Source organism: Cryptomeria japonica, chromosome 8, assembly GCF_030272615.1.
Source record: "Cryptomeria japonica chromosome 8, Sugi_1.0, whole genome shotgun sequence".
Lineage (NCBI taxonomy): Eukaryota > Viridiplantae > Streptophyta > Pinopsida > Cupressales > Cupressaceae > Cryptomeria > Cryptomeria japonica.
This window is the reverse complement of record NC_081412.1, coordinates 25528824-25673002: the sequence shown is the minus strand read 5'-3', so window position 1 is coordinate 25673002 and position 144179 is coordinate 25528824. Positions and strand designations below refer to the sequence as shown.

The following is a 144179-nucleotide window of genomic DNA, read 5'->3' as shown; positions in this document are numbered from 1 at the left end:
TCTTGCCATTTAGGAAGGCTGTCTTAACGTCCATTCGGTGTACCTTCCATTCCTTTGTTGCTGCAATGGCTAATATAGCTCTTACTGAGGTGTACCTAGCAACTGGTGCAAAGGTTTCTTCATAATCTATTCCTTCCCTTTGTGAGAAGCCTCTAGCTACAAATCTAGCCTTGTGTTTTTCAATACTGCCGTCTGCAGCATGTTTGATTTTGAACAGCCATTTAGATGAAACCACAGATTTCTTGATTGGTCTAGGAACAATCTCCCAAACATCGTTCTTCATAATGGCTTGATACCCTTCAGACATGGCATCCTTCCATACTTGATTTTGAAGTGCATCTGATACATTGCTTGGTTCAGCTTTAGAGAGGTCATTCATAAGGGCAACATAGCTAGCAAATTTATTAGGTCTTTTGCTTTCTCTGAAAGTTCCTAAGGGAGTAGCACGCTTTTGAGCTTCTTCTACAGTTTTGGTGGCCAATAGTGGTCTTTTCTTGAGGTTTTCTCTAGGTGGACTTAAAGTTTCACTAATAGTTTCCTCAGGATTCTCCCTCTAAAGCTCAGGGGTAGGATCTCTATCTAAGCCAGGGTTGGGAATAGGGATTTCAGGATCTAGAGAGCTTTGGGCTCTTTTGAAGGCTAAGTTTTCCTCAAAGATCACATCCCTACTTAGTTCAATGTTCTTATGGCCAGGTATATATATTATGTAGGCTTTGGAGGTTTCACTGTATCCTACAAAGATTTCTCTCTTTCCAGAGGGTTCTAATTTTAATCTTTTCTCCCTAGGTACATGAATATACACTGGACATCCAAAGATCCTAAGGTGACTTATATCTGGTTTTGATTTTGTAAAGACTTCTTCAGGGGTCTTGTCTTCAAGATGGGAGTAACGACATTTGTTTTGAATGTACACTGCCATGCTGGTTGCTTCTGCCCAAAGATTGATGTTTAGATTGTGATCAAGAATCATAGCTTTGGCAGCTTCAACGATTGTCCTATTTTTCCTTTCTGCTATCCCATTTTGTTGAGGGTTGTAAGGTATTGTTAACTCCCTCTTAATCCCTAAATTTTTGCAAAACTCTTCAAATAATTCTGATGTGTATTCCCCCCCATTATCAGTTCTAAGGGTTTTAATTTTGCTTCCTGAGTAGTTTTTTGTTAATGATTTGAATTCTTTAAACCTATTAAGGATCTCTTCTGATTCTTTGCATTTTAGAAAGTAGATCCAGGTTTTCCTAGAGTAGTCATCGACAAATATCACACAATACAAAAATCCCCCTAATGAATTTACAAACATAGGTCCACATACATTAGAATGAATTAACTCTAAGACTTTACTTGTTTTCCTAGTACTACTCTGAAAAGAACCTCTAGTGTTTTTGCCTAGCGCACATCCTGTGCATATCCCTGAATGACATTTCTTTAGCTTAGGTAGACCTGTGACAAGATCTCCCATTGATGATAAAGCTCGAAAGTTTAGGTGGCCTAGTCTTCTATGCCAGATTTCATTGGTGTCTGAAGTTTCATGAATTAGGGCTAGATTTGGCTCTATGTATAGCTCATATAGGTAGCCTTGTCTTTGACCAATTGTACTAGCCTTCTTGATAGATGAGTTATTTGGCCAAGCTAACACTTTGTTGTCCATGAATGTCACTCTGTATCCATTGTCCTTAAGTGCTGATATTGAGAAAAGATTCCTCTTGATGCCTGGGACATAAAGTACTCCTTCAAGTTGAAGTGATACACCTAACTTCAGTTTGATGGTGCAGTTTCCAACTCCTTTGACAGGGCGTGTGGAGTCATCTCCGATGGTTACCTCTTCATCATTTTCCTCTCTCATAAAGTCTAGTACTTCTCTAAATCCTGTGATGTGTCTAGATGAGCCACTGTCGATTACCCAGGAGTTCACTTTGTTTGATGTTTGATGTGTGAGTGTTGAATAGAGCACATACTTCTTCCAGTCCTCTTCTCTTTTTGATTTTCCTGATTTGGCAAATGTGGCTTGTTTGGATCTTTCTGGACATTTAGCAACATAGTGCCCAAATTTGTCACATTTGTAACACTGAATTTGTGATAGGTCCTTCTTGAAAGAGTTCTTGCCATGACGACTCTTTCTCTTCCTGAATTGCTTCCTCTTGCCCTTTCTATATGAGTTCGTAGTTAGAACTTGAAGATCTTCATCTATATTCTTTTGTTTGATTCCTTTCTTGTTTTGCCTTGATTCCTCTTGGAGACAGTCAGCCTTTAGTCTATCGAATTTTGGAAAGTTGTCCCTTTTCCTGATGCCTTGGACAAACGTTTCCCAGATACTAGGCAACCCATCTAAAGCAATGAGGGTTAATTCTTTGCTTTGGATCTCATATCCAAGGGTTGCTAGTTCATCTTTTAGTATCATTTGAATTCTGAATTTCCATGCGGAGAAATCGTCACCTCCTGCAAGTCTGTCTTCAAATCTGATAGCGCTGGCCATTGATGGGTTTGTGATGTTAAATATATACTTGATTTGAATTTTAAGTAAAATTGAACAGCCTCAGGTTCGATTTAACTATAACTTTGATACCTTGTAAATGATGTTCAATTTACATTCAATATCTAAGTTATATTCTATTATCTAATTTTGGTATTATTCTTATTGTATATATCTGACTATATTCTTCCTTGTGATAGATGAGAGGAACATTTAATATTTTCTATGTCCTATCTCACGAATGCCACTTACTATAAGTATATGACAAACAAGGCATGGTCAAGTAATGCCTTGATCGGTCATGACCGATCAAGACATTACTTGATCGTGTCTTATTGTTAATACTAATAAACTGCATGTTACGTAAATGTCAATCGGTGTGGAGTATAACCAATAATTATCGGTGTTAACCAATCGCTACCACCCGATAGTATATCGTTGGCTGTCAATGCTAACAGCCGATAGTTATCGGTGTGTTAGCCTTGACAACCGATAACTATCGGTGACTAACATAACACTACCCGATATGCATTCGATATATACTATATGCACCCCGATATAATATGCAACCCGATCTAATGCAATCTGATCTAATGCAATCCAATAATATATTAATAGGAGTCATCATTATGTTAGATCGATATTCATCTAGATACAAGATTCATTAGATAGATGAACATGAGAAAGATGCATAGTATGATTTAATCAATAGTTTGGTCATATACAAATATAGAATGATTATCAAGGATGATTCAATTGCTTGATGGTGTTATCATAGTTATCGATATGATAAATGATTGAATGAGAGACTTCATTTATCTCTCATTCAATCATTTATCTTACCGAAGCTATTATGCATTAACAAAAAATAGCCTGTAACATTCTCTACTTAAACATATTTTAAGAGCTTGAAAACAAACATAACACATGCTAATAAAACCATTACGAATTTCATTCTTTTTAATTGAAAACAATCCACTTATTTCATGGCAATAGCATATGGTATCAAATGTTTTAGAACGCACGTTTTTTTCTTTTGACACTAAAAATTATTCCAAAAGTTCGCAAATTCAAAAGTAGAAAACTCAAATCTTTTATTGTATTGAATGGTGCAGGTTTGAAGGATAAATAAGAGAGAATTGAAATATTGATCTTAGAGTCTCCATCCTATAAAAAACATGTTTAAAGGACAAAACCGAGGGCATTGATACAAAGTTATCAGAGTCTTTAACAAATAGATTGAAGGATCAAAATACATTCACAAGTGTTACCGAATTATCTAACAAAGTGTCAGGTAATTGCAAAGCACGTGCTTTGGCAATCTCCTGCAAACCTGTAGGGAAGCAAAAATTGGAACTGCAATCAACTCTAACATGGGAAATGTTACGATAATGCACAAGTTGAAACATCAAATAATATTATGCTAGGTAGTGCTTCTGCATCTCTACCAATGCATATTTTAGTTTCACAAACACAAAAGGCATGACCATACCAATATATATATATATTGAAGTGACAGGAAACCCTAATTTGATCGCAAGATTAAACTTATTTCATAAGGTTCCAACCCAAAACCTCTATTACACTACCTAATTGTTTACAAGCAAAACAGGGATGAGTATCCACAGAAAAATCCCTAAAGCATGATATTTACCCGTAGCCTTTCGTAATTATGGAATGCAATTGATGTTGTGTGTTGTGACTTATCAAAAATCATAATTGTCCGTAGAGCTGCTAATTAGTAAAATTTAGAAAAAGTGGACCTATTTTATGCATCTCCATTGTTAAACAAGTGTCATGTTTTAAAATGAGCAATGCTCAATGGATCGGTAGGTAGGAGTCATCGTTGTAGAGATGAAGAACTTGTTAAAATCCATCGAACTAGACGATAGCTGTAGAGAAAAAGATATTAGTACAGTGAAGTACATGGGTAGTAATTTTTAGAAGATATTGATTCCTAAACGAGCAACATATAGAGAAGCAAGGTTGAAGAAACATATGTATTGTTTTAAATCTATTGAAATTCGTGTGCTTGTAGTGAACTTTGTAGATTTAGGAAAAGTTTTTGCATGGAACATCCCTGGAACTCTTGCAATTAATTTGTATTGTTTGAAGAAATTGCATTTGATATATGAATATGTAACTTAGAAACCTATTTACCTTTAATTGTTTAAATGCCAAACTTATTATTATATCTTTACCATAACTGTAACAGTTCCAATTTATGTTTTACGATATTGTTATAACTTGTTCCTAGTCAAATTCATATAAAATATATGGGGAGTATGAACTGCACCTTCATTGAGTGTATTCCATAATAGCATTCTCATACGATATGATATATATAGGATACTTGAGAGAATTCAGGTGCATGCTTGATGTACTGGGTTTGTACATAGAGTGTTTACTCTGTATGTGTTTCATATACATGCTTTGCCCCTCCATGTGACGTGTATGTTTCATATCTTACGTGTATTTGCGAATATTGCTACATGCAGTACTTATATCTATGCTTCAAGACTTCCATGTATACTTCAAGCCTTGATGTGTTTAAATGACTTCGTGTGTATTACTTCATGCCGTCCAACGTCTTACATACTCCTAATGCCTCCTGCTTCATGTTACTAAATGTATTCGAGCTTCATGCTTCATTACCTTACATGTATTGTGTGTGTACTTTATGTATGCTTCGTGTGTATATACATATGTATACCTTGTGTTTATTAGGAAATGACTCGGCTTGAGAAAATTTTCAATTGCTTGAGGACAAGCAATCTCAGGAAGGGCGGACTATCATGTCCCCTCCCTGATCGTTATATATATAAAACCTAAATTAAATAATTATTATTAATTTAATATTTATTAATGAAAGATTAATTGAAATTAATAAATACTCGTTTATTTATTAAATATTATTTTTTAATTAGTATTCATTAATAATAATATTCTGAAAATATTCAAATAGAGTAAATCAATATTAAGCATTACATATTAATAAAAATATTATTATTATATTATTGATAATATTATTGTTTACATTTCATAATTCTACCGTTGTTCTTAAAATACTCTTGCATAGTAATTAGTAATAGGCAGTGGACCAATTATATGAGGCGGTGATTAAGAAGTAGATAATACGTTTCAAAAAGACTATAATGATAACCATTGTTAGACTATCCAAAAACTAGTGATCTTTGCTACTTGTATATGTTAGTGAAAGATGGCAACCAAACACTATGCGGAGGGATGCATTACGAAACCCATAAGACAGCGATCTCTAATTAGCAAGAGAGAGGTGTGATGAAGAGTTTTGTTTGAGAAGAGGTATGTCTTGTAAGGGAACAAATACCTCTCTTGGAAGGTATAAGAGAGGGATAAAAAAAGAGAAAGAGGGGGACACGGAAAAAAAAAAGAAAAGACGATAGCCATGAACTTCTGAAAAATCAAGACGTAAGTTCCAGGTATGTATGCACACTCAGCACGCTAGAAAACCAGATTACAAGTTTACTCTCAGGCAATAACCGTGTACTGTCATTACGATAATGTTATGGTTACAATTTACCAAATTCATAGATTACGGTAATAGTCTGAACTGCACTTAATCAAAACAATATTAAGATGTGAATTATTCTATCTAATCAATACCATACGGTGACTCTGTGCACAAGGTCTTCTCTGTACAAGTCCTAACTCTAATGTTAATGAACAGAATTTGTCTGATATCGTTCTCTTGCTGGGAATTCAGTGAGTACGTCTGATCATGGAATAGATGCCAAAAACAATAAGAAAATTAAATTACTTTCTGTAAACACTAGTTATTGACAATTCACAGGAATGAGCACAGCTATTTAGGGAATAATATAAGATATTAGCATTTATAAGAGATTAAATATACAGCAGATCGATTCAATTCTGTAGTTGTGGTATGAGTTCCCCATACACAACATAATGATTACTATTTATATCTGTATACTACTGACTAGTAACGTATTGCCGTTTATGATTGTTAAATATGGCATAATGAATGTTACTTCTATCTGTTCATTGCTGATACGCATTGTATTATTGCTTATGACTGTTTAACATATAAAGGTATAGGATACGTGACATAATATAGGATGTTCTATATATACTCTGTCTGGTTATTATAACCAGACATTGTTGGGCAAACGAGGGAGAGAAGGATGGAAACTATTAGGAAATCATAGGCAGCAAACATCCTTGTTCTGAGTTGTATGCATAGGGGATGCGTTTAAAAATTATGCTTAATATATGCATGCAGCCCGATAATGTTTGTATGCAGAATACTAATATTTTAATTCATAACAGTGGCAGACCATATCTGCTATGCATCAGATCTGTCTGCTCTTTACCAGTCACTAAATATGTTGATAACCAATGTTTTAGGCAGTGTTAGTATCAATAATGTATATAATACGTAATTAGCAAATACAACAATTATTGGTTATTCAAATCAGAATAAGTAATATATATATATATATATAACAATAATAGATTGTAAATCAGAAAGAGACCATAAGATAAATTACGTCAAGGAGGATATATTTATATGTATAATCCTTGTTACTACTGCCAGTGTTTAAGAACTTGGGAAAGGAGATGTTTTCATGTTGGGGACACCACAATTGGTTTGACATTTGCATTAAGAATTATGGATGTATGATAGATGAACAATTTATTTGTTACTAGTTAATTGGTGGGGCAGTGGAATATCACTAATTGGATTTAGGTTAAGGTGGAAATGTTTCCTAATATATTTAGTGTGAGTCATAAATGTATTGTAATTGATTGTAGTTAAAACATATCTAGGCCTAGTAGGGGACATTACAGTGCACCATTGACAAGCCCTGTTTCTACCCATAGATTTGTACATAGCATAACTTCCTAGCCAATACATAAGAGGATATGAGATTGAAGTTGTTCTTCATCAGGATTTGAATATGGTAATCCCCTAAGTTGTTCTGTAATGGACAGGGAAACTAGCTTCGCTAGGGACTACTACATGTGTTTATCATGGAGCGACACCATCTCATTTGTGGCAAAAAGGTGTACAGATGATGTGAAAATACTTTGTTCTCTAGTGGTAAGTGCGGAACTTGGTTCGGGCTATTACATTGTGGAGTGCTAAGGCTACAGTTAGGATTTCGTGAATGCGAGTTAGGATTTGAATTTTGTGACTGAGAGTTAGGGTTAGGGTTTTGTGAAGCAGAGGCTTTGAGGTCATTGCACCATTGGAAGAAATTACACTACTCTATTGTCCTCAAGTAGACCAAAATGTCATCCAAAAAGAGTCTGAAGTTCTAGAGCCCATCAATGTTTACTGTTTTCAGAATTCAATTCTCTTTTCATTTGATGTCATGTTTTTAGTTAATGGCATGTTTTCATTCGGAGATGTAATGTTTTCCCATTTTTCTATTTTAATTTCATCAATTTTTAAATCATTTATGCACCAGATTTTTACATGAATATGATTTCAATCAGAGATGTCATGATTTCCCATTGTTTTATTTTCAATTAGAGTTGCAAGAGTTTGTAAAAGGAGCAATTGTTTCTCCTCTTCTCAAAACTTTCTAAACAATATCTTGCTACGTACCATTTCTCCTCACAGTTTCCTATGGCTCAAACCTCACAAAATAATTAGTTGAGTGCAATTTATCACACCATTTGAAAAACCCAAAAGATCCTTTGCCCTAACAATGACCCAAACACGATAATTTAAAGCATTCGGGGAAAACTCAAACTTGAAAATGAGAAACAAAAAATGAAAAGTCCAATAACTGTTTGATGGGACAAGTAAAAAACTGCTTGCCCTTGTTTTTCTCAATTTGGGCAATAAAAACTTAGCAAGGCCTTGCTTCACATTCGCACAGGATTGAAAGAGCTGCAAATTGTTGCTCCGATCTAGATTCTTCATGACTGCTAATGTTGGGGTCTCGCACGAGACAGTTAGGGTTTTGATAAGGGTTATATGAAGGAGAGTTAAGGCTAGGCCTTTGAATCAGCCTTCTATGAGTCCAATTTATCACACCATTTTCAAAACCCACAAGACCCTTGCCCTTAACAATGACCCCTAGAAAAAAAATACGATAATTTAAAGCATTCAAGGAACACTCAAATTCTTCATGACTGCTAATGTTGGGGTCTTGCACGAGAAAATTAGGGTTTTGATAAGGGTTATATGAAGGAGAGCTAAGGCTAGGGTTATTCTAAGAGTTTGTAAAAACAACAATTTTTTCTCCTCTTCTGAAAACTTTCTAGACAATATCTTGCTTAGTACCATTTCTCGTCACACTTTCCTGTGGCTCAAACCTCACAAAGTAAGTAATTAAGTCTAATTTATCACACCATTTGGAAAACCCAAAAGATCCTTCCCCCTAGCAATGACCCAAACACAATAGTTTAAAGCATTCAGGGAAAACTCAAACTTGAAAACGAGAAACAAAAAATGAAAATTCCAATACTTTTTTGATGGGACACGTAAAAATCTATTTTCCCTTGTTTTTCTTAGTTTGGGTAGTAAAAACTTAGCAAGACCTTGCTTCACATTTGCACAGGTTTGAAAGAGCTACAAATTGTTGCTCCGATCTAGATTCTTCATGACTGCTAATGTTGGGGTCTCGCACGAAAGAGTTAAGGTTTTCATAAGGGTTATATGAAGGAGAGCTATGGCTAGGGTTATTCTAAGAGTTTGTAAAAAGAGCAATTTTTTGTCCTCTTCTCAAAACTTAGTACTATTTCTCCTCACTTTCCTTTGGCTCAGACCTCACAAAATAAGCAGTTGAGTCCAATTTATCACACCATTTGGAAAACCCAAAAGATCCTTCCCCCTAAAAATGACCCAAACATGATAATTTAAAGCATCCAGAGTAAACTCAAACTTGAAAACGAGAAACAAAAAATGGAAGTTCCAATACCTTTTTGATGGGACACGTAAAAAACTATTTGCCCTTGTTTTTCTCAGTTTGGGTAGTAAAAACTTAGCAAGGCCTTGCTTCACATTCGCACAGGTTTGAAAGAGCTACAAATTGTTGCTTCGATCTAGATTCTTCGTGATTGCTAATGTGGGGGTCTCGCACGAGAGAGTTAGGGTTTGTTGACGTGTCTAAAGTCGCGTTGCTGCAAACTTCATACGACCAACGCAGAATAGAATAAACTGACTGAGTATCCTATCCTCTCTTGAAATAAGGAAATCCCTATGCTATTTTCTACGCTTGATCAAAGGGGACAACCTCAAGGTTTCGTTTGTCAAGTCTTGACTGCGGGATTGCACAGTGGTTTGATGTGTTTTGCTTGAAACACAAGGGGGACTTACGGTGAGATAGGCGATTGTTGGATGAGTTCGCCACAACTTTCATGGTCTTGCTTATCAAATGGTTTAAGTTGGGTTGATACTTTCTTCAAAAGGACTGCGGATTCTCTTGATAAAAAGGGGAAAAAGGTAAGGATAGGGAGAGAGAAATATAGAAAGTATAAAATTTTAACTAAGATAGCAGATTCAATAAACAGACGGACACCTCCAAATAACTAAATTAAGCATTACCAGCCATTTAAGCACAACACTTGCATCAATCTAGTGTGATCTTCAAAGGAAATTTGGATTTTCATGTTTATTAAATACCACATCAGAATTTTGACATTCATTCAGTAAGCACTCAACAACCGAACTAAGAATGTGCAAGGTTCACATTAACCATGCAGGAGGAAAGACAATCAATCATTCCCTAATGCTGTGAACAGCGAGGATTCTATCGGATATTTATCTGAAAATGCTATATAAAGGAAAGAAGCATAACTGAAAAGTCTAAATTAATGAAGGAGACCATGCACTCACAAGGAAATTTGGAAACAGTCTCAACTTTGCATTAGATCCTGTAAATTTCGTCAGAGCTTTTGCAACAATCCAAGAACTTATTACAAAAATAAGGGAAAACCAGTCCCTTAAATAGGCTTTAAAAATGGATGAATGGCCAAGATCTAATCTAAACAAGTGGCCCAGATTCATCCATAAAACATAACTGCCCATACCCATAAATGGGAGCCAAATATCAACCACCACCCCAAAAGGAGCAATAACTACCCAAAAGGGGTAATTAAAACATATCCAGAAATAACCCAAAAAGGTCCATACATAAAGTTTTACATTTTAGTTGACTTGGAAGTCAAACATGACCTTTTGGCCCAAAAGTGCATTTTTCAAAATTCTGAAACAAAAAGGGAAAAGCACTTTCTAGGAAAGCACTTTCTCTTTTCCCTTTGTAGATTCTTTCTCCAAGAAGTCATTTTCACCATGCAAATATTCTTGCCAGAGATCACGACCTGCCGCACGTTCCTCACGAACATACTCCTGGAACCTAATGCATATTTGGAATAACAGGCTGAAGGGAGGCATAGGAGGATTGCGAATTTTATATTGCATGCCCTCGAGGTATTGGGCCACGTGCTTCAAACCATCCTTCCAGCTGGAATGGTTACGTTCCAAGCACAACATGTCCGAAGGAAACTGACCAACAAAACTCAAGTCCTTGGCGGAATAAGTTATCTTATTTGTTCCCAATCTTTCCTCCCAGTCTGGTTGTATTACCTCATCAGACGAGTCATTTCTCCACCCTGAAACCATTGATCGAAGGATTGTCTTACCGAGTTCTTGCATGCCTCCCAAAATCACCTCGCATGCGTCGTTTTCTTTATCAATGACCTCCCTCGTGTCGATCTTCATGGTGATAGTCCAGTACCATTCCTTAAGAGTGCTAATGTTATACGGATCCAGGATGGCAAACAATGTTGGAATCTGTGCGTGGGTCCAGAAAAGAGCCCTAATGAGGGAAAGAGTTGTGGCAGCCACTTCATGCATTCTAAGAGATTCCCTTTTACCTCTAATAACTTGACCAGAGTGAGTTCTCGATGGTGGGCCATCTCTTTCACTTCCTCAAGGATTTGCTCTCCCCTTCCTTTAATGCCCTGTATCCATTCCCTGATGGCCCTTGCGGTATCCCGTACTCTCTCAAATTCTGTTGTGGTCCTCTGGGGCCAATGCCGTCGGGGGAATATGGGATTCGGAAGCATTGTGCAATGGTCTTAGGAGTTGACCAATATATCCTTTGGCCTGTTCAGCGCAAGCTCGATACATATCCTTCTCATCTATTATCTCCTCAAGTTGCCTGAGTATGTTCTGCACTGAGTCCTTCAATTCCTCCTTTTCTTGCTCCTTAGTTGCTCGTCCGATGGGGACAGCTATGATGTTATAATCCGCCAGTGTAATCTGATCTGCTTGCTTGTCTATAGGCGGGGTGGCAATGTGAAGAGTGTGGTTCCTTTGCTCATCCTTAGTTATTCTAGAATATGCCCTGGGCTTTTTCTTCCCCGTAGCTTTAGCTTGGTCTATGCGCGAGAAGATGTCCTCCAGATCAATAGGTGGTTTGGTGGCGGCCTTGCGCTGGCCTCTGGCAATCAACAATTCTTGAGGTACTATCTAGGTTGATGATATGGTTAAGTCTGCATTCTGTTCTTTGATGTTTTCAGTCGACTCATCATAGATTCGCAACTGTTCGGTTACCGGAGGAGTGGAGGAGGTGCCAAGTTCCTTGCTTGCAGCTGAATTTTCTCCCACTTCACTGAATAACTCCCTAGTGCCCTCATGTGATGGTTGCTCTTCAGTTCTTTCGAGCTCGCAAGTCTCCTCTGTTCTTTGCTCTCCTTCAACGATAGAGTCATCTTTGGTTGTATTATGGGGCAGCAACTCATGGCGGCTTTGTTGGGTAGGTTCACGCACTTCAACCCCTTGAATGGATGGAATTTCTCCCTCTTCAATTTGGTTAGCCGGCTCGGATGATTCAATAGCTCTTAGCTCAGTGTCTAGCATGTCGGGTGCAGGAGAATCATCAATTCAAAATGCATCAATGTCACTCTGGGAAGCCGGAGCGGGTATATACTCTAGTTCTACTACATCGTCGGACGAATTGGGGTCCTTTGACGATGAAGTGACCTCTGGTCTCCTAATGGGAATCTTTTCCCTTCTTGTTCTTTCGGACGTCCGAGTCCCTCTTCAAGCCTTAGCCTTCTTTCTCTTCTCGGGTTTTTCAATTTCTTCCCTGGGTGCACTGGACGTTCCCTCATCTTCGGAGGACTGAGAATCGAGGCTGCCCATTAAGTGGAAGGTGAACTGGACTCCCTCATGAATTAGTCTTTCAATCTGCTAATGCAACCATAGGTCTGTATATCTTGCTGGAGGCTGCCATGACTGCCTCAAAATCAGTGATCGGGTCCTGCGACCAATCAACGCCTGGCAAAAGATGCCTTACTGCCTCAAATTCTCGAACCTGGAGACAATTTCTTGAATCCGCGAGTTGATCCGAGACCCGGCAGTATTCAAAGAGTCACATTTGCTGCACACTCAGCCTCGAATATTCACGCCTCTGGACCTCATAGTCATCAGAGCAATTTTTCCAATAGGCTTCAACTGATTCCTTTGCTCTGTACCACCTGCCATAGGCTCTCTTTGCCAGATTATCGTGATCGAAATATTTTCTCGGAAAATGCTCTTGTAGGCCATAAGAAGCCAGCTCCGTGAGGGATTCCTCTGCTAGGGTGGGGGTCTACAGATGGACATCCTGGTTGCCTATAATCATGGGGAACGCAAATCCAGCCTGCCTGCAATCTCTGAGTAAGATGTCGGCCGGACATGACTGCCTTGAGACCTCCATTAGGACTATTTTGTCGGTTGGGTACCATGGAAGTCGGAGAGGGGCACCATCAAAGCCCGCTATTCGAATATAGGAGAACCTTGGGAACTGGATGAACCAGGCTCCGTATCTCTGTACCAGAGTGGTAGCTTGCTCTGAGAGCCTTATGTGTAATCCTCACTGCATTAGCCTTACCAGGCGCATTATGAAGGCGTCATTGACGCGCTCATACTGGCCAACCGCATAAGCTGGGCTGTTATTTTCTCTCCGAGCTATATCCTGATAATGCAATTGTGGGTAACAATCATAGACCTTTACTTGACCAGGCCCATTCCCGATTTCACCTTTCATTATCAAACCTGGTAGTGGCTGGTTCTTGGCAAACATGTAGACCAAGTAGGAGGTCATAGTGAAGTACCTTTTGCTCTCAAGTTCAATTAGCTGGGTGTGGATGTTGTCGCTTGTAATCTGGGCCCAGTCAAACTTGGACTTCTCGGCGAAGACTTGCTCTGTGAAATAAAACATCCACTCTTCAAAGTAGTTGGATTTAGGAAGTCCCATAACCCTGCTGAGTAGTGTGACCATATCCCCATGCTCATTATGAAAGTCACTTCTTGGGGTCGTTTTCCCAATTCTGGCGCTTGGAGGCCTTCTCTCTTTGTACCACTCCTCGTTGATCAGGGTTCTGTATTTGGCCGGGTTCATATCATACGCCCCCTGTGCTTCGTCTGTAGTCGTGGTCGTGGGATTGTTTGGGAAGGGAATGTCGAATGCATCGCCAATGGCCTCAGGAGTGAAGTTGGTGACGGTCATTTTCTCGAGGAGTACCAATCTGGAACGTGGCTGGTAATGTCGAGCAGCTTCTACCACTAACTCATAGTTTTGTACTACTGGAAGAAATCCCGCCGCTTGGGCGATGCCACTTTCCACCATCTGTCTGGGCCTGCCATAGGCGTTAGGAGAGAAGACCCGATTCCTGAAATCCTAGATGTCAATATGGCCTAGGTCGACATCACCGACATTGTCCCAAACACTCTGAACTTTTGACTCCCTCAGTCCCCCTCTTTGATATTGATATTTCATCCTTTCAGCCTTGCGTGGGATATCTGATTTTCATGCTCGCGATGTCTTGGTTGTAGCGAGCGTCTTTGATGATTCCACCGCCGATTTAGGCATTTATCCTGCACAACCAGATGCGGATTACGAGGAGATATAAAAGAAGTAAGGCGGGTTAGATAGAGAATATGCTAGCATTTAGGATTACTTCAAAAATTAGATTGGAAACAGAGTGATATTGCTAGCTAAAAGCTTGATTGATTTAAACCAAAGTATTCATGAAGCTTTGCTCGCGAATCTATACTTAAGCTTTTTCTGGATTAATTTTCAAAAGGGAAAAAGCTCGAGAAATTCTCCTAAATTTGAAAACGCAACTTTTTAGCTGGCCCTTAGGAGCAAATTCTAATTTTGGACAGCTTTGAACGATGCTTTAATAATCGGAACAAAGATGCGAATTTTGAAGACTTAAGCACTCTAGTCAATTCTGTACAGGCATACATCCAAAAAACATTTCAGACGATCAAGAGAGACAAAGCGTACTTACCTGATGAAAATGGATGGTGAGAAATTGCACGACTTGTTGTGCAAAGACGAATGGATAGTCCTGCGAATTTTGAATTCCAACAGTTATCTCTCTAATTCAAATTTTCGCGGGTTGGATTGGAAACGAGTTTGTCATTTTTAGACCAAGCGATTTTTACCTTAGGCGATTTAATTGAAACGTGATTCTGAAGAGGGGCTACGGACGGCAAACTTCGGTGAATCAAAGAGTTTGAAGACCATTTAAAACTTTAATCAATCTTTTGCATTCACCCTAAATCGCGATTCTCGGCACTCTTAAGCGTTTTGCCAAATTAAACACTTCGTTGTTTTACCCTAAAATGTGATTTTTGGAGCTATAAGGGTTTTTGAAAATTTCCGCGCGGAATGGGGAGGTTTAGCAGACTTTTAAACCTCACGTCTCCCTTCGCCTAAATCGCGAACCTCATGTTTTCGCGTTTTGTCGCCCAATGCACTCACTGCACTACGATGCGAACTTCGGATGCAAGCATTTTCGGAGGATTTGGACACTTTGGCAACTCTAAACAAACCTTGGACCTTTAATGCTTTTGGCAACTTTATCGATTTTCATTTTGCCCTTAGGATTTGAAGTTCGGCCCTCTTGGCAATTTCGCGAATTTGAAGATTTCGGACCTTTAGAGGTTTTTGGCGATTTGAAATGAAATTTAGACCTTTAGGCCCATTTGGCAACATTTAAACTTTCATTTTGCCCTTAGGGTCCTAAATTCGGCACTCTAGGCGATTTCGCGAATTCTAAGCAAATTTTGAAGTTTTAACATTTTTGTCAACTTAAAGGCATTTTTGGACCTTTTGAGGTTTTTGTTAACTTAAAGCGCTTTCGGACCTCTAGAGGTTTTTGTGAAAATAAAGTGAAATTCGGACCTTTAGAGGTTTTTGTGAATTTCGAAGCTTTCATGCTTGTTGTGAGTTTTTACGAATTCCCCCATTTTGCCCATAGGGTCCGAAATTTGGCCCATAAGGCAATTTTGGCAACTTTAAGTGTTTTTCGGAACCTTTACGCCTTTTGCGAACTTAAAAGTATTTTCGGAGCTTTCAACGTCTTTGTCAATTTTTTTAACTTTGAAATTTCGGCCCCAAGGTCCGAAATTCGACCCCCTGGGCGATTTTGCAAGCCTTTGAAATTTCTCTCATTTTGTCCCTAGCTTGGGCACTTGGGCGAGTTTGGGGGACTTTGGCATTTTGCAACGAAATTCACTCCTCCTTCTCTGGCTGGCGAAAATCGCCATTCGTTCAAATCTTGTAAACTCCGTAAAAACCAACCTCATCTAATCTATCTCATCGCTCTCACGCGAAAAAAGACAATTTTGGGTCATCATGCGACCTTCAGAAGCGTTGTTCATTGCCTGGCAAGCTTTGCCAACTTCTATCGTCCTACGCCTATCCAAGGCGATTTCGCAATTTTGAACAATGTCTTGGCATTCATGCCCGAGGGCCAGACTAGCCTAATGGAATCATCGGTTCTCTTCTTTCAACATCATTACCTCACGGACCAGACGTGGACTCGCTCGAAAAGATGCAAGACACTCTACGCGATACTCAACAAGGCGAAGACGGAAGGCTCAAAAAGGGAAGGGGGACCCTGTCGGCGACACAGAGTGTGTGCAACGCACAACAAGGTTTTGATAAGGGTTATATAATGGAGAGCTAAGGCTAGGGTTGTTTGAAGGAGATGACGGGCTAGGGTTCGGGCTATTAAATAATCAAGTGCTAAGGCAAGGGTTAGGATTTTGTGAATGAGAGTTACGGTTCAAATTTCGTGTTCCAGAGCCCATCAATGTTTAATTTTTTCAGAATTCAATTGTGTTTTCATTCACTGCTGTGTTTTCATTTGATGCCATGTTTTCATTTAATTACATGTTTTCATTCAGAGATGTAATGTTTTCCCATTGTTTTGTTTTCCTATGATGCTGCAATGTTTTCTACGAACACATAAACAATTGCCTGCCCTTGTATTTCTCAATTTGGGCAGTATAAACTTAGCAAGGCCTTTCTTCATATTCGCACAGGATTGAAAGACCTGCAAATTGTTGCTCCAATCTAGATTGTTCATGACCGTTAATGTTGAGGTCTCCCGTGAGAGAGTGAGAGTTTTAATAAGGGTTATATGAAGGAGAGCTAAGGCTAGGGTTTGGGCTATTATATTGTGGAGTGTTATGAGACAGTTAGGGTTCTGCACAAGAGAAGGGTTATTATATTCAGAGATAAGGGTTTTGCACTATAGAGTTAGGGTTATGATAAGGGTTATATGAAGGAGAGCTAAGCCTAGGGTTATTTGAAGGAGATGTAGGGCTATGGTTTGGGTTATTATATGGTGGAGTGCTAAGGCTAGGGTTAGGATCTTGTGAATGCGAGTTAGGGTTTGAATTTCGTGATTGAGAGTTGGGGTTAAGGTTTTGCGAAGCAGAAGCTTTGACATCATCGCACCATTTAAAGAAATTGCACTTGTCATGTCCCCTCCTTGATCATTATTTACATCTTAAATGAAACAATTATCATTTAATATAATATTTATCAACAAATGACCATTTCAAATTTATTACAAAATATTATTATTTAATTAACATTATTTAATATTCTTTATTGATAATATTCTTGAAATATTCTAATAAAAATAAATTAATACTATACTGAAAAGATTCATATTAAATTACAACTTGAATAATTGTAAACAAATACTTACTAATAATAAGAGGGTGGTTCGGTTGAAGAGGGGAAAAATAGGGGAGATTCAAGATGTCTATCTATATATCTCATTGTCTTCAGATCAGAATTGTATTAAATTACCAGCGGTAGCATCCTTCACCTTGATAGTATGCATAGGGATGTATTCTTACTATATGAAGTTCGATAGTGCTTCTATGCAAAATTTAATATTAATGTAGAGTGCATTATGTATTTAAAAAGGAGACTAAGTATAACAATAGTGGCAGACCAGATCTGACACGTGTCAGATCTATCTGCCATGATCAACTACCAAACATATTACTAACAAGTAATGTATATAATACGACATTAGCTAATACATAAATAATTGGTAATATATTACTTAATTTACTTATTTATTTATGAATACATATACTCAAATAAGAGTGAGAAATAATATAACAATTGTAAATATATATGTTGATAATAATAAATGTTAACATAATACCTTTAGAAATTAGTAATAATTCACATAAATAGTAATTAATAAATACGTAATGATCCATAAATGAATTAGAATAAGATTAACTATTTAGTATGGTAAGATAACAAGTACTTGATTGACTATAGAAAGATAGAACATTCCAGATTTGATTCATAATCAAGTTAGTCTAAGCCATAAGTAATTTGAAATAGATTAATTATGGTTAAAATAGACCAAACCCTACTAGGGGACATGACCAGTGGTATCAGAGCATCTTTCCTGCCATCCTGTGAAATATAGTAAACACAAACCTATCAAAGAAAAAGAGAATCTGAATAAAGGAGTATTAATCGATAATTCCCAAACAACTTTAGCTAAGAAGAAATCGATCCAGGTATGTACGTCTGCCCAGTTTTTGGAATGTAAAAAATTTATGATATTAAATTATGTTGAAAGGTAATTTATCATAAATCATTCAATAATCAGGGTTATACTTTCCATCAATTTATCAATAATATTTAGATGTAAATTAATTGAAATTTCTGTTAATAAATACACAACGTAATATACAGTAGGCATTGGAATCCGACTTGACAGTATATAATGATAATGAAAGAATTACGATCTAGCACAATTAATGAACTCTAATGGATTCGTATTGATGTCTATGGGAACAATAAATATCAAGTCCTATATAAGGATAATATTAAATATGATTTGATAATTGCACTAAGATGATTAATATTCTAGATATACAAATTGATACTAATATTAAAGATGTACATATTGATAAAGTCTGGTAATAAGTAACGGTGCCCAATTAACACCATAGAGTTAATGAACAACAATGGAAATAATGGACCATTTAATTCACATCTAAACTGATATAATGAACTGCCAGGGGTGCAGAGTATGAATAGTAGTAATGTAAGACCCACACCATGGTTAGTAAGACCCACTAGGTTTGTCATTGTCTAAATGGGCAGTCTGGTCATAACTCTTAGTCCCAAACAGAATATGATTGATGGAGTAAGTCCCACACTATGTTAGTAAGACACGGTGGGCTTAGCATTGGGTGGCTGGGCAACCCAATCATGACTTCATTCCCAAACAAAGTATGATTAAGGAAATAAGATCCACTCCACGTTAGTAAGACTCAATGTGCTTAACATGGGTTGGCTAGGCAACCCAATCATGACCCCATTCTCAAATCAATGATCTGCAACAAACTCTCTTACAATTAATCGAACCATAAATACCTAAAGAACAATATGTATGTATGTATTTGTAATTTTATTAGTTTCATGCATTAATGTGCAATCCTTCCCTAAGGGAATACTTAATGTTCAAGTGTATTTGTATGTTTTATGTATATTTCTCTATAGTGTATGTTTCATACGTCTCATGGCTTGCAAATATTTATGTGTTTACTATATGTCTGATGTGTCTTCAACCTGATTGCTCTATCATATATATGTTTGTGTGAATGCTTATAAGATTGCTTATGTTGTCCTTGCACCTTCCTAATGCATGCTTCATGTATTCTTTGTATATATACTATGTGTACTCATGTGAATGCTTCACGCCTAATATGTTTTCCAGCCTGTATGCTTTGCGTCTTTAAGTGTTGCTTCATGACCGGTGTGTCTTCAACATGTCCACTCCAACAGTGCCTTTGCTATATGTGCTTTGTACCCTACATATATTTGTGTTGCTTCAGGCTTTACATATCTTAGGCACATTCTCCATGCCTCATTGTATTGGTATATTATTTTGTATTTTACGTGAATGCTTCATCTATGCTCCATGCCTTATTTATATTCCTTCATGTTTACATGGGTGCTATTTCATACTTCATGTATATACTTATGGATTTGTGCTACATGTCTGATATGTATTTAAGTGAATTGCTTCATGCTTTAAGTGTATTCATGTGCCTTATGTATGTTTCTCTTAAATGTATATACACTTCATCATTTGTGGATATTTTTGTGTTTATTGTTAATGCATAGATAGCTTCGGTAAGATAAATGATTGAATGATACATAAATGAAATCTCTCATTCAATCATTTATCCTATCAATTATTCAAATGAATATCATCATGCCCTCAATTGATAAGCATTCTTTATTTATACATAATTGTTTATTACCATAGAATTCCAATGTGATAATCTATTATATTAGTTGCATTCACCAATTAGCAAATCAGGATAACCATTGCAAAACTGATTTGATGATTATCGGTAAACTGAACATCAATTAGTATTTAATGATTATGCTTGAACCGATTGTTATCGGGGAGATGTAATAAACTCATACCGATTGATATCAGGTGTTAAGGAAAACAATCGAAGCATTAATATAACCAAATACCGATCAGTATAACTTCGAATATAATATGCACCGATCAATGATTAATGAATATAACCTTTAGTTAAGTGATTGGTGTCCGTTGACATAGACACCGATTCACTTCGGTTACCTTGCAATACCAAATGCCATAATTAATACCGATTGGAATATCAGTTAAACATGTTACGTAAGTCTCGATTAATATCGGGTTGGCCAATATGTTATGTGTTATGTGATCACCGATTAATATCGGGCTGACAAATATGTTTGACACCGGTTGATATTATATACCAAAGGGTGCGATCAAGTAGTATCTTCATCGGTCATGTCCATAAGACATGACCGGTCAAGGCACTGCTTGATCCTCCCCTCTCATATATATATGGCATTTAAGGAAAAGGACATAGAAATTATAAAATGCTCCTCTCACCTGCCATACAAAAGTAGACAATAAGATTTATCATATAAGTAGACAATACATAGATCAATAAAATATAACTAGAATATATCTTGCATATTGAATTAAGAATTGAACAACATTTACATTTATTGTGTCTTCAATATGTTTGCTCCATTGTATGTTTTATACGTGTACATGTATACTTGTATTGTATGCATAATTATGTGATAGCTCTATGTCTGTCACATTTTAAGAATGATTGTCATGCCACTGTCGTTGTTCTTGTATGAGGCATAAACTAAAGTGTGCATCTTTTTTAACTCTAATTTTTTCATTCTGTCAGGTAGGCCACCGTTTTAAGCAAATTGGGGGCAAGACAAAAGAAGAGGTATGTCACATTTCCTTGGTCTAATGAGAAACCTAATTTCAAAACTTATCTCACTTGTATTATGCAAAGGAACTCGTGGAAAATACTTCAAAGTTTAAACATTATAGGCATTGAATGTTGAGGAAGTCATAATGATTTGCAAATCAGAACATAATATTTTAACAAAGATAAGCAATCAAGCACAACATGACAAACCACCAAGAGGAGACGCAAAACAAGTTTATGAGTGGAAAACCCTAAAAGGGTGAACAAACACTCTGAAAATAAGTTTCATTAAGCCTCACTGGCTGACCACCATGCCTCACTAGCAAAACACCATGCCTCACTGGCAACTCAATATGCCTCAGTGGCTAAACAACATCAATTCAGAAGAAAGTAGCAAAACTCAAAGGGTTACTTTGTTTCCATACAATTCATTGCTCTATCTCTGTACCGGCAAAACAACAAACACCATGAACAAATAGGAATTGAACAAAGAACCATGAAAACTTTGCATCAACCTCTGCACAATTTTTGATTGTTATCCTTCTTCGAATGCATATTCAGAATACTGTCTCTGTCACCTCATTCACACACTTATCAGTGAAAAGAGAAGACACTGCGATGCAGAGTCACTACACAACACCTTTATAATCTGTTATTTAAACCTGCCTCTCTGTGCTACTTTGGCAAAAATGGTGTCAAGGTTTTCAACCAATTCTCACACAGAGCCCTTACTTTCTATCACACTTCCATCTCCTGTGAACATGTTCATGCCACACTAATCTATGCAAAAAACACACACAACTCATGGATGCGATGGAAAACAATGGAAAACAAAGGCATCAGAGAACTCTTTGATGCGATGGTTATTCACGTCTCATTTTCTCTGTGTATTTGTATTGTACCCTTGTCCCATCGTATGTGGTTTCGATCTGATGTCTTTAAATTTGATTGGCAGAAAACTAAATCTTATACTCTAAAAGATTTTGAATAGTAACAATATGCTTATTGCAAATATCAACTCATTATTAATGCAATGGTAACAGTTGTTTGCAATGATTATCCCAATAGCCAATCGCCTAGAACAATAAGATCAATTACCGTCCTGATAATATGGGTTATTCTTTGATATATTCTTTAAGATTATGTGACTACTTTGTATAGGTCTGTTTACTAAAGACTTTGGAACCTCTCTGCTTTATCTGTTTTAAGTCTTTATAGATGTGCAGCCGGCCATGGAGCTCTTCTTGATTTGCATATAAGAAATGTATGCTTTCATATTTCGATCTTTGCTATTCAATTGATCTTTTCAGATTTAAAGTTATATAAAATATCAAATCTTCATGATCTAAAGCAACAATTAGTCTATTTCATGAATTTTTTTCTTTGTGGATTTGCGATGCTAAATGAATGAGTGGAAGGAAGGATTCCTTAGTTCATTCAACGAATTCCTTCATTTTCACCTATTGGTGTCCTGTTGCAGGCACTTCCCTTGCAACTGCTAGTATAACATCTCTCAAACCTTGCCCGACGAGCTCAACAGGGAGGGAATGGACTTACCAAGCACCCCATCCAAGTTTGAAGTTAAAACATATGTAGAGTCATACACATCATATGCAGACACCGCAACGGAGGACAGTGACAAGAGGTTACCTCGTGTAAAGAAGACAGAAGAAACTGAGGATAATAGAGTATTTGGCAAAGATGCGTCAAACGAAACAGGGCAGAGACATATATATAAAAAGGTATGGATATGAGCTGCATTGAACTCTAATTTAGCCTCTTTTCTTGGACTCAAGTGGCTTTCTTAATAGATTTTAGGAATTGCTCTGTTATATGATGGCTTATTGAATTTCATCATTCTTATCTAAACCTTCATCTCCAATGCCTGTGGACTTGTTAAAAATTGTGCAAGTATATTGATTTGAAATATAAATCTTTAATACAAGCACCTTCCTTCATTCATATTCTCTTGAAAGTTGCAATTGTTTTAATGGAACATATCCAAGAGGAGGTGAAATCTTGAACTCTCACACTTTGGTTTTGATAAAATGGATTGGGTATAATAATATCCTTTTATCCGAACTCTTTAGCAACTTCACCTTGATGCTTCACATTTTGCAAATCCTTATCTCTTTCATTATTTCCCATCACAAAGAAACCATGTCTTCTAGTCTTAAGGCTTCCAACTTCTTTTGCATTCTCAAAATGCTTAAATCTTTCAGTATTTCCTTTTGAAGCACAGTCACCAGAAATAGAAGTAGTTGGGAGGCTAGAATTACTCTTATCGGTGGTTTGCGAAGCCTTTCAAAATGATGAATGAATGATTATTTTCGAATCGGTTTTGATATGGCATTTCTTTGCAAATCCTTATCTCCTTCATTATTTCCCATCACAAAGAAACCATGTCTTCTAGTCCTAAGGCTTCCAACTTCTTTTGCATTCTCAAAATGATTAAATCTTTCAGCATTTCCTTTTGAAGCACACTCACCAGAAATAGGAGTAGTTGGGAGGCTAGAATTACTCTTATCGGTGGATTGTGAAGGCTTTCAAAATGATGAATGAATGATTATTTTTGAATCGGTCATTCGTTGCAAAAGCGTGCAACCGATTCTATCCGTAACGTGCCATCTTGGCGAACCACCCCACCTTTAATGGCGATTTGGGAAGACCCAAAAGATCTTCAGCTTTTGGTTTCGGAATAAACGGAATTTTGGTCTGAGAATGTACGGAGTGAATTTGACTGCTGCTCCCATCTTTCAATCACCACGAGCCCCTCCCTTTTCTACTTTGTCTAAGTGTATCGTCACATCCTTCTCGAGCCCCTCCCTTTTCTGCTTTTTCGGCTTAACCTTCCCCCTTCGAAACTGTTTCTGTCTGTATATAACTGTTTGGTATTAATTTCCTTCAATCTCTAAATGTTTGGTTTTTCCCTTCAATCTCTAACTGTTTGGTTTTAATTCCCTTCAATCTCTGACTGTTTGCAATTGGTCGGAACAACTGTCAATCCAAATGGGAGTGAGTGTAGAAAATTTCATGTCTATTGTGGAGGGCAACGATTTAATCACTGTGGATGAGGTCAACCATCTAACACCAGAAATATTGTTTGCTATTCAAAAATACCAATGTCATCATAGACAATATTTGGGAAATAAACTTAGCAAAAAACAATGGCTCAAAATAAGAGTCAATGCCATGCAAGAGTTTGCGAACCAGTTAGATATGTTGGAGGCCTCAAGAGTTTCATCAAGGGGGAGCTGCAACAACATATCAAAAGAAGACCCTGACATCCAAAGTGATTGATCATTTGATCAATAATTGTATAATGATTTTAATTTAATCTTTTAGACATACACTGCTGATTAGTATCTCGAACTTATCTATTATGAAATTTTAGCTTGATCTGTTTGATATTGAAATTTGAATTAAGATTAGAATGATATGCTTCAAAATTTGAAATTTGCAATGGTTTTGTTTAGCATATGTAATTGATATATGACATTCCAAACTTAGACATACACTGTTGATTAGTATCTCGAACTTATCTATTATGAAATTTTGGCTTAATCTTTTTTATATTGAAATTTGAATTGAGATTAGAATGATATGCTTCAAAATTTGAAATTTCTAATGGTTTTGTTTAGCATATGTAATTGATATAAAAACCATTACAATTACATATGCTAAACAAAACCATTAAAAATTTCAAATTTTGAAACATATCATTCTAATCTCAATTCAAATTTCAATATCAAAAAGATCAACCTAAAATCTCATAATAGATAAGTTCGAAATACTAATCAGCAATGTATGTCTAAGTTTGGAATGTCATATATCAATTACAAATGCTAAATAAAACCATTATAAATTTCAAATTTTGAAGCATATCATTATAATCTCAATTCAAATTTCAATATCAAAAAGATCAAGCTAAAATCTCATAATAGATAAGTTCAAGATACTAATCAACAGTGTATGTCTAAAAGATTAAATTAAAATCATTATACAATTATTGATCAAATGATCAATCACTTTGGATGTCAGGGTCTTCTTCTAGTATGTTGTTGCAGCTCCCCCTTGATGAAACTCTTGAGGCCTCCACCATAACCAACTGGTTCGCAAACTTCTGCATGGCATTGTCTCTTATTTTGAGTCATTGTTTTTTGCTAAGCTTATTTCCCAAACATTGTCTATAATGACATTGGTATTTTGAATAGCAAGCAATATTTCTGGTGTGTTACATGATCAACCTCATCCACAATGATTAAATCGTTGCCCTCCACAATAGACATGAACTTTTCTACACTCACCCCCACCTACATTGACAGTTGTTCCGACCAATTGCAAACAGTTAGAGATTGAAGGGAATTAAAACCAAACAGTTAGAAATTGAAAGGAATTAAAACCAAATAGTTAGAGATTGAAGGGAATTAAAACCAAACAGTTATATACATCCAGAAACAGTTTCGAAATGGGAAGGCTAACTTGACAAACCAAAAAAGGGAGCGGCTCGAGAAGGATAGGACGATACTACTAGACAAAGCAGAAAAGGGAGGGGCTCGAGGTAACTGAAGGATGGGACCAACAGTCAAATTCACTCCGTACATTCCCAGACCAAATTTATGTCTATTCCCAAACCAAAAGCTGACGATCTTTTGGGTCTTCCCAAATCGTCATTAAAGGTGGGGTGGTTCGCCAAGATGGCATGTTACGGATAGAATCGGTTGCACGATTTCGTAGAAAATGACCGATTTGAAAATAATCATTCATTCATCATTTTCAAAGGCTTCACAAACCACCAATAAGAGTAATTCTAAACCTCCCAACTACTCATATTTTCGATGACTGTCCTTCAAAAGGAAATGCTGAAAGAATTAATCATTTTGAGAATGCAAAAGAAGTTGGAAGCCTTAGGACTAGAAGACATGGTTTCTTTGTGATGGGAAATAATGAAAGAGATAAGGATTTGCAGAGAAATGTCATATCAAAACTAATTCAAAAATAATCATTCATCCATCATTTTGAAAGGCTTCGCAAACCACCGATAAGAGTAATTCTAGACTCCCAGCTACTCCTATTTTTGGTGACTGTGCTTCAAAAGGAAATGCTGAAAGATTTAAGCATTTTGAGAATGCAAAAGAAGTTGGAAGCCTTAGGACTCGAAGACATGGTTTCTTTGTGATGGAAAATAATGAAGGAGATAAGGATTTGCAAAATGTGAAGCACCAAGGTGAACTTGCTGAAGAGCTCGGATAAAAGGATATTATTATATCCAATCCATTTTATCAAAACCAATGTGTGAGAGTTCAATATTTCACCAACTCTTAGATATATTCTATTAAAGCAATTGCAACTTTCAAGAGAATATGAATGAAGGAAGGAGCTTGTATTAAAGATTTATATTTCAAATCAAGATACTTCCACAATTTTTAACAAGTCCACAGGGATTGGAAATGAAGGTTTAGACAAGAATGACGAAATTCAACAAGCCATCACAGAACAGACCAATTCCTAAAATCTATTAAGAAAGCCACTTGAGGCCAAGAAAAGAGCCTACATTAGAGTTCAATGCAGCTTATATCCATACCTTTTACATATATGTCTCTGCCCTGTTTCGTTCAACGCATCTTTGCCAAATACTCTATCATCCTCAGTTTCTTCTGTCTTTTTTACACGACGTAACCTCCTGTCACTGTCCTCTGTTGCGGTGTCTGCATATGATGTGTATGACTCTACATATGTTTTAACTTCAAACTTGGATAGGGTGCTTGATAAGTCCATTCCCTCTCTGTTGAGCTCGTCGGGCAAGGTTTGAAAGATGTTATAATAGCAGTTGCAAGGGAAGTGCCTGCAACATTATTCCAATCGGTGAAAATGAAGGAATTCGTTGAATGAACTAAGGAATCCTTCCTTCCACTCATTCATTTAGCATCGCAAATCCACAAAGAAAAAAAAATTCATGAAATAGACTAATTGTTGCTTTAGATCATGAAGATTTGATATTTTATATAACTTTAAATTCTGAAAAGATCAATTGAATAGCAAACATCAAAATATAAAAGCATACATTTCTTATATGCAAATCAAGAAGAGCTCCATGGCCGGCTGCACATCTATAAAGACTTAAAGCAGATAAAGCAAAGAGGTTCCAAAGCTTTTAGTAAGCAGACCTATACAAAGTAGTCACATGATCTTAAAGAATATATCAAAGAATAACCCATATTATCAGGACAGTAATTGATCTTATTGTTCCAGGCGATTGGCTATTCGGATAATCATTGCAAACAACTGTTGCCATTGCATTAATAATGAGTTGACATTTGCAATAAGCATATTGTTACTATCCAAAATCTTTTAGAGTATAAGATTTAGTCCTTGCCAATCGAATTTAAAGACATCAAACCCAAATCACATACAATGGGACTAGGGAACAATACAGATACATAGGGAAAAGGAGACGTGAGTAACAGAGCATCAAAGAATTCTCCGATGCCTTTGTTTTCCATTGTTTTCCATCACATCCATGAGTTGTGTGTGTTTTCTGCATAGATTGGTGTGGCATGAACATGTTCACAAGAGATGGAAGTGTGATAGAAAGTAAGGGCTCTGTGTGAGAATTGGTTGAAAACCTTGACACCATTTTTGCCAAAGTAGCACAAAGAAGCAGGTTTAAATAACAGATTATAAAGGTGTTGTGTAGTGACTCTGCATCGCAGTGTCTTCCCTTTTCACTAATAACTGTGTGAATGAGGTGACAGAGATAGTATTCTGAATATGCATTCAAAGAAGGATAACAGTCAAGAATTGTGTAGAGGTTGATGCGAAATTTTCATTGTTCACTGTTCAATGACTATTTGTTCATGGTGTTTGTTGTTTTGTCGGTACGGAGATAGAGCAGTGAATTTTATGGAAACAAAGTAACCCTCTGAGTTTTGCTACTTTCTTCTGAAGTGATGTTGTTTAGCCAAAGAGGCATATTGAGTTGCCAGTGACGCATGGTGTTTTGCCAGTGAAGCATGGTGGTCTGCCAGTGAGGCATACAATTTGTAACTAGTGAGGCATACAATTTGTAACTAGTGAGGCTTAATGAAACTTATTTTCAGAGTGTTTGTTCACCCTTTTAGGGTTTTCGACTCATAAACTTGTTTTGCCTCTACTCTTGGTGGTTTGTCATGTTGTGCTTGATTGCTTATTTTTGTTAAAATATTATGTTCTGATTTGCAAATCATTATGACACCCTCAACATTCAACACCTATAATGTTTGAAATTTGAAGTATTTTCCACGAGTTTATTTGCATAATACAAGTGATAAGTTTTGAAATTAGGTTTCTCATTAGACCAAGGACGCATACCTCCATCCTCCTCTTTTGTCTTGCCCCCTATTTGCTTAAAACAGTGGCCTACCTGACAGAATGAAAAAATGAGTTAAAAAAGATGCACGCTTTAGTTTATGCCTCATACAACAGCAATGACAGTGGCATGACAATCATTCTAAAAATGTGATAGACATAGAGCTATCACATAATTATGCATACAATACAAGTATACATGTACACGTATAAAACATACAATGGAGCAAACATATTGAAGACACAACAAACACAGAAATATCCACAAATGATGAAGTGTATATACATTTAAGAAAAACATACATAAGCCACATGAATACACCTAAAGCATGAAGCAATTCACTCAAATATATATCAGACATGCAGCATAAATCCATAAGTATATACACGAAGTATGAAATAGCACCAATATAAACATGAAGGAATATAAATAAGGCATGGAGCATAGATGAAGCATTCACGTAAAATACAAAGTAATATACCAATACACTGAGGCATGCAGAATATGCCTAAGATATGTAAAGCCTGAAGCAACACAAATATGTGTAGGGTACAAAGCACATATAAGAAAGGCACTCTTGGAGTGGACATGTTGAAAACACACCAGTCATGAAGCAACACTTAAAGACGCAAAGCATACAGGCTGGAAAACATATTAGGCGTGAAGAATTCACATGAGTACACACAATATATATACAAAGAATAAATGAAGCATGAATTAGGAAGGTGCAAGGACAACATTATGCAATCTTATAAGCATTCGCACAAACATATATATAATAGAGCAATCAGGTTGAAGACACATCAGGCATATAGTAAACACATAAATATTTTCAAGCCATGAGACGTATGAAACATACACTATAGAGCAATTATACATAAAATATACAAATACACTTGAACATAAAGTATTCCCTTAGGGAATGAATGCACATTAATGCATGAAACTAATAAAATTACAAATACATACATACATATACTTCTTTAGGTATTTATGGTTCGATTAATTGTAAAAGAATTTGTTGCAGATCATTAATTTGAGAATGGGGTCATGATTGGGTTGCCTAGCCGACCCATGTTAAGCACATTGAGTCTTACTAACGTGGAGTGGATCTTATTTCCTTAATCATACTTTGTTTGGGAATGAAGTCATGATTGGGTTGCCCAGCCACCCAATGCTAAGCCCATCGGGTCTTACTAACATAGTGTGGTACGTACTCCCTCAATCATATTCTGTTTGGGACTAAGAGTTATGACCAGACTACCCATCCAGACCATGACAAGCCAACTGGATCTTACTAACCATGGTGTGGGTCTTGCATTACTATTCATACTCTGCACCCCTGGCAATTCATTATATCAGTTCAGATGTGAATTAAATAGTCCATTATTCCCATTGTTGTTCATTAACTCTATGGTGTTAATTGGGCACCGTTACTTATTACCAGGCTTTATCAATTTGTACATCGTTAATATTAGTATCAATTTGTATATCCAGAATATTAATCATCTTAGTGCAATTATCAAATCGTATTTAATATTATTCTGATATAGGACTTGATATTTATTGTTCCCAGACATAAATACGAATCCATTAGAGTTCATTAACTGTGCTAGATCATAACTCTTTCATTATCATTATATACTGTCAAGTCGGATTCCAATGCCTACTGTATATTACGCTGTGTATTTATTAACAGAAATTTCAATTAATTTACATCTAAATATTATTGATAAATTGATGGAAACTATAACCCTGATTATTCAATGATTTATGATAAATTACCTTTCAACATAATTTAATATCATAAATATTTTACATTCCAAAAATTGCGCAAACGTACATACTTGGATCGATTTCTTCTTAGCTAAAGTTGTCTGGGAGTTATCGATTAATACTCCTTTGTTTAGATTCTCTTTTTTTCTGATAGGTTTGTATTTACTATATTTCACAGGATGGCAGGAAAGATGCTCTGATACCACTGGTCATGTCCCCTAGTAGGGTTTGGTCTATTTTAACCATAATTAATCTATTTCAAATTACTTATGGCTTAGACTAACTTGATTATGAATCAAATCTGGAATGTTCTATCTTTCTATAGTCAATCAAGTACTTGTTATCTTACCATACTAAATAGTTAATCTTATTCTAATTCATTTATGGATCATTACGTATTTATTAATTACTATTTATGTGAATTATTACTAATTTCTAAAGGTATTATGTTAACATTTATTATTATCAACATATATATTTACAATTGTTATATTATTTCTCACTCTTATTTGAGTATATGTATTCATAAATAAATAAGTAAATTAAGTAATATATTACCAATTATTTATGTATTAGCTAATGTCGTATTATATACATTACTTGTTAGTAATATGTTTGGTAGTTGATCATGGCAGATAGATCTGACACGTGTCAGATCTGGTCTGCCACTATTGTTATACTTAGTATCATTTTTAAATACATAATGCACTCTACATTAATATTAAATTTTGCATTGAAACACTATCGAACTTCGTATAGTAAGAATACATCCCTATGCATACTATCAAGGTCAAGGATGCTACCGTTCGTAACTTAATACAATTCTGATCTGAAGACAACGAGATATGTACATATACATCTTGAATCTCCCCTATTTTCCCCTCTTCAACCGAACCACCCTCTTATTATTAATAAGTATTTGTTTACAATTATTCAAATTGTAATTTAAGATGAATGTTTTCAGTATAGTATTTACTTATTTTTATTAGAATTTTTCAAGAATATTATCAATAAAGAATATTAATAAATGTTAATTAAATAATAATATTTAGTAATAAATTTGAAAGTCATTTGTTGATAAATATTATATTAAATGATAATTGTTTCATTTAAGATGTAAATAATGATCAAGGAGGGGACACGACAAGTGCAATTTCTTTAAATGGTGCAATGACGTCAAAGCCTCTACTTCGCAAAACCCTAACCCCAACTCTCAATCACGAAATTCAAACCCTAACTCGCATTCACAAAATCCTAACCCTAGCCTTAGCACTCCACAATATAATAGCCCAAACCATAGCCCTACATCTCTTTCAAATAACCCTAGCCTTAGCTATCCTTCATATAACCCTTATCATAACCCTAACTCTATAGTGTAAAACCCTTTATCTCTGAATATAATAACCCTAACTCTCTCATAACACTCCACAATATAATAGCCCAAACCCTAGCCTTAGCTATCCTTCATATAACCCTTATTAAAACCACCACTCTCTCACGAGAGACCCCAACATTAACGGTCATGAAGAATCTAGATCGGAGCAACAATTTGTAGGTCTTTCAATCCTGTGCGAATATGAAGAAAGGCCTTGCTAAGTTTTTACTGCCCAAACTGAGAAATACAAGGGTAGGCAGTTTTTTACTTGTTCGCAGAAAACATTACAGCATCATATGAAAACAAAACAATGGGAAAACATTACATCTCTGAATGAAATCATGTCATTAACTGAAAACATGGCATCGAATGAAAACACAGCAGTGAATGAAAACACAATTGAATTCTGAAAAAATTAAACATTGATGGGCTCCAGAACATGAAATTTCAACCGTTAACTCTCATTCACAAAATCCTAACCCTAGCCTTAGCACTTCATCATTTAATAGCCCGAACCCAAGCCCCCCATCTCCTTCAAACAACCCTAGCCTTAGCTCTCTATCATACAACCCTTATCAAAACCCTAACTCTCTCGTGCGAGACCCCCACATTAGCAATCATGAAGAATCTAGATCGAAGCAACAATTTGTAGCTCTTTCAAACCTGTGCGAATGTGAAGCAAGGCCTTGCTAAGTTTTTACTACCCAAACTGAGAAAAACAAGGGCAAATAGTTTTTTACGTGTCCCATCAAAAATGTATTGGAACTTCCATTTTTTGTTTCTCGTTTTCAAGTTTAAGTTTACTCTGAATGCTTTAAATTATTATGTTTGGGTCATTCTTAGGGGGAAGGATCTTTTGGGTTTTCTAAATGGTGTGATAAATTGGACTCAACTGCTTATTTTGTGAGGTCTGAGCCAAAGGAAAGTGTGAGGAGAAATGGTGCTAAGCAAGAAATTGTCTAGAAAGTTTTGAGTAGCGGACAAAAAATTGCTCTTTTTACAAACTCTTAGAATAACCCTAGCCATAGCTCTGCTTCATATAAGCCTTATCAAAACCCTAACTCTCTTGTGCGAGACCCCAACATTACCAGTCATGAAGAATCTAGATCGGAGCAACAGTTTGTAGCTCTTTCAAACATGTGCGAATGTGTAGCAAGGTCTTGCTAAGTTTTTACTGCCCGAACTAAGAAAAACAAGGGAAAATAGATTTTTAAGTGTTCCATCAAAAAGGTATTGGAATTTTCATTTTCTGTTTCTCGTTTTCGAGTTTGAGTTTTCCCTGAGTGCTTTAAACTATCGTGTTTGGGTCATTGGTAGGGGGGAGGATCTTTTGGGTTTTCCAAATGGTGTGATAAATTAGACTTAATTACTTACTTTGTGAGGTTTGAGCCACAGGAAAGTGTGAGGAGAAATGGTACTAAGCAAGATATCGTCTAGAAAGTTTTCAGAAGAGAAAAAATTGTTGTTTTTACAAACTCTTAGAATAACCCTAGCCTTAGCTCTCCTTCATATAACCCTTATCAAAACCCTAATTCTCTCGTGCAAGACCCCAACATTAGCAGTCATGAAGAATTTGGATTGGAGCAACAATTTGTAGCTCTTTCATTCCTGTGTGAATGTGAAGCAAGGCCTTGCGAAGTTTTTACTACCCAAACTAAGAAAAACAAGCGCATGCAAATTTTTACATGTCCCATCAAAAAGGACCCTAACCTTAGCTCTCCTTCATATAACCCTTATCAAAACCCTAACTCTCTCGCACAAGACCCCAACATTAGCGATCATGAAGAATCTGGATTGCACCAACAATTTGCAAGCCTTTCAATCTTGTGCGAATGTCAACCAAGGCCTTGCTAAGTTTTAACTACCCAAGCTGAGAAAAACAAGGGCATGTAGTTTTTTACTTGTCCGCGAAAAACATTGCATCAAGAAACTATCGACGATCTCAATTCGCACAATCAAATTTTGACGCCTTGGATTTCTCTAGACTGTGGTTTCTTTTTAACAACTAGAGTTTAACGCTCACACGTGTGAGTGTAACTAAGCCTGAAGCTTATCAAAATTTACAATTTTTTACTGCCCAAACTGAGAAAAACAAGCGCAAATAGTTTTTGATGTGTCCTATCAAAAAGGTATTGGAATTTTCATTTTGTGTTACCCTTCTTCAAGTTTGAGTGTTCCTTGAATGCTTTAAATTATCGTAGTTTTTTTCTAGGGGTCATTGTTAGGGGTAAGGGTCTTGTGGGTTTTGAAAATGGTATGATAAATTGGACTCATAGAAGGCTGATTCAAATGGAAGATTATGAAGTGTTTCACCCTGCTTGTCACATGTTGCAAATTGAGGACAAGCCAGGCGAGAAGTTGGAGTTTCCGCCAGAATACACGTTGTACAAGGAAGGAGACGCCAAAGTAAATGATGTTTCAGCGTACGAATTTTCAAAGGATAGACCAATGCGGTATCAAGACCCCACCGTGGAGGAGACGAACTTAGGAGACACTACCACCCCTAGAAATATCTGGGTAGGCGATGACTCGAGCCCGGTGCTGAAGGCCGCAGCATTCAAAATCTTCATGGAATACAATGACGTATTCGCTTGCTCCTACAAGGATCTAAAGGGGGTCCTGCCAGAAATGTGCGTCCATCGGATACCGTTGGTCCCCGGAGCCCAACCAGCACGGAAGAGGTCGTACCGAATGAATAAGAACTATACTGCCAAAGTGAACGAAGAGATTGAACGGATGCTGGAGGCAATCATCATATTTCAGGTGGAGACAAGTGGGTGGGTCTCGCCGATTGTGATGTCACTAAAGAAGGAGGCCAACCAGATCCGCAACTGCGTGGATTTTCGGTGCCTCAACGCAGTCACCATCAAGGATCTGTTTCCTATACCTTTCACAGACAACATCCTGGAGGAGGTGGTTGGCCATGAAATCTACTCATTTCTGGATGGTTGTCTAGGATACAACCAGATTTCGATAGTTGAGGAGGACAAGTTGAAGACCACCTTTGTGTTGCAGGACGGAGTCTATGCGTACAACCCGATGCAGTTTAGGTTGTGCAATGCTCCCACAACCTTCCAGAGGATAGTCCTTCACATCTTCAATAAGATGTCTGTGGGAAATTTTAAAGCCTTTTTGGATAACTGGTCGATTTTCAGTAGCGAAGACACTCAGTTGGTAGCAGTGAGAGAGTGCATGGAGAGATGTCGAAGGGCCAAGCTCGCCTTGAATCCACGGAAATGCAAATTTATTTAACCACAAGGAAAGTTGCTGGGCCATATTGTTTGTAAAGTCGGGCTGAAAACTGACCCGGATAAGGTACAGGTAATTGCAGAAATGGAGTCGCCCATTGATGTGACGGGAGTCAAGTCCTTCTTGGGACACATTGGATACTACCCGAAGTTCATCAAGAACTTTGCCCAACTTTCATTCCCACTGGACAAACAGACAAGAAAGGGCAAACCATAGATATGGGAATCGGCACAAGGGGAAGAATTTGAGGAACTCGAGGAGACTGGTGGCAGCACCCATTCTGGCCTATCCAAACTGAGACCGAGAATTCCAAGTACACGTGGATGCCTCAAACTATGCCATAGGGGCTACAGTGGCACAAGAAGGGGGACATGGGTTGGACTATCCCATCTATTTTGCCAGTCGGTTGATGTCGAAAGCTGAGAAGAGCTACAGTACCACCGAGAGGGAGGCCCTCAGAATGGTCTATGTCATACTGAAATTTCGGCACTACTTACTAGCAACACCCTTCACTTTCTATGTGGATCACCAGGCATTGATGTACCTGGTAAATAAACCCATTATCCAAGGCAGGATAAGCAGATGGCTACTGCTCCTTCAGGAGTTCATGTTCACAATAATTGTACGGCCAGGCAAAAGCCATGTCATTGTTGATCAATTGTCCCGGATTAGGTCAGGAGAGCCCCCAAATGGGGTGAATGATAAATTTCCAGATGTTCACCTATTCAAGATTACAGTACTGCCACCATGGTATACTACCATCAGGGAATATCTCTCCACCTCCGTCTTCCCGCAAGGTATGCCACAAGGATAACAAAGGAAACTCGTGTTGAGAAGCCGCACGTTTCAATTGATTAATGGATTGTTGTATAAAATGGGACCCGACCAGGTGTTACGTCGGTGTGTGATGGAGGAAGAGGTGCCAAGCATCCTGAGGGAGGCACATGAGGGGCCCGCGGGAGGCCATATAGGACCAGACACTAAGGCAAGAATGGTGCTGCTAGAAGGTTTGTGGTGGCCCACATTGTATAATGATGCTAGAGAATGGGTAGTAGGTTGTGATACGTGTCAAAGAGCCAAGAAGCTGTTGAAGAGGGATTTCATGCCGCTCAACCCTTCGCATGCTCAGGAACTATTAGAGCACTGGGGTTGGATTTTATTGGTCCACTCAAGGCCAGTCGTGCAAGGAGGTGTCGCTACATTGCGGTAGCCACAGAATATTTAACCAAATGGGTTGAAGCACGAGCCCTGCCTGACAACTTGGTCGTAAGTACAACAAGATTCATTTATGAGCAAATCATTACACGATATGGTATCCCTATGCAGTTGACAAGCAACAAGGGTGGACATTTTCTGAACCACATCATCAAACTCTTCACTAGTGAATTTAAAATTTTTCATTCATTGTCCAACCCCTATTACCAGCGAGCCCATGGGCAAGCGGAGGCTACCAACAAGATTCTCGTGGGGGTAATTTACAAGTCTTGCAGTGTCGAGGGAGAAGACTGGGAAGAAAGATTACCTTCGGTCTTGTGGGCCTACCGCAAAACCTTCAAGGTGACCACCGGCTAGACTCCGTTCCAACTCATGTACGGGCAGGAAGCTCTTGTGCCAACGGAATTCATGGTGCCAAGCCTTCGCATTGCAATCGAGAACAGACTGGTGGGCATGGAGAACCTGAGGGAGAGGTTGTATGTCCTGAACAAGCTGGATGAGAAAAGAATGATGGCCATGTGGGCTACAGAGGCAACCCAACAAGGGAGGAAGTTGTGGCACGACAAGCACCTAAAGCGAATGAGGTTTTCTCCAGGACAACCGGTACTGAAATATAATGGGCATAATGAGATTAAACTAGGCAAATTAAAGGTAAGATGCTTAGGACCATATAAAGTACACGAAGAGGCCGCGAACGGGGCAGTGAAGTTATGGACACTGGATGGACGAGAGGTTGCAGGCAACATCAATGGGTTGAAATTAAAACTATATCACGAGCAGAGGTAATCGACCAACCCCGAATCCTCCCGAAGAAATATTTTAGAACAAAAAATTAATTAAATACCGTACGGAAAGGAAATATTTTTTTTTTAAAAAAAAAACCATACTATATGCACGCATGGCACCGCACAACCATACGGCAAACATAGCATAAAACCCAGGAAAGCAGACGACGGAGGAAACTCAAAGGAAATCACCATCATACGGTTAAACACCATACATTGTACGCCACACAAGATAGCCAAGAACAGTTTTGTATGGTATATGTACGGCAGGCAATTGGGGGCAAGGCGACCGTACGGAGAAAAAGAAGAGGTTGACGCATGGCAATTACCGACCGTACGGGTGGGAATGAAAGCACCGTACGGTGAGCAAGAGACAACCACGCACAAGCAATAACCAATACCGTACACCGTACGACGCGGCATTTGCAAGACAAAAAACCGCCATTGTACGGTACATTCTCATTGTCTGTACGGCAAGGGAAAACTTTTAGAAGGTAGACCCGGACGGTGGGAAGGAAGGGAAAACAATAAAGTCATCACCCAGAAGAGGAAAACAATTTCGCCCACGTTGGAGGAAATTAGGCACGTGCAAAGTTGGTTTCCCTAACCCTATTTTTAATATTAAAAAGCGCACAAAAGACAAAGCCAGAATTATTTAATGGACGCCAGTGGTGGAAAGAATTACCAAAAACAGCTCTGGCAGTTACCTGCTACAGTGTCGTCAACCTATGGGAACAAGAAGGTTGTTCGGATTCTGCCTTCAGGTGTGAAGGTCAGGGGCGGCATGGCTGACACCAACAAAAGCAAAGGGAAAAAGGTGCAGCCCAAAGTGCAGCAGCAGATGGCAACAAAGAATGATGTGACGATGGACACCATTACCTTTGAGGGTTTGAGTGGAATAGATTGTAGGAAGTGGTGGAACAAGACCTCGCATGATGACCATATGAAGACACAGCTACGACTTGAACAGGTACAGTGGGCCATCCAGATGCCCATTTTTTGCATTAAGGACTTTGACATAGTGTTGTGGGCCATGATTGGTGCCTATGACCCACACAGGCGGCAGTCTGTATTTGATTACGAGCACCAATAGATTACAGTGTTGTTCGCTTCCACAGAATTTACAAGAGTTATTGGTATTCCGGGGGTGCAAGGAAAGAAAGTAGACAAGGGGTAGAAAATATCCCCAGATTTAAAAGATAAACTTCTCAAGCTGATGTGTCGCGACGACCTCACACAAGCGGAACTTGATAGTCTCCAGCATGCAAGCAAAGGAAGAGGTCTGAAGAAGTCATTCCTGAGAGAGGGGATATGGCGGTGCCTTGTCGATGTATTGAAGAGCCGCCTGATGGGAGCAAGTAGGGATTCAGATATTGCCATGGCGCAAGTGGTGCTGGTGAATGGCATCCGTAATGGCATGGTATATGACTGGGCATCAGTACTCGCAGATAGGATGGAGGAATTCTTGACCCTCCAGCACAAGACCTTCTACATGCCCTATCATGCAATTGGACTCTTCCTCAATGCGGTACGCCTTCACGGATCACCAGACGCACAACACTTGGCACCCCAAGGCCATGTTCACCTAGGGCAGCCGCCTATATTTTATTGGGTTCACTTTGATATGATGGCACCGAGCGGAGATAGACAATCAGGCAAGAAATGGAAGCAACGAGTGGTGGTGTCTGAGGCAGAGACAGTCGGAGTCCGCGTCTAGTGACCCGAGTGAGGAGGCAGAAGACTCCAGTGATACATCACAGGCCACCGGGGGTAGTTTCAGAATGGTAGGTAGAGGCGAACAGCAGGTGGAGGAGGAGAGGAGGGCAACATCCTTTGCAGTAGCATAGACAGCAACACCTCCACCTCTCTCAGTTTTGCCAGCAGCAGCCACACAACCCTCAGGTGAGTAACCCGAGCAGACGGTCTCAGCAAGTACCACTAGGCCTCTTTCTGGAGCGGCAGTATTGGCAGTGCCGGTCCTTGGTTTTGGGCAAGGCCGAACACCAGTGATTATGGTTCCCCCACAGGCAGTCACGACATTGGTAGCCTTACCAAAGCCTCATGTGGTCGACGACAGGAGTCACGTGACAACAGTAGAGGCTGGGGGCAGTGGCGAGAAGGTTGGTCAGGAGGCTACACGAGCAAAGCATCTTGGAGGGAGTGGTACGCCTTCCTAGATGGACATGAGTGTGTGGCTGAGTCGGTACAAAATGACGCCAGTAGCACCAGTTGGAGTAGCGGTCCTCTCCCCACGGCATGAGACGAACCCTCACGAGATTGTGGACCTAGTCGGAGACAATTCACCAGAGATAGCACGGATTGTACAGAGAGACCACTCACCCATTGGTGAATTGGTGTTGAGTCCAAGACAGGAGGAGGAATTGATTTTGAGCCCCCCGCATGATGAGTCACTGCAGAGTCCTCACGGAGATGCCCAGGAGCACGGTGCCCTAGCATCTCCGGGAGGGGAGAGAAATAGGGAGAGAGAGGTCTCAGGGAGATGCTCGGACAAATCAGGAGTTGGAGCAGCTACTCGGGTTTATGAGGGGAAGTTGCACAACACACTTAGCGCAGTGTTTTGAGTCTGGTGGATGGTCGGCTACGGAAACCTTACAGATGTTGGAGAATTGGGGCCTCCGCGAGCAAGTTGGCCAGACCAGTAGACAGTCATTGTTGCGGAGGATAGAGCAGGTTTTTCGAGAGGCCTAGTATGAGTTGCGGAGGACGCAATATATTGTTGAGAGTACCGAGACCCAGCGCCAGGAGACTGTGTTGGCACGAGACGAGTTGGTTGCTCGACTCCAACAAATGGAAGAGTCGCACAAAGAGCAATTGGCTCGAGAGAAGGCCTCATGGGATGCAGAGAGCGCTACCTTGGACTCAGTGTTAGCCAAGGAGAGGTTGGCAAAGGGTGCCTTGGAGGTAGAGTTGGCGGAAGCCCGCGAGGACAAGGCTATGTTGGAGAGTCGCTTGGGTAGTGCCTCGGAGATGGTAGAGCAAAAATATAGAGGTCTTGGAGGCAGCGCTGATGGCGAAAACATCGATGGAGCGTCAGATGGTTGCAGAGGGGGACCTCAAGCTGCGAACTGAGCAAGTCTATGAGCTACGGGCTCGCTTGACAGCCGCACCCCACGCATCGGCACCCTCCTCACCAGGGACGCTTCCTCCACCCCATTCTTAGTCCTGAATTCTCTTTGTTAATCATCCCATTTTGTTTTCAATCGTCAGGAGACGACCTTGTTTTTTTTGGGGGAATGATGTTGACAGTAATATTGTATGAGAATAAAACAGTAGTTAATTAGGTAGTACTTTACTTTGTTAGTAATGTAACCGAGGGATGGTAGTTACGGGTGCGACGATTGTCACTCGCATCCCCTCGGTACCTTTATGTACCATAGAAGGTAACTTGTAAACACACATGATTATGAATGGAAATAGTATCTCTTACATTTGCTTGACCTTATCATCTAGTATTTATGGCATGATTGTTCTCATTAAGCATTCTATCTGTATGTTCTAAATTGTTCACCCAGAGGGTAAACAATTAGCCAACAAAAATTCTTGGGGATAAATTGGCAAACCAAAAAAAAAAAATCAGGTTAGACTTGGGGTTAAGAAACCAAAAATCAGGAAAAAAAGCCTAAAACCCTAAATTTCTTTTGACCAAGAAATCAAGAAAATCCAAAAAAACTATAGAAAATTTCAATATAATTGTGACTGCCATTTTTTCCCAGATTTGATAACAAATAGATTGCAAATTTTTTTGCGTGAAACTCATTGACCAAGAGTTAGTGGAATATTACCATCTTTCACTGAAAAAATCAGTTTTCCTGGCTATCTGTGATCTATTGCAATTAAATTGTGACCCATGCAACTATGGTTTAAACTAACTAATCAAAGTGAAAAATAAAAACACTAATCCAATACTGGCTATCTCTGATCTATCACGATCAAATCATGACGCGTGCAACTGTGGTTTAAGCCTAAGTCACAAAGTTCGAATTCGAGTTCAAGTTCGGCAACAATGAAATTCGGATGAAGTTCGGCAAGGCTAAAAAAATTCGAAAAAAAATTCGACATTAAATTCGCCTTCTATACAAATATAAAAGATTAATATATTTTTATTTTATGTTTTTAAAATTAAAGTTCACTATTTTCATTGTATGTTTTAAAAATGAAGTTAAAAATATGTTTCATTTTGCATTTTAAAGTTGAAAATAAAAATGTTAATATATTTTAAAGTTTAACATCAAAAACAATGTATTTCTTTTCTATGTTTTTAAAATTGAAATAAAATATTCTTATTAAATGTTGTTAAAAAAAAAAAATTAATTTTATTAACTTCTCTCTTTAACATTAACAAAATGATTTAAAAAAATAAAATCCAAAATATTAAATTTAAGTTTATTTGAAGAACATATTTAAAGTATAAATAGAAATTTCAAAATGTATTTTTAACTATTTTTAAATTAAAAAACCTAAAAACGGACATTTAATTTTTTATCGAACACAAAAAGACAACCCAAAAAAAACTAATAAATGGTGTTGCAGCGCCGAGTTGGAGTCATGCTTTGTAGGGCCGCGTTATTGACGAAACGTGTTGAACCCTCGCCCTCTATTTGCACCCTCATATTTGCACATGAAATCATTGATTTACTGATTTGCAGATGAAATCATCCCCTGCTTTAATTTACTTTTAAAAAACGAAAACCCTAGTAAAAAGCGGTCAGTAATAATGTATTATAGTAAAAGTTAAACATGGTTTTTTTCATGTGAATTTGTTCGCAAATTTTAACGAACATTTTGTCACCCTTGAATATTCGTTGAATTTCAAACTTCATGTTGGAAGTTCCCCGAACCCTATGACTTAGGTTTAACTTTAAACTAACTAATCAAAGTGAAAAATTAAAACACTAAACCAATCCGGGCTATGTGTGATCTATAGCGATTAGATTTTATGACCCATGCAACTATGGTTTATATTAACTGATCAAAAGTGAAAAATATAAACACTAATCCAAAAGAGCTACATTTTATGGACTGAAGTTTGACCAGATAGTTTATGGTCATCATTTTACTAACAGACAAATATAAAACAGAGCAATCCAAAAAGTACATGTATTTTAATCTACAAGAAAGATTCAGCATTGTAAGCTATTCTTACACATTGTTAGTATGGTAAATAGGATTACTTTATTAACCCTATTATTTGTTAGTGATTGCTAGCAGTTCATCTATCTTAGGAATTTGTTCATGTGGAAGAGGAAGTGATTGAATGAAGGGTAGGATATGATAAGGATATGTCCTAAACATTAGGATATATTAATCATAGTTGGACTACTCACGACTTGGCTCGACTCGCCAAGCCCCTCAGAAAAAAACTCGGAAAAAACTCGGCGAAAAACTCGACAACGTAAAAAAACGATTAATTTTAATTAAAAATGCATTTTTTCGCAAAATTTAACGAGAAGATGCATCCAATGAGTCAATAAATGATAACACAAAAGAAACAAGATGATTCTAGATATATTTAAATACAAAGTGTCTATAAAATCGCATCCTCATGAGGAATGCTGATGGCTGGAAGCAAAATAGTAAATAGTTTTTGTAAAACCAAAAGTAAATACATCATTACAAATTACAATTACAACTTCCTCTTCCCAACTCTAGCTAAAACTATTTACTATTCCTCTTCCTCTTCCTCTTCCCAGTGGAGATCTTCCTAGTTCTGAGGATGAGAAAAAGAGGGGTAGAGAGATAGGTATGGATCTTGGTGGAGATCTACAAACGCCCAATATTTGAAATTTCATCATTCATACTCCTAGTTTCAAACTTTCAACTCTAAAATGTATAATACCAAGGTTTCTTCAATGCTAATTATGTTGTTATATGGAGCCTAATCTAACTCGGAGGTTAAATTTTCCCTACTTCCATCAACGCAATTTCCCCCTATATTTTTTGACGGGGGTTTGGGGGTAGCAGCACCAAGTTGGGGTCAAGAGACATCGTCCCTTGCGCGCTACCTGTCGAGTGTTATAAAGTATAAAGTATAAGAAAGGAAAAAGACATATTGAAATGCCACTTATACTTAAATGTTATATTTCAGTGTATATTCTCATGAATAGAATGAAACTGATTTGAAAAAACAAAAATTGATAATTTTTTGACATGTTTGGGCCTCTTTTTTTTAGTCTAGCCGAGTTTTTTAAAGAAACTCGGCTAGTTTTTACAAAAAAAAACTCGGCGAGTTTTTGCTCTGAGTTAGAGTCATAAAAACTCTCAGAGCTCAAAAACTCGGCAACTTTTTGAAACTCGGCGAGTGTTCCATCTATGAAACTTAATAGTATAAAAATCCCAAAGAGATTTAATAAAAAATTGTAGTGGGCCTTTGAGTGTGTTCATTATAGTGTGTGCAAGTATTAGTCGTAAACCAAATTGAATATTTGGTACCAGAGTGGGTGAAATGCTTGTAAGAGCCAAGCAGCATTTTGTATGCCTACAGCGGAAAATTAAAAGGATAGCCAAGGGGCAACCCCATAGCAATTGTTCTATGTTGCCTCAATTAAGGAATCCGTTTCTTAGATATAACAATTGTAGATTAGTTTGTTGAGTACGTGTTTCTTTAGATTAGCTTGTCTCCTATATGTGTGGAATTTTGCTTGTGTAAGAAGAAGCAACAATTCAGATCTGGCCACTGACCATTGCAGCCATATGAATTATTCAACAGTTAAATGCATCAGAAGAATCCATCATATAAATTTTATATTATAAAATTTTATGCTTGATACTGGTCTACAGCTGTGTTCTATGGTTTCTTCTTTAAAGTCAAAATTAAAAACATTTAAAACCATATACTTTGACAAAATTTTCCCTCCTTGCTGAAGATTTCATGTTAGTTTTGTATCTTCAAAAAAATAGGAGTTTGCTCATGATACTTTGCCAAGTAATCTCCATTATCATTCTCAAGTATCTTGGGAATTTTGTTTTACTTTTGCATTGCTAGTTTTCCTTGGTTAATTGTCTGTAAAATGGCCTGGAATTATTTTCTTTCACCAGATGAAATCTTTCCTTAAAAGTTTACCAGTATGTTTATGTATTGTCCCTACTAGTTAGGGATCACTGACCTACAAAACAGATTGTTAGAATACAACAGACATATAAATATATAACTGATCTGAATTACAATCTAACTTTAAAGTACTTAATTAACATAATCATAATTTTTTTATCTAATAAAAAGAATACGAATGCCATACGAAAGTATGTCCTTAGGCGGCCGTGAAGCTCGCCTTCTTGGAACCCCTTGGTTCCAAGCCTTCCAGGAAATCGAAGATGAGTTCGAATCCTGTCTTGGGTGTAACCTCTTACACCCAAGATGTCCTTAGGCGGCCGAGAAGCTCACCTTCTTGGAAGCTCGCCTTCTTGGAACCCCTTGGTTCCAAGCCCTCCAAGAAATCGAAGATGAGTTCGAATCCTGTCTTGGGTGTAACCTCTTACACCCAAGATGTCCTTAGGCGGCCGAGAAGCTCACCTTCTTGGAAGCTCGCCTTCTTGGAACCCCTTGGTTCCAAGCCCTCCAAGAAATCGAAGATGAGTTCGAATCCTGTCTTGGATGTAACCTCTTACACCCAAGATGTCCTTAGGCGGTCGTGAAGCTCGCCTTCTTGGAACCCCAAGACCTCCAGGAAATCGAAGATGAGTTCGAATCTTGTCTTGGGTGTAACCTCTTACACCCAAGCCATCCAAGGAAGACCCTTGTCTATTGCTTGCCTTGGGTGATGCCTTCATCATCCAAGTCCTCAGAGGGGACCCACCAAATCCGTCTCTTCTTGGTTGAGTTTAATCAACCAAGCCATACATATGCATATCAGTTTTCAATATATATACTGCCCTAAGGATTATCATAACCCCTTCCTTAGACTAAGGGAGTTTCCTCCCTATAGCCTCCAGTGGTATGATTACATTTATAATACATTTTTGCATTTTATTACAATTTTCCATTCCATAATCCACATTTATATATTCCTGATTTAACATGTATTCCCTAACATATATTCATAAAAATGTTCATTATCCAATATTCACATTTATTTCTTAACATATATTCCTAACTATTCATTAATCTATTTTGACATATTCATTAACAGATGTTTACATATTCCTTAACACCTAAAAACCCTTCATTAACATATGTATTAAAAATATCCATTATTTATATATATTAAATATACATTTAATTATTAACATATATAATAAAATATGCATTTAATTATATTCATTAACATATATATATGCATTTAATTATTAACATATATATTAAATATGCATTTAATTATTAACATATATATTAAAATATGCATTTAATTATATTCATTAACATATATTAAAATATTCATTTATTAACATATATATTTTAATTATATTCATTAACATATATAATAAAACATTCATTTATTGCTTACCTGTGTTCGCAGTTTTCCCCTCATACATACACCCGAAGATTACACTTTTACTGAATTATTATTCCAGCATTGTATTACACACTACACTTCTTAAATATATATTTCTTTTTCATGACATGCACCACCCACGTCTGAGAACTACTTTATTTTCTGAGTCGTAATCTCAGAATTATTCTCTCACACATTTCATCCCCTTATCCCTCCCCTTTTCCCTTTTACACTTTATTTAAACCCTCTATATATACCTTTACATGAAGCAGTCATATTGAAAAGACGTTCTTTCAAATACTAAATCGTATCTCTTCTTTTAATCGCACCTTTGCCTTACTAATCCAAACCGGTCATATGCTTTACCAAACGATGATTGTAATTACCAATGATTTCATAGTTTAATCGATTAGTTGAAAGATACGAAAATCAGTAGTTAAAACTTAGAACTATTTAATTTGTATTAGTACTGAATATCACTGTCTATTGTGAGGGAACAATCTCTGACAACAGCAGTTTATTTATATTTCATTTAATAATCAACTTTATTTATTGATTAGGATGAGTGCTATTCTATTATTTTTTAATATTTATTGAATATTTGTTTTTCTGAATTTTATTTATTATTATATTTGTTTTCTAATTACTTTATTATGTTTTGTCAATAATATAATATTGTAAAATTTATATTATTATTTGATAAATAAGAAATTAATATTAATTTTTAAATCATGTTCATAAATAATATTTAATTAATGAATTTTAAATAATCATTCCTTGGTAATTATTATATTAATTAATAATAATAATTTCTTCATTTAGGGTCTCTCTCTTTCTCTCCGTATATATAAAACGATCGAGGAGGGGACGTGACAGTTTCAAATGTCATCTCCAAACATCCCCTGTAAGGATTTCTCTAAAGCTCCTACAGTTTCTTTAAATTTATAGTTTTATTGTAGAATTGTATATTCCCTGTATGCTGACTCAGAAAGGTAGTTTTAATACTTCATCTTTTTATCTGCGAGACTGATTCTGACAAGAATTTACTACGTAAAATTGTGTTCCAAAACTTGTGGTTAAATGATCTTTCTTCAACCTTTCTATATTTTAGAAAAATCCACCCTAAAAGTCATTCTTAAAAACACTTGGAGGTTGAATTTTTTTATATATTGCTACATTTCCAGCTGTTTCAAGGACCCTTGCAAGTTTTTCGATTGAAGGGTGCAATCCAACTTAAATGGAAGTGACAAGCAACAAGAAAAATGATGCCAGAACTGTCAAAGGGCTTCATGCACCTAAACTATAGTCCACGGGAGCTTCATGATTGACATGGCTGACAAAGCTGAGTTCAAGAGGAGGTTGAAGATCCATAAAAAGATGAAGACTACACAGCCAAAGGTTTAAAGATGATGTTGAAGACAATGGTTCTGCTGCAAGATAAAATAATGCTATTCGGGTGAGACCAATCCCATCTGAGAAGCAAGTTGGCAAGGCCTGGTCCCACCTAGTAGGTCTTACAAATAATTAAATGTTTCCCTATTCATACAATTTATTGTGTTGTGGATGGTTGTATTTTTTTTTTTTCAAAAAGGAGAATATGGATTACATCCCAGTCCATTTGTGTTGATCAGTGAGGACATTCCCAAGACAGAACTGCAGTGAGGACATTCTTGTAATATGTACCCCCCTTTTTTTTGAGTTTTCTGTTTCTGTTTGAGTTTGTTTTAGAGAAGTAGACAGAGATACAGAAATACATATAGCAATAGACTAATTTGCAGCAATGAATAACAGAAAAAGTTCTTCAAATACAATATTTCAAAATACCCACATCCAGCAATAACGTATAAAGACATGCAGCAATATTTTATAATACAAATGGACTCCAAAATGCCTTTATAAAGATCTTCAAATCCCACGCCCACTTTTGAGTTGCATCAATGCAATTATTTTAATCACCTTATGACTCCCAATATTGGTGCCCATATCCCAATGTTCACTTTATTTAATATTTTTCAATTACACCTTATAACTCATGAGCACCCACTTAGTTACTTTATTAAATTAAATACAACTAAAGTTAAATATATAATTTAACTTTAATATTTTTCTGCTATTTAGATTAAATGCTCTAGACCAAATTAACTACAAAGATATTACCATCAAATGCATCCACCAACATTAACAAAATAAAAATATTGCCAACTGACCTAGCCGATGTCTAGCCCGACACTTACTAAAAATAATTATTATAGACAAAATGCCCAAATCCACTCCAAAAAAGGTCATAATGCAACACTCAACTGACTAAGCCCATTGGAACATATCTCATCGCCTAACAAATTGGATTGAACAATCACCATGAGTCCCCTAAGCCTAACTCATTATCCTACGAGAACCTACTAAATAGACTAACAGTCACCATGCTAATAGTGCTTAAGAAGGGGACATTACAATAATTCTCACTATTATACCCATGCAAGCAATAGTCTGCAAAAAATCGAGATTATACCCGATTAATCCTAAATCACGGACCCAGCCGATTTATACCCCGAAAAAAATCCCGATTCATGAAAAAGTTGTTGCCCAATTGTTGACCCAGATTTCAATGATTTTTTGCATTTAAATCATGTTAGAACCCTCAAAAAATGGTAAAAAAAAACTGAAAAAAAGCATTGTAAAAACTTGCAAAACCCTAGAAAGACTCGTGAAATTATTGAATTGCTTAGAAATAGGGCTGATCCGAGATAGAATAAAGTCAATGTTGAATCAACGTTGAAAAAGTTTGTTATTTTGTCCATTTTCAGGGGGTTCATCATTCCCCACACTTCACTTGTTCAAAGTTCAAACCCACAAGCTCAACGACCCAACAAAGGCAGAATGCCTGTGAGCTCAATGGCCCAGCAAAGGTTTGAACCTTGGTGGCTGCCTCACCAATGGAGTGTTTCTACCACAACACTAAACGTCTAAAGACATATATGATAGATATAGACATATGATATGTAATTTATAATTGATATAGTTAATTTTTGCTCAAACAAAGACAAACAAGTCATCATGTGAGCAATATATCCAAAGTGCTCCACGAAATAAATCTGAATGACAACAAACAAGCTGACATTGTTGTAATAATAGAGCCTCCAACACACAATCACTAGAATTTGTCTCTACCAGTGGCTTGCTAATCTTTTACTTCAGCTAAACAAATGCCTTTTGTTGAATTCTACCCCATATAAAAGACTTACCAATTACCATCAAGGAATATAAAGCATTGCAACTGTGGAATGTGATTTGATAAGCTTTCTCAAATATTGGACCACCACTAGAAAACGCCTTGCCTCAATCACAATGAAAGTCTATGGCTTCTACTTTTACTAAATTCTTAAGAATTGCTGGATCTTTGTGTTGGCATTGTGTTCTCATTGATGTCAACAGGTAATGGTGTCATTGATGGCAACCAATATAGCATGTTACCGGTATAGCCTGGCACCCATATGTATGGGATGTTAACCAATAAGTATTGGAGACCAGTATGGAATGTCAACCGATGAGCGATGTGTTGGCAGTGTGGTGTTGCCAACCAGTAAGCTTGTGATCGGTAAGAAAGCCAGGTTGAGCTAATGGAGAAAGTGCAGGCAATCGATATGCAGTTGGATGTCATACAACAGGACTCTCACCAAATGAAGATGTTATCAAAGGATGAAGATATGACCCACAAAGTTTGTGTTGCTGCAAGTTAGTAAGGTAGACAAAGGGGATGTCTATCGGGTTATGTGCCTGATTGAAGATGTATCTGCTTAGTGTCAGCAAAGTCATGTTAGTGCAATGCCGCAAGCAGACTAAGCAATGTAATGTCAACCAGTTCCCATCAGATGGTTGTCAGCAAGTAACAAAGATCCACTTCTACCGGTAAGTGGTAATACTTAGCTTATCTCACAATATGCATGGAATGCATCATAACGCTCCGCGATAAGACAGTCAAAAGATATAAGGCAGGTTGTTGAAGGCACACACCGGATGAACAAAGTGAAACATAATGATGCATCAGGTGTATGCAATCAGAGTTATGCATCGGATCACCAAGAGTAAGTATGATGAGCTACTAGGACAGAAAAGGAAAAGTATGAAGTGGTGAGGTTGCCACCCTAGCAAACCGGTTGAGAGGAGAACCGGTCAAATGAAGATGAAGGTTAGGTTTAGCAGCTGCAGACATGGAGTTACCAAAATGCGGATGTAGAATGGTGCATAACAATTGGAGATAGTTGAAGATTGATGGCATGGAGTCATCAAGGGTGTCACTGGTGTGCAAGCAAGAGTATTGTCAACCGGTAAACATATCTACTGGTATGCTAGAAGATCAGCATAGAAGATTGTTGATGTGTTGTATCAACCAATAGGATGTCATCCGGTATACAGGGCTATCCGTATGCAACAAAGTGTAGAAGAGATGAACACAGTGACTCACCCTGGATGCTTGTTGTCAGTTGGCAAGTTTGGCGACCAAGCTAATGTGTTCCCACCAATAGAACAAAGAAGAGTTGGCTTGAAGGATAACCGGTTATTGTGTATAACCGGTAGGGTATGAGAACCGCTAGGTAAACACGAGTAGAGTGGTTGGTCGGTGACTAGACCGAAACCGACACAGACAGTTGAGTTGGATGCCGATAGAGAGAACACGTGGACTCCAAGTGGCAAACAGGTAGTGATAGGTGAATCGTGTATTGTCAAGGTAGTTGGTGATTGGTTAGACATTAAATGTCGACTGTGACATACACGGGTCAAGTGCAGGGGTTTGCGGCTCAAGACAGATCAGAGCACAAAGATGTGATTCATTGACATCATGACCGACGCAGAGTGTCTAAGTGCAGATAGGAGTAGGTGAAGGAAACTGCATCATGCACAGTGATTGACAAAACACAAGGCCGACAATTCTGGATGTAGGTTGCCAAAGATAGAAGACATGTGCTGGAAGGAACAGATATGGCAGTGAGGCTTGATTTGTTGTAGGTTGTCAATCTCGAAGATGATATTTGATTGGATTCGATATGCCTCATGGTCGGTGAGGTAAAACCTAGCACGCCAAGTTTGAGTTTCCTTTTGGCGGGAAATCTCACATATAAATATGCAAATAAAAGACCTTACTTGATTGATGCTGCTAGATGTTGCAGGCCGGATAGAGAAGGATAAGAGCGTGTTTCAGTCCGAGTGCAATCTGTAGAAGATCATAGTGACTGAGTGTTGAAGAGGCATAACCGGTGACAGGGTTTAACCGAGTTTAAACCGGTGAGGTTAAGGTAACCGGTAAGCTGCTAAAGATTGTAGCAGTCAAGTAAACCGATAGTGTTCCAACCGGTAAGAAGACAGTGGAGAGGGAAGCAGTGCAGTGTGAGTGTCAGAGAAGATCCAGCAAGGTTAAAGCAGAGTACAAGGGAATCAGACAAAGAGGTCTAAGAACCGGTAAACAGGTGCATGGTTGACAACCCATCCAATCGGTACAGTCTGAACCAGTAAGGCAGCAGCAGTGAGCAAAGGAAGAGACAGAGAGGGTGAGCAGAGAACTGGTAGAGAACAGAGCAGGGCTGAACAGGAAGAGAAGAGGTGAACCGGAAGAGAGATTATTTGCAAAGGTTACAAAACTCATTTGTAATCTGGTTATTACTATTGTTTTGATATAATGTACTATAATCACTGAGTTGGTGTTCGGTGCAGGGGTCGGTTCTCCTTGGGTTGGTGCCCTAAACTTTGTAATACAATGTTTATTGTGAGGCTAGAATGGAGCAATAGACTCCAGCAACATTTCTCACCGAGGTTTTTCCCACATTGAGTTTTCCTCGTACATCCGGTGTTGTGTGATGTATCCTTGTGTGTGCTTGCATAATGTTCTCTTCCCTCATCTCACCGGTATATTTACTTTGTGTTTGAACTACTAACCGGTACACACTTGTAGGATTAAAAGGTTAAGGTTTTTGATAACCAATGATTCACACCCCCCCCCCTTCTTAGTGGCATCTTGTGTTCTACACTTTGTTGGATAAATTTTGATCTCAGCTACTTCATAGACTTAGCTAATCTTTGATCTCAGTCTTAGACAACTATTTGGTGTATTTGGTGACTGCCTTTTGTAATCAGCAATATAAATATAAACAACAAAACTCTATTTTCTACAATCATGGCTTAAACTCTATCTTATTTACTCTATATTCTCTATGCTTTGGAACTGCCCTTAAGTTTTAAAAAAAGTAATTTGTCTCTATTTTTCTACAATTTTTTACGATTTTTTAAAATCCCGCTTTTTAACCACTTTTTCAAAAAATCTTGTACTTTTCGTTTGCCCAATTTTTTCACAAACGATTTTTGTTGATATGATATAAAGCATTGCAATTGTGGAATATGATTCGATAAGCTTTCTAAAACATTGAATTTACCATACAAAACTCCTTGTTTCAATCACAATGAAATTCTTGGATCACTTCAAAATGGCTTCCACTTTTACTATTTGTCTATTAACTTTTGATCTCAATTACTTCATAGACTTAGCTAATATTTGATCTTAGACTTAGACAACTATTTGGTGTATTTGGTGACTGCCCTCTTAAAAAGTTGACTGAATATTTGGCTATGTAATCAGCAATATGAATATAAACAACCAAAAATTATTTTCTACAACTCACGAGTTAAACTCTATTTTATTTGCTCTTTATATCTATATGCTATGGAAATGTTCTTAAGTTTTTTTAAATAATAGTTTTTGTCTCTTTTTCTACTATTTTTTATGTTTTCTTTAAATCCGATTTTTCCCCGATTTTTTGAAAAAAATTATACTTTTGGTTTGCCAATTTTTGCTACTATGTGTCAAACTACAAGTATGCTCCTATTGACATACAAGTATGTATTCTCTCCTAGTCTTTTTTTATGATGCATTACAAAGGGTTATGTTACAAATTATCACACAAAGTTAGTTTGGTAAATAATTTAAATTTATTACACCTATTGTTTGTTGGTGATTGTTAGGAATCAATCCATCTTAGAAGTTGTTCATATGGACTAGACAGTGATTAAGAGAAGAATGGGATTTGGTAAGTGTTACTATTATTTGTATATATAAAGCCTAAATATGTTTTGGTTAAATGTCCCTAAGGTTCTCTTTCAAAAAATAGTGTTTTATATGGCATAGATAAGTTGGAGATTTGGCAAGGTCGTTTTAAATTATTTGTATTTCCACCTTTGCAATGTCTTCTAATTCCTAGTCCACGTGGTAAATATTATTTTCATGGTTTGTTTTTTTTTTGGGTCGTGGTCATGCTTTAAACAAGGAATCTATTTCATGAAGTTTGGAGGGAAAAAGAAAAGAGGAAATGATTAATATCCTTAGCAGGTTAGGTCATTTCTGGTTTTGCAACCATATTGAAGACACGTTGAAGCCAAAAACTAGGGCTTGCTGTTGGAAAAATGGAGTATGCTGTGGGAGGTAAATAGCTATGCATCTCTTTTCCATACTTCATGTTTTCAGATCTCAGCATTGTTATGTGTGTATTTAATGAGCAGCCATTGCATTGCAATGATCATTTGTATGCCACATTGATTTGGTATATGGGGATGAGAGTTTTTTGTGTAAATATGGCTTATAGTTTGCTTCAGTATTATTTGAAGTTTTACTAGTCAAGAAAGCCATTACACTCATATGTCAAGCTCTGGTTATGGTTATATTCATCTTGGTAAGGGCAAAGGGCAGTCAACTGTGGCTATTAGAGCATGACAAAGGAGTAATGTCAAAGATAGAGACCTTGCACATATTTGATAGAGCAGTGAAGAGCACAAAATAATGGTAGATAAGCAGTTTGGTCAAAAAGGCAGTAGGGCACAGCATCATGTTGGATGTCTATTGTTTCAAGGCACTTGTAAATGCATAAGAAAATGTCAACCTTGATACAAAAGATACACAAGAAGCACTTAGATCAAAGGAATAACAGAGTGTACATATCATATTTGTCAGCCACTGAGAGAAGGTATCTATCAAAAGGGTAACCAAAGAAGCCTGCCATTTTGTCATAAGAAGGCTTGAAGGACATTGAATTGCTGAAATTAGTTATAGAAGCATCGTTATGAATTGTAAGGCTCATGTTACTAAGTAAAGATGATACAAAGAACACAGTCCTCAGGAGTAAATCATATGGAAAAGATAGTCACTGTCATAGGACAGTCATAGCAATAATGGATAAGTTCCCAATGTGACAGAAAATCAAAGACGGGATTTCAATGAGAACGAGGTGCTTCAGAAGAGCAGTATGAGCATGTTGCAGAATAGTACAAAAACAGGGCCATTCACAACCCTCATTGATAGTCCTCCTAATGAGAAATGAGTAAGATTTTGCAGGTGACTGTAAATAGTCATAGAAAGAGTCTTCTTGCAGCCATGGTAAACATTGCCTTGATAATGAAATGAAACCACTGAAGGTCTTGACAGGGTATTTTTGTCAGTAAGGAAAGAATAGCAAGGGATAGCCATGCTACAAGTATATATTGTCTTTCAAAGTTCAAGTGGAGATTATAGCAGTAACATTGTAGGACACATAGCAATTCTTGACACGGTCACTATGTAAATGACAGTGTTTGAAGAAGCGAGGCTCACAACATTAATACACAGTCATAATATGAGGAATGAATGATAAAGAGATTTACATTTGGGGACCATGATACATAGCAGCAATAGTATGTCATTTGATGATAGCCTAAGGGCACCAAGCCTCTTTATGCGCAAAAGTGAAGGATGAGGTATTTAAGGTTTTCAAACCAAAATCACAGTGTTCTCCAAATGTTTGACAGTGATCTACAAATCGCAAGGATAAGGTACCTCTTCATAAGATGCAGTCAGGAAGCTATACACACACAGTCCAAACCCTAAGGAACAGTGATGGTTAAGACAGTCCTTAAGTTCATTCACAAAGCAATGAAGCACTCTCAATAAAGGAAGAGTTCAGTAACCATAGTGAATGAGCATATGCATGGGTAATATCAGAATGTCATGAAGAATAGAGTGCTTGCACTGTATTGAAGGTCAATAATCATCAAATCACATGATGAAGAAGCAAGTCTCAAACCTTAAGAATGATTGGAAGACATGATTGGATATTTCACTTTTTGTTTTAATCCATGTAAGAGTAATCCAACGATAACTCTTACATTATCTTCTCTGACAGTAATGTTCAGCAGAGAGATTAGACAGCTCACATTGCTGTGACAGTTTTAGAAAGAAAATCATAATCTCATTTCCAATAGAATATGAAAATCAAGGAAAGGTAGTAATCATGATATAGGCCTTCATAAAAGATAACTGTCAATATGAGGAGTAAAAGTCTTTTGTAATGTCCCCACTCAATGGTCTGTTCTATAGCAATGTCTTGTAACTTTGGTTTTGATTGTTCTCTTTGATTCTTGATTTTTGAATTAGCAACCTCTTCCTCTTTTTCTTTTCTCAACTTTCTTATGTAATCATACAAACCTTCCTTATTTGGATACCTAATTGTAATGTCCCCTTATATTATAATTTATGAATAAAGAGACAATTTACTCTAGATCAATAGAAAGAGACTTCTTTCTGCAAAAATTCATCTGTAAGGGACTTCAAGGGTCCAAAAATACTTGGAATGAAGATGATTGATGTTACTTAACAACGATTATCCAATTGATACAACTTATTATGGCAATCTTATATATTACTTGAACTTTATCCAATATATGTTATTCAATAATGATAGAATGCAATAAATATCTTGGATATTGTAATGTTCTGGTCCTGTACGGTGCCGAAAGGCTCATCTACCGTACAATGGCTGGGTGGCCGTACAGTGACTAGGAGTCACTTGTACGGTGTTGGGTGGCCGTACGGTGACTGGGGTCACCCGTGTCTTGGGGATCGTACGGTGACTAGGGTCACCCATACGATGGCTTCTCTCCTCCTTCCCCTTGCCTTACACCTGCACACACTTCCGTTGCATATTTGCCTTCGTCGATAATATAATTACCAGAAAGTAATATAGTTCAAGCCGTGGAGATGGTGTATTGCGCCGGGATAGAGATTCTTACATGCAAGAGGAATTGATGAACGAAAAATAGTTTTGAAGCAAGAATTACCACGGCAATAGAAAATAATAGTAGCACTTCAGATTGAGAAAGATAGGTACTCCAGATTACAATAATGTTGAACTAAGAGCAATGCAGAATAGGGTGGGGAATTACTCCCACCGAAACTGCGGATACCAAGTAGGGAGGATCTTCCACCTCCGAAATGGCTAACAATTGAACTCCAACTGGAATTCGCACAGACAAAGAAAATACCAAAATCACATACCTACAACAATGACTAACTCGGCCATATATATGGGCTCCAGCAAGTTTCCTGAAGGGTTACAAACAAGCTGACACCAAAAAAGTTTATAACTAACTAATTAATAAAAGGGGCTCGAAATATATTATGAAGTACGGGGCTGTAAAAATAAATTATTTAAATTGACTATTTAATTATATCGGGGACATTACAGTCCTCCTGGCCAAAAAATTGCTTGCCCTCAAGCAATTGCAAACTCTGATGCTCCCTAATCTGTTCACTCTCCCAGACGATGTCGTCATGTCTGAAGATTGCCTCCATCCGTCTGGCCAAAATTTTCCTCACGTGGCCATTGGACATTCCCCTTAGTACCACCTTCTTGCCATCCACTTCGAATGAGAATTCCATCCTCTTGAAGCTTTGTGTGTACTAGTCGAGGGTCTCCATCCATTGAATGTCAAAGATGACATTTGATTCATCCAAATCAATCCCAAAGAAATCGTCTATCACTGTGTAGTTTCCCATGGTGATGCTGAGTTGTGGAACCAGATGATTACATGACAATAGATTTCCTCCCGCTACCTTGACTTCGAACCTCTCATGCTCCTCTGTATGCAAACCCCTCCTAGTGACGAGTGATGAGTTGATAGAGTTGAGAATGGCCCCACTGTCCAACATGACTATGACTGTCATGCCCCCTAATAAGTTTCCCTAATAAGTGATCACATATGTATAGAATATTAATTATTTTATATTAAATTCCCATTCACTGATATAAATAATTAATATTTATAAGTTATGTATTTTTATTAGCCATAATTAGTCTAACTATTACGGGAATTCCTAACTATTACGGGAATTCAACTAATTTTTGTGAATAAAAGATGGGCTCACGCTAGGAGGAACAGATTTTGATTGATGAAAATAACCCAACGAAAGTTGATGATCTACGGGATATCAACAGAGGAAGATATTTGCTTTCGCCAGCTTGCTCTGGCCTATTGGAACTGAAGAGTTGGTTCACGGAGGTGTATTTCCTATCACACCGTTCGTAAGGGAAGTCGGCATCGGAGGTAAATGAGAACAAGCATCACACGCAGAAACGCCCTTCATTATTGAAGAAAGACCACAAAGTCTGTGCAAACGGTGATTGCCGTGAAAGAAACCAGTGCCTTATCGGGGAACTCTATCTACGCGTTGCCAAGTATTCAGTCATCCTTGGTAAAAAGGGACGCAATTCTGGACATTATCGTGCATTTCAGGCATTCCGCACATTGTCTAATTTGTCATTGCTATGTATGCAGAGATTTTGCGGGGTGATAAGAATTCTTGTGCATTACCGTGGGGGCCTTGGAAACTAGAGGTGGAAGATACAGTCGGCACATGAACACCCTCTAATGGAGCCAACGGTAGAAGCTGCGCATCTTGTAAACCATAGTGAATGGAAAAACCCAATATCGGGTGCATGATGTTACATGTCCCTGCGTGATGAGTGGACACTGGGATGGAAGTGCAACACGCCGAAAACTACATTCGGTAAGTGTTGACGCTGAAGCCGCTGACAACATGCAACACAGGGAACACTAATTATTGCGGATAATCTACAGGTGCTCCATATAAACTCTCTTTGAAAGTCTGTACCATACTTTGAAAATTGAATAAAATATGAAGTGAAGTTTGGGGCTATGCGGGTCACATTGTTTAATTAAGTTCAGGGGCGTTTCAACTGTCAATAAGTAAAACTGTATCTTTGTACAAACTGCTCTTTGGAAACAATCCATAGTAGGGAATTTTACAATGGTATCAGAGCTTTAATTCCTACCAGCCCATAGGGTATTTTCAGAAAAATTTAATGCACATTTTCAGAAACGATTAATGCACAGCTAAGTATGCACCAAGGAAATTATAATTTTCAAAGTACTAGGGCCCGTCAAAACAGATTTACAAACTCTCCTTTAGCACAGAGTAGTACGTAGATTCCGTTTGAAATTGAGGATACCCACACAGCAACTGACGAAGAAATTATCTTTGAAACCAACATGGGAGACCCAGATAACAATAGGGATCTGTTGGCTGCATTAATCAGAAGTCAGCAGGATATGCAAGATAATGTTAACAGAATGACCAATTTGATGACCCAGTTTATGGCCAATAATATAAATCAGAAACAAAATAATGGAAGGCAAAATAATCAACATCAAAATAATGGGGGAAATAATGGGGGTAGAGATGAACAGTCAGTCATTAATCAGCCAGAAAGAACAGGAACAGCTAGACCATTTATGCCCACATTTACTACTAGAAACCAGCCACCTGAAAATGAACCAACAATAAGAGAAATACAGGCAGAAATACATAAGGATTGGTTAGATTCCGGTGAAGAATTCCGATCAACAATGACATTTAGAGAATATTTAGATGTCAGAATGAAACATAGGCCAAGAGGACAGAAAGGAAATAATAGTGAATTACAAAGAAAAATTGGAAAAATGTCCATTCCTTATTTTGATGGTTCAGGTAAGACAACTGCTCGGGCTTGGGTGCAAAAATTAGATACATACTTCCAATTAAATCCTATGTTGGAAGAAGAAGCAATTAAATATGTTGCGTTACATCTTGATGGTGTAGAACATGAATGGTGGCATCACAGACAAATAACCTTAGGTCATAATTTGAAAGGCACTTATGTTGAGTTCACTGAGAAACTTATTGATAGGTTTGATTCTAAAGATCCTGAATTACATCTTAAGGATCTGACTCAATTTAAGCAAACTGGAACTGTTGAACAATATATCTCTGAATTTGAAAAATTGGCAGTCTTAGTCACTGAAATTTCTGAAAGGCACAAGATTGTGATATTTATAGATGGATTGTCTGATTCCCTCAAAGGGTGGGTTAAATCCTTAAACCCCCTTACTTTACTAACAGCTGTCAAAAGAGCAAGAGAATTAGAACCATCTTCAAAAGGAAAATATTTTAACAAAGGACCACCTCCTAAACCGAAAAAGGACAAACAACCTTTCAACAAAGATAATTTCCCTAAAAACATGTTAGATAAAGAAGAAAGAGAAGAGCTCAGAAGGAAAAAACTATGTTTCAATTGTAGGGAAGCCTGGCAGCCTAGACACAGATGTTTAGGGAAGGGGAAAATTCATTATATTGAGGTTATGTCTGACAGTGAGGATGAAGAGAATATTGATCCTAACGTAGAACGAACACAACAGATTACTGAGTCAGAAATAGGTACTAAACAAGGAGGAGGAGTCATAGCATCCATGACAGGAACCCCACATTATAATATTTTCAGGGTTAGAGGAGTTTTGAATGGACAACGTGTAATTGTTATGCTTGGTAGTGGTTCTACTCATAATTTTGTAGATGTAGCACTCGTAGAAAAACGTGGTTTGTAGACAGAAAAACATGAGGGATTTGATGTTAGACTAGCAGGTGGAACTAATTTGTCTAGCACTCATAAAGTTCCTAAATTGAATATTACTCTTGCCAATTACACTGTTACGGATGATTTCTATGTGATTGATCTGGCTGAACCGAATGTTATTTTGGGCATACAGTGGATGGAAACACTAGATGAATATACACAGAGCTTCAAAAGAATGGAATTCTCTTTTAAAATTGATGATAAGAAAGTAGTCCTTCATGGTATGTCTAACAGTGGGCCCAGGATCGTCAGTGCGAAAAGAATGGAAGCTATTTTCAGACATGGAGATGTGGCATGGTCAGCACAATGTTTAATCTCCAACAAGGTATCAGATTTTGAATCTAAATCGTATCAAGCTGATTTGTTAACAGTATTAGATTCACATCATTTGGTTTTTAATGATATTCCTCCAGGAGTCCCACCTAATAGCGGTTTTGAACATACTATTGAATTAGAAGAAGGTGCTAAACCAGTAATTACTACTCCTTACACACACCCTAAAACATTCAAAGATAAAATAGAAAAGGCCATTAAGGAGTTATTGGATATGGGACATATCAGACCTAGTTCTAGTCCTTTTGCTTCATCCGTAGTATTGATCAAAAAGAAGGATGGAACTCTTCGAATGTGTATTGATTACAGACCTCTTAACAAGAAAACAATCAAAAACAGGTATCTGATTCCTTGAATCAATGAATTGTTAGATGAATTGTATGGAGCCGTTTATTTTTCTAAAATTGATCTGAGATCAGGGTATCACCACATTAAGTTAAGAGAACAAGACATTCATAAAGTTGCTTTTCGTTGTCATTACGGTCATTATGAATTCTTGGTTATGCCGTTTGGTCTAACAAATGCTCCGGCAACATTTCAGTCCTGTATGAATCATATTTTTAACAAACAGATGAGAAAATTTTTGCTAGTATTTTTTGATGATATATTGATTTATAGCAAAACTTGGGAAGAGCATTTGAAACATATTGATAAAGTTCAGGATATTGTGGAATCACAATCACTGTATGCAAAGGCGTCTAAATGTGAATTTGGAATGACTGAAATTTTGTATTTAGGGCATATGATCAGTGCAACAGAGGTACAAGTTCATCAAGAAAAGATAAGAGGCATTTTGGATTGGCCACCACCTCGAAACCTTATGGAACTAAGGGGATTCTTTGGTTTATGCAATTATTATAGGAGGTTTTGTCAAAGGCTTTTCACAGCTTGGGGCACCCTTGACAGATCTTACCAAAAAGGGAGCATTCAGATGGAATGAGGAAGCTCAGCAAGTATTTAAGAAGCTTAAAGAGGTAATGAGTTCTTGTCCGATACTTGCTCTTCCAGATTTTAATCGGCCTTCTGTGTTGGAATGTGATGCTTCTGGTGATGGAATAGGGGCAGTTTTAATGCAAAACAAACATCCTATAGTTTATGAAAGCAGGAAACTTAATAAACTTCAGAAATTATATTCCATCTATGATAAAGAAATGTTGGTAATCATGCATGCATTGACAAAATATAGATAGTATTTGGTTGGTAGCAGATTTGTGGTGAAAACGGACCATAATAGTCTAAGATATTTCTTGGGTCAAAAAGATTTAAATGACAGGCAACAGAAGTGGATCGGTAAAATTCAAGCTTATGACTTTGAGATTGAATATGTAAAAGGTAAAAATAATGTGGTTGTCGATGCTTTATCTAGAAGGCCTGAAATCAATGTTTTATCTGTTGTAAAAGCTGATTGGAAATCTTTATTGGCGGTTGAGTATTCAAAGGATTCTTTTGCATGTGATTTGCTAGAGGGTAATATACAGGATGATAAATATAAAATTGTTAATGATATTATCTATTACAAGGACAGGATTTATTTAACTCCACGATCGAAGTTAAAAGAAAAAATCCTTCAATCTATGCATGACATTCCTTTAGCAGGGCATCCAGGATACTTCAAAACGTATCGTCAGGTACGAAAAAGGTTCACTTGGAAGGGCTTAAAAAATGATGTCCTACGCTACGTTAAGGAATGCACCACCTGTCAGCAAAATAAAGCAGAACAAACGTATCCTGCCGGTTTACTACAGCCACCACCTATACCAAATCAGAAATGGGAAATTATATCCATGGATTTCATCACAGGTTTACCAAAATCTCAAGGTAAAGATTGAATATTTGCCGTGGTTGATAGATTAACTAAATTTGCACACTTCTTTCCTATCACTACAGAATTTACAGCGGTTCAAATTGCAGAGTTATTCTTCAGAGAGGTTTTTAGATTACATGGTTTACCAAAGACTATAATCAGTGATAGAGATAGCAGATTTTTTAGCATATTTTGGGGGGAACTTTTCAGATTGACAGGTACCGAGTTGAATCATAGCACTAGTTATCATCCGCAAACCGATGGGCAGACCGAAATAGTGAGTGGATTGAAGGTTATCTTCGTAACTATGTAGGCGGTCATCGAAAAGCTTGGGTCGGTTGGTTATATTTGGGTGGATATTGTTATAATACTACCTTTCACATGTCAATTGGTATGTCTCCTTTCAAAGCATTATATGGCTATGATGTACTTTCTTTTCTTGACCTTGCTTTTGAACAAAGCAATGTACCTATAACTCGTGATTGGATTCAAGAAAGTCAAGATATTTTGTCATCTCTTAAGGAGAATTTGCAATGTGCTCAGAATCAACAGAAAATCTATGCAGATAAAAACCGAGTTGAACGTCAGTTCGACGTGGGCGATTTGGTGTTTCTCAGGTTGCAACCTTACCGGCAATCTTCTATCAAACGTAGTGGATCCGAAAAACGAAAGCCTCGGTTTTATGGTCCCTATCAGATAGTACGGAAGGTTAGTACAGTGGCCTATGAACTTGCTTTACCGTTAGATAGCAAAATACATAATGTATTTCATGTATCTAGTCTCAAGAAAGCTTTGGGCCAGCAGGTGTTAGTATCCGAAGTCTTACCTCCCTTGTCTGACGAAGGGAAACTTGAAACGATACTCGAAGTAATCTTGGAAACACGGGACAGGAAACTGCAGAATAGGACTATCAGGGAATATCTTATCAAATGGAAAAATCTGCCTCAGGATGATGCCACTTCGGAAAATGAGAGGGTTTTGGAGTTGCTTGAGGGCAAGCAACATGGGGTGGGGGAGACTGCCATGTCCCCTAATAAGTTTCCCTAATAAGTGATCACGTAAGTATAGAATATTAATTATTTTATATTAAGTTCCCATTCACTGATATAAATAATAAATATTTATAAGTTAAGTATTTTTGTTAGCCGTAATTAGTCTAACTAGTAAGGGAATTCCTAACTATTACGGGAATTCAACTAATTTTTGTGAATAAAAGATGGTCTCACGATAGGAGGAACAGATTTTGATTGATGAAAATAACCCAACGAAAGTTGATGATCTACGGGATATCAACAGAGGAAGATATTTGCTTTCGCCAGCTTGCTCTGGCCTATTGGAACTGAAGAGTTGGTTCACGGAGGTGTATTTCCTATCACACCGTTCGTAAGGGAAGTCGGCATCGGAGGTAAATGAGAACAAGCATCACACGCAGAAACGCCCTTCATTATTGAAGAAAGACCACAAAGTCTGTGCAAACGGTGATTGCCGTGAAAGAAACCAGTGCCTTATCGGGGAACTCTATCTGCGCGTTGCCAAGTATTCAGTCATCCTTGGTAAAAAGGGACGCAATTCTGGACATTATCGTGCATTTCAGGCATTCCGCACATTGTCTAATTTGTCATTGCTATGTATGCAGAGATTTTGCAGGGTGATAAGAATTCTTGTGCATTACCGTGGGGGCCTTGGAAACTAGAGGTGGAAGATACAGTCGGCACATGAACACCCTCTAACGGAGCCAACGGTAGAAGCTGCGCATCTTGTAAACCATAGTGAATGGAAAAACCCAATATCGGGTGCATGATGTTACATGTCCCTGCGTGATGAGTGGACACTGGGATGGAAGTGCAACACGCCGAAAACTACATTCGGTAAGTGTTGACGCTGAAGCCGCTGACAACATGCAACACAGGGAACACTAATTATTGCGGATAATCTACAGGTGCTCCATATAAACTCTCTTTGAAAGTCTGTACCATACTTTGAAAATTGAATAAAATATGAAGTGAAGTTTGGGGCTATGCGCGTCACATTGTTTAATTAAGTTCAGGGGCGTTTCAACTGTCAATAAGTAAAACTGTATCTTTGTACAAACTGCTCTTTGGAAACAGTCCATAGTAGGGAATTTTACAATGACCCATTGCTCTTGGAGTGTACCGTGAACCCGAAACACATTGCACTCTAGAGTGTTTGTCAAAGCGGCAATGGCACTTCCTATACAGACCAGTGTGGAAATTCTCCCTACACGATCTATGTTTTGTTTAGCATCCCCCATGCTTTGCTGACCATCTTCCTCATTCTCTTCTTCGTTGTCTGACACCACTCCAATGGCTAAGCATCGATGCCCTAGTCCCCACGGCTCCTTGCAAGTAAAGCAGAGTTTCCTTCTCCTGAGTTCCTACCTTGTGGCTTCATCTAATGATGGTTTCTTCAGGGATAGGGGTGTTTTGTCATGCAAGTAACTCTTGGAGGAAAAAGATGAGGTCGCCATGTCACGCGCCTTCGTAATCACTTCAGAAACTGTGTTGGGATTGAACCCTTTTACCCAACCCTTCAATGGTTCCATTAATCTGTCCATGATTAGAACCACCAATCTCCTCTCGTAGATATCTTGGAGGAAGAAGATGAGGTCGCCATGTCACGCGCCTTCTTAATTCCTTCATAGAGTGTGTTGGGATTGAACCCTTTTACCCAACCCTTCAGTGGTTCCATCAATTTGTCCATGATTAGAACCACCAATCTCCTCTCCGAAATATTTGTTACCAACACGAACTGTCTTTGGAATTCTGCAATGTAATAGTCCACAAGGCAGTTCCTTGAAGTTGCATTTTGGGTCCTTTCCATCAAAACAGTCTATAAGCCTCTCTGTGAATTTGGCATATGAAGTTATTTGATCATGGCCGAGGGTGACCATTCCATGATGCCAACATTCGTGAGCGACTCCTTCCAGGTGAAGTGTTGCAAATTTGATAGCTTCATCTTCAAGCATCGGGTTGAGCTGGAAGTAGGTATCTGCTTTTTGTACCCAAACTCGTACCAAGGTTGCTCTAATCCCCTCAAAGGATGACAAATTAATCTTACCAACCTTCCGTTTGATATCATAGTTGTAGTAGCCACAACTTCCACCCCCTGAGTATTTCATCCGTAATTCAACATAATCCTTGAAGGATATGTCTCCCTTGAAATTTGCATCCTTCCAATCTTGATTTAGTTGTTCTTGCAAATCCTGGAAAGTAGCCTCCTGCTCCCCGCGGGGTGCTTTCTTACCGATTTCACCATTTTGCCTAGAAAAGGGCTACAAGGAATGAGCCCCTATTAGGCTTCCAAAGTCCAGTTTTCTAGGGCTTGGACGAAAACGGTCCAAAAGGCCCTGCAACAAGGTTTGATATTCTTCAATGATACACCTATCCCCAAGTGATTTAGGTGGTTTTGGTTTCTCAAGCCACCGTACAATGCCCTAACCAAAAAATGAGGGTTTTGGAGGGTTTCTAGGCTTCCTAACTGGTAGTGACTAGTCAAGTTTGGAAAATGAGCATCAAATGGTCTTGTCATGTCTTTCCCTTGCATTGGCAAGTCTGTATGAACTTCATGGACCCCTCCAAAAGGTTAGATTGTGGTTTTGCATTCACCCCTGCACTTTACATTCCAAACTCACCCTGTCTCCTCTAGCCGGGTTGCTCCTGGACTCGCCTAGAACAAGGTGACAGTCACATCAATCTTCATCTCCAGAACTTGTCCCTGCATATGTACATTGTACAAGTGGTTGCCTTCCATGTCCCAACAGGTCGTGATGGTAGCACGAAAGGAGTTCATGGGGCAACCATTTTACACAAAAGTGTTATTTACAAGCCAAAACTGGTTGTTTGGTAGCACGAAAGGAGTTCATGGGGCAACCATTTTACACAAAAGTGTTATTTACAAGCCAAAACTGGTTGTTTGCAAACAAAGCAATGAAAACACTAATACAACCTAACTTCAAAGCTTGAAATGAAACTAATAACTCTGAAACACACCAAAGAAACTCAATCCATTACTAGATCAATGGATTCAATCCATTTGTATTCACAATATGAGCAAAATAAGCCAAAATGATGTCAAACAATCTGAAAATGAGTAGTTTCAGATTGTTGATTTTACAAAAACAAAACTCCAACCTTGGTAACCGTGCAAGAGAAGGTTTTTATAGTCTCCCCCACATGTGGAGGCATTCTAGGGCATTGGGCTATCCCTAACTCCATCGCTAAGCAATTTAGGACGAAAATTGTCATGACAACTTTCAAAAGTTGAACTTTGCACTTTTTGCACTTTTTGCATTTCTAATCTATGAAACCTATTCTAGGTCATTACTCATGACTTTTCAATTATTCCTAAGACTATTTTAATCCTCAAGAAGGTGAATTTCCTACTCAAACCACTACTCATGCACAAAATGCAAACCCAAGAAGAACTAACTCAATCTAGGCCTACATTTTACTCATCACACTCACTCTTGGACCCTCTTGGAGTCCTTATTCAATACCTGACTTGGCTAAGGTCAATACAAGCCAAAATTGAGAAAAACTAATAGCCTAAATCCTAGGTGCTCCTGCACCAGTAGGATCATGTGGTTCCCCAATTCTATCTGCAAAACGATACCTCCTTCTGGTGTACACCTGCATCCACTTCCCGACAGGCTGGCAAGATCACTAGCTCTGATACCACTGTAATGTTTCGGACCTGTACGGTGCCGAAGGGCTGATCTACCATACCGTGGAAGGGACACCCATACGGTGGTTGGGTGGTCGTACAGTGACTAGGAGTCACTTGTACGGTGTCAAGTGGTCATACGATCACTGGGATCACCCGTGTCTTGGGGGTCGTACGGTAACTAGGGTCACCCATACGGTGGCTTCTCTCCTTCCGCATGCCTTACACCTGCACACCCTTCCGTTGCATATTTGCCTTCGTCGATAATATAATTGCCAAAAAGTAATATAGTTCAAGCCGTGGAGATGGTGTATGGCGCTGGGATAGAGATTCCTACATGCAAGAGGAATTGATGAATGAACAATAGTTTTGAAGAAAGAATTACCACGGCAATAGAAAATAATAGTAGCACTTCAGATTGATAAAGACAGGTACTCCAGATTACAATAATGTTGAACTAAGAGCAGTGCAGAATAGGGTGGGGAATTACTCCCATCGAAACTGTGGATACCAAGTAGGGAGGATCTCTCACCTCCGAAATGGCTAACAACTGAACTCCAACTGGAATTCGCACAGACAAAGAAAATACCAAATTCACATACCTACAACAATGACTAACTCGGCCATATATATGGGCTCCAAGAAGTTTCCTAAAGGGTTACAAACGAGTGGACACCAAAAAAGTTTATAACTAGCTAATTAATAAAAGGAGCCTGAAATATATTATGAAGTACGGGGCCGTACAATAAATTATTTAAATTGACTATTTAATTATATCGGGGACATTACAGATATTCAGATCTGCAATAAGGTAGAAAAATCTTTCCTATCTCTAATATGGATCGTGTAGATTATACGATGATGATCTTTTGCTATATCAATGTAAATTATGCTTCAAATTACTTCTTGAAAGCTTATAGTTGCTCCTAATATGGTAATATTAGAATGTTGTAAGTCTTTCCTTTCTATTGCTTATAGCGGTAAAGCCAAGTGGCTGTTTCTGATTTAAAATCTGGAAGCATGCGATGGAGTCTTCAATGCTGCTTATAGTTGTTACAGATCTGACAATGTGAATTTGCTGAGGTCTGTGATCTGTCGACTCAAATTAATGATGCAGTTTGCTGTATCTGATTTGTCTTTAGAAATGTGCACCATGGTGGTGTTATTCCTGGTTACTATCTATAAGTAGACGAAACCGAATTTATGCCAAAGGTGAATGATCAACTGAGTGGTCCAATAAGGACTAACAGAAAATAAGAAACAATCCATCGTGCCCTGAATTGATGTTAGAAACTCCTTATACCATTATCTTCCTAAACGTCATGTCTTTTGGAATAGCCATTCCTTGAAGAGTCATGTCTTGTCATTAAAAGGTCATTGTTTGTTAACGTAGGAAGTTGTCTTAATAATTAATGATATCGCATTACTTCATTATACTAATGATACACACCTCTTAATAATTGGAAATCTTTACTTGAGCTTTCATTCCTTGTAATGTTTGATGTGAATGTTTGATTTCCATCGGCAGCAATCTCTAGTAGCTTGGTTACCACGATAGGCGATGATAATTGTTTACCGCTGCAACTGGTAAATTAAATATAGAAAATAACAATGTACATGAAAATGCATACCACCAAACACGGCAATAAAATATATCTTTATTCGCACATGCAATCATTACAGAGAAGAAGACCAAAGATGGTCGGCCAAGGATTACAACAGATCCGCCAATACCGTACCACCTTCCTTGGCGGTACACAATATATTTAAAGAGCCCGACGGTTGCCGAGAGGTACACAACTGTTAACCAACCGACACATAACTACCGATTCACACAACTATCAATTAATACAATGTCAAGTGACCAAAATTATCAAACATAACTAGATGCATTTTATGCCAACTACATTATCCCCCCCAGAATAAAAAAAGACAACAAGTTAACATCTACAACTGTCAACTAATACAATGTCAGGTGACCAAAATTATCAAACATAACTAGATGCATTTTATGCCAACTACATTATCCCCCCTACAATAAAAAAAGACAACAAGTTAACATCAACTAATATCTGGAAAGACTAGTGACACTAATGGCAAGAGTATAGGCAATGACTTGTCTTGGACAACCCCAACTTGTAGTGTACCTGCCAAATCAAATGGGGGTTTGGAGGCGACGCCCCCAACGGGGTCAAGGAGCAGCGCCCCTTGCGCAGGCCTGGGGGCAATGCCCCCCACAGGGTCAAGGGGCAGAGCCCCTTGTAGGGTCGAGGGGTAGCGCCCCTCGCAGGGTCCATGGCGCACATGATTTCCATGGCGAGGGGTAGCGCCCCTCGCAGGGTCAAGGAGCAGCGCCCCTTGCGCAAGCCTCGGGGCAATGCCCCCCGCAGGGTCAAGGGGCAGAGCCCCTTGTAGGGTCGAGGGGTAGCGCCCCTCGCAGGGTCCATGGCGCACATGATTTCCATTATTGTTTAAGATGCCACAAAGATCGTCAATGAAGCCAAAAAATCCAAATTTCACTCCCACCACTTGCTTTTGTTGTACTTCCCGTACGGCCTAACCACGTACGGATTGATACACATTGCGTACGGTTTGAAACCTAATACGTATGTCCAAATCTGTAAGATTTTGATGCTCTTTATGTATGGTTCCATACAACTTCACTTTTGCGCAATCCTCGTCGTGCCCAACCCTGTCGTCGTACGGAATTGTTCTCCCAATATGATCTCCGTACGAAAATTCTCTTGCAACACTTCTTATCGTACGGGTTCTGTAAGGAATTTTCCCTCGTGGACACTCATTGCCAATCCCGTACGGAAATTTCTCTACAACACCACTAGTCGTACGATTTCTATACGGAAGTTTTTCTGTGCTATGAACACTCGCTGCCATACAACCATCGTACAATTTTTTTTCTCTAGCATGATCATTTAATGTCGTAAAATCACCATACGGAGTTATTTCCGCAGCTTGATCACCTCTACCTACCTTAGGATCACTGTACAAACTTTTCCTTATGCCCTAATCACCATATGGACCTATTGTTTGTGCCCTTGTACGGAATTGGTATGGATTTTTGTTCCCTTCTGCACGAATTCCCTCTTGACAGTTTGATGTCCGTACGGTGATTCCCTCTTAGCCGCTTGATGTCCGTACGATAATAACTTCCTAACGGTTTGATGTGATGTTGTCTTGATCACTGATGTACGGAATGTCTCATGTCTGTACGATAACGTCTTGGTCTTTACTTACCTTCGTGTCTTCTTCCGTACGGATTCCTTCGTACAGTTTGAGCCTTGTTCCCTTCATCTAGCCCCTAACACCAACGTACGGTTTGTTTGTGTCGCTTTCCTGAATTTCGCCTCTGTACAGATTTGTGGTACGGAACACTTCTAACCCCAAATCTTTACTCCTTGTTCGAGTAGTATTTCGTAGGACGTACGGACCCTTTTGAGGTAAATGGAGTGCTTCCAAATTTCGTACGGATTTGTTGTATGGATGTATGGATGATGTGCTTTCAACTTGTACAGCCTTCTCTCATACAACCCCCCTATAGCATATAGATGATGTGCTTCATTAATCCTACAGCTTTATTTCTCCTTCTGATACGGCCTAACCCCATACAATTCCTTCGAGCCTATTGGCCTTTGCACTTCCTCAATTTAACCAATCTGTAGCACAATACAGTCGGAGTGGAAGACTTCGTAATCCTCCATCAACCAGTGAAATAATCCATTAAGAGAGCTCGTCTCATCCTCAGAACAATCTTCCAGTTCGAGCACCCCTTCATTGTTGGGTTTCATGCCTTTCCTCCCTACATTCATACCTAACTCTCCACCCTCGAACTCAGAGTTCTTCACTCACCGCCTGGTTCCTCAAGTCAATGACGTGCTTCTTCCCATCACTCTCAATCAAGAGTGCGTTTCGCTTCCAGTTATGATTTGCCTTGGCAGTAACCAACCATCCCTTCCCGAGGAGTGCATCATACACCTTCTTCTGTAACCGGATGACTACAAAGTCCAAGAATAAAATTTGTGTCTGAATCATTACTTGGTGTGCCATCAATGTTCCCAATGGCTAGATGTCGTGCTGGTGGGCACCTACCAAGTGCAAGCTTGGCGGCCAATGATTCAGCTTCCCCAAACATTTCCACATGTCTTCTAGTAGTACGTTTACTCACGAGCCTCGATCGACAATGGTGTTTGTCAACTTCTTCCCCATTATTTCCATCTCAACAACCACCAACTTCCTCATATGCCTTCTTCTATAACCGGATGACTACAAAGTCCAAGAAAAAAATTTGTGTCTGAATCATTACTTGTTGTGCCATCAATGTTCCCAATGGCTGGATGTCGTGCTAGTCGGCTCCTACCAAGTGCAAGCTTGGCGGCCAAAGATTCGGCTTCCCCAAACATTTCCACATGTCTTCTAGTAGCACGTTTACTCACGAGCCTCCATCGACAATGGTGTTTGTCAACTTCTTCCCCATTATTTCCATCTCAACGACCACCAGCTTCCTCTCGATGCTCACCGTCAGCAACATTGGATCACTGGACTCATTCCCTTCTAGTGATGGTTTTCCCGTCAGTTCCTCCTCGTGTGGCTTACATTGTTTCTGGATGACTATGTCGTCATTGACTGTATTGGCAATTGTCATTCTCAGTTGCGGCATAGTTTGAAGAAGGTCTGCCACCTTGATGGGTACGGTTGTTTGTAGCGACTGCCAGACTATTATCTTCTCTGACTCCCACAATGACATACCTGCAGTTCCATTGGAAGTTGCTCATTCCTTCACCAACAATTGTTCTACTTCGTCTTGTTCCTTTTCCGTACCAGAGCTTGAATACATAGCCTTCTTTGTTTGTGCTCTTGTGATTGCCAAAATTGTGTGTTCTTGTTCCTCCACGTCCAGCATATTAACACCCTTATGATTCGGGCAATCGGTGTCTTCATGGTCACCTGGTCCACACCGTTTGCACAATAATTGTATGTTGTCTTTCTTGTTATGGCAGTCTCTCGCAAAGTGTCCCCATTCACTACATTGTCGGCATTGTATGATAGGACGTCCTCTAGAGTCGTATTGTATTTTCTTTCGCCCTCGTTGATTTCCATAACCACTTGGCAATACATTTTGTGATTTCGATGGGCTGGACTCTCCCTGTGTGAAGAGTGCTTGTGTACTTCTCATCTTCAAATTGTACAAGCACTCCTTGATTGAATGCCCCAACACTTGGCAAATTTCACAAAACATATTTCTAGGACAATTACCTTTCATGTGCCCCTCCCAATTGTACTCAATACACCATAGTTCATTACCTTCTTCGCCAGTTCCTTTCTCAGCCTTCAATTCTTTCATCATTCTCAACATATCCCATTGAAAGGCTCGTACGGTTTTGGATTATTCGTCACTGCTACCTTCAGTGCTCTCATCATCATCGGTCTTCCTCTTCCCTCGGGAGGAGGTTTTATTTTCACTCTCGATGTCCATCACTCGATTGTACGCATCGGCGTATGAGGACGGAGGCACTACTTTCATCTTCTTGCACACTGAGGGTATCAATCCCTCCGTGAACCACCTCTTCTTCAACCCGCCAGCTGGCTGGTTTTCCATCTTGTTCAACCGATCTTTGAGCCTACTGTTGTAAATGCGTACACTCATTTTTCCTTTGCTTAGTATTATAGATTTCGGCCACGATCTCATTATCATCCCTCAAGAGTTTGAATTTCTCCTAGAACGCCCTCTTCAAATCACTCCATCTCGTCTTGTGGCGTCGAGGTCTATGTACCAGTCAATGGCGATCCCCCAAATGGTGGCGGGAAATGACTTCAACCAGTAGTCCCTGTCATCTTGGCCATTTGCCTCCCAAATGGTTATGCATGTTTTGCAATGCCATACCAAATCCTCCGACCCGTCTCCCGTCAACTTCGGCAGTTTCTGCTTCTCCTGGGTGTTCAACATTGTTTTCAGTCGGAAGGTACGTGTGTATTCGCGTTGTGTGCCGGACCAGGGTGGACAGTTTCGACCACTTCGTTTCGATGCTTTCCCTGCACTCTCGGCCACACAGGCATCCTCTACACGTCTACCTTCAGTGTTCCCAACACTTCAAGTACTTCCAGGTGTGTCGGACCTGAGTGAACTGTTCCGACCGCTACATTCTGGTGCTTTCCTTGCACTCTCAGACACACACGCGTCCTTTACACGTCCACCTCTAGCGTCCCAACACTCCGACTACTTCCAAGCTTCGACTAGTCTCTGTGCTCCCTCCGGCCAAGGGTCGGCGGATCACCTAATCGCTTGGTCTTGACCACCCTGTAGCCTCTTCTCACCTTTGATGGGATCTACGGACATGAATCACTCAAGGCTGACCCAATTTCTTTTAAGGCAACGACGCCAAAGTGTTTACCGCTGCAACTGGTAAATTAAATTTAGAAAATAACAATGTACATGACAATGCATACCAAACACGGCAGTAAAATATATCTTTATTCGCACATGCAATCATTACAAAGAAGAAGACTAGAGATGGTCGGCCAAGGATTACAACAAATCCGACAATACCATACTACCTTCCTTGGCGGTACACAATATATTTAAAGAACCCGACGATTACCGAGAGGTACACAACCATCAACCAACCGACACATAACTACCGAGAGTGACAACCACTTAATACAATTAATTAATACAATGTCAGGTGACCAAAATTATCAAACATAACCATATGCATTTTATGCCAACTACAATAATCACCGTAGAGATTGTTGATCAAAATGTTTGTCCTTCGTTATTGTTGCCAGGAATAATCATTATGTTATGTTGTCATATTATGTTTATATTGTCGTCGGTAATAATGACGGCGGTCAGTTAGTTCGTCGTCTCGAAGGGTAGTTGGACGCGACGGTTGGTCGCACACCTTCGGGTATTATATATTGCATACCTTCCCTTCGTGGTGGGATCATGTTAGTTGTATCAGATGTAATATGATAGCACTTGATGTACATGGATTGTTGAAGTAATACAGAGACTGATTATTTAATATATTTCCATTATGTTTTGTGCATTTACTTTCTGCATTTAATCGTTCACCCGAGAGAGCAAACATTTGGCATTGTTGCCTAGACATACTTGGGAAAGGAAGAAGCGGATGGTGTACGGACACGATGGGCCTACCCGTTGGTGAGATAAACCCAGAGGCCGACGACGCGCAAACAGAGCTCTACAACTGAGGGAATTAATAAAGGAGTGTTCTCGTTTTATGTGTTGTTATTTATGGAAATGTACGGCAATTAATGCCCAACCTATTAAACAAAGATAGAAATAAGAAAGCAGAAACGGACCAGTGGGAGACCGCACAGAAGGCCTTGATTCTCGAACAGCAAGTAGAACGTAGACGGAGGCTGAGGCAACTTGCCGAAGGACGACCTGCAGAAGGGTGGCCCGAAGGGAACCAAGGAGGTGTCACGGAGGGTGCAGAAGCCGAGGAAAATTTCTACGTGTCGCCAAAACACCATAGGGTGAGAAGCCACGAAGAGTTTTTGGAGGAAACAAGGCTACGAAGGAATCTGGTCGAAGAGACCCAGGATCAATTCAAGAACTTATCTCTTACGCCGCGTAGTGAGGACCACCGAAGGGAGCCAGCAGCGGACGCGGGTGAGAACGGAGGTGAGGGCAACCGCACGATAGTAGGTGCGTAGGAGCCGCAGACACACGGCAGACAAAACACCGTACCCCCAGGAAACACCACCGACGCGGGAGGGAGTGGCACAGGTGCACGACAAACACAGCCACCTTCAGGGACATGACCCCCATCAATGGCCAATAGGCAGAAGCTGCCGAAGTTCACCGGCGACGGGAAGGAAGATCTCGTCCACCATTGCCTCACGTGCAAAACCATATGGTCAGCAAACAGTGTTACCGACCAAGACGAATGGGTAACACAATTCCCAGCAACCTTAACGGGAGTAGCCATCGACTGGTACTCAGATATGGATAAGGCCAAAGTCGGCACATGGTCCGACCTGAAGGAGTTCGGGATAGAGTTCCGCCTCTTGAGAGACGACAACGAAATAGTCGCCGAAATCTATGGCACAAAGCAGACAAGAACGAGACTGTCCGAGCCTATAGTCAGCGGTTGAAGGAACTGCTGGGAAAAATGGAGAGTCAACCAGCGGATGGGTTGAAAAAGAGATGGTTCGTGGAGGGACTGAAACACTCCCTCCGGAAGAAGATGAAAATTGTTCCACCGACATCGTACGAAGACACATACAATAGAGCAATGGATCTTGAGAGCGAGACCAAGACATCCAAGAAGAAAAAGAAGAAGGATAGCTTGTCCGAGGATGATGACTCTTCCGAGGGAAGTAGCAGCGATGGCGAGTCCAGCAAAAAGGTGCAAGCCCTACAAAAGGACATGCTGAGGATGATGAAAGAGCTAAAGGTTATGAAGGGAGGTCCGAGCAAGACCGACGAAGGGGAGCTTTGGTGCACGGAATGTAAGACGGACGGCTACACAAAAGGCTCTTGCCCAAAGAAGGCCTATTGTGATATATGCCAGTTGATGGGGCATCCCACCAGGGAATGCCCCTACAACATGAAAACACGAAGCAAACAAGTATTGCTTATGCAGGAACAACCAACTACATCCGGCGGTACCGACAACTTCCAGGCGAACAACAATGCAACCTCAGGAGGCTACCAAGATAACCAGTGGGGAGGACGAAACAACAATAACAACAATAACAATACAAGGAGCCGGATCCAATATGACTCCAAAGCTCGACCGATGGTACAATGCAGAGCGTGCAGCCACTGGGGGCACTTCGCCCGAGACTGCCCGAAGGGAGAGGCCACACAATATTTGTGCAAATGGTGCGGACAGGGAGACCACGAAGACGACACCTGCCTAAAGTCCGGCATCAACTTGCTCAATGTCGAGGAAACCAAAGAAGAGGAAGTGTTGGCCGTAACCCGCGCCCAAGCTAGACACGCAAGGTGCCCAGACCCAGAGATGGAGAAGCAAAGGGTACGAGAAGCACAAGAAGAAATTGAGAAAGAGATACAAGAAAGGGCGAAGGCGAAGGGTACGGCGAGTACTTCCAGCCGACCGGAGGCAGAGGATGCTATACTAAATCAAATTTTAAAATTAAAACTGGAGGTGCCTGTGAAGGTACACGACCTCCTCCAGACGATGCCTCAATTACGAACGGCGTTGCTAAATAATCTCTCCCAACCACGCACCAATACCAACCACCGCACAGATGTTCCTAGGGGGCCTGCCATAGACCCCAGGTTGCTCGCAGTTAACACTGGAAGGAGCTCGGCCATTGTGGAGATAGGTATCCTTGGCACCATTCTAACCGATACCATCGTCGATGGTGGATCAAGAGTGAATGTTCTTCCAAAAGAAACCTGGCGGAAGCTGGGGAAGCCGACGCTGTGGCCATCTACATTCAATCTGCTGGGAGCAAATCAGCATGGAATCAAACCCATTGGGACATTGATGGGCCAGCAAGTTACCATCGGGACACAACCCTTCATACTTGACTTCGTGGTAATCCCACTAAAGAAAAAAGGGTATGATGCGATCTTAGGGAGAGGGTAGCTGGTGGCAGCCAAGGCCACCCACAACTAGAAGAAGAACACTCTATCTATGGAGAATGGAGGTAGGAAGTTTATCATAGACCTCGGGACATAGTCGGTTAGCGAGGAACTGGCATCATCTTCGGAATCGAAGGGTGAAGGAGAAGGCAACCTGAGGAACGCAGGACGAGGCTGCAGGGAGCCCAACGACGAAGGGATTCTCAAACTAGGAGAGTGCTCCGAGGATGAGACGGGGTCATTGAACAGGCTCTTCCACTGGCGGGTGGAGGATTACGAAATGTTCCAGAGCTACAGGCTCGAAGTAGAAGAACCAGCGCAAGTAACAGAGGAGGTGTACCTGCTAGAATACAAAGAATATTGGAAGAGAGACGCCCCAAACCTCGATGACGTAGATAATCCCGCGATCAATTGTGTCGGCAACGATTGGAACCCTGTGTGGAAGGCCGCAGCCTTCAAAATCTTTACTATTCTTCTTCTTCTTATGTACGGGAAGGAGACCGTGGTCCCTATAGAATTTGTGGTTCCAGGTCTTCGGATGGCCATTGAAAATAGACTTGCCACCAATGGGTCCAAATTGAAACCCTACCACGCGAAGCACGCAGGGGACCCGAGAGGACAGAAGGACACCCGAGAGCCCGAAGGGGGACTCGAGAGGCGGAGCAGGCGACTCAAGAGGCACAAGACCACAGCAGGAGACTCTCGGGCGAGGAAAACCGAGAAGGATGCAGGGCGATCCTAGAGGCATGGGACCCAAGCCGAAGACTCTCGACAATTAGATTATATAAAAATAAAAATAAAAAACCGTACGGATCCATACGGCTGGGAAACCTTAAAAAAAAAATTTAAAAAACGAAGATGCCACGGTGAGACCACTGGCAGTGGAACCACTGTGCGGTGGTGACACCAACAGTGGTGACACCGACGGTGGGACCACTGGCGGTGGAACCACCGTGCGGTGGATACACCGCACACGCAGCCGCACAAACACGCAGCCGCTCCGTTGTCGGTGGTCCACTATACGATTGAATTGCGTTGGGCGTTGCGGAAGGAGGACCGTACAGTGTGCACGGTTGACCATGTTGTTCGTACGCTGCCCCAGACCCCGCGGGGGCGCTGCCCCTCGACCCCGCTGGGGGCATTGCCCCCAGACCCCCAGTTTATTTTTGAGCCACAATACACTTTTTCCGTTGGCCGAAGGGCATCAGAGAAGGCACGGTAAGTGTTGGGTTGTCCCGTACTGTGAGAAAGAAGCCTGAAGCTAAGCATTGGCAGGGAAGCCATAAGCCATAGAGGGAGCCAGATTTGGAGGTTGCAAACAAACAGAGTCTGAGGGAAGGCATTGCAGGCACGCGAAATCGTACAGTACCAGGGAATTATTAAGTTCTGTTATTAGCCTTTGGGGAGTGTGATGGAGGATTTGAGGCATCTCCTCACCTTTGTGCCAGAGGGTTGTGGCCACCTCCAAGCATGAATGGTACGCTTTGAGGAACTCGGAGTATGTCTCGGCTAGACGAGAGGTTGCCTTGGTGGATGCAGAGAGGGCTCGGGAGGAGCTGACCATCAAGTTGGAGGTAGTACTAGCGTGAGACGTAGCCCAGCGTACCCAGGAGTTGGATGCCACGAGGGCAGCGCGGGTGGTTATCGAGGACAAATTGGCTAGGGAGACAGTATCATTTGAGTAGCAGTTGGTGGAGGCTAAGACTAAAAAGCGTATTTTGCAGACAAGTTTGGTTTAGGCACAGGAGGACTGTGATGTCAAAGGAAGCAATAATGGTGAAATCCGCACTTGAGCATCGGATGGTAGTAGCAAAGGGTTTTCACGCGAGGACGCAGCAAGTGTATAAGTTCCGGGCTCGACTAGCGTCAGTAGTTCCTGTCGTTCATCTCTATTTTGTATTAAGTCGTTCGGAGTCGACTTCTTTTCTTGGGGGGGATGATGTTGCCGGGAATAATCATTATGTTATGTTGTCATATTATGTTTATGTTGTCGTCGGTAATAATGACAACGGTCAGTTAGTTCGTCATCCCGAAGGGCAGTTGGACGCGACGGTTGGTCGCACCCCTTCGGGTATTATATATTGCATACCTTCCCTTCGTGGTGGGATCATGTTAGTTGTATCAGATGTAATATGATAGCACTTGATGTACATGGACTGTTGAATTAATACAGAGACTGATTATTTAATATATTTCCATTATGTTATGCGCATTTACTTTCTGCATTTAATCGTTCACCCGAGAGGGCAAACAGTTATTACTGCCTACCATATGTTATTGCTATTGTGATTGCTGGCTTGGTCGAATCGATCATAATCATGGCCGCTGCTTCCCTACATCTCTCCTACATCATCGCCGCCTGATCAGAGTCGTTGACTTGTACTGGACACATTGTAACCAATAACATTAATCGATGTTTGATACGAGTTTGGATGATGGCTAACATAATTCGCTGCCGTCTAAATACTCCACCGGCAATATTATAGACAATTTTCGTCACCTCTTCATGACCCACGACTTTGAACATAATCGACTAAGAATGCTAGATTGCATTTGTCGATACCCTCACTGTTCTTCTTCACCGATCTCTTAATGCTTTAATGCTTAACGTCAAGCTACACATTCGATTTCTGAGCTTGGACTGCTATAATCTTATTTCCTGACCCATCTTATTATAATTCCCGATATCCTTAAGTATTTTGGTGTTCATGTACTGATAATATGAAGTGATCTCACTTATTTGTTCCAATATATTCATTGCTATTTTATTTCATCATTGTCGATTTTCTTTGTAAGATGTCTTTATATATATCGTCTTGCCATCTCCAAAGCATCGACCTACACCTATGCTACTTCTGTTGCCTTGTTCCAAGTGTGAATTATATTATTTTGATTATTGAGTATGATTTTTTCCCAACACAAAACCATTAAATGATATCATTCTTCATAGTTTGTAGTGATCAAGGTTCCAATCTCTCTATGAATCGCTAGAGTAGATAACCATGGAGCTTTTAATCTCCTTAGAGTGCCCGATGTGGTCTTTAATCATAATTGTTGACTATACAATTAGTGCTCCTGAATGATGGACCATGCTAAGCATCACACTTGACCCGTCGATAATAATGGTCTTCCAATAGGCATTCACAATTTTGTCTCTTTTACAGACTTCACCAAGATTGCGGTGCTGGGTTGCCATGGTATAAGAGTGGGGACATTACATCTTCAACAAAGAGCATATCATACAGAGGAAAAACAGTGACCTTGGAATTCAGTCTATTCATGACAGACGTTCAAACATAGTCAAATGATCAAAAAACAGTCAAATAGCAGTGCCGTGGGTGCAACGAACAGCAAGAACAATGAATAGTGATGTCTCATTCATAAAGTCTTACCTAGGTGCACAGAGGGTTAAAAGACTTTATTACGGTAATAGCAGCCTCCATCGCCTAATGTCAGTGATTAGGTTTCAAGGAGTCTATTGCAGCCACATTCACAGTCTAGGCTCAAAACAGAGGGAAAGGAACAAATGACCCAGCACGTAGCATCATGACAGTGAGAAAATGGTTGTGACTGTACAGTGAGATGTCAAGAGTATCAAAAGAACAGTTCAATGAACCATTATCATGAAGATACAAACACAGTTCATGCAAAGGAAATGAAGTTACTGTCATGGAGCAGCCTAAGAACAGAATATGAGTCTCGATATGCCATTTCCAGACCTTAGTAGCCATACAAAAAGTGAGGAGAAGACTATTACAAAAGCAAGAACAAGTCTACTCACACCACAGCAACATCCAAAGATGCATAGCACAGTAAAAGTATCAGTTGCAGCAGTGAAGTATAGAGGTATCTATTATGAGCAGTGTGGATGAATTCATGCGAGCAGCTACAAAGATGAATGGCAATAAATCCAACAAAAGGGGACAGTTTTGGAGCTCATATTGGCCACTTGGGTGTGTTTTGAGTTGCCCAATGAATAATGATAAGGTTGGAGGAGAGTTTAAAGCTGATTGAAGACTATTTGAGGCATTTTTGAAAACCTTTTTGATAGAAAACTACCTCTATCCGCCCAAGCAGCAGTCGAGAGAAATAAGAACATAAAGAGCTATTTTAGGGGTAATGTGTGAGGTGGACAGCAAGAAGAGAGCATCTAGGAGCATATTGGTGTGTTGTCTAGTAGTGGAGCAAATATATGGCAGTTTGAAGACCTTTTCAGCCACTTCCAAGCATCTAGGGGCCAAGATTTAATGCCCAACTGATGGATCACTCAAACGGCCAGCTTGTTCTTCATTTATTTTATAGTTTGAGGCAGTTATGAAGGCTTTAATGGCTAATTTTCAGTTATATTCGACCGAGCAAGAGAGAGAAGACTTTTTAAGCTATCAAGGCAAGCCACATGTCACTCTCATTCAATTGCACATGATGCAATATGTTAAGCAATGTATTCTATAAATTTGGAGCTGTTAGGCCTTTAATGTTTTAGTTCTTGCCTTCATTTTTGCAAATCAATTGTAGCTTTTGAAGCTCTTTTAAGCAAAAATACTGTATTGTAAATAAAAAATCAGTCATTGTATGGCTGTAACGGCATATGTAAACACTTTTCCAAGCAAATCTGGAAGCATTTCAGCCTGAACTTCTTGTAGCAGCACCTTTTTAAGCAATAAAGTTTTTCAGTTTTCACCTTCTCAACACTGCCTCATTGTATGCAATAGGTGGAGTGATATATGTTTTATGTATTTGTTACAAATCTTCAAGCATTTGTCTCTTCTAAGCATCTTTAGGTAGAAAATATCAGGTTTTTATACAGGTTGTAAGTTGTGTTATGATGAAAACTGTCTTGATTGTGAAATTTATATCTTTTCCTTTCAAGAATTGTTTTAAAGGAGCCTTCTTGCAAAATGATTGTATAGATCAGAGTTCCGTGACTCGCGGCGAGTCACGCGAGTAACGCGAGTCAGCGGGCCAGGTGACCCCTATCGGGTCACGGTGACCCTGACCCGGGCTTGGACGGGTCAAGGGGCGTGACTCGCCTGACTCGCCGAGTCAAGGGGCGTGACTCGCCTGACTCGCCGAGTCCGAGGGTCGTGACCCAACCGTCCATGCAGCGCTTTTGGATGTGAGCACAACTGGAGCATGTTTGAGCACATCCACTCGAAGAGGCGAAATAGATTGTCTATGGAGAGGTTGAAAGATCTAGTCTTTGTTCATTACAACCTCCCTCAGGACCAGACAGATTTTGGATGCTGACTCCTCTCCGATCACTCTAGAGGAAGTCGACCCCGAGTCCGATTGGCTCACTGAGTCCACCGATCCAGTCTTCACTGATGAGGACCTTGAGTGGGTTGACCAAGCAGACAGAGAGGCTGCGGCTGTGGCTATGGCAGAGGAGGAGGATAGAGCACGATCAAGCACAACACCTTTGGCTACTCAGACTGGCACATCACAGGCAGAGACTATGGCTACTCAGTCATCCGGGACCTACCTTAGACGCCTTTCTAGGAGGCAGATAGACGAGGCTGAGCCATAGACTTGTTTTTGTTTACACTTTACAGTTACATATATGTTTGGGAACATTTGAAATCATGGATTTTATATACATTGGACAACATTTATAACTCTATATATCTATGTTTTCTAATTCCTTCAGCTACAATTTACATTTCTACGCATGTGATGGATGTATGTTTATGTATGTGATCAAATTAGCTTCTATTTGATGATGTTATAGTGTCTTTAAGCTTAATTCAATAATGGGTGTATGAAACAAGTTTTAAATCGTTAAAAATCTCTAAATTTCAAGGGTTTTCTTATTTTGCCAAGTCGTTGCTGAGTCACGAGCCGAGTCAGCCTTCCCGAGTCAGAGCCGAGTCCGAGTCTGGGAACTTTGGTATAGATGCATGAGAACACTTGAGTTGTGTTGAAGCAAATGAACCAACAAACATTGTGTGCCCAAAGCAACAATTTTTAAGTCTGAAAGGAAAATTATGTGCATCACCAAAGCTAGACTTAGGTTTCATTTCATAAGCATTTCTTCCCCTTTTCTCAGCAAAGTCAGTAGCTTACAATAGGTTTTAGGTGAAGCATCATAAGGAACCAGCCTTCTCTGGAGGTTGACCTCTACCTACAGCTTACCCATAGCCATAGAGGTCATCCCATGTTTCAAGAGATCGCTGAACCATAGTTTCAGCAGGGTGCAAATCTCATTGATAACAATAAGAATATGTCATAAATAAAAGGGCATATCGATCATATTAAAACCCTTCAGGGCTTTAATTAAAAAAACTCATGATTTAAGAGTGCTTATTCGTGGGTTTGCAAGTATTAGTCTTAAAACTATATAACAAGCATTGCAGTTTAACCTCCAAAATGCCCCAAGACAGTGCTCCAAACTGTTCTCAATAAATTGCATGTCTACATAAAAATTACCAGACTTACAGAGGAATTATTCTTTTTTCTACATGTCATACAAATAAACACAGATACATATATGCCTGTGTGTACTGGGTTTATTCTCACACAGCAACACAACAAAATGCATCAGCCCATGCATTCATAGTGAAACACAGAGATAAAGCATGTTCTTCTCTCATTTTACTATACAGTTCTTGACACATGCCTGCAAATGACAATGGAGTACTGGTTGGTTGCTTAAGAAGGTTATGATCCAACAAAAAAAAGAAAATCCCTCATTTACCTAAACAGTGCTATTCAACAAACTATTAAGATAAATGAATAAGGCTCAAAACCACAAAAAAAATGATTCGTGACTTTTAACATTTACCACTTGCTCAAGATAAGTTCTAACCTTAACTGCTACTTCCTGACCATCAGCCAATGTTGCATGATGCACTTGAGCAATTGAGGCTGCAGCTATTGGCTGTTCATCAAATGTAACAAATCTGAATACCAAAGGAAAAAGTGGCTAATTACTGAAACTTTGGCTGCTTCTAGGATAGAATCTAGAAAAGGTATCATACAACTCAGGCTACCAAAACAATATAAAGACATGGAATGTACGATTAGAGTGTGTATGAAGAACAATACTGAAATAAATTGATGTGCAATAACAATATTTAAAACAACATAATACAGAGGTCAATCCTTACACTGATTTCCTATACAAGAACACGTCATGAAAGCTTTCATCGATATTTTTTTAATCATATACTCTATTATATTTTGCAGAGTAGGCAAATTTCGATACAACAGTATTGAACCAAAGAAAGTTTGCCCTGCCTACTTTGATATTTGTAAGAAAGCCTTAGTTTCATTGTCAGTTCCTTCATGAGCCTTACACACATTACTTGTCAGTGCTTCCATGAGCCTGACACTCATTAATTGTCAGTGCCTCCAGAGCAACCCTAAGAACTAAGAGAACAATCAAGAAATAAAGACTCCTGGGAAGAGCAAATAACATTGAACACACAAGTTGAAGCCATATATAGCAAACCTCTATGAGGCAGGTTTATCCTTGAATGATTGAATTTAATGAACATCTTTATGTCTACTTGAAGAAGTTGGTGCCAACAGAGCATATAAGAAGCCTCATGCTCATATATCAGTTTAATATATTCCCACCATTTCTTATGCGCTTATGAAAATTTTGGTACTCTCTAAAAGGATTGCTATTCAAAGGAGGAAACCAAACAACTCCTATGAGGAAGATGGTTATGGAATACTTCATTGATACCTACAAACATACATAGTGGAGAAAAAATATATAATAAAACCATAGGATACCATAGTCTGTGATATAGAGAATTTTAGCTTTGGATAATGATAGCATAGGATCTCTTACCATATGCATGAGTATTAATAGAAAACATGATAAAAACCAAACTTGTATACAGAAAAAAGTCCTTGAAGTATATAAATTTAGGACTTCAACCACTCACCCTCCACAACTGCCCTTAAAATGTATATATTCCAATTCTTAAATAAATTTAATATGACACAACTATTAAAGTAAAAAGAAAAGTTACATATATAAAGGAGTCTCAAGCAGACAGATATAATGTGTCTTAACTTAGATGCCATTCACATAACCATTGTAAAAGCTATTTGTCAAAAGGGAATGAGCATTTTAGCTTTGGAAAATGATACAATCGGATCTCCTATCATATGCATGAGTATCAATAATGACCATAAAAATCAAACTCATACACAGAAAAAAGTCCTTGAGGTATGTAAATTTAGGACTTTGACCAACTCACCGTCCACAACTGTATTTAAAAATGTAGATATTCAAGAATGAATACTCAAATAAAATTAATGTAGCACAAATATTAAACTAAAGGTAAAGTTAAATATGTAAAGGAATCTCAAGCAGACAAATATAATGTGTCTTAACTTAGATGGTATTGTTCTGACATTTTCACATCGCCTCATTGCAAATGGGGACCCCCACTTTTTCGCTTTTTAGGTAGTTGTTTTGCTTAGTTTTCTTACCTTGGCAGTAGTTTCTTGGTTGTTAGCCTTTGCATGTGAGAGGGTTTGGTTTTGGTAGTCAGAAGAGAATGACTCTTAAGAGTGCAAATTTCATTTCTGGGGTCATTGAGTCAACTAGTGTTGTTTTGAGCCTAGGATCAATGATCAAGTGTCGAGATTAAGGATTGATGATGGAATTGCAAAATTCTGTCAATATTGCAAAACTTGCCAATGTCATCAAAGTTACGAAGTTGTCAAAAATGCAACAAAAGTTGCAAAAATGTTGTCAAGACAAATTGTTGAAATGCAAGTTCGAATTTGGAGTGGAAAATTTACAAGCGAATCTGTTAGGAATTGCAAGTATTACATACAGTCTTGCTTTACAATGTTGAGAAAAAGCATTAAAATTGTCAAAATGTGAAATGTTGTCAATATCTTGTCTACATTGTTGACTTGTTGTCAAATTGCTAGTGTTGGTGTAATGTCAAAGTTGTCAAGTTTTAATGTTGCATTTGAAAAATTAATTGAATAAACAATCAGATTACTTTATTCGGTTATAGACTCATTTAAATAGGTGATTCCAAGCAGTGATGTTTCTAAAAAGAAACAACTGCTTCTAAAAATAGAAGCAAAAATAGAAAACTAAATAAAGCAAAAATTACACTAATGACCACTAAAATACTAATTAAATAATAATTAAATATTCTAATACCCTCCCTTAATGGACATTCTATCAACAAACTACCCTACAGAAGACACTACAAGTCTTTTGATCACAAACACAAACAACACTCTGTTGCGGCGAAGGCCCTCCCTAGATTTGCAAAGTGTTAATGACCAAGAATACCAAAATCCATCCAACCTAATGTTGGGTAAAACAGAAACCTGAAACCACGATTTTAAGGAAAAATCGGCAAACCCTCCAAAACTGAAGATACAAATCATCATTTTTATGGAAAAAATGGTAAAAAACCTTGAAACGATTTTTGAGGATAATAATCGAACAAAACCCTGAAACATCGCACTGCAAGACCCAAAACATTGCATGGTAAAACACGAGACATCACACGGTAAAACATCAGACATCACGCGGTAGAAAATCAAACATCACGTGGCAAAACACAAGACATCACAAGGTAAAACCTTGATTTTTGAGGAAAAAATCAAGCAAAACCCTCCCATGATTTTTTATGGCGAAAAATCAGAAAACCCACAGACAATTTTTCAACAAAAAATCGTGAAAACCCTAAAAGTTGGATTTACAGATCATCATTTTTGTAAAAAATGGTAAAACCCCAAAAAATATTTTTAGTGGAAAAACCTATTAAAAACCATAAATAGTTTTTTAGGAGAAAATTATCAAAACCCAGAAATATTTTTTAAGCAAAAAAATATAAAACCCACAGATTAATTTTTTTTAGGACAAAAATTAATTAAAACCCAAAATCCGGGCCAAAAAAAACGTGAACTTGTCTTCTGAAAATCCACGGGCACAATGAATTTGAATCCGCAAGGCAAAAAAAAAAATCACGTCACCCGTGAAAGACCTAAAAGAATAAAAAACACCGCCAAAACACGAAAAATCACGAAAAAATAACCTCCACCGTTGGGAAAATTGCCGCCGAAAATATCCAAATTGTGCCAAAAAAAAACCGTGACACTGGAAGTAACATACGATGCCACGAAAAATGTTACATGGGTGTAGAAGATTGTCGCGATTTTGGAAGCCCGCCAAAATCGCGTCTCTTCAGAAAAAAAAACGACACGCAGGCACAAAAAAAAAATCATACAGTAAACCCAATCGAAAAATGCATGCGAACAAAACACGACTTCGGCGCCCAAAATCAACACGAACACACGTCGCTACCAAAATAAATCACAGAGGCCGCCACTGAAAATATTTCTAACAGAGCCCGCGAAAATCGCAGCTACAAACAAAAAGGGGCTAGAAAACTTCCAACGACAGATACAGAAGATCGCGCGAACAATCCGAAGTCACGACCCAAAAAACTCGCAAAATAAATCTGTGAAGCCCACAAAAAATCTGCGGCCAAAAAAAAAACTCCAAAACCCTGCACACAATTTTTCAAGCCCTCGACAAGTCACCAAAAAAACTTTTGAACCTACAAAATCTGCCTCAGACTGAAACCCAATAACTTTTTTATAAAAAAATTGATTAAAAAAAATTCTAGAAAGATATTCCAGGTAAAAGGCCTACAAATTCTTCATTAAAAATTCGCCAAATCTGGAAAAACCCCATCGACCTGCTCTGATACCATGAAAAATTAATTGAATAAACAATTGGATCACTTTATTTAGTTATAAAGTCGTTTAAATAGGCGATTACAACGGTGATGTTTCTAAAAAGAAACAACTGCTTCTAAAAATACAAGCCAAAGAAAACTAAATAAAGCAAAAATTACACTAATGACCATTAACATAATAAATAAATAATAATTAAATATTCTAATAGCATTTGTGTCTAAGTGATTGAGCAAATTAAGAATTTTTGCACTAAGGTAAATGTTGATCAATGCAAAACTTTCAAAAACTCCACCAATGAAGAATCACAAAGTGCATATTTGATCCTAAGTCCACCTTGAGGCATACTAGAAATGTAAAAGTGCAACAAGGACCGACCTTGACAAACTTCGCAAAACCTCATTAAAGTCCAACCTTATAAAATGTTGATCTTCAACAAAGTTTGCCACTCAAGCAACAAATTATAAAACTCTAACAAAGTTTGCCAGCCTTGTGAAGGATTGCAAAACTTCCCAAAACTCCAATTAGGAATTGTGCACAATTTGTCAAAACTTTGCCTTTCATTTGTGAAAGAGTGTGAAGCTTGGATGAAGTCCGCTACCTTGGAGTGGAGAATGTAGAACTTGCATAAAGTCCACCCTCACTTAGAGATTGCAAATCTTTCACAAACTCTGATCAGCAAGGGAGAATGCAAAACCTGAGCAAACTCTGACATCGTCTTGAACAAGTATAAAACTAATTGAAACTCCAATTCAGAAGTGCAAAACGTAATCAAAGTCCAATCAAGAGGAGAATGTAAAATCCTTCAAACCCCGATTAGGCATAATGTTTTGCAAAATCCGAAATTGCAAATTTTGGTAAAACTCTGAACTCCAATTGCAAACTTGTTTCAAACTCCAATCAAGTCAATAATGCAAAACCTTTGTGGGTGACTCAAAATGTTAAACTTAAGCAAAATCTGCCATGTGCAAGACAATAAAATGTTGAATCCTCACAAAGCCTGACCTTGACACAATGCAAAACTCTATAAAAGTCCGACCTTGCAAAGTGCAAAACTCTTTCAAACTCCGACATTCCCAAGTGAAGGAATGCAAAACTTATGCAAACTCCAATCATGAAGATTGTTGAACTCAAAAAAACTCTAACATGAAGAATCAACATTAATGCAAAACATGAGCAAAGTCTGATTAGTATTAATGCTGAACATCAACAAACTCCGATCTGAAGATGTGGAAATCTTACAAAGTCCAACCTCATAAGAGTGTGGAAAAAACGTAGAATGTTAAATTGAATGAAAGTTCGCTGATGAAAAATGTTGAATTGATGTAAATTCCACCAAGATCAGAAGCAGAGCAATTAATATTAAATGCAATGGGAAATGTGTTAAATGAAGTGCGCTCAGCCCTAGTTATATATCCTTTTAATGGTGAAAACAAAGAGGGCCAACTTGACCAAGAGGTGGGGATTTGTCATTTAAAAAAGCTAAATTAGATCTAGCCAACCTGATTACAATTAGATGTTTTTGAGGGGAAATAAAAGAGTAATAAACCCTTGGCCGACCCCTTATCTAAAGTGAGTTGTTTGTAAGCGCGTATAAAGGAGAGACTGTGTAATGTCCCCTTTTTAGCTTGTTCCTATTTTTGAACGATTAGCCTATCATTCTGACACTCGTAGGCTAATAATTTGGGGATAGAAGGTATTATGAGTCAGAGGCTTGGTTAATGGAGGTTCTTGTCTTCTCCAAAATTTAGTATGTTCCAGTTTGGTCTTCGTTTGGCTCAGATTGGACTTCATTTTCTATACTTGCTATTTATAGTAAGTCAGAGGTTGATCGAGAAGGACCCTTTCTATTTTTAGCAAGAGCATCTAGTCATATGGTGATTAGCAATGTTGACTCCCATTTCAGACGGTATGGCTAAATAATAAGTATTTTGGGAGTTATTAATATTTTAGTGGCCAAATTAATATTAAATCATTAAATGGCTTATTATAAAGTTATAATTTAAATTTATAATTTCACCTAAAGTTGAGGGTCAAGTCATCATCGAAAGGGGGCCATTATTACAATTAATTATGGGGTCCAATATTAATTAGAAATTAAAACAATTTCCTAAGTTTAAATGTAATAACATTTTAAATGTTATTTAGAAAAGCTTTTTAGAGGAAATCGAACTTCATGAGGAGATATAAGGCTTTGCAAGAGAAATCGAACTCATTATGTGATTTTTTCTTAAAACTTGTTTACTGGAGAGCATTAGGGTTTGAAGAGACCAAGGCTTTCTGCAAATTTCAGAACTATTGGGCATTGGGGAGCGTAGCTACTTCACTACAGCAGCTATCTGAGGTTGTGTAATATTCAGCTGAGGATTGCTAATCAGTTGGCTTCACACAAAGGCCAAGATTGTGCTTATTGGACAAAAATTTGGAGGTGAACTTAAGGAGTTTCATGAGCAGATTGAAGAGCAGATTTTGACCATTAAAAAATTCACAATATTACCATCCACAGCAGGTTGTATATAAGCAAGCAATACAGCCATACCCTTTTGCACTGAATTTTGGTTCGACTTGATTGAGGAGTCATAAAAATATTGTTTTTGGGTTAAGAAGAATCGGCCAGCATTGGAGAAGATAGCCGTACCCTTTTGGGAGTTTAATCCTTCGAAACTGCACAATAAAGAAGGATCGATCTGCATTAGGGGTTTCTTTTTAGCAGAAAATAAAATCAGCAGCTGTTAATCTCTTCATCCGGGTATGCTTGTTAATGTAAAGTTTCATATTTCAATGAATAGCGAGAATATGTTTTGCAGCTGTCATTTCCCATAGCAATCTTAGATTATTCAGTAGCGCATTAACAACCCTTAACAGGATGGCAAAATCGTGGCTCTGATACCAATTGTAATGTCCCCAACTCCGCAATCTAAAGAGACATATAAACAGTGGATTTCAACAATTTATTTTGAGTATGAATAATTTATTTATAGTGTAATTAGCCAAATTCATTTTTAAGTCACTTATTACCAATAAGTCAATTCCCATATTTAATTCCTAAGGAGATTGAGAGGATTAGCTACCATAGGATGCCCGTAGCGCTTATCAGGCCCAAGGGCGGTACACTCCCCCTTGGCCCTACTGTCAGAAGCCCTTTGTCAACTGCAGTGGGTGGCCTACCTGGCAGAGGCCTAGTTCCTGCTATCCCTGTTGCCTAATTCCTCATCTACCCCACTAGGTTTGGATATGCAATTGCTTTATTCATAATCTTGGTAGTAACGCATATCATACCAATTAGTCCTTAATTGCATAATGTTGTTTAAGTAGGCCCAATATTTCATCTATATGTCTTAAGTGTGCTTCCCAAGTTTTGCTGTAAATCAATATGTCATCAAAAAATACTCACAAGAACTTCCTTAACTATCCCCTGAAGATGTGGTTCATGCATGACTGGAAGGTGGCAGGGGCATTTGTAAGGCCAAATGGAAGGACCAAAAACTCAAAGTGACCATAGTGGCATCGGAAAGCTGTTTTGGGAACATCTTCCTTCCTCAATCTTATCTGATGGTATCCCGATCTCAAATCTATTTTTGAAAAGTATATTGCTCCATGTAATTCATCTATAAGTTCGTCCACCCTAGGGATGGGGTATCGGTTTTTTATAGTCTTCTTATTGAGTGCTCTATAATCAATGCACATCCGCATGGTCCCATCCTTCTTTTTAACCAGTACAACGGAGGAGGCGAAAGGACTGGAGCTAGGTTGAATGTGTCCCATTTCTAGAAGCTCTTTGATAGCTTTCTCAATTTCTTCCTTATAGCCCCTTGGATGGCGATAAGGGGTGGAGATTACTGGTTTTGCACCTTCTTCCAGTTCAATAGTGTGTTCAAACCCTCTCTTGGGTGGCAGTCCTTTTGGGATGTCTTCAAACACCCTTTTATGTTTTCTAATAATTGGTTTAATATCAACATGAATGGCTTCCCCTTGGTTTGAATTTTGGTCTAGTATCATGCATTGGGCAGCCCACTCTCCCTGACTACGTCTAAAAATCCTTTCCATTCTTTTGGAGGTTACCATCCTGGTTGTGCCATCATGCAACCCTTTGATTAACACTTCCTGTCCATTTTGAGTGAAACATAGTTCTAATTTGGGGTGATCGAGATAGAATCTTCCCAAGGAATGTATCAAAGGAATTCCTAGGATTACATCTGAATCCCCTAACTCGACCACATAGAAATCTTCTTTGGTAGGGTATTTCCCTAATGTTATGCTCAATTGAAGGATTTTTTGGTTACATGAGGAAGTGGATCCATCGGCAAGGGCTACTTGGAAACCCTTAAACTCTTGTGTTGTCAGCTTCAATCTCTTAACTAAGCTTTTATCAATAAAGTTGTGGGTAGCCCCGCTATCCAGTAGTGCAATTACTCTCTGCCCTTTGATCGCACTTTTGATTCTAAAGGGATGGTGTTTTGAGGCTACGGAAATTGCTGCTAATGATACTTGCACCTCTTCGGTAATTTTTTCTCTTTTGCTTGGGGGTTCATTGATTTCTTCTTCTTCATCACTAGATAAGGCTTCCAAGTTGTGGGCTTGGCTCTTCCTCCCACATATGTGACCCGGTTGCCACTTTTCTTTGCACTTAAAGTATAGATTTTTTTTCTTAAGCATATCTCTTTCATTTCCTTCTTTGCAACTGTGACCATGTTCCCATTTCTCATGACAATGGTAACATACGTTCTTTCTCTTAAGCTCTTCCCTTTCTTTAAAGGTGTTTCCCTTCCTAGGCCATTCTTTAGTATGTGTATTTTTAGTGAATGTTTTGGAGGGTTTCTCCCAAGTTGAAGTGTCTTCTAGGCCCAAAGCTTTATCTATGGCGTCGTCTAGGGTAGGGGGTTTTAATGCTCTCATCAATCCTTTAATGGAGTCTTTGAGTCCCTCCACAAAAAGATAGGTGAGCCTGTCCTCATCCACTCCTGAGACCCTTACAGAAATTTTTTGAAATTCTGTGATGTATTCTTCCACTGTTCCCCTTTGTCTTAAGAGGGTTAATTCTTTGAAATCTTTTTGTGGGTGTTTCCTCTCAAATCTCTTAATGAGTTTCTGAGTGAACTCGTCATATGTTGTTATACCATCATGACCTTGTGTGAGGGTGCCATGATACCACCACTCATGGGCTAAACCTTCTAGGTGTAAAATGGCAAATTGGACTGCATCGTCTTCTGTCATGGGGCTGAGATTTAAATATGTATTTAGTTTTTGTATCCATGCTTGAGCTGATATTTTTCCGGAGCCATCAAAGTTAGGTACTGGTAGTTTATTCACTTTGTGTTTTAGATCCTTGCTGAATGGTTTTCTCCTAGGGGTCTCATTTTTCTTTGCTTCACAAAACTCCCTAAAAGATACAACCTCTCTTACTTCTGGTCCTAATCCAGCGTAGGCCACGGCCATTTCTTCTGTGTTATTCAATGAGGAGTTATTTGTTTCTTCTCTATTATTTCCTTCTCTAGGTAGGAAATTGGGTTTTTGAATCCTGGAGCTAGAGGATGTATTATGAGTGTTCTCCGAATGATTGGAGTTTTCTTCCCTGCCATTGGAATGATTCCTAAGAGTATTCATGGTGGTATTCATATCTTGTAAGGCTTGTAGTAAAGCCTGACTTGTTTTTTCATTTTGCTCTATTAGAGCTTGAGTTTTTCTATCATTGTTTTCCATAAATGTTCTAAGTTCATTTTCCAATGGTTCACCCATGTGGTTAATACTTCCTCTGGTTCTCCTTTGATAAGTTTGCATTAACAACCCTTAACAGGATGGCAGAATCGTGGCTCTGATACCAATTGTAATGTCCCCAACTCCGCAATCTAAAGAGACATATAAACAGTGGATTTCAACAATTTATTTTGAGTATGAATAATTTATTTATAGTGTAATTAGCCAAATTCATTTTTAAGTCACTTATTACCAATAAGTCAATTCCCATATTTAATTCCTAAGGAGATGGAGAGGATTAGCTACCATAGGATGCCCGTAGCGCTTATCAAGCCCAAGGGCGGTACACTCCCCCTTGGCCCTACTGTCAGAAGCCCTTTGTCAACTGCAGTGGGTGGCCTACCTGGCAAAGGCCTAGTTCCTGCTATCCCTGTTGCCTAATTCCTCATCTACCCCACTAGGTTTGGATACGCAATTGCTTTATTCATAATCTCGGTAGTAACGCATATCATACCAATTAGTCCTTAATTGCATAATGTTGTTTATTCCTTAAATAGGAGTTGTAGTTTATTAATCAATTTATTTATTAAATTATTTATTAACTTGTTTATTCCATGAGAATTTATTCACATTGCACAACCATATATATATATATATATATATATATATATATATACTTTGATCTTTATTATATTAGCCTCTAACATTTGTATACCATTCATATACTATATACTAAATTAATGAAACTATATACATTTGTTTAGCATTTAACTTCCTATCTTTTCTGCCTGAGTTTCCTTTTATTTATTAACTTCTACTGCAAAATGAATATTTAGCGGGCCATAGTTCTTACCTGGTCCTTTCGTTGTTATCCTGCGCTAACTCCTCGTCCGTCTCTCCGTGCCCTTCCTCCCTTTCAGCTCGCATCCTTATACCCGTGGGGGGAGGCGCTTGGAGTGGATACCTCCACGGGACGTGACTGCTTGGTGAGCGGTGGTGACTGCTCCCTGTTCCAGACGCTACCCTCGTGGACGCCCTTGTTAATAGATGCCGCCATTCTATGATGCGTCCCTTCTTTAGTGTAAGTTTTTTAATCACAAACTTGTTAATGTAATTGCTTTTAGATTATGTGCGATAGAATTTCATTTATATCGTATGGTGCTTTAGGAGATTATTTTCATAATACTTTATAAAGTATTTCTTGGGGGGGATTGAAATTTAATATCGTAGTTTATGTTTGTCTAATTATATATTATATGATAATTATAATGTTATATTAATATGATAATTTATTTTTGTTTGCGTTGTATGATTGTTATATTAAATTATGTGTTAATATATTATGATAAAGCTCATTTAATATTTAACATTAATTAATTAAAAATTTGATCAATAGATATATTAAAAAAAATAAGGAGTTATCATTAATTAAGTTACAATAGTATTGAAAAATGGAAATGTTTTATTACAAAAATGTGGGATCATGACACGTCGTCTGAAACGGAAGTTCATCCTGCTTTTCCCCATGTGACCAAATGCACTTTCTAAAAATAGAAACGTCCCCTCTCTATGAGCTTATGGCTTACTATAAATAGTAAGTATGGCAAATGTATAGCAAATGAGGTCCAAATGACACCAAACGAAAGTCAAACCAATGCATACTAAATTCTGGAGAAGACCAGAATCCCCAATAACCAAGCCCTTGCGTCAGAAGACCCTCTATCCACAATTATAAGCCTACGAGGGTCAGAATGATAGGCTAATCACTCAGGAATAGGAACGAACTTAAAAAGGGACATTACAGACTCAACGAACGATTTGATCAAATCAAATGCAAATCAAACAAATTTATTAAGCAACGCAGACCTCATTGGCAGATTTCAAATGATTTTCCATGCTTCGGGAGCAATTTTCATCTGCCTAATGGAGCGAATTTGTGATGTCCCCTTTTGGGAGGACACTAAAACTTGCCCAATATACTTGTAGAATTATTGCAGGTTATGTATTTTCAGTCTGCTGTGGCAATTTGGACAGATTTGTTCAATGTTGTTTCCCTCTTTAAATGCATAGTTCTGTTGTTTATATCAATTTGATCTACTGCCTATACACAAATACTAAGTCACAGGGTTCGCCGAATTTTGGCCATGAAGTTCGAAATTCGACGAACCTCAAAGGATTACCAAAAATTCGTTGAAATTCGTCAGATATTCGTGCATAGTGGTTTTTAAAATATATTTAAAAAAAAAATTGGCCTCTTTTCTGCATTTTATCTCGTGTGGGTTGTTTTGTCTACGGTTCGAGGGCTCCATTATATTAGTCAGCGCAAGGGTCTAGCCCCAATCGTGGATGCATTCACTTGCATCAAGCATTCTGCCACGAGGGGCTTATCAAATCCGAGTGGAGGCGGGATCCTTAGGCTCTTGTTAAGGTCGTTTCTTCTGCAACATCGTTGGGTTTGCACAGCTTCAAGATTAACAACTGCTTCCAAGAGACCAATACGATAACATTCGACCCCTCGGTTTATTTTTTTAATATGTTTTTAATATCATTTATGTTATTATGTTTTTATTAATTTTTAATATGGTTTCCTACATTTTTAATATTATTTTTTATGTAACATATATGTGTGTGTGTGTGTGTTATATTTATATTTTATTAATATAGTTATATATAAATATAATTACATATCTATAATGTAAAAAAATATAATATTTGTATAATTCTAATATTATTTCTTTACATTATCTTTCTATATATTTTTATATCATCATTTGTGTAATATATTATTTCTATTTTTATGTATATTATTAATTTTATTAACTAAAATATAGCAATGTTTATAATTTTGTGAATAAATTACTTATATTTGAAAAAATCAAATTTATATAAAGCAAATTTAATGAGAATTTTTTTTTTCGAAATTTTCCCCTTGGCCGAACTTCATCCAAATTTCATTGTTGCCGAGCACGACCTCGAACTTGAACCTTGTAACTTAGCTCAGATATATATGTGTGTATGAGAATCCTTTCTATTCCATCAGGTCTGATTCTCTAGTTATTGATTTAATGTTTACTATTATTTTCATTCGATGTTTGCTTTATTATTGTTCGCAGATTTGTATTTGTGTTCTAATCTTTTTGATAAATGTTCGTATCATTCTTCCAGAATTTCTAATAATTCTGATTTAGGTCTGCTCCTAAATCTGCTTCAAATGCTTACGATATTTTGTTCTATTCCATAGATCCTTCCTTCTCAAATGGAAACTTCTCCTTTTTATATCCTTCAATGTGAGGGAGAGTCACACCTCCTCTTGATGGTCACAACCTTTCACAATTACCACCCTCCGAAAGAGTCACAACCTTCCATCATTGCTGCCCATTTGAAAGAGTCACTTCCTTATCTTCTTCCCATTAATGCTTCTTTAATTCCTTTGCTCCCTTCCTTTTTTATTCCAAATGAAGTTCTCTTCTCTCCCTTTTATATCTCATGTTTGAGGGAGTCACAACTTTTCATTTAATGCCTTTTGACCATTCATTAAACTTAACTACATTTTAATTATATTAATTTTTATTTTTATTCTACCATATTTTAATTTATTATTATTACTTATTAATAAATCCTATTTCAACAAGGGGGCATTACAGACTTTGCAATTGGATATTGGGTGAACCTGTCAGGGCCTCTTGCAATGTGATTTTGTAGGGTTTGATCATCATTTTTTAGGTCTGATTCAGTGCGAATTCCTGCCTGATATGAGTGAACTTCAGTAGACCTGATGGACTATCAAGATCAGCCCCTAGACAGTCATTTCCAGTCATAATTGGAAGAAAAAATTGCCTTAGTTTGTGCAAATTTTATCTGGCTTCACCATCTTGGATAGAATTTAAAATCAGACATGATTTCTGGTGCCTAATCTAAGTCAGAGGCAAACCTGAGCTAATTTGAGGAGGAGAAATACAGATCAAGCCTGATCAAGGATAATTTCCTGACTTAAGTATCCATTTCCAATTCTGAAAAGGGACTTTTGACATTTGATTGAGGTTGAATTTGTGTTAATTTCATGGGATTGAATTCATTTTATTGCCATTAAAACAACTGCAGAAGCATATGGATTTCAAAGAATTAATTAATTAACAGAATGAGCAAGACGCTCATAAATAATACATGAATATTTACAAGAATAGCAAGTTTCTAATAAGAAACTGCTGAGAAGATCGTAGACGATCTAACTAAAATAGAATATACACTATTGAGCATTAATACTAAAATTAACATTATTTTAATATTCTAATACCCTCCCTTAATACTCAATCTATTAACTACACCTATAGACCCCCTGAATTTTACAAATTTATCAGGACCAAGGGGCTTTGTGAAGATGTCTGCTGCCTGCTCCGAGGTAGGAACATATAGCAACTGGATGGATCCGTCTTCAACCAACTGTTGAATATAGTGACAATGAGTTTCCACATGCTTGGTTCTTTCATGGAAGACTGGATTCTTGGCGAGTTTGAGCACTCCCTGATTATCACAGAACAAGGGAGTAGGACCTGCCTGGGAGACATGCATATCCGCAAGCATTCGTCGAAGCCAAACCGCCTCACAAGATGCCTTAACTGCTCCCCGATACTCTGCTTCTATAGAGGAGAGAGCCACTGCCTGTTGCTTCTTACTAGTCCATGTGACAGCACCAGATCCCAAACTAAACACATACCCTGCTGTAGACTTACGGTCATCAACCGAACCTGCCCAGTCAAAATCTGTGTAGCCACTGAGTATAGGATCAGAACTCCAAGTGTACAAAAGTCCATAATCAGGAGTGCCACTCACATAACGAAGCACACGCTTCACTACTATCCAATGATCAGCCTTGGGAGCTGTCATGAAGCGTGAAATGTAGCTTACTGCAAAACTGATGTCAGGTCTAGTGGCAGTAAGATAGATGAGACTGCCCACTAGTTGCCTGAACAAAGATTCATCCACAACTGGTGAAGATAACTGAGCTGAAAGTTTGAGCCCGGGTTCCATAGGAGTAGAGGCAGGTTTGCAATCCTGCATTCTGAACCTGTCCACAAGACTTCTGGCATACTTGGACTGATAGAGAAAGATACTGTTCTCAGTCTACCAAACTTCAACTCCTAAGTAGTAATGTAGAAGTCCCAAATATGTCATATCAAAGGTGCGGCACAAATCCTGTTTGATCCCAGTGATCAAATGTGTTGAACTGCCAGTAATGATTAAGTCATCCACATAGACAACCACAAACAGAACATCATTACTAGTATGCTTGATATACAGGTTTGCATCAGATGGACTCCGCTGAAAACCATGATCTGTCAGGTACTTATCAGTTTTCATGTACCAAGCCCGAGGAGCTTGTTTCAAACCATAGAGTGCTTTGACTAGTCTACAGACCTTCTGTTCTTGACCAGCAACCTTGAATCCTAGGGGTTGCATCATGTAGACTTCTTCCTGTAAGTCACCATTCAAAAAAGCACTCTTGACGTCCATCTGATGGACTTTCCAACTGAACTGGGCTGCCAAGGCAAGAACGAGCCGTATGGTACTCATTTTGGCTGTAGGAGCAAACGTCTCCTTGTAGTCAATGCCTTCTTTTTGTGAGAACCCACGAGCAACAAGACGAGCCTTATACTTGTCTAGGGTTCCATCAACTTTGTATTCTACTTTGTACACCCATTTGCAGCTAATGGGCTTCTTCCCTGAAGGAAGATCAGAAAGGGCCCAAGTGTGATTCTTCTGAAGACTCTAGAACTCAGCTTCCATAGCCTGTTCCCACTCAGGTATACCTTTAGCCTCTGAATATGTCTGAGGCTCAAAAACACTGTGTATGTTAGCCATGAGAGCAAAATTGACTGTATGCTACTGTTTGCTCTTATTACGGGAGGTTCTACCCTCAATGAGCTCAGTATCCCTGAGATCACCAATGGTCTTGACCCACCATTTAGGCCGGAGAGTAGAAGTGCTAACATCTGGAGGAGCTGGAAGAGGCTCAGGATCAGGAACAGGAGCAGCAGGAGGAGGATTATTCTCCGGAGGAAACTCAGGTAGTGCATCATCGAAAATAGATTCTGCATCATCCCTCCCATTAGGCGAACCTAATGGAATAAGAACACTGTGAGGCTGATCCTCAGAACACGGCTCAGAAGAAGGGGACTGAAAGAATCCTCTGTCTTCATCAAATACAACATCACGACTGAAGATAAGACGTTCAGTGTCTATATCAATCAGTCTGTAGGCCTTATGGTGATCACTGTATCCTGTCATCATGAGTTTCTGACTTTTGGAATCCAACTTGGAGCATTTAGCATCTGGAATCCAAAAATAGGCAACAGAGCCAAAAACTTTCAGGTGGCTGATCTTAGGCTTCCGACCAGACCAAACCTCTTCTGGAGTCTTCCCCTTAACAACCTGAGTAGGGGAACGGTTAAGGAGGTAGACAACAGTAAACACTGCTTCAGCCCAATACTTATTCGGAACACTCCTGTGTTGTAACATACAGCGAGCCATCTCAACAACCGTACGATTGCGACACTCAACAACATTGTTTTGCTGAGGAGTGTAGGGTGTAGTCAATTGGCGTTTGATGCCATGGGTATCAGAGAAGTTGGAGAATGCAGAAGAACAAAATTCCCCCCCGTTATTTGTCCTAAGAGTAATGATGCTATATCCAGACTCTTTTTCAACAAAGGACTTAAACTTCTGAAAGATACTAAATACATCTAATTTGTGTTTAAGAAAGTACACCTACATCTTTCTACTAAAATCATCTACAATAAGCAAAAAGTATTTGCAACCAGTAACAGAAGATGTATTCATAGGACCACAAATATCAGCATGAAGTAATTGAAGTACCTTAGATGTGTGCCAAGACTTTCCATGTGTGAATGAAGTTCGATGCTGTTTGCCAGCTTGACAGGCGCCACATACTCCAAGATGTTGAGTCTGAATATCAGGTAACCCTGAAACAAGTCCCTCCCAAGATAGCTGAGAGAGATACTGAATGTTGAGATGTCCATATCTCTGATGCCACAAAGTGCTGAGAGGAGAAACACGAGCTGCTAGAGCCACTTCAGGAGAATCACCAATGTCAAGAAGCCTATATAGGCCATGATCCTCTAGACCAACAGCAACAGTAAGACGAGTCTCCCGATCAATGATGGAACACTTGTGAGCAATGAACACCACATCTAGCTGAGGAGAATTCCTCATAATCTGACTGACAAAGAGTAGATTAAGTTCCATACCAAGAACATAGTACACATTCAGGAAAAGGAGAGTCCTACCACCAGATTGTATCTGAACAATGCCTCTGCTAACAACTGTATACTCCTCACCTCCGCCAAATACAACGGAATCACTGAAAGATGAGAAGTCTGTAAACCAGTCACGCCGATGAGAAAAGTGACGTGATGCACCAGAGTCGATGTACCAAGCAGAAGACCTGGCATGATCTGAAGACCTCTTAGCCATAAAGGCATAAAAGGTAGACTCCTTCTGTTCGGAATATTCAGCAACATGCACCTTCTGGTGCGACCCTCCCTGCTTCTTTTGTTCAGAATCGAGCCTCTGACGGCAATCTTTCTTCATATGGCCGTACTTGTGACAGTAATTGCACTGCACATTCTTCTTCTTAGCACCATCCTATGTCTGAGAAGAGCCTTTCTGCTGAGAAGCCTGAGAGGACTGAAATTTACCTTTATCCTTGTGAAAGGATTGGGCTGTGAAGGCATTTTCCGAGGAGACTGACGTAGTACCACTACCAAACTGTTGTTTCCAGCAATCCTGCTGTAGAAGTTTGGTGCACAATTCTGAAAACTTCAGATCAACATTAGTGGAAGTAATATTGAGGGTCTCAATGAAGTGTTCATACGATTTTGGAAGACTTTTCAAAGTGATTACTACCATGTCTTCTTCCTCCATAGTCCGACCAATAGCTTCGAGCTGATCTCGAATGTCCTTAATACTCGTGAGGTGTTCCTGTAAGGACATACGTTCGTCCATCATAATGGAGACATTAGCTCATTCTTTAGAAAGAATGCTTGGCTCTTGTCGGATGTCTCATGCAATTCCTTCAAATGCTTCCAGATGTCGGAAGCTGTCTTGCCGAAAGGAATCTACAGTAACTGATCATCAGTCACTGAGAGTTTGAGAAGCATAACTGCCTCCCAATTGCGTTCATCAAACTTATCTTGATCTACACCAAGTGTACCAGGACTGAGCTCTTTTCCCAAAACAAGCTGGTCAAGATGCCTATATTCAAAAATGGTCAACATACGCTGTTTCCAGATGTTGTAATTGTGGCCATTAAAGCGTTGACTGCCTTCTAACATCAGATTGGTGAGAGAAGCCATTTGCACGTTTCCCAATGTACTGAAAGATGAGAGAGAACCCAAAAGGAATCTGAAAACCGAGTTCAAATCCGTTGGCTCAAAAATCGAGGCACGGAAAACGATGCACATAGAAAAATCGAGCAACTACCCAGATGAGGTTTCGAAAAACCCACCAAGAATCTGCAAGAAAAATTTATTTTCGATGAAAACTGGAAGGTAAACACCTTAATCAAAAAATTCAGAGGGTTGTGGAAGCCATGAGATGCCCAGAAAAAAAATGCAGTCGAAGGAAACTTGGTACGGGAGCCATGTCACCAGTAGAGATGATCACACGGGTTCTATAACCCACAGCAGCGAGCATAAAACAGTGCGACGTCTGCAGGTCGCGCACAGAGCCACGGACGCCGCCGAACAAAGGTCGCGACGAGTCTTCAGGTCGCGTCGCCGAGCCACGAACGCCGCCGAACACAGGTCGCGTCACCGAGGGTGCAGGTTGCGTGACGTCGCGAACACACAGAGGTCGCAGACGCACGAAGGTCGCGGACAGACAGAACACCGAAGCAGAGGTCACGCGGGAGTTACAGAACAGAGATCTTGCGAGCACAAACACACAGACAAGAAAACCTTGCGATAGCCCCCACACAAAAACGTGAATTATAGGTCCTCACACACAAACGTGTATTACAGGTCCTCACACGAAACGTGTATTACAGGTCCTCACACGAAAATGTGAATTACAGGAAAAAAAATCCGCCCAAGATCACTACCACTCTGATACCATAAAACAAATGCAGAAGCATATGGATTTCAAAGAATTAATTAATTAACAGAATGAGCAAGACGCTCATAAATAATACAAGAATATTTACAAGAATAGCAAGTTTCTAATAAGAAACTGCTGAGAAGATCGTAGACGATCTAACTAAAATAGAATATACACTATTGAGCATTAATACTAAAATTAACATTATTTTAATATTCTAATAGCCATTGTAATCTTCTTAACTGTAAAATGTTTTCTTTTCCACGTCTGATGCATGGAGCATGAGGATGAAACAAAAGGGGCAGCGTAGAGTGGACTTCATAAGGATTGCACTACAAATTCAAGGAGGTCAATCATATCAAGGACAAGGTCTATATTTCAAGGCAAACACGAGTCGCATTTCAATGCAAAAGTAAATCAAGCGTAAAGTATTCACAACCTGAGGGATCAAATCATCCAAGGAAGCTGATATAGTGATCTAGCACAAATGAGAGAATTAAGTTTCAAGGAAGGAATTTCTCCGTAATGCCTAAGGAAATGCGCTCAAAGATGCATAGTAGTGAAGAGCTCTACGACATGGCAATCAAGGGAATGGAACTCATCAAAGAACGTTTGAAGGAAATCGGGACAGCACTAAGATTCAATCGCATGAAGTAGACATCAAGGATGAAATTGCAAGTGCAAGGATCAACATCAAGAGGGATACCATTGCAACAAATTCAAGATCCTAAGCTAGTACAACAAGGAGATACTCCTACGTCAAGAAGAATTTCAACAACTCGAGGAAGTGTTCCAAGGCAAGGCAAGGAATTTCATGCATCAAGGGTTAAGGAAGAAAATAGTTGAAGATTCTCGATCAAAGATTAGACATACATCACAAGAAGGAGAATTCCCAAGTATGGAAATGAAAGTGCAAGCGTGACCAAGGGAGTAGATAGTTTCAGAAGAGTTAATCAAAGCTAATGACTTGATCACAAAGATGATACAATTTGGGAATATATCCCATCACCATCACACCAGGTTTAGAAATGTTGAGTATCAAGAGATATTGCTCAAAATAGAAGACTTCTTCATGATGCTCTACAAGATGAGCGTGTTGATGTGGCGCCTAATCATCATCCAACCCATCTGATTGTGCCACATAATTCTAAGTCAAAGCATCTAGATTCATTGAACTTGACCCGTCCAGAAGGGGAGCAAGTGACACATGGCAATGCATTGAAGTTTTTCCAGCATACCTAACCTATTTTCTCATTGGTTAGAATTCAAGATGGACATGTGTCCTAAGTGTTGTAATGATCTCATTGGTCAAGAAAGAGTTAGTTGTGACTAACCCTAATTAGGGTTTTATTGTTAAATCTTGGCCATTGATTTGAAAATCAATCTTGGCCCTTCATTGTAATAGGGATGCCTATATAAGGTATTGCCTTCTTGTTTGTAAAGGTTAAAATATAATAACCAGATAATTAGTAACACCAAAGTAGGAGGAAAGGAGATTGTTGCCAGAGCTTCTTGTAATAAAAATACTTTCTTTATTGAAGTTATGGTGAATTTGGTGTGCTATTTCAACTTGTTGCATTGTCTCTACTTCTCATAGTATAGATGTTAATTAGATGAATAGAAGATCTTATTGTTGATGAATGGTGAACCTACGTTCATACCACTTGGATTTTGTTGATTGCAAATTGCAATGTGTGGTTAAAGTGAATTTGATCAAAAGCTTAACCTCACTCATTATATGCTCATTGTTTGTAATGTTGGTGTGCATGGGTGATATGGAAATCATTCGCTCATCCCTAGGAGATTGCACCATCTTTGTGTAGTTGTTCCCGCATGATGAAGCAAAGCTTGGTTTGGTGTTATGTCTGATTCAATGCAAATTACGACATTCTTAGGATTAGCATAGGATCTCGAAACCCTGACCCTTTTATTTTTATTTTCCAAGTCTGTTAGTATAGAGTCCACGTTCCAGCAGAGTTCATAAACATAAGTCCCCTTGTCATTACAGCAAAATCACATCATAAACAATAAGTCTATCCATAGCATTTAAGTCAGATTGTTCACATTGTAAACCTTGGAGTCATCTCATTTGATCACGTTGTATAGCATATGAGGTTTCTTTGTTCAAGAGGATAGAATACCTTGGTATTTTATACTATGTTTGAGGTGCATAAAAAACACATCAACAGGTATTCACCTACCCATTGTAAAAGCTATTTGTTAGAAGGGAATGACAATAAGCAAAGAATGGTAAGAAGACATGAAGACCACTATGATAAAATTGTAACTACAGAGAAGATAGAAAATACATAATTAGCAAAACTAGCCACTTAATCATAAAGAAATTCAATTACAATTTCTAAATCATGTGTATTGCAACCAAAAGAATGCTCTACAACAAGAAGTAACTTGAATGTTATGTAATCTTGTGATCTCCTATGCATTGTGGACTGAATTAGTGTGAAAATGTTTCATTAATCCAAATCATGTTTTAAGAAGTCATATCATGATTTGTCAATGCTCAGGGTGAGGGTCCAGCTAAAAAGCACTCCACTATTAAACCTCAGAGTGCACAACTATACAACCTTGAAAAGTATGTGAAAATATTTTCAGACAGAGAAAAAATAACAAGACTTAAAAGGCCAGATCCAAATCCCAGAATTCAGTTAGAATAACTTCACCACGTAGAGCAGTACCATACAGGATCAAGATCTAAATAAGTATTTTTCTTTCCCAGCTTTTCCAATTGAATTAGAGGTGAGTGTATGTATGTGTGTGGTTTTTGTGTGTCTATAGAATCCTGAAAATGACAATGCATTTGAGTTTAATAACCTAACAACTGCTTACAAGATTCAGTTATTTATCCACAACGTTGAACTAGTCTTGAGAAATTCATATTTTGATGTACCTCTTCCAACTGATGTGTTGATGAAATGTCACTAGCTATTAATCTGGCTCCTTTAGTGCTCTAAATACCAAGCCCTGACAAATGAGGATGCAAGATGGAAAAGCTTGTTTTAGTTCATGTTCTTTGTTTCACCCATCAACCATCATGTAGTTGCATCAAAAGTTCGGCACATGGTCAAATAAAATCTTAAAGGGGCACTCCTTACAGTTTTTCTTGACTTCCTTGATCCATGTTGTTTTACTTGTACATTGGTATTGAGAAGGTAGCATGAGCCCCAATAGGATTTCAGTTGGTTAGCCACTTGCAAATTGCTCTCAAGACACACTTAACATTTTCAACATTGCATTATTTGTCATATGTTGCTTACTAGATGGGGTTGTCTCTCAAAATTCTTGGAACACATGAAATCTTTTCTTTGACACAAGGTGCACTTGTCATTTCACGCAGACAACAGAGCACTAAGGCCTTCTCAGAATATGCTTCATCATTCCATGCACCAGAATATATGGCAGCATTAATAGCTGAAGTATTGATTCTCCACTTGTCTTTTGTTCATCCTCTGAAATATTGTCTTTCAGTTCCCTGTAGTTCAGCCATTATGTTGTTTTCTTATTTTACAATCTATCGAGGCACAGCAACAACAGAGATCATCAAACTAAGATATGGTTCAGCAACAGAGTGTAGCAAGGAAGCATAAGTGTTCTTGCTGCATTGCTTTGTTCACCTTTCTCAATTTTTCAACAATTCTTTTCACTCTAAAACCTAGACTTTTTGACCAAAACTTTGTTTGCAGTGATTACTTCTACATGCACACTTCGTATAAGCAGCTTAGCTACCTAGTCCCATGAGACATTAAAGCTGTATCTTTTCTTTTATTCTCATTTACAAGTAGGGCAATTTGTTCAATCTTTAGAACTAAAAGCACGTTCTTACGCATTTCTTTCCAACCTACAAATACTAACTGTAGATGTTCACATTAAACAAAAACAAATTTGTACCACAATAGCTACACACCTTTCACTTAGTTGATCTAAACCTATATTATATAGCTAACAATCTTATTTGTCCAATGGTCTACAAACTTACCGGCCTGCCAAGAATGATCCTGCATCATAACTACCTTGACCAAGAAATAGCAAGCATTGTGCTCATAATTTTAGTTCTAAAACCAAAATGAAGACGGGTAGCCAAACACAATCGAATTCTTGTTGTCAGCTTTAAGTTACCTCCTTTGCACCTTTTGTAATTATCACCTGCTGATTCTATCAACCCTTTCATCTAAAATATCTTATTGACAACTTCTTGTTCCTCAAGAAAGTGACCATTCCAACATCTTTGATGTTCTACCTCCAGCTCTATAGTTTCATTCTTATTGTAGGTGATCATTTTCTAGTAAGTTGCATGATGGAACCAATTTTCATGGATGAACATGGACTGTTGTTTGACCATGTTCTGGAAGCTTTGACTGTAGTCACCGCAACATCTTAAATATCAAGCTAAAGGGGAGATTGACTTATGCATACTTCTCAGTATAGATATTGAACCTATCAATTGACACATACTACACTTTAACAAACTATGTACCACTGATGCTTTGTTTGACTAGACAAATTTTTACCAAACTTGCTCATAGCAGTTGTAAGATCCCCAATCCACACTGCTCTGATTTTTCTGAATTTCCAGCTTGCTGATTGTAGGGTTTTTTATGAAATTTTTTGGCAGTTTTGATGTGTTTGACTCTTTACAAGGTATTTAGGGGTTTTTGCTTGTTTCAATGCCAATGAATGTTTTGAAAGCAAAATGTAAAGAAATAATTGACTGATAAACAATTCCAGAATTCTGATTTTTATTGCAGCGAATACCAATATCAAGAAATGAACAATTTATAATATCCAGAACCCACATACCAGGAGTCTAGCACTGATCTGGAAATGTGTTTTTTATTGACTAAATTGATCAATCATACAATAGAGGAGCTTCTAGAGGGTATCAACTGCTCCAATGTGATTTATTTTTGTCAACTATAATTATCTTAAACTCTTATTGCTGAAATAGGTAGATCTGGAACAAATCCCAAAAAGTTGTTAGGCAAGACCTTTGGATTTTGCCTAATTCTCCCACTGATTTGTTAATATCTTCCACATGTGCTTTTAGAAATATATTAATCCACTTATTTGCTGTTTGATATGCCTGACAATGATTTTCCACACTTATTCAAACCCTAAACAGTAAACACTGCTGCATTATTTATTTGCCACCCCAACAGCTTTAGAAGTGGTACAGCCAGCCTAGGAGGGCCACGTGGGGCTTGAAAATGATAATTGTTGCCTTCAACAACCTCCAAACTGATTCTCTTCTTGTTGCAGGTCTGTAATTGCTGATAAAGACTGAAATTTGAAGCCCAAACAGGAATTCTGAGTGAATTCCTCTGAAATATGGCTTGGGTTTTCGTCCAAGCTTGCCTAGAATTGAAGTCTTTCCGTTCTCCAACACCTAAATGCTACTGATCTGATCTCAGAGCTGCAATTTCCCAAAGGAGAGATGAAAAATGAACCATAGAATGCCAAAATAATGGCTGTACACTTTCTTTATGCCTTCATTCACCCAATGCCCAACTTAGGGCTCCAATATGCCAAAATTCCAAAAGAATATTCTCTCAACTTGGGTGCCCAGCTTGAAGGTTATGTTTCATCATTAATGTGGCCCACTTTAATTTATTATAATTTGCCTAGGTAGGCATGCATAAAGGGGTAAAATTTATATTTTATCATTGACATTTTAATTAACCCCTTTTATAAAGTTACTTTATAAAGTATGACTAATTTTTGAAAAATTAACTTTATAATAAAATATTATAAACTTTACATAATATAAGTTACTTGCTTGCAGAGATGGCTAACAAGCAAATCTATGCTCTTGAGTGATCATTGGGAAAGTGGGGACATTACACAGTTCTGCATCTTCTTTTTCAGCTCTTGTTGTGGGAGTGACCTTCAGTTTTGGCACTCATGACACTGATATCATGAGTGCCAAAACTAAAGGTCACTCCCACAACACTTTCTGAACTTGCCATGACTTTCAAATCATCATTACGCTCAAGTGGAAGACTATTGTCATAAAGATCAGACTTGTTATCATGACTGATAACAACTTCTTGAGCGCTAATATTGTCAACAATTTCCGGATGTTGTAAAAACCTTGTTAAATTCCTATCATACTTTTGAAAGGCCTACATGAGCTCTGGCATGAGTTCCTGTATAGACTTTATTTTACCCATACTGAAACAAAAACAAGAGTGTTGGTTACTCTAATATCAACTGTGGGAGCCCTGTATAGACTTTATTTTACCCATACTGAAACAAAAACAAGAGTGTTGGTAACTCTAATATCAACTGTGGGAGCTCAATGATTTCCAACCCCAACATAATGGCAGGAAACCGCTTTAATACCACTGTAGTATTCCTTGCCAATTCTGACCTCAAAATGCTGATTAGAGGCTAAAAGAATATTGTCAAACACTTTGCATACAACCTCTTTGCTTGCTATTTCTATGTTTCGGACTGATAATGATTGCTTGAAATGATGTCAAATGTGATTTCAACGCTTTCAAATGGTTACTAAGATGTCTAGGCGAAGAACCATAATGCAAATGTAATTCTTTTTGTCTTTTTGAATGCATATAGATGACCCACACAATGTAAATATGCACCTACAACAGCTAGACCTTAGTACAAACAGTTGGCATGCAAACTAATTATGAGAGAGACAACTCTTGACATTCAAACTCCTAGTGACTACAATGATATTAGAATGCAATGAGATTGCTTACAAACTAAAATGACAAGCAAAAGGCCAAGAGTCTTGGCTTACAATGATGTATACAATGCAAGTACCAAACTCATATAAATGTGCATCTACAACTGCTTAAGAACAGCAACTAATACACTTGAAAAATGATGCCAACTACACTAGAAAAACATGAAAGAACCTGATGTAAAGAAGTTCTTATGATTGATGAAGATGTCGCAAATCCTTGTACAAAGAATGGAGTCTCTTTGAAGCCAAATCGTGCCTCTCATGCAGCCACCCTTGTTCTACCATGAACTTCTGATATTAAGTCGTAGCAACAATAATGAAGATCTTCAACAATGTCTTCTTCCAATGTATTTAAATCTGCCAAAAGATATTCTCGGAAAACCCCTTGAAGATTCTGAAAGAAATGTAAATCTTGTCCAATGAAGCACCAACTGGACCTTTATATGAAGCCCACAGTTAAGTAATGATTCAGCTGGTCTTTCACAGCCTCAAGATTGCTTAAACACTGAAGAGATTTTGTTCTCCAATACTGAAGTTGCCTGAAACTCTAGGTCTCAATGCACAACACCCAAAAGCAAAGACAAATGATCATCAATAATCCCTTTCATTTGCTTTTTGAAACCTTTACTATCCTCTCAACCCTTAAATGCCTTTAATTGCCTTTTGAAATTCACTTTTAGGGTTTTAATTAAACTTTACAATAACCTTTCAAAAGGGTCGATTCCTTCATTTGGTGCAAAAAAAAGTAATATAAAGTATATAGATTAATAATCACTTATATCTCCCTTGAAATTGGTACTTTATATTATTTCTCATATGCATTTTATGATTTGACTTTATAATCATTAAAAGTCCTTTTATAATAAAGTCAAATAAAGTCATTAAATGCTCACTTTATAATTTGACTTTATGATATTAAATCCCCTTTAATTATAAAGTCACATGAAGTCAATATAATATTCCCTGAAAATAATTAATTATTATTAAAGTAACACTTCAATAATAATTAAATGTCATGACTCTATTAAAAAACATTATTTAATGATTCTCACTTCATCACTGCCTAGCCCACTGCTCCCACTATCAATCTGGATGCCTTACTAAAAATAGTAGTAAGGATCCCTCTCTAACTTCCACTGACTTTCTCCCTCAAAACGGAACCAGAAACCTCTGAATATCAATGCCTCAGAACAAATGAAAGATCTGGTGAGATAAACACTTACAATGGCCACTTGAAGAGCTCCAAAACTCCCAAACTGGACCCTCCAATCCACTATACTAGCCTACGAGGGTCAAAATAATAGGCTAATCCCTCGAACTCTGATGCTCACAAAAATGGGGACATTACACTTAGTTTTAGTCATAAACACTCTAAGCGTCAACTCACTCTTAGTCACAAAACAACAATGTCACATGTTTTCCATGCTAGTTGCCATGGTCATTCACCTCAAAAGATGTCACACTTGATTGAATTCATTGAGGTTGAATGCATCTGACTTAGAATTTATGCGTCAATCCAAAGGAGAATCACTTGTTATTTCAAATGTAATCTTAGAGGCAGTTTTGTAGTGTGGCGAGTCACAAAAATAATTAAATCTGAAAATCAGTAAGAGCTGGAACAAAACAATAACAATAACAATAACAATAATAATAATAACATAGTAGTAATAACAATAATTAAGATAAGAATAATAATAATAATAATACTTTTTAGCCAACAGTGAAAGATACCTACCAATCTGAACTGAATTTTTTCTTGTTTCCAAGTTGTTGTAATGATGTTTTATGACTGTTTTGCTGAGGGTTTTTGCTTGGGTTTGTTTTCAGTAGTTTGCATAGTGTTTATTCATGATCAAATGCCAATAAACCAACACTGGGAAAGCAAAATGCAAGAATGCAATTGACAGATTTTTAACTTCTAAATTCTGATTTTAAGAACAGCAGAAGAATAATTTTCAGACTTAAGAATTCTAATCACCAGGGCAGTAGAATGGCATACTAGGTGTCCAACACCCAAACTGGGGAAATCTTATTGAAGAATTTGGAGCAGAATACAATCTAAGAGCACCCAAAAGCTGGAAATGGCTCTAATGAGCTTTATTTGTCTCAACAATAATTACTAAAAACAAATATACTCAAACTGCTAAGAAATGTGTCTGGTCTCCAGGCCAAATTATTGAATTCCTGAATAAAGAATCATTGATCTAGACCTCAATTGACATTTGTAGCCTGTAGAATGCATCAAACCCCTGTAGGAAAGTGTTGACAATGAAGATGATAACAATTTTCAGCCTTCAACTGAATTGTATGGCCTAAATGGAGAAGCCAAAGGGCTGCAAATGGTACGGCCAACAAGGAGCAAGTACGGCTGGCACAAGAAATGGTACGGCTGCCTTTGGGGGTTTCCAAATCTTCCAAATCTGCAAGACAAAGTCTAAATCTGCTGATAATATTCTGAATATGCTGTTATAACTCTCAATTGAAGCACAAACAAGAATCCTAAATGAATTCCCCACAATTATGAACTGGGTGGACATCCAATTCATTGATCCCCAAGGAGTTTTCGTTCCATGCAGGCTTGTCTGCTGCTGAAATCCATTTGCAGAGCTCAAATTCCAATTACTTGATATAAAAAATGGGTAATCTATTTCCAAAGAATGCCCGACAAGTCAATTCAGTTGCCTCCAACCCTAAACGTACCTTTTAGGGTTTCCATGCTTTATTTTAAAACACTTTATAATGTTTTATTAAAATACATTTGAAACTCAATGCCACATTCTAATTTTCATTAAATTTGCTTTTCCCTCCAAAAGTGGCATCCAAGTCTAAGAATTATTATAATTGCACTCTATTACATGTTTCCTTAAGTTTATTTTGTACAATTAACTTTATAATGAGAAATTATAAAGTTACTTTATAAAGTCATACCTTGCATTTTATTAATAAATTCTCCCCTATTAGAGAAGTTTGATCCAATAAGGGTCTTATTCATCATTAATAAGGTGGCCCCCTTTTAAAACAAACTTATATCTATCTAGGGAGGTGTGCCATGGGGTCTTTTATGACACTTTATTACATTATTATAAAGTGATATTATAATCACTTAACTCCATTTTAATTAAATATTAAAGTCAAAACTTTAATATTTAATTTTATTCAAATTCCAACACCTAGCCTCCCCCAACTGAAAACTGAACTGGCAGTCTTCTCTTAAAGAGTGGGGATGCTCCTAGAAATTAGAAGACTGTCTCAAACCGATGATAAAGACTCCTAAGCCACTCTGCTATTCTCCTCGGCCCTCTAGTGGTTAAACAGTCAACTGGCAGTCTCCTAAAAAATAGGAACTACCATCTGAGTACCTGAAATGGTTTACAAAGCCCCCTGCAAAGCTCCATGACCCTTGGATGGGTCCCCTAACCACTATGCTGACCTACAGGAACCCAGATAATAGGCCAACCATGCTCATCTACCTGTCTCCTAGAAAGGGGACATTACAAACAGTTTATGGAAACAATTAAAACTGAAGTTCTATAAATGTTGGAGCAAGAAGATTTGACAGGGGATCTTAAGAGGTTATTGCTGGCAATGTGACCAATTTGCAAACAAAAATACCTAGCTAGTCAAAGGTTATGGATTACCCCCTATTCGCCATGTTTACGGACTTATTTAAAAACAGTACAAGTTTACCTTGTTTTCTTTGTCGGTATTTTTGTGATTATTAAATCTTTTAAGAGCTGAAATTCATTATTATAGAGAGTTCCATGCTTCCAAATACGGTGTAAATTCCCAACATTTAACACTCCCAAGATGTGACTTCTCATTTGTTGCCATTTTAAAAGATACAGTGAACTTTGTTAGGCATTTAAAGTAGAATGGAACTCGTTGGAGGTTTCCATAGTTCCAAGAACTGCCCACAAATTTCCCAATACCACAATAATTCCCAACATGCTTTTCATAATGAAATCAGTAAAATGCTACGTTACCCCAAGTTTCCGGGATGGGGGGACGGGGGGACGAATTTCCGGGACGGCAGATTTTTTTGCCAAATTTGGGGACCGGGGGGACGGCAAAGGGGACGGCTATATAAAATATAGGGAAAATTTAAAATATATAGGAAAATTCTAATTGTTCATATGAAAACATCGATAAAGCATGCATCTATACATTATATTCATATGAAAACATGGATATAGCATGTGTATGATACTATGAAAACATTTTAGAATGCAAACATCGAACATACAACATTATCAATAGACTCAATACTCAATATGCACTCATAATTCAGAATTTCAATTCATTCACATTGTCAATATGCATATCATAATAGATATTAAAGAAATAACATACAAAATGCCCAAAGGCCACACTGCTGCCATATTGTTTCATTGTCAATTGAGATATGGAAATCAAAATAGTACTAAGTAAAACTAAAATTGCTTAATGTTGCCTTTTAAATTTTGATAGAGGGCCCATGTTAGAAAAATAATAAAATATAGATAGTCGTATTTTGATTTCATAACTATTCAAATTCAATAATAAAAATATTAATAGTCGTTTTTTAAATTTTTTCAATATAGAGGGCCCATGTTAGAAAAATTGAAAATACGACTTCTTTTTTTTTAATATTTTTCCCTAGCCCTAGATGTGGGGGACGTCTAGCCATCCCCGAGACGGCTGGGACGTCCCCAATCCGTCCCCAGGACGTATGGACGTCCCCCACAGCTAGGGAAGCCGTCCCCCCATTTTGGGGACGTCCCCTCAAAATTCTGACAATTTGGGGACGGGGGGGGGGACATCCCCTGGCCGTCCCCAAGTCCCCTGGCCGTCCCCAGGACTGGGACGGGGGTTTTCAGGTAGGGGGTTTCGTAGGTAAAATGTATTGGGCATCGGAGGTTTTGTGACAATACAGAACCACCAACAACTATTTTATAATCACTGAAAACACACAGTGAAATGAAGAGGTGGGTGAGAAAGAGGAGATTTATGGCAAGAAATGCTATAGCAAACTTGTATGTGAAATGTTGAAGCATATATAAGCCACAAGATTAAGGATTTACTCCAAAGGCTGTAAGAATTTCTCAGCAGATGCAACCAGTGACTGTAAAGTCAAATCACATGCCTTTTTCAGCACCCTCCCTCCGCAAAAACACAACGGGAATTTTGGAAAAGTGTATAAATATCAATTGTAACACAATGCAAGTAGGATGTTTGTCAGATATAATAGTTGTAAATGCTCTAATAGACTTGTATGTAAAATGTGGTAGGCATAGACTGAATAGCCTGATGGTTATGGGCCAGCAAATAAACAACAATATGAGATATAATGATTGTTGGACACAACTTCAAAAATGAAGAGAAGCCTATATCTGAACAATACAAGTGATTCTTTTATTGACTCTACCATAACACGCCAAATAATCAAAAAATTAAAACAATGCAGTCAATATACCAACCAATGTTTGCTTCCGAACCAAATATTTATAACAGTTGTTAGTATGAAAAACAGTCTTTACAATTTCAATTGGAATTGGAACTGGAATGGCAGGAGCACCTTTATCCCTAATGCCCTAAAAACCCATTTCGCTCTAGATAGAGATGAGACTCCTTGTATTCAGGTCAAGGTTGAAAGAATATTTGAATATTGCTGCAGATGTGAAATCTAATGAGAATTATTTTGGGTTTAAGATGTTTGATCACTCTACTGGACATATTAGGACTGTAAGAAAAAGAAGAAATATGCCAAGGCCTCAGAAATTTAGAGATTCCAGTTCCAACCCATGTTTGTTTGAAAGCCTAAATGATGACCTTGAAACTGTTCATACTTCTTACTACTTCTGCACTTTAAATGGTGCAAAACCACATAGACGGTACTTGTCATCCCAAGAATGGCTTTGTTGCTAACGGGTCTCATTAAACCAAATCTCTCAAGAAGCACAGATGTCTTGATCCTTCTGCTACTAATGACACACATCTCAAGGAGGAGCATGAATATGCAAAAATTGAAGTTTCTTTTACAAAAGGAATTGCAAAATAGTGATGTAAGATTTCTAAGAAGAATGATACTTCCTAAGAAAGAAGCAGAGGAAATATTCCAACTTTAATTGCAAGAAAAGAAATCAAAATTTGTAAGAAGATATACATCCATGTACAAAATGCAACTTCAAATATATTTGGCCAAACAACAAGAGCAGAATGTATGTCATGGAAAATACAGGAGAATTTGGGAAGACATACTGCCTTAGACCTAGAGAGTTTGTCCTGCTCAGCAAAATATAAAATCAAAGATAAATATTTAGAGCCAAGAAAAATTCAAGTCAATTGAAATTTATGAAGATACCTTATAATTTAATTAATAAGGGTAGTATTTATAAGTATTCTACATTGATAAAGATAATGACGTATAGCAGAGTTGAAACTTCTGCAGTGCCTAAGGAAACAAATGAAAATCTCAGAGGTGAAAAAACAAACAGCGTTGAGGATGATAACCCTGTTTGGCCCACATGTTCATAAAGTCTTGATAGATGTAATCAATCTCAAACACTCCCAGCTCAGCCCTCCTAGAAGGATATGATACACAGGTTGGAGAACACAGGATGTAGTTGTTTGATGGCCAGAAGCAAAGGATATCATCATAAGGGCAATGATTAGAATTCAAGTAAATGTTACTTCTCAACGAAGCCACAAGTGCCCCTGGTAGCTAAATCTGAACACGACTCAAAATGCTTGCAAGTTGAGAAGATGACATTCCAAATTGATGATGTTGTGGACTTTCCAAGTTTCAAGTTAAGGACAATTGTAAAACCCTCTGCTGTTGGAGTAAGCAAAGCTGACGATGAAAAAACAAACTCTTCTCAAATATCTACGGAAGACAAAACAACGGCAACGAAGAGAAGAGATGGCACCGACAAACTGTCGTTGGTCGAAGCTTTCAAATATGAAATGCGAAGATAGCTGAAGCACGAAGACTGACAGCGGACAAGCATAACAAATAAAGTCAAAGCCAAAATCTCTCTTGAAGCTACTAATCTTCAACAAATTTGGAAGGTGATTTGGAGGGTTTTTGTTGTTGTTCATTGTTGGTTATACTTCCTAATGTTAGCAGCACCGTTTCAAGGGCTTGGATGTGAAGGTTTAATAGCAGAAGATTGGTCTTTGAGGGTTTAAATCTACATTCTTGGTGTCTATTATTTTCTGCTAATCAGTTCAACACCTAGCCATACCATTTTGGAGTCACTAGGTGAAGTACCTAGGGTTTTAGGACATTGTATTTGCTGGTCATTGCTGTAGCACGCCTTTATATCATCAAATCAGCAAAAGGGTATCTCGGAAATAGATATATCAGTTTATCATCTGGGTTGCTCTTCCATTTAATAGATTTTGTAAAATCGGATCATAAATTAATTCTGGAATTTTTTAGCTACTTGTATTTCCGAGTTTCTTTGATTTTCTGAGTTGCTCATTTATTATAAATCACTTAATTTGGCACCTTAAATCCATTGCTAAACACTCAAAAAATTAAAAAAATCAAAGTACAAAGAAGGCTGCATATTACAATAACGTACTAGCCGACGGTTATGGAATCTCCCTTAAATTTGAATGTTGAAGACTACGAGGGGCAGCAAAACTATTTTCAGTGGCTTAGACACACAAATCTATTTTAAATTCAGCATGAATATTTGATAAATTTTCAGTAATTATTAACTGTCCAATCCTGCTCAAATTTGCAAAAACATTCTTGATCATTTTCTCGGTAATATTTTCATATTCTTTGGCAAATTGTTTCATTCTCATATGATGCAAGTTGTGGGAAGTGAATTGGATATAGGACAGGCAACTTTGACAACTTTGATTGGTGAGAAAACCTACAGGGTTCTTGATCTTGTGAGATATGTCACTCAAGTTCACTTAAAGTCAGCGGAATAATGAGTTGATTTTGACATTGTTTTTACTTAGCAAAGTAAGGGATATTTCTTCTTTTTAGTTTTGGTTTTGACAGATGACTTATTTATATTTATCAGACTATTTGAGAATCAATGTCATGGACAATATTATTCAAAACAATTATGGGGATTGTCACATATAATTCCTAGTACTTAATTGCACTTACAGAACATGAAGTTCTTGCACATGCTCAACAATGAAGGTCTTATTTCCACCTGCCTGGCAAGAATATTCTTGCCTGTCTTTAGGGTTAACCAATTCCATGAGGTATCATTTAATGTCATTTTCAATGGGCCACTTAATACTTTTGAATGTGTTGACTTGTGGTGATAGATATATTTCCTTTTGTATTTCAATTTCTGGTTATAGCTAAAGATTCCTTTACAATTGGATTCATACAGCTTGACCTTGGCCTAAGTCTGTGCATATCTCAGATTGATAGTTCATGTTGAGAAAAGTGCTCATCAGAGTGCACAGCTAAAGGGATAACAACCCATAAATTTTTCACAAATAGATAATATTACATGAACTCAAAAATTCCAATTCTTCGGGCTAAAACCTCAAATTCCTTCCAGCTTGTTTAAAATAACTTCACTATCAAGAGCAGTATTGCTACAATTTAAAACCAAAATAATTGGTTTTAAGCCCCCTCCTTTCTATTCACATTACAAGCATATACATACAGTACTGAAAATGACAATTTAATTCAGCTTCCAAACCTAAAAATTGATTGATAGATTCATTTTTATCCACATGATCACACAGTGCCTAAGAGAAATAAATTTTTACAGTAGTTCTACCTGACATTTTGTTGACATGTCAGATTGCTGTTAACATGTCACCAGCTGCTAATATGACTCCACCGGTGTTCTGCATACATAGAGCTGACAAACATCAGGGTAGCAAGATGGAAGAACCCAGGTCATCTATCCTTTCCGTCTTTGGTTGAACATTGTTTTGTATCAACAGGTAGAAATGTTGTAGGATAAGATCTTAGCAAGCAGCGGATGGCAAAACTCTTTGGAGTCTTACTTGAAATCCTCCATCTCTACAACCCACATCACTGTTTAGTTTAGAGCATCACAGATTTAGCAGGACTGTGGGTATTTGTACAGTCTGGATTTTGTTGAGACTTTCCACTAGATTGCCTTCATTCTTTACTGGCTGCAAGAAGTGTTTTAAGTTTTTAACTTTCAAGCCACCTGGAACACAAGGCACTGAGATCAAAATACAGCAAGATAGCAAACCTTTCAAGCTTGTTTGTCAAATACTTGACCTTTCTGCCTTCTGTTCGTTTTGTTGGTCTTCCTATGCAATTCCATTGTTATTCTATTTTGTCCTTACATTATCCTCAGTCACCAATCCTATATATTTTTGTTTTGATGTCAGCTACGGCACATGACAACAATGGTGAACAGAAAGTTCAAAGCACAGGTCAGCCGTGGCAAGCAACAAGAAGCAGAAAATTTCCTTTCCAGATGCTTGGTTCATCTTCCTCTATTGTGATGTGGTTCTTGCAGTCTATGACTTGACCATTTTCTCACGCTTTAGAATACTCCAAACCATCTCACACATGTAGTTCAAATATATTATATAAGTGAACCCAGCTAGCTTATTGGTCTCTGTCCCAAAGGTTTGTTAAGTCCATCCTTCCTCTATCCTCACTGACATATGGAATGACATTATTGTTCAATCTCTTGAACCAGAAGTCCATGCTTATGAGTTCCATTTCTGTCATGCCTAATAATTTTGCATGTGTTGTCCTCATTTTTGAACTTTCAAAAATGTGACAACCCTTACAGAATTTTGGTTTAAATGTGTTGTTTTTGTCTCCAAGGCACATTTTGCGAGGTACAAAACTCATTTGTTAGTGTCAAATCATTGGGGTGGTGTCTTTGCCATCATTGTCCAAGTTTTGGTGAGTTTTGGTCTTTTTTTTCCTAGTTTTTTGTGCAATTTTCCAGAGAAGTCACTGCAGATTGAAGATTTTACTCTTAAGGCACGCTTCCTGAGGCAAAAATTTTGCTTTTTGTTGAACTGGACTGATCTTCGGTCCATCCTCGATTCACGTTTCAAATTTCATCACATTTCGAATTCATTTGCTATGTCTTTCCTTCAATTTCGGGTTTTTTCTTCCTAACTGCAGGTGGGAAATTTTCTTTCTATTGCAGGTTAGGAGTTTCCTTTATGTTTTTCTGTTGCAGGAAAATTTTAAAACAATTACAAGTGCACTTTATTTAAAACTTGTAACTTGTAACTTACTTTTTATTTCCCCCTTGCTTTTTATGTCTTTTAAGTTGTTGCAGGAACTTTTTGGACAAATTGCAAGTGAATTTAAAATTACATGTTTAATGAGAACTTGTAACTTCTCATAAAAATTCAATAAAAGTTCCCACTTTGTGCTTTTAAGTTGTAATAGGGAATATTACAAGTCTTTTTAAGTTTTTAAAGTGTTTTATCTCTTGTGTCTTACTTGTAAAGGGAATTTTATCTCCCTATTACAAGTTTTTATGTTTTTATTCCTTTTAGTTGTAATAGGGATTTTATTTCCCTATTACAAGTCTTAATGTTCCTTTATGTTTTTTAAACTTGTAATACGGATTTTAATTCTCTATTACGAGTTGTTTTGTTATTTCTTTTGGTTCTTCTTCCTTTCAAACCCGAAATTGCTCAAGAAAAGGAAACGTAATGCAATTTAAAAAATGTAAAGGGGTTTTAAAAACCCAATTACATCTTTGGAGGGCACATTTGCTTGTAGTTGGAGAGGAAAATCCCAATCTGCGTTCTTGCTCTCACAAATCTGTTTTTGGTGGCATTTCTTCCCCTAAATCCATTCCACATTCATGCTAAATTGTTAGGAATCAATGCTAGTTGCCACGTTTTCTACCAAAAAAGGTTTGGGCAAACACGTAAGGCGTTTTGGAAGACGTTTTTGAAGACGTTTTTTTACTAGTTCTTTCCGCATTTTGGGTGCTCCTTTTCCACCATTGTTGCCACGTTTTATATCCAGCATTAATGCAAAGTGTTTGGCATCAAACATGAGTCTTATTTCCATGTCGTTTTTGAAGGACGAGGTTGAATCAAAATTCGTTTTTGGCTGCCAAGGGTTTTCAGCATGTCTATTTATGGAGCATTTCAGTTCTTCCCAAGCTCATTTGTTTTGGTCTAGGACATTTGACCAAGCAAGAATTCGAGTTTCTAAGTGATCTTCCCAAATGGATAGGTTCTTTGAATGCAAGTTGTAAATGTGCAAGATTTTCCCCTGTTTCACTTTTCCTATTTACTTGTATTTGGGTTTTCAAAACCCGATTACAAGTAATTGTGGTAATGTTGACCTTCCCCCTTTTGGTAAAAAGAGTTAAATCTTTTTTTAACAAAATTTACAAATGTTGAAGAATTGCCATGAAACTCATTCATTTGATTTTGAGATTTACAAATCTGATTACAAGTTGAAGTTTTTCCCTTTTTCAAGTTGTCAAGCTGAAAATATTCCTTCCCATACATGTACATGGTCATAAACTTCATTCCCATCATTTCCCACATATCAAAATCCCTATTCCCACCATTTCATCCACTCATTTCACACCTTCATCCATTTTTCCCATTTAAAGTCTACTTGCAGTCGGAATTTTAAAACCTGATTGCAGTTGTGTCTTCACTTACAGGCAGCCTTCCAGAACCCGAATTGGTCCAAAATGCACTCAAAAACACTTGAAAATGAGTCTTAAAGGTCCAATTACAAGTGCAAACTTGTGGATACCCATTACACATATGAAGTTGCATGTTTGTTCTCCACAATTGCAAGTTAATGCTCTTGTTTTTCCACACATGTAATGAAGTTTCTAGAACCCGAAATTCACTTGTGAGTCCATTTTTGCATCAATGTATCCCCTCCCTTGTCAGTGTTGTTTGCACACACGGCCTACCAAATCAATAAATTAAGGCATGGGCCTTATTTTGCAAGCAGATTCCAAGATTGGAGAAAGAACAACAACATGACGGAGCCACACAAGGAGATGGATAAGTGACATGAATGGTTGAGAGCATAGAATGCTTTCAAGATAGAGATAGGCTTCTTACTTCAACCTTCCAAAGAACTTCTCTCCTGAAAAGTCAGTACTACCCCAAACATGTGAAAGGTTGGAGTTCGCTAGTTAAAGACACAAAGACTATCAAAGGTGTAAGTTCTTGTTCCAATTCAAGATGTCATTTACCTCGATCACAAAGTATCTTGTAGTAGCATGAAGATTTTCAAAACAAAGGATGATGTAATTAGAGTCATGTCTTCAAACAAATAGAATAGTTTCAATTGTGTATTTGAAATTTTGTTTTGACAAGTTTACTTGTAAAAAAAACAATTTTGTAATTGCAAGTTTATCACTTGCACTTTTGTAATTACAAGTAAGCTGATTACAAGTCAATTTAGAATAGGACTTGTAATTTTGAATAAGTCTTAGGACTATAGTTAGAATAAGTCATGGTGGTTGAGATAATTTCTCAAGTTAGTTGGGATCCTCCCACTTCTCAAGGCACCTCTCCTATAAATACTTGAGGGGGTCTATTGTAATTTAAATATTTTGGCAATGCAACAAAACTCTGTCAGTTTGTATGTACACTCTAAGACTTTGAGCTTAGTTGTAAATCAAATTGCAGTCAATTAAAAGAGGCAAATTGATTTCAAACTTTGTGTTGATTCAACGTGTTATGTGACAATATTTTCTAGAGATTGATTGTATGTTTTGAGGTGTTATACAAGAGGGATTCAAGCTCAATCTTGCAGACTTTGAGCTGCTTATTGTGTTTGGAATTTTAGATTGGTTTTAAGATTTGCTACTGCAGGCTTTGAGATGCTTGTCACGTCTGAAACTATTGTAGGACGCTCAAGCAAAGAGGTAACTTGCAAAGTTTGTGTTGCTTTTATTTTCTCTGTTTGTGCATAAGAGGTGCATCATGTAGTTAGACTTTGAGCTGCTACATGTTGTGCTTGGTTACCAGAGAATCATCTAAAACGGTTGATAGGAGAATAGATAGTTGAAGTCTTTGAGCTTTCTTTATGTTTTCCCGTCCCAGGGAAGTGACAGAGGTCTTTGTGCATTCATGGAAACTTTGCTTCCCTTTATGTTCCAAATCCTACAAAAAAGTCTCATTTCTGTATATGCTGTTATTTATTTCCAATTGCTATTACTTTTTTGTAAAGAGAAAAGAGTATAGTTTTTCTTGAAACAAGAAGAAAGACTGTTGTCTCACCCATATTAGATTAGTTTAGTTTGTAGATAGTGGGAGCCTTCCCTAAATTAGGAAAGTATCATACTCACACACTGTGGCTGAAACCACAATTTTGCACATCCCCCAGGTGTACAAAGTTTTCAACCAACAGCATGCACTTGCTCGTATAGAAAAACAATAAACTATGCCACAACTGCTACATACTTATGCATTTATTCAATCTAATCTGTGTTGTAATAAAGCATGCTTTTGTCTGCACATCAATCTGCAGGATGAATTTGGTCTCTTCAAGATGCTGCTACATCGTTTATTATGACAGTTGGAACCGTTGAACATGAATTTCAATCAATTTGTGATGGATTGGAAGCTCTTATGTTTATAAACAGGGTCAATATCATTGTGGAAGTAACTGAAATAAAGAATTATCTAGAAAAGAGCGAAATGAAAAATATTTTCAAGGTTGCCACTGAAATTTAACTTTACTATTTGCCATCTAAAAATCAAGCTGCAATTTCTCTTTACCTTTATGTCAATTTTTTCACCAAGTAATACTCAACAACAAAATTTTACAACAGCCAACAGAGGAATGTTTCTTTCTTAACCAGGAATTCATAGATCAAATATAGCTACAAAAGAGGAGCTTACATTTCAGAGAGATCTTTGCCAAAATTATCAACAAATACATGCTTTATGGCCTCTATTTGATAGGGTATTGCCTATGGGACAAAAATTGCAGTTAGATAACTGAATATAATGCAATGTATTTTACTTTCATCTCAAACATGAACAAGAAAAAACAAAATATAAGAAGAGATAGAGAAATCTGCAGAAGCTTAGCCCTGATACCTGGTCCTGTAATGTTGAAAGTGTTGAAGTATATTCTTTGGGCACATGTTGCATGGATGCAACAAACTGGCCAGCTTTGAGGTAGAAACCTTTATTTGACTCGCATAGCTTTAAAATTCTCTTAGCTGCACGAAGATGAACCTGGAAACCAATATTAGAATCTAGCATAAGCCAAGAAGCATGGTACCTCAATGTGACAGTTTCAATCTGTGCAGATTTTAAATATGTATAGAGATTCTTCCACTTTGACAGATGTTTAATCATCTAAAAGAAAACGAGGAAATTAAATCTTCAGAATTGATAGTAAGTAAAAATTAACAAAAGACTAATGTTTAGCACAATGGATAAAACGTATAGAACTTGTTGAGTGATGTTTTGTGACCACACCAACACAGAATAAAGTTTCCCAGCAGTCATCTTATCCTCTCTTGATCAAAATCAGATGTATGCTCAAATTGCAGGAAGATCATACATTGACTCCAAGATTCCAAGTGCGTACTAGATACTTTACTGCATATATAGACTCGTTTGGCTTTGATGTTTGCTGGTAATCCAATGGGACTTACGTTTGAATCATTCTTTCACTTCTTTGTTCTGGCTGGAATTTCATCATCAAATATAGCAATTCTATGGTGCTTCTGCTTTGAACAAGCTAAACTGGAATGAACTGAAATTAAGGGAGAAAGGGTTTAGGAAGACTAAGCTAAATCTAAGAACTCAACAGATAGCAATGCTTCAAATGAGATCAACCACACTTCACTTTGCCACTAGAAGAAAACTACATTAAGTGGGTGCAATCTTCAAAGGTTGTGCTTGAAGGATTTTAAACCATTGATGAACACCATCAAAGAACAATGTTCATCCCACAATTCAGATTAAGCGCACACATAAAATAGCTCAGTCCAACCTTGAATTGTTGATAAAAATCATCTATCAACAAAAAGTATGAGCAAACGATCTTCATCTTAAAACACGACGATCAACCTTGTTCATCTAAATGCTTGAAAGTAAATTCTACTCTAAGCAAGGAAGGTGAAGCCAAGCAAGTTTTGAGAAATAACTTAAGTGAACACCATCAAAGAACAATGTATCACTATTATTATCTCAATAACTTATCGCAACAATTTCATACAATCTCCCTCCTTACAAATGAAGGGTCATCCCCTTATATAGTTTTCCAGCCTTAGTTACATGCAAACCCTAATTAGTGTTTGACCCAAAAGATTCCACACACATGATGCAACAAGGTGGGAATAAACAATAATAACCCATCATGCCCATTATCAATTAATTACATTCCTACCAAAAATGGCGTCCACTGTGCAATAAATGCATTACTTTCAAATTCAGTTACATGCAAACGATGCTCCACTATCTCATTAAGTATGAAGACTGCCATGCATTGAATTTGCCGCCACTTGGTCAAATGCCCACCAACAATAAATGTGCCATCATGTCGCCATGCATTCAATAGATTCTCGACATGCAAGTGGACCTTGCCATCATAGGAACTATAATTTTTAGGGTTGCGCTTCATTAATATGGAATCAATATTCTCTTTGCATGTCACCAGCTCATCCTTTACAAGGTCATTATTGTAGACTTCCTGCTTCGTGAATCATCGCCTACCACCATCAAAATTAGAATGGGTTCATACTCCCGTGCATCGTTCTTGTTCATTCAGTACGACCTTCTCCGTACAAGTTGGGCAACGGGTACGAGGAGTATTCGATGTATGCACAACTCCAGAGGTATCCCCTTCAAGTCCTTGTACGTCCATGCAAAGACATCTTTGTACTCCAAAAATATTTTAATCTTCGAAAGTATGAACCCATTCTGAGGGCAATGGTGGCAAGCTATGATTCACAAAGCAAGAAGTCTACAATAACAATGCACGACCACAAAATGGTTATCTCTTTTTGGCCGCAAGAGTTTACCAAAGTTTTTGGGATACCCAACCGGGGGCCTGTTGTGACCATTTCACACATCGCCCCATTAAAATGGGGACCCCCTCTTTTTGCTCGGTTTTGCCTGTTTCTCTCTCTGCTTTTAGGGTTTTGAGTAGGTGAGTCAGTCATCTGGACTGGGGTTAAGCCTTAGGGTTTCCGTTTTGATGATTTTAAGCCAGTGTCCAGTCCAATTTTGAAGAATTTTTTAGCATCCTCGTGTAGGTTGCAATTTTGAGATAAGGTGAATCTGTCAGGGGGTCAAGTAAGTCTGTCTAGGTTCAGTCGGAATTTTGAATGCAAGTCCAAATTTTGCCTAAGTGTTAATGATGGAATTGTGAATTTTTGTCCGAGTGATTTTTGGCTAATTTTTGAGAATTTTGATAATTGAGCCCGAGCATTGGAAATGGCCTAATTTTGCCTTGTGAAGTGACTAAAGCCTTAAAATCTTGATATTTTGGCCTATGGAAGTGAAATCGCTCCTGTCCCTCAACCAGGGACCAGGGCGAAATTGATATTTTATGCATCTTGGTTATTAATTTATTTCATTTGTCTTGTGCAGGGTCGCCAGGAGGTGCAGTTGAACGTGAATTGAAAGTTTTGAAGATTTTAAGACTCAAAATTGGCAAGTTTTTCAAAGTTTAAGGTCAAATCGCTCCTGTCCCTCAGTCAGGGACTAGGGCGAAATGACTTACTTAGACCATTTTGACCTCATTTTGATCAAATTGAAGCGTCAAGGACGTAATGGAAGGTGAAATCAACATGATAGAGCGCCAGGATTGAGTCGTTTGCAATAAAAGTTGAACTTTTGCCCTCAAGGACAAAAATCGCTCCTGTCCCTCACTGAAGGACCGGAGCTTATTTCTCAAAATTTCACTGTCCTTGCAGGACCAAGACGATTTTTGGATTGGAAGAGATAAAGGAGGACATCTTTTGTCCATTGAATATAATTTGAAGAAATTTGCAAACAAGGAAACATGCTATGAAGACAAATCGCTCCTGTCCCTCACTAAAGGACAGGAGCTTGAAATCCAAAATTGCCTTATCCTTGAAAGATTTGAACGATTTCGCGATTTGAGAAGAACAAGGGAGGTACATTTTACTCGTTGAATATAATTTGATTGTACCTCGAAGGAGAAAATTGGCCCTAGAAGCAAAATCGCTCCTGTCCCTCTGCCAGGGACCAGGGCGAATTTTAATGATAGCTCCTGTCCCTCTCTCAGGGACCAGAGCGATTTCCTTATAAGACAAGTTTTGGCAAAGTGAAATGAATTTTTTAAGTTTGAGGCAAGTAAAAGGAGGCGTAACAAATCTATTGAATATAATTTTGAAGAGTGCAAGACGCCAGTGAAGCCTATTTTGTCCTAGGCGCTCCTGTCCCTCTCCCAGGGACCAGAATGATTTCCTCTTAAGGCGAATTTCTCACCAAGTTGAAGCAAATTCCATGTCAAAAATGAGTGAAGGGGAACATAGCGGATCCATTGAAGATAGTTTTAAACGTTGGCAAAGAATGATTGAGCTTATAAGTGCAAGTTCGCTCCTGTCCTTCAGTCAAGGACCAGGGCGAAATTTTGGTTATTTAGCCTTCCCTTCCGATTTTTTGATGAATCCGGGCCAAGGTACAAGGGGGCAATGATGTTTGGAACACCTCGAAGAGAAACAAAGTTGCAAGGACCGCGAAAAGTGATGGAAGTGGTCAAGTTCGCTCCTGTCCCTCTCCCAGGGACCAGAGCGAAATGTCTAAGTATGCTTAATTTTGAGGTGTCACTTCCATTTCAAACGTTCAAAAAGGAGTAAGGAACACCATTTTATACTTTGAAGGCAATTGCAAGTTGATATGAACAAGGATTAGCCCAATGAACAAAGGTTCGCTCCTGTCCTTCAATCAAGGACCAGGGCGATATTCATAAAATCAATCATTCCTTCCAAAGATCACATCAAAGCAAAGTTACACAAGGTTGAAAATGCCTTTAAGAAGATGATAAGTAAGGGGTTAACGTCAAAGGATGGCAATCTCAAGCTAAAATGTAAAGTTCGCTCCTATCCCTCACCAAGGGACCAGGGCGAAACTCACTTGAATATCAAATTTGCCTTGTAAAGGACAAGTAAAGTACGCATGGAATGAATGGATAGAATTGTTACTTGCCTTGTGATGCAAATTGGTGATTAAAGAGACAAAGACCAAGGAAGAAAAGCACAATCGCTCCTATCCCTCAGTCAGGGACCAGAGCGAAAATGGTCTAGGAGGCATTCGTTTCAAAACATTGAATCAATCAAGCTCAAAGTTCCTATTTAAAATGCCAGTTTCAACGTAGAGGAAGTGGTTTTGAACGTGAAAATCAAGACCAAAAAGCTAAGGCCCTCCTGTCCCTCTCCCAGGGACCAGAGCGATGTGGTTTGTATCCCTTACATCTCCCATGTTTGGCGCCAATAAATTTTGAAATACATTAAATGCTTAATTTCAATAAACCTTGAAATATTTAATTAAAATTAGCATTTAGAATAGCGCATGAAACATTTATTAATTAATTTTGCCTTTTAAAAAATCGAAATAATTAATTATAAAGGCATTTTAATTAATTAATTAATTAAATAAATAAAATTGGAGCACTTGGGTTTTATTTTCTATATTTTACAAAGTCGGCCTCCTTTTATTTAATTTTTTTTGTTATTTTTTGCCTTATTTTCAAGTCGGCCTAGAGTTAATTAAAGAGGTAAGCGCCTATAAAGGGGAGGTATGATATCGCATTTCAAATCATCATTTAATCATCTTTTCATATGCGATTTGGAGAGGCGAATGAGGAGCGAATTTCATCAAGAATACAAGGTGTGAAATCTCATCAAGGAGAGTGCGAATTTGGTTTGAAGAGGAGCGAATACTCTATCAAGACGTTGAAGACCCCAAAGTTGGTGGAGTTGACAAGAAAGGCGCCTTTGCTAGAGGAGGACCACGTTGATACTTCAAACTTCGATTTTGCCTAGGCGAATTTCCTTATTTTTGCACCTTTTGTTAGCATTAGCTCTCAAGTGAGGTATGGCGAAGTCTTCTTTTGTCTCAAATTTTGAATTTTGATCGTCATAGTCTCAATCTTGAAATTTGAATTTTGAAATTTTGAATTTCCTATAGCTCAATCGTATTTAGGAAATGATAACTCAAAGACTTATCATGAAGTTTCCTAAATTCTATCTTTAATCTAATCTATGTTTTTACATTGCAAAATCTATTTCTCATTATGAAATGTTGTGTAGGTGTTACGATGGCGACCCCGAAGGCGGGAGCATCCACCAATCGTCCAACTCTCATGAAGGAAGATCAAAAGAACGAAGAATTGGAGACCAAGATCGTGTCTAAGTGGAGCAACATTGGAGATACCAACTTGGGAAACTTCAGTACGAAGAAGTTTCGAGAGGTCCCTTACATTGGCAAGCCATCACCTGTCGCCAGGAGGATAATTGAAAGTGGCATCATTAAGGCGGTCGGCTTCCCTCCAGCAGTCCAGTGCCATGAGTTGATGATCGAGTGTGCTCGCCATTATGATCCACAGTCCAGATCGATCGTGTCCAAGGAGGGAAACACTTTGGCTTACCTTTCAGAGGAGGCTATAAGTGAGGTTTTCCATCTTCCAGAGCACAGAGATATGATCTACAAAAGCATAGAAGGAGCCAGGTCCATGTACGAGGATGATCCAGACGCTTGCCTAAGCATCATCAACAAGAACTGGTTACTCAAGAGTCGTCCTTGCCTGAGCAAGATTCCGAATACACCACATAGGATCGACTTCCAGGAGGAGTACAGAGATTTGATAACACTACTCAACCGAGTCACAGGAGCTCCTCAAGCCTTCTATTTCGAGAAGTGGATGTTCTACTTCATCCAAGTGATAGTTCAGGGAAAAGGAACAATTCATTGGGCTAGAATGATTAGCCATTGCTTGGACGTACAGTTAAGGAGACTGAAGGCTACCAAGTCTTTCCACATGAGTTCATACGTCATATATGCCTTAATCAGGAGCTTTGAGTATGCAGGACTACCTCACAGAGGAGTGATTGGAAGAGGACCCGGCGAGGTCAGAGTTTGTGATTCCTATGTTCACTTGCATCATCCGCCAGGAAGTAACTACAAGTTAGTCAATGATACCTTCACGATGAACATCACCAGGACATTGCAAGGCGGGATTCACAATCGGCTATCTCAGGATGCACAAGAGCTTGTAAAGAGGTACAGTGCATGGTTTATCCAATTTCCGAAATTGACATATATTAGAGTTCATGGATGTCCTTCACCTCCATACATGTTGCCGAGATATCCGACAGACAGAATAGTGTTACTTGAGGTAACTAGACAGTTGGCAGCTTATGCGAAGGCATTCAGACACAAACATGGAAATGGAGTTCCTGTGCCTATCATATTAGGGAATTCAGTTGAGGTATGTCCTAATGCTCTAGCCATGGATGATGCAGAGAAGGAATTAGCTTTGTATTCATTTTCATTCTTTGCCTTGAGAGAGAGCTTTGATCCTTATGGGTATGTAGAGGACACAGTCGGAAGAAAATATAAGCATGAGTTTCAGATTGAAGACTTTGTGATGAATCTCTTAGATGACCTTGAAGTGAAAAGAAAGATGCATTCTAGATTGCCTTTAGACTTCATCAGGAAATGCAAGATTTACAGAGTGGCCGACCAAGCTCAGGACAGTGGTAGACATCTCCAATCATCTTATGATCGAGAAAGCAAATCAGTGAGGCTAGATTGGAATGAACCCGAGATTATGGATCTAGATACTTTGATGGCTTCAGTTTTGTCTTGTACTCGCAGATGGGTTGATGTGCAGCATCAGAAGTTGAGAGAGCAAGGCATATCTATGACTTTCACTTTGGAAGAAAGACCAGTTGAAGGAGGAGCAACTGTAAGTGAGGGTAATCCTAATCCCAGAAATGCAAGCGAAGGCAACCTTCGAAGCGTAAGTGAGGGCAATCCCCATCCAAGAGGCTCGAAGAGGAAAGAGAGACCTGAGAAAAGAGAATCTTCCAAGAAGAAGCAAGAGGCCAACCGAGATTGTTCATCCGGCACATCTTCTCGACAAGAGAAGAGGACACTTGAGATAGAGGAGTCTATGGAATCAATGGTACAGAACGATAAAGAAGGACAGGCACCTCGAAGGTCACCAAGTGGGTCTCTCCAAGCTAATGAGCTACATGAAGATAAGGAAGATAATGAAGTAACATCTCCTCTCAGAGAAGAAGAAACATTGCCTAAGGAGATACAGGTTAAAGAAACAAGATCGGCCATCCCAGATTGGTTAAAGGAAAGACTTACAAGGGTGATTGTGATCGAAGACGAGGACAATGTGATTGATTTAGAGAGCCTTGTTGGAAATTCTCAGGAAATGACAGAGAAGAGGAAGGCTACTAAGATGTCCAAGATGATCAGAGATGAGACAGGATCCAGGAAATTGCAGATAGCTACACCGGCAATAGACAAGTATGAAGGTGAGATCCTCGCAGAAGAATATGATGTAGAGACATTTGAGCTTGGTCCACTCACAGCCGAGCAGACACTAGATGAGGCCACCGATTCATTTGAAGCATTGAAAGACAAGCTTAGGGAAGAAATGGAGTAAAATAGAAAGCTTGAGAGAGAGAGAGGTGCATGGCGAAGCTACTTCAGCCATCTCAATCAGCCTTTGGGACGTCAAGATCCAGCAGTATCTCCTATGCAGGCACTTCCCCTTCAATCAATTGGTGAGGCAGAGAGAGTCAGGAGTTTGGTCCAGCTTATGAGCTCTTGGATTGACAAATCTCATACAGTTGCTATGGAATTTGCAATGAGGATGATGCAGACCATTCACCGAGCTATCCAGGTTCTTGAGATCATCCACAACTTGATGATAACGGTAGCTGCCTTTGCTCATACTAAAGATGTTATCATTCCTGTCTTGCAAGTAATCAGACAAACATCAAGGAAGGTCCTAGTGCAAGAAAAGATAATGGATGGAGGACCTCATAGTTTACTTCAGTGGTCGACTTTACTCCAGATGAAGGAAGTTCTCTTCGAGGACATCAGTACTAGATGCAGTCATGTTGAGGAGGTTATCCACCCGATCCAGGACAGAGTGTTTGAGGTACTACATACTATTCTTGGCAGGAGGATCGAAGTTGAGACAGATGTGGATTTGCAGGAATTGGAGGAAAGGGTCAAGGTCATCTTTTGCAAAGATGCGAATGTCATCACAGATGAGCAACGGGACCAGATGTTTGCTACCATGCTCCTGATTGAGAAGACCAAGGAACTTGAACCTGAATGGGACGCTGCTCTTCTCAAGGCATTTGATCAGGTCATCCACTTAGAAGAACGAATGAGGAATCTTCCCGAGATTCCAATTGCTGAGATCGAAGGAATCGTCTCCAGATTCATTGCATATGCTAAAAAGGAGCATTGGAAAGAGAATAAGATTCTAGATGAGAGGTTGTTATAGATGATGTGGCACCTTAATTGTCATTGGTCTATGTCTCCTAGATTTTCGTGCCAAATTTAATATTTGGCTATGCATTTAATATTGTTCAGTAAAAAGGGGGCTATTTGTAATAAACCCTAATTAGGGTTTAGGTGTCATAATCTTGGCCATTGATCTTCTTTTTGATCTGGACCGTTCATTGTAATTGAGGATGCTATATATACCCTCATTTCTTTTCATTTTGTAACTAGAAAAACTAGAGATTAAGGAAAAATTAGAGAATTAGAGAGATATTAGAGATTAGCAAGTTATTTTGTAGCAAGATTGAGCTTTGAGGAAGGAATTTCAAACAATTGTTGTTCATGATGGCTTTGAGATCAATAAAATATTGAAGTTATGGTGTTTTATTGCAATTCTTGTGGTTATCTTCATGGTTGTTCATTTTCTTGAATCATTCTCAATCAAAGTAGTGTTTTAATTTGAAGGACAAAGTGTTGGACTTGATCTTTGGTAGGATTCACTTTCCAAACCACTAGCTTCTTGCTAATTGTAGGAACGCCTTGCGTGGTCAACTGGAGAAACTTGAATCACTTAAACCTTCAAATCATTGTTGTATCTTGGATATGTGCCTTTGTGGTAGTGTCTATGATCCTAGATGAATTGAAAAATCATTTGTTACCTTAGAAGATCGCATCAATTTCAATTGAGTTGTTATTTTATGGCAATATTGAAGTTGGTAGAATCTTGCCAAATCTCGTCCACATTGAGTCATTCTTAGGGTTAGATTAGACTAGATCTCTTGTAAGCCCTACTCTTTTGATCTTTTTTGAGAATTCGTTTAGTTTAGGAAATTCTACTTCGGAAACATAAGGCCCCTTGATGACACAGCAATCACAACGACCACTGGTGCTTATCCACACGTAGAGACCCTACTTAAAAGAACATTGGAGTCACCCTAACTGATCCTTTTTGCGATATCTTCAGCAGTTAGAGACTTTATTCAAGAGAGGATAAGGTACCCTTGGGTATTTTATTCTGTGTATGATTGTGTACAAAATACACATCAACAGGGCCAAAGGTGGCCAAGGCACCAGGCAAGATGTTAGAGAAAGACAGAGACTTCTTGATCAGCCCAGTGTGCAAGAGCGACCTTACAGAGAAAGAGAAGGAGAGCATTCAGAGCAACAACAGTTGCAGGATCAAGAAAGTGCATGTAGCCACGGCAAACTGGAAAGCCCTCATGGACCTGTTGGTGTACGTTTTATCATCTACCAAATAAAATGTCTAGGACACTCTACCCTCTCTTGAACAAGAATAAAATGTCTAGGACACTCTATCCTCTCCTCAACAAAATCACTACATGTGCCAAGATTGCAAAGAAAGACCACACAGCAACTCCAAGGTCTATCTGTGCGAACAAGCGACTTTATGTGGATAGCTTCCTTTGTGATGTATGCTGAAATACAAGGGAGACTTACGCTCAACTAAGATTGGTCACAAGCTAGGACTTAGATGGATTTAACAATGTAGGCTCTCTCTTTTCTTTTTTTGGATTTTCGGATTTTAGACTTCAAAAAAAAAGGATAAAAAAGACAAGGGTTCAGAAGCTCTAAACTACTCCTAAGAACTCAGGAGACGGTTAAGGTTGGGTGAAACCAATAAGAATGCTTTATTTCGCCACACTAGGACAACTACGCAAAGCAAGTGCAATCTTCTAAGGGTGTGCTCAAGATTTTCATACTTGTGAATAATACCATCAATCGAACAATATTTACTCAAAGCAGAAATTAAAGCATCCACATCATAAGCTCGGGCTAACTTTACACATTGAACGAAAACCATTCATCCAAAGAAAGTATGAGCAAGATTTCACTAGTCTATACTATCAAATCCTTCATTCATCTAACATACTTTGAAAGCAAATTTACTCTAAGCAAAACTATTCTATTGTTGAAGAAAGATATGCAACCATTTAATAGCAATAAGATTTCAAAGCAAACACTTGCGAATGAAGTTTTTATTATTCAAGTAGCTCTAAGCAACAATTTCATGATTCTCTCCACAAAACAATGAAATGAGAGAATGAGAGTTTATATAGAGTTTCTGAAAAACAAATGAAGGGCCGAGATCGATGGCTAAGATTAAGACAACACAACCTTAGATAGAGTTTTCCAAAATAAAACTAGAGATAAATGCATGCTAGACAAGTGGTGTGATTAGCCATCTCCTAAGAATGTTCATCCTTATCCTTGCAAGTAGCAGTGTGTTCAATGAATCTGGACAAAATCAAGTCGACCTCTTCAATGGTGGCATGTGGCAACATATTGATCTTGTACTCCCATCCATCCAAATCATCTGCACAAGAGGCGAAAGCAATCTCCCATTCCAGTTCTTGTTTTTGGAAGGCATCTCGTATGGACAAGAATTCTAATGCCTCAACCAAATTTAGCTTCAGGACTGGTACTGTGACGGTAAAGAAAATCTCCTAGGTTCTGAGCTTGAGATTTTTGAGCCGCATATCATTTTCCCAAATGGTTTCCTTCTCTAGCAAATCAGCAGTTACAAGGAGAATTTTACTCTGTATTTCTTTAATCTGCTCCTCAGACTTAACACTTTTTGCCCTCACCTTCTCCAAGACTTCGTTGCCGGCAACTAATGCCCAAATCAGCTCTTGCTTATGCATGCTAAGACACGAGATAATCCTATCCTGAATATCCTGGAGATCAACCCACAATTCTACCATGCTTGCAATTCTAGAGAGCAGGAAGGAAGTTTGTCCATATGTCAGCGTCAATTTGTCCACAAACGTGGCTGCCTCTTCTTTATTGCTTGCCATCCATTCTTTGGCATCTCTTGCCATCACCTTTTCTTCTTCAAAATGTGGGAGAATTTGAAGGGCATGGTCCTTCTCTTAAGGTGTCCTAAGTTGAGTTCGATACTGATGGTTGAACTTATGGTTTGAATCAGGCTTTGATTCAGAAATGGAGGAGTATATTAGCATTTGTATTAGTGATTCATGTTGGCATCATTACGTATTTGTCAATAATTTTGGGGGCCTCAAGTTTGTACAATAATTCCTGAATAGGATCCATGTCCTCTTGTCATGGGTGTGCCCTAGAGGACTGTACTGTCACTATAGACTGCTCCTTACATGATTTCATGACTATTGTCCTATGACTACTGCCTTGCCATTGTTTGTCATGAATATATTGTGAATGGCTATTATTATCTTTGTTTGACAACATTCTCAACATATTTCCTTTCACATTTAACGACATTTTTTAGGCAAACTTAATATACCCATCAAAGATCTTCATTGTCACTTCACGGTGTCTGAGCATTTGCGTTCTCATACATTCTTCCTTCCTATCCTTTGGCATATACCCTATAGATTTTCATGGCATTGTCACGTTCTTATCCTCTATTCCCTATGGAAGTTTGTATTATGATGCATGATACCTGTCATAGGCTTAATGTTTATAGGCTACATGACTGTCCTTTTGTGATAGTTCTGCTTTCGATGATGATTGTGCTTGACAATGATGACTGCAAATGTATACAAACACTTTCTATGCACTGCTATTCAGGGTGCTTGCTAGTGTAGAAGATGTATAATATTGTTATGTTCAACAATCTTCTATATTGCTTTTACTAGTGTCTTGCCACTGTCATTTATGAAAAATAAATTGAATGAATGATTCAATAATCGGATAATCTATTCAACAATATAAAAGCGTATATATAGAGATTACAAGACGACGTTCTAAATTAAGAACAAGTCATTTAAAGTGAATTACTAAAAAGCTAAACGCTAAATAAAGCTTAAAAGCTAATTAACTAAAAAGCTAAATGACCATTAAACAAGGAACTAAATATAGGTGACTAAAATATAATTAAATATTCTAATACCCTCCCTTAATGGTCATTCTATCTACTAACTACCCTACAGAAGACACTGTAGGTCTTTTGATCACAAATGAAAAGAACACTCTGTTGCGGTGGAGACCCTCCCTGGATCTGAAAAGTGTTAATGACCAAGAGTACCAACTCCAAAACTGACTGCAAAATACCACGGTTGCAGATGTTTGCCCTGGCAGGTGCGACCCAAACTGACTGCAACAAAGCACGATTTTGAGGAAAAAACCGTCTAACCTTGAAATAGGAATCCTCAAAAAGAGAATTTACGATTTTGAGGAGAAAATCGAAAAACCAAGAAATCTAAGGTTACAAATCATCGTTTTTGTTGAAAAAAAAGGGTAAAACCTAGATAATTAAAATCTTACGCGAATATCGCGGATTACAGATGAGATAATTTTTAAGAGAAAAATATAAACCCTGCGAATAATTTTTGAGGAAAAAATCGTGAAAACCCTGGGACCTGTAAGACGAGGTCTGGCCTAAATCAATCTGATCAAGGCAACGATATTCAGATATCGTGAACATGCACTGATTCCAGGTGTTGTGGCAGTTATTGAACTTTTGACTGTGTTCCAACATGATGTTGGTCAAAGATGCCATCCCAAAAATGGAGGTTGAACGAGGTCAACCTAGTGAAAGCATGAGACAGAAAAATCTAATTCAAAAATCAGAATAGAAGCAGCTGCACAACAAATCTGAAACCCTGGAGGAGAATTTTGGCACGAATTCCAAAGCGCAAATTTCGAGGTTTGGAAGAAACCCATAAATTAAAATTTTCTGCACACTTAAAACAGCATAAATGGTGCCAAAAAAACAACAAAAATCCCAACATCCACAGAAATAGCAGAAATTGTGAACTGTTTTTAAATTCCAAAGCAAATTCGCTAGCAAAAAAATTGAGGCACGGAAAACGAGGCACCCAGAAAAATCTGAGACCAACCCAAAAAAGGTCTCGAAAAACCCACCAAGAATCTGAAAATAGAATGCAAATCCAACGGCTCAAAAATTGAGGCACGGAAAAAGATGCATCCAGAAAAATCTGACGATGACCCAGTTGAGCTCTCCAAAAACCCACCAAGAATATACAAGCAAAATAAAATTTCGACTTGAACTGAAGGGTCAAAACCCTAGTCGAAAATTGCAAAAACCCTAGGAAAATTTTCAATCTACAAAAAAAACTCCAGGTTGCAGGTCCGAAAATCTCCAAAACTCTAAAAAAACATGAACTGATGCCCAGCACAAAGAAATTTGCCCACGAACTAGAAACCCTCATAACCCTCAAAAATCCTTCAAAAAAGCAAAATCGTTTTTTTTAATTAAAAAAACAATTAAAAAAAATCTGGAAAATATTCCAGAAAGAAGGCCATGATTTTTTATTAAAAAATTTGCCAAACTTTAAAGAATCCCATCGACCCGCTCTGATACCATGAAAAATAAATTGAATGAATGATTCAATAATCGGATAATCTATTCAACAATATACAAGCGTATATATAGAGATTACAAGACAACGTTCTAAATTAAGAACAAGTCGTTTAAAGTGAATTACTAAAAATTTAAACGCTAAATAAAGCTTAAAAGCTAATTAACTAAAAAGCTAAATGACCATTAAACAAGGAACTAAATATAGGTGACTAAAATATAATTAAATATTCTAATAATTTATGGTGAATCTCAGGCTTGTTATTCATCTGTACCTTCATAAGATTGTCACTGCATTTTGATGCTATCCACTATTCTTTGGCATGTATAGGGTCTGTGAGGTGTATTCACATCTCATAGTTTCCATGGCTATTCATAAGGGAACACATACTATAGTTCTCTACATACCCACTGTCACTGTCCTAACAGGTCTCAACAACTCTTTATTATCTTTCCATTACTTCATACACTCCCTATTAGACCTGGAGATACTGTCCTCTTCTACAGTTAACATTAGTGCTATGTCATGAATCATTTGGTTCTCTTGGTTTTCATTTACCTTTTGTCACTTTGCAATATAAGAGACCAAAAGAAAAAGGACACTGCTTATCAACAACATACAGTGGCCTAATGTGGATCAAGAGTGGATTCTTAGAAAGCATGTCAATAGCTGTTATAAATGTGGTGTGAGTTTCAATTTTTAACATAACAGTATAATTTATCAACTGAATTTATCTTTTTCCCTGCAGGCTGGCAGGATCAATATGCTCTGATACCAATTGTAGTGTCCCCTTTTGGGATATACCTGATTTTGCCCAAAAATTTCCAATTTCAATAATACAATTTATTTACAAATAGAATTAATTATTATATGATAAAATTAATGCCAATTCAGAGAAAATCCTAATTTGGATCTTATAAACAATATTAATTAGCATCAAAGCATTAATATCAAGAATCTACGATCATGTACAAATAATATTTATTAAAATCAAAGTATCCTAAAATCATTCACATCTATTACATAGCTTCTTCCCATGGTCAACCATGATAGGAATCCAATGGAAAAGCTTGATAGGACGCCAGGAGACTGTCCTCCTCAACCAAGCCAAAGGGAGGAATGAGCCTTCGAGTCATTCGGCACCTTGGCCCACAAGTATGACAAGACCTTCAATGCATCCATCTTGGGGTTGACATACTTGAGAAGGGAACCAGTACAGCTGCATCTTCCTATCAAACATTTCACATTGATTCCAAATATGATTGCTGATAGAAATCAAGTAAATAATTACATATCCAATATTTCTTGATGGATTGATAGATTTATTCTCGAATGGCTGCAATAACTTAATTTATGAAATATATACATATTGCTGCTTTCTATTTATATTTCCAAATTGATGTCTTCGATTATTGATTGATTGATTGAAAGAATTCCTTTGATTTGATGATTTGAGGTTTTGGTGTGACGATTAAGTGATTGTTGATTAGATGATTGATGAGTGACGATGTAAAGAATGCTAGTTTGATATATTGGTGAATGATGATTGAATGAATGTTGACTTGATAGAGTGATGCTTGATTGCTCAATTGTTTGTTTTATTGATCCCAAGATGAAGTGATGCTTGATGTGGATTTGATGATAGTTTGCTTGATCTTGCTGATTGATTGTTTGCTTGATTTCTTGAGGGATTGATGAATGTAAGATCCCCAAATAGGGAATATAGAGAAAAACAATATCTTTTCCCAAAATCACACCTGATCACATACAGTTCTGATTTGCCACACATTAAATCTGCTATTATACTAGTTTCAGATTGCGGAATCTATTGCTTGAGATATCCAGTAATGGTTATAACAAGAACATTCAATGTGTAAGATGAACAGAAGTTTAAGCATGCATTAAACATCAGAAATATGTCCAGCCTTTATTCTGCAGCAATGATGACGCTCAGAAATATTCGTGACAGGGTTATCGTTATAACTTATAAGATATTATTAATGTGTAGCGTTAGAGGCGCTAACACTAATGCATACAAAGCTCAGCAGAGAAGGGAAATCACTCACAGAATTAGGACTATGACCAGTTGCTACCGTTATGCTCTGTCCTCACTCAGCAAGGCTGTTTGCATATGTCTTGCACAGTCCACACTATGATGCTCAGATACGAGATTTAACTCCAGCGATAAGGTGCCTGCCTACTGTAGCCTCGCTTTTGAGTTTTCTTCTTCCAGGAATGTAACAAGGCATGCACCAGGAACAACTACGCAGCTTATTTTTATGCCCTAACTGCCCCGTTTTCAGACATTGAACCAATGCTATGCCCAGGTGATGAAGATCAGAAACGCTCAATGAAGACTTCAGTGGAACTGAGTATCTCACACTTTGAAGGTTGTGAAATAGGGAATCCCCCTGCTAACAAAAGCCACAAAAATGTTTTTTTTGCCGTCAATATACATATCAAGCTATATTTAGGGGACTTTGAATTGAATCGGCCCACTAATATTATAATCTGTAATACCTCTCCAATAAAACTTTTACAGCAGTTTGAATCGACTCCACGATTTAATAATAAACCATAACATCAATGCTCCTTAGCGCTAACTCAGCTTCAAGCATATAAAGTTCAAAATAAAAATATCTCTATTTCCCAACGACAGCTCACCAAGTCATCTTAATCGCCAAGATTCAATAACAGCAGATATTAATATTAAACTCCATTCGAGCAAATAGAATATTCAGAATATTATAATCTTATCTTCACATGAATTCCAGATGCAAATTCCTTATTTTCTAAAATAAATCTTAAACCTTGAAGGATTTGTCTTGATGGATTCATGAGATGATTGAATAGTGATCCTTGAATGCTTGGAATGATTTCTCCTTTTCTAATTGAGTCACCACCCTACACTGCTGCCCTTTGATAATAATAACTTAATTTCCAAATTGATCTCCCTTGCATGTCCTCCTCAAATGAAACCTTCTTCCCTTTATATCTTCCATTGTGAAGGAGAAGTCACACCTCTTCTTTATGTCTGCACTTTGCAAGAGTCGTAACCTTTGACAGTTACCACCTTTTGAAAGAGTACAACCTTTCACTATTTCTGCCCTTTGAAATAGTTACTTCCTTATTTTCTTCCCGTTCTTTTCTATTAATCCTTCCTTGATTCATATGCTCCATTCTTTCTTCCTTGACTATTGTTGGATGAATGATCCTTGGATGTCCTTCTCAAATGAAATGATCTCCCTTTTATATCTCATGTTTAAGGGGGTCACAACTCTTCATTTCATACCCTTTGATCATTCATTAAACTTAATTAAATTTTAATTATATTAATTTTTTTATATATATTTTGAGTTATTAGTATTATTTATTATTAAATCCCATTTCAAAAAGCGGACACAAAGACATGTGAATTTTATAGGATACTTTTTCTGTTGCTACTGATCCATAAAACAGCATGAATAGTCCATTGCATGATTCACCAATACAAATCTTTCATTTAACATCTTGTTGTCAACAAGTACTATTCTCTTTTGAACAGCATAAAATGATGTTACTATAGCTCTATGACTGATTTCCAAAACATCACAACATTTAATGGAAAACGAAACATACTCACATCTTTTCACTCTAGATATGCTCTAATAAAAATGAGCTTAAACTACTGTGATAACAACATAAGCTAAAAAACACAAGAGACTTACCATGGAGAAACTCGATGTGAGTGAAAAATCCAGCAAGAATCCACTATCACAGTTAGCCTTATAAGCTGCTCTCTTCATGAGGGTCACCAAGAACACCCTTAGCATTCTTACACTTTTACTTAATTTAGCAAATTCATACACTCATACAATCTCAAAAAATATAGCAATGGACTTCTTACCTTTAAATGCCAATAACCCTAAAACTTAGCATGACTGCATTGCATTTTCAAGTGAACCTTTATATCTACTATCACCCAAGTACATCTCATTGAAGAACTAGATAGTTCTTCCATAGATCTCCGATAGGTGTGTTAGCTGAACCAAAAAGGGTGTATTTATGCTAGAGGAGGAATATATAAGCTGACAAGAAACAATGGAACATCTTCCATGTGAAAAGACATACGGAAAACCATTTCAAATCCCCAAATAAGTCTTTAGTTTCTGATGCAGAGGCAAGAGGAGTAATTGCAAAACTTGCAGATAAATATATGTTTAGGACCCAAACCCCACACTCCTAAGGTGATTCAAGTGCATCTAATGCCTCTAAGAGGCTCAAAACTTGTCCTCCACTAAGCCAAGTGGATCCTCTGCCTCTATACCAATTAAACACTCCCAAACAACATGTGTCTAAGGTTCATAAGACATCAAGACTCCATTTGTCAAGACAACTCAAGTATTAGCCTGAAACTAGGCCTAGGCTCCTACTAGCCCTACAAAAATTGTTTTAGGCGATTATCTCCCCAAAGTTGCAAATCACCAAACAAACAAATCACATATCAGGATACCCTTTTCAGCCAACAATAACATATCCAAAACTCAGTTACTGTTACTTTGGACCAACAATCTCAAAAACTCACTGTCCTCTGTATCCGGTAGGCTAATTAGGCCACATTTGCAAAGGAAGTACTTTCAAAACACATCTCCAGAAAGAACCCTTCTGTACGGTCTTTGGTTATGATCCAAAACCAAGGGTTTTCCAGGTTGTATGGTCAGGTAAGGCTTCTATATGCCCTAACCCCAAAACCCTCACTAATTCACCCTTAAACCTAGGGCTTGCTCAAAAACTCATCCAAACACACTTCCAGAATCAAATGAAGGTCAATTCACCATGTCCCCAACATACTCTTACTATTTCAAACATAAAAATAGCCCCTCCTTAAGGCCGATCTGTTACTGCTATAACTATGGCACAAAAAACATGCATTTTCAGTTAATCTTTCCCGGTGTACACCAAACTTTCACTCCTTCCTGTCATTAAATTGTCAAGAACGTATGATACAAGTTAGGGGGGATCCAATCCATAGGAAACAAAGTCCTACATCTATGGTTGGATCATTGTTTCAATAGAAACCAACAAAACAGTAAATGAAAGACAGCAGACTTAGGAAAGTACAGTGCAAAGTGTGATTCCAGGTTTATTGAACCTTCAGTAGATTACAAACATGTAAGGATGCACACACACCACCCTCACTTCATTACAAAAACCAATATCAAACTACTTTAGTGCAAAGAAAACATGAAACCACAGATTTGTAGGAAAATAAATGAGTTTTATTACTATTGAGATGCAGTCCGTACAATCTATACTTGCTTGTGCTCTCCTCTCCCGTACAAATGCCTCTCAAGGCTTTAAGTAGGCCTCCAACAACTGTCCCAACCGATCCATGTAGTTATTTGTCATTACAAATGATTAACAAGCCTATTTTGTCATTTCCCACCAAAATGGCACTAGCCGTTAATAGTCAAATATTTGAATTAAAGACTCCTATTAAACAACCTATTATGACTTCTACCCAAAGCTAATGACTATTAAAGGATCAAAATGCTTTATTCAAGAGGTCTAAACACTCTTAAGACCATTCCCAATCCTATAACCCTGAAATCCCATATTTGGTCCTACGGTCCTATTAGGCCCATCACGACACTTAACCATTACATTAGGATCATTACAATGAATTGCCATAATTGGCTTTAAAACATCAAAATTGAGTCTATTAGACCCATACACCTCCTTGTCATGCTTCCCTGGTGTCCTCCAAGTTCTCCTACACCAATTTCCTTCTTCTATCATAAATGGTACAAATTCGTTCACAGCCAAGACAATCAGTTGTGTTGTGTTCCCGTCAAGATGGGTCTGCATGTGGCCAAATATGTTGGATGAGTTCAGCTGAAGTGTGTATCTATAAATTTTCCTTACTCGATGTCATCTCTTCTTCATCCGACTCTGCTTAGTCACTAACCCACAATGTGTCTGATCTTTGAAATCATCCAAACACTTTTGAATCACAACTTCTCAATTATAAGGGTTTTGATCCCATAGAAGCTTACAAACCACTGAATCACCCAAACAAGGATCCAAAATTCAGCTCCCAAGAAATGGGCTACCAAAACTCTACAAAGTTGAATAGGTAACAAAAATGATCTCGCCTCTGTGACTCTAAACAATCAGCTAACCATATTGACATTAGGTACATGTTTGATTTTCCACCCAAAAGCCGTTAGTCTAAACCCCACCTACGTTTATGGCTCATAATTAATTACTAATATTCATATCCCTGCTCTTTATGATTGACAGAGATCTAAATGGAGAATGTTAATATTTTCTAAAACATAAATAGTAAGTACCCAATGCCATGAAATGCAAGAAAATCAAAAATAAGTAGAGCTTACCTGAGATCGGACTCTATAGTAATCCTCTGATTTATGGTCATAACCTCGCAACGAATACTTGTAATCAAGAGTATTTACAGTGAACTGCAAATCCAACATCAAAATTCGAGAGATATTATAATCAGCAGTCCATTTAATCACTTGCTCTCTTTGACAATAGACCAGAACTAAAAATTATTAAACAATACATATATATATGTGTGTGTGTGTGTGAATGACGTTATAATCACCGTATATTCCACAATATCATAATTATAAGGACAATAAATTATTTTTAAAATATAAAAGCAGATATAATAAGTTGCCCACTTTAAACGGACTTAAATTTGGATGTTATATACACAATGGATACGTGCTTGGATGATGTTAGACTCACGGAATATAATGCAAAACCCAATATCTGATTACAAAAAGAAAGACTTAAAGCAAATCCAATAACTTCTTATCTTGAAGAATAGATTTAAATTTGTATTTTATAATATAAAAGCAGATAAAATTAGTTGTCATATTTAAATGGGCTTAAATTTGGATGTTATATACACGATGCATACGTGCTTGGATGATGCTGGACTCACGGAATATAATGCAAAACCCAATATACTGATTTTAAACACAATGACTTAAAGCAAATCTAATAACTTCTCGTCTTTAAGAATAGACTTAAATTTGTATGTTATATACGCAAAGCTCACTTTGCATACTCACTTTATATACTGCAAAATCAAATGCCTAAAACACTATATTAAGAGCAACCCTAATAATGCCCACGGGGTGTAGAATGATTGTTAATGCTGTTGTGCAGACGCCAGACAGATATTGATAAAGTGTTCAAACCTCAGCCACTCCGCCGACGACGGGCAGGCCGTCGGCCAAGGATTACTGATGAGGATTTATAGTGGCGCTTTTTGAATTGAGTGGTTCCACACACCATGGCACTCAAGGTCTAGCTGATTCTCTCCATTATCTAAAAAAAACAGGGGAAAAAAATAGCTAAATAAACTTGAATTAAGACAATCATATACACAGTGGATATATGTCTGGATGGCTGCATGCTGGCCGTGTATAGAACAAAGTCCACTAACATGACTACATAGAATTAACAGTAAATCCAATGAACAAGCGCTAATAGAAGCGCGACTTGTACTAGAACAATCAAATACATAATATGCACGTTAGCGTGAAGGCATTTTCACTGAATAAAGTGAAAGATCCAATATCATAACTCAATACACACTATAATAGTATATTAAATAGCAAAATTCATAGCTCGTGGTCTTGGAGAAAACACCTAAATCCAAACAATCATGTGCAATGCATATATATTCAAAAAGAAGGTAGTATACTCAATGTATATACTACATAATCCATTATCGTAATCCCGAACCACTGAATCAACATCAAGCCTAGCAACTCTTCCTCTTCAAAAAAATGGAGCTAAAATTGGGCAATTCTGGCACAAAATGCATATATATGTATTGGATGATAGGTATACTCACTGTATATACTGCACGAGACGAGCGAACAACTCCTTGACAAGCAGTGAGGGAAGCTTCGAGTGGGGCATTTAAAATTCGACCCACATTGGAATTGCCTAAAACATCTTGCGGATACTTGGTTTGCGAGAAGACAAGCGTAATGGCCGCTGCTCCTGCACCCACTGTGCTGTAACGAACCAACTTTCTGTACGCTACCATTAAGCTAATTTAAATTTCTGCACCGCCGAAACCTTCCTCCGCCTTCAGAGAAAAACAAATAACATTTCAGAAAACGTAAAACCCTAAATATCCGAAAAGGCGAAAAAAAATTTGAACGTTACATTAAGATTAAGTCATCTATCCCATACTAGATTGTTCCAAGTTAATTAATCATTAAGTGGATGAATAAATGGGACATTAATCTAAAAGATTGTCTAAATAATAATGGAGAACTAAAGAAATATGTGCAAGAAAAATTCAAAGAAAGCATGTCGACAGGTCAAATAGGGAGGAAAAAAAGATACTATATCAAACATTTCAATCCCACACATGACCATAAACAAAAGAACTATGAAGGAATAGACATAAAGTAGAAGGCAAAAATGCTAATTGCTCAAATAAAGACCAGCTCACATCAATTTAGATGTGAAATGCGGAGATGGATGATACCTAAAGAGGAATGGGAAGATAGAGGATGTAGATATTGCACTTAAGGGGTGATGGAGACAGAATGGCATTATATCATGGAGTGTCCAGCCTACAATGACATTCAGATCAATTATGTTAAGACACTAAATGTAAACACCTTGACGAACCTATTTGATGAAGAAAAGATAACTCATGACCATAAACAAAAGAACTATAAAGGAATGGACATAAATTAGAAGGCAAAAATGCTAATTGCTCAAATAAA

General features: G+C 38.2%; 1 protein-coding gene across 2 annotated transcripts; it reads right to left on the bottom strand.

Moving 5' to 3' along the window:
* Positions 1-26882: 26882 nt before the first annotated feature.
* Positions 26883-143616, bottom strand: LOC131857287 (uncharacterized). 2 transcript variants are annotated; one of them, XM_059209560.1, is made up of 6 exons: positions 143288-143612; positions 141792-141875; positions 121673-121813; positions 121472-121542; positions 82241-82334; positions 26954-28461 (listed from the first exon to the last, which is right to left on the bottom strand). In XM_059209560.1, exons 1-6 carry the CDS (start codon positions 143483-143485, stop codon positions 28303-28305), a joined length of 747 nt encoding a protein of 248 aa, XP_059065543.1. In that variant the 5' UTR covers positions 143486-143612; the 3' UTR covers positions 26954-28302. The 2 variants fall into 2 exon arrangements, with proteins under 2 accessions (XP_059065544.1, XP_059065543.1); XM_059209561.1 differs by lacking the exon at positions 121472-121542 and having other exon boundaries at positions 26883-28461; positions 82241-82312; positions 143288-143616.
* Between the last annotated feature and the right edge of the window lie 563 nt (positions 143617-144179).

What these genes read in the sequence shown, in the direction of transcription:
- LOC131857287 (XM_059209560.1), bottom strand. Translation starts at nt 143,485, where the DNA reads ATGGTAGCGTACAGAAAGTTGGTTCGTTACAGCACAGTGGGTGCAGGA. An exon ending in CGTCTCGTGCAGTATATACA is followed by an intron (nt 141,876 to 143,287) that starts GTGAGTATACCT and finishes TTGGATTTGCAG; the next exon opens with TTCACTGTAAATACTCTTGA. An exon ending in ACTATAGAGTCCGATCTCAG is followed by an intron (nt 121,814 to 141,791) that starts GTAAGCTCTACT and finishes ATTGGTTTCCAG; the next exon opens with GTTCATCTTCGTGCAGCTAA.